Here is a 111,326-nt window from a genome sequence, read left to right on the forward strand (position 1 = left end):
TCTGAAGGTGTCACTGGTGAGAAGAGAGTCTCCACTGCATCGAGGATGGTGTTTAGCCACAGCCTGCAACACCAAACTCCTCCCAGCCTCGGAAGTGACACTGGGAAGACTTGCCTGAAGATGGTTGGCCACCACTATTCAGTTTGGATCGGCTCTAGCCAAGACAAGGGCGGCCAGCCTGTGGGACAGGGGGACAAGTGTGCCACTGCAGGAAAGGAAGAAGACGAAGCTATTTGTGTTGCCATGACCTTCTTGGGGTCTGTAAGAAGGAGCAAAGTGAGGCGTAAATGCCAGTACACAAAGAGGCAGTGTTCACCCAAGCAGCGTGCAAGGTGCAAAAGCAAGGGCAGAGACAGCCGGACAAAGGGTGAGGCCATACTTAGTGCCTGGGAAACCACCTTGTGAGGAGCAGTGATGTTTAAATGAAGGCTTAGGGCATGAGGGACTTAAAAATAAACCTGTCACTTGGTGTAATGCCACGAGGAGTACAGAGGGGTTCTTAGGTGTGCAGGAAGGGAAGGTGTGCTGTGTCTACTGCATGGCTCCCTGGGTTCTGCCAGCACACGGGGCAAGATGTGGGCAGGGTGACAGGCAAAGCCCAGCATCTGAGAAGCAGAAGCTGGCAGAGAGCTTCGGGCCTGGGGGCATCATGTCTGCATTGGCAACACAGGTGAGAAATGTAGAAGGTACCGGGCCATCTGGTGAAGCTAAATGTGATAGGGCAACGCAGCTGGGGATCACTAACAAGCTGCATGTGCCCCAGCTGGGTTTAGCTAATGGTTCACATTCCCATTGGGAACAGGTGGTTTTTTAAGAAGAGTTGGAAATTATCTGTTCTGGCCTGGGAGGTTGCAAGATGTGCCTGGAGAGGTGGCAGAGGAGACAACCCAGCCTTGCCTAGCTCCAGGACATGCTTGCCACTGGTAAGCATTTGCTGAAGTGCTAGACAAGGGGTCCCAGGTCCAATACCATCCTGCACCAGTGCGGAGGAGCAATGCCCCCAGGTCGGTGTCAGGATGCCCAGCTATTCCGGCAGCTCTGTCCATGATGCAGCACATGTCCCATGAAAAGCTGAGGTGGTGACTGGGGCTTATTGTGTCAGGGGGTGATGTTCCCAGCCCCAGCTGAAACAGCCCTTCATAAAAAGGGGGAATGGAACTTGTTCCCCACACTGCACCCATAAGCTGGGGCAGTAGGTCCTTCTTCAGCGCCTGCATGGTCTTCAGCCCCGTGAATGTGGGGGTGATGCCCGCTGTGCACAGCTCATGCTTGACAGTGGATGAGGCCTCAGCAGAAGAGAAGGAGGCAAAGGCCATCTTCCTGAAAAACAAAGCACCCTGCCGATCTGCCCAGGAGGACTCCAGAGGATGCCAAGCCTTCGGGTGAATGGGAAGACAGAGGCCTTGGAAAAGCTCAGCCAAGCTGTGCTGGGGGAGCATGTGGGGTGCAGGAGCTGCCAGTCTCCTCCAGTGTGGAAGATGTGCTAGAGAGCCCGGGGGGAAACCACAGAGCTCGGGGTGGGGGAGGGGGTGCCACCGTGTGGTGTCCCAGCATCCCCAGGCACCTCCAACCAGGTCCCCTGGGGAGCTGCCAAAGCAGAGTCAGGTCGCCCCACCAGTCAGCCATGGGCTGCAAAGCCACATCTCCCTGGGAAGTGTGCGGAGCCGGGGCGGCAGGCTGGGCAGCTGCCTCCACCTGGGGGCAGCGCACAGCCCCAGCCCCTCTGCAAAAGGGGCTGCAGGAGCGGAGCAGCCCTTGCCACCTCAGCCCTCAGAGAAAGCCCTTACACGTGCTGCCCTGGGGACAGGGACACTGACATTTGCCATTTGGGACATAAGACGAAACTTGCAAATTCACATCCCTTTGTGGATCCAGCAGATACGGAACAGTTCAAGAAGAAGACCCGGTTCATTGCCGTGTGCTAGAGCATGCACGTCCCTGCCTACCATCCCCTCTGGTCACACCACCTGGCAAAAACCTTGCAGTGAAACCAGAAGAGACCAACCAGAGATGTGACAGACAACTGGTGATGTTTCTAACCGGCAAAGATCAGGAAGTCTGGAAATAAATATAGGTGAGCTGCACACAAGTGGGAAGCCTCCACAGAAGAGGTGTTTGCACCACCTGGCTGACCTGCAGAGGTGACCCAAGCCTTGTAAGGAATCAGAGATGGTCCAGTTCCCAAGAATAGTACTGTTTTAATTAATAGGGGGTGAATCAAATTAAAAATACAAATCTTGTTGCTTTGGGCTCAGGGTAAAACACTGGCTGCTGGGGAAGACACCTCCCTCAGGACAGAGCACTGGAGGCTCTCCAAAGTGTGTTCTTTCCCTCAGGCTCTGCTGGGCTGATGGATGCAGGGCTGTGTGCTGGCCAGGTCCACTCCTGAACTGGAGATAAGGCTCTTCTTCCAGCAAGGAGCAGAAAACATGACAGCAGGGCACTGACATGGAAAGCTAAGATGAGAAATGCAGCCTTGTCACTAGGTGACAGGAGGAATGAGTGATGAAGGCCGGAGGACAGCCAGAAATATTCCTCCTGCTACTTTCCCTTGAGTAACATTGCAGCAGCAGCACTAATCCTAATCATTGAGGGGAGAGACACAGAATCACAGAATGACAGGGGCTGGAAGGGCCCTCTGGAGCTCACCCTGTCCCACCCCCTGCTGGAGCAGGCACCCCCAGAGCAGGGGCACAGGGCCGCGTCCAGGCAGGGGGTGAATGTCTCCAGGGAAGGGACCCCACAGCCTCTCTGGGCAGCCTGTGCCCCTGCTCTGGCACCTGCACAAGACATCACAAGGATGGCTGGAAGGATGGCCACCAAGCCCAGGGGCTGCGGTCTGGCTGTTGTACCTCTCCAGGGTGCTCCCACTCTGCACCCTGGGGGCTGACCGAGAGCTGCCAGTGCCCAAGCCCAAACCGAGCCCAGAGATGAGGAGCAGCACTCCAGCCCCTTGTCTGCTCTGGAACAGGATGATGCTGTGGGTGCTGGGATGGGAACCGAGGAGCTCCAGAGCCCTTGGCTTGGGCAGGGACCCGCTTCTGCTGGGTGGGGCTGGATGGGGCGACCAGCCTGGAGGAGGGAGAACGTGAAACACAAGCTTTACAGAGACCACCCAGTGTGACCCCATCTGCCTGGTCCCCCCAGGTGATCTCTGGGGTGGGTGGGCACAGGGAGAGCCATGGCAAGCACTGCAGCCATGCGGAGAGGAAACAGATGTCAGGATCCACAGGGATGCACATCGGAGCTCTGCCTGGAGCAAAGAGGATTTGGGAAGAGGTAACCTGCTTGAAAGCGCAGGGAGCAATGAAAAGCACTCATGTTGTTTACGGGGGCAAGGGCCATGCGTGGGGCAGACCCTCCTGGGCACTCCCCAGCCCATTGGCAGCATCGGCAGCCAAGCAGTGCCTGTGCCTGCTGCCAGTGCCAAACCCTGCTCTTTCTGGGAGCTGCTTTTCCAGTGTCCCGTGGGAATTGCAACCACAGACCCCCAGCCTAGTAGGCACCCTGGGCAGAGGAGCCATCGGCGGTCTGCTGGGAAGGTAAGTGTACAGTGACAGGCGCCGAGTTCATCCAAGTCTCAAAGCGAAATGACTCAGCTGCTGTGTTCCCGCTTGTCTGTGGAGCTGCCATCCCGTCTCCCCACAGCGAGCGCAGCACCTGGAGGGAGCAGCCACAACTGGCGTTAGGAGCCTTTTCCAGTTAGCCAGGACATATCTCCGGTTCTAAAAAAGAGAAAAAAACAGCAGTGCTGTGAGATGTTTCCCAGCGTGCCCAAGCAAATGCGCTCGGTGTGCCTGGGCGCTGCCCTTGGCACTAGCCCCATCATTGGTCCCATCCCAGCACCCATGCTGCTCTGCACAGACACGCAGCCAGCCTAGGCAGGACGGCAGCACCCCTTCTTCCACCCTCACTCACACATCACCAAAACTGTCCAAAAACTCGTCTGCAGATCCTCAATTCCATGTAAAACTGAGTTCAAACAGAATTTTTTAAAAATTATAACAAGCCATTCTGGCATTCAGCTGAAAATTCATGGAAATCCACTGAACAGCAGGGGCCTCCCCACCTGAGCAGGGTCCCAGCCAAAAGGCAGCTGCTCATTCCCAGCAGATATGAGCACCAGTACCCTGCAAAGGGGCCGTAGCAGCTGCGCCCGCCCACCCCCAGCGTGGCTTCTGCCGCCCCAAGCCCCAGCACCCCAGCAGAGCAACATTGGCCCCCCATGGCAGGGGGCTGCAAAACAAGCACACAGCCATAACCTCACACAGGAATTAGGGACATGGCCCAAGCAGGGCTGTCCCTCCTGCCAGCCCTTCACACCCAGCACACCCGGGACCCCAAACTGAACGTACTTGCCATGACGGACAAACAGCCTAAAAGGTGCGAAAGCAGCAGGAGACAGAGAGAGAAAAGACATTCGGGTTTAGGCGGTCCAGCTTCCTCCAGGCTCGCTGAGCCCCACCGCGGGGGCCAGCAGCTCCCCCCGCCACCAGGCTGCCTATGAGGTGCCATCTCCCTCCCAGCCGCAAACTGGGCAGCCAGCGACCATTTCCCGATGTACTGGAGATGATGGCCACCGCCCTGCCCCAGTCACTGGTGGCTGGGTGGATCCTCAGCATGCTCCCCATCCCAGGGGTTCCTGGGGACTCTGAGCTGGCTCAGGCCTCCGTGGGGGCTCAGAGTGCTTCTTTCTCCTAGCTTTTGAAGAAGTCTGCTTTTATTCCAGATGTGGAAACACCCCAGGGACAGGGACCCACATTCCTCCCTCAGCTCCAATTCCCACTCTAAAGGATCCTTCCCAGCTGTTATCATCTCCCTGGCATTTGCCTTCCAGCACAGCCTGTTTTGCACCCACCCTCTGCATGCAGGGGTACACTCTGTCTTGTGCAGAGTCTTAAAAACAGCGATGGGAGAAAAATGCACTTGGTCTATGAGCTACGTCCCAATGAACCAGCAGCTGAGACACCAAGGGCTGGTGTCCTGGCACCACGAGCTCTCCAGGCTTTGCTCTTGCAGAGGGTTGTGCATGGGCAGCACACCCAGCCCCTCTCTGCAGGTCCCCTCCACTGACCAGGTGCCCAGAGGCACCCCAGCATCAGGTAGTGCTGCCTCAGTGATGTGCCGGTGCCTGGTGGCAGTGAGCACCACTGTCCCATCGAGACTGGGCAAGGATTTGGATCCTGGTGTTTAAGACAAAACCCATCTATAGGGAGGCAGCTGGGAAGCAGCATTGTGGGGACAGAGTAAGAGGGGCAGGAAGGGAGATGCAAGAAGGATACAGTGTGGGGAGCAGTGGGAAAGAGCTGCAAAGCACCCATCAGGGTCCTGCCTTGGGGTGCTCAGCCCTGCCCTGCACCCCACAGATGTTCTCAGCCTCTGTCCTGGCCCTGCCAGTTCCCATAGCATGTCTACTTACTCCACATCGCGCTTTCGGATGGTCCTGCCAGCAGCCAGGACCTCAGCCACCTTGGACACAATAGGGTCGTAGTTCATGCTGGCCACAGCCACCACCTCGTCACTCCTAGGGCCAGGCAGAGCAAAGCAGTTAGAGCAGCCCTGGGTGGCCACAGCTCCATCACCCAAAAAGCAACATGCTGGAGAGAAGTGAAAAGCAAAGAGAAACACCCACTCCAGGGTCAAGACCCATCTCAAGGCATGAGCACCACGGGAACTGTGCAAGTGGTGTGGGACAAGGGACAGGAGAGGGCTAAGCTGGCATTGCAGGCTGGCCCCACTGTGGTCTCACTGATGCTCAAATGCTGGCATGGTGAATATCACTAGGGTGCCCAGGGGACAGAGACAGCTCTGGGCACCTTGGCATCTGTGGGAAAACACAAGCAAAGGTGAATCTGATGGTGGATAAAAACTTGGACATCAGCCAGGATGCCCAGGGGTTGCTGCCGTTGGGCAGATGATCCCTGTACTGCTGCCCTGTACCAAGGGAGTGGAGAAGCAGGTGGTCAGGATTTCCCTGTGGGACACTCAGTTGTGCTACCTCACATCCCCTTCCTGATCCCGACCTCCACGTGGGCAGAGTGTCCACCTCCAAGCCACTCCACAGGCATGCTCCTCCCGAAGCACTGGGACAGCTGGGGTGTAAAACGGCAGGGTCCCACCAGCCCCAGTGATGAAACCCCTGTGTATATGGATGTCCAGCAGCACATCCCAGTCCAGCTGATCATCACCCACCAGGATGCCAATGCTGGTGGCACAAAACATCCTCAAGGGCTGAACAGGAAACAAATGAAGCAGAAGGGAAGAGGACGTGGAGCTTTGGCTAAAGGTCACAAGGCAAACAAGCTCTTTTGTTTTAAAAGCTCTTCTGCTTTGAGGTTTGCAGAGGTCAACCTGAGCATAGATCTTCAAAGACTGAACCCAGGAGATGACTCATAAATAGATAACCAAATCAGAGACGGCACATGGGTAAGATATTAAACACTGGTGATATTGTTGAATAAGTTGAAGAGTAGAAGCACCCAACAAATCAAGGTTAGCTCTTCAATCTGCTGCCAAAAAGCTCTGTGACCAACAGAGCAAAGAGCAGCCGGGGGCAGGGTGAACAGGAGGAGGAGAGCAGGAGCCATGTTTCAGAGGACGATTCTTCTCTGTGGAGCCATGGGAGTTGAAGTCACCTCTCATAGCTGTCCCACAAAGCCACAAGGTAGCTCCAACACAGAATACTATCTATTCCAAAAGGTCCTGATTCCTAAATAAGCTTACTACAAATAATGGAGAGCCAGTCGGAAACAGAGCAGCGGCCTGGCTTCCCTATCCCATGGGTGAGCACAGGTGTGCAGAGCAGACCAGGAGCCCAGAATCTTCTCTGGAGCCACTGCAGCTTGTCCACAGCTTAGTTAGTCCACACCAGCCAGACCCAGAGACAGACTGACACTGGCCAGGCTCCAGCACAGGGTGCTGCGCCATGGGAATGGTTGAGGGAAGGAGAAGCTGCTCCATTGCCAGGAGCTCTGGAAGAAGACTTGGATGACATTGGAAATCCCATCTCAAGCATCCCTAGCTCACTGCAGAGATGTGTACCTACAGCAGAGGGGGTTTCTGATAGCCTGCGGCTCTTTCATCCAGCAGACGAGGTGACAATAAGGAGTAACAGACAGACATTGACAAGCAATGAATTCACACTAGCAAACAGGCACCCACGGCAGGCAGTGAGGATAATTAGCCATCTCAGAAGATTATAAAGCATGTGTGTGCTCAGCTGAACTGCCTGCTGGGCTGTCACATTCGAGGGCTGCTGCTGTGATTTAGGAGAGCTCTTCACTTTCTGAGCCTGCATCTTCTCTGCTGTGTTGCTTGATGTCCTGCCTGAGGTAAATGAGGCCCTCCACTCTCCCCAGGACCGGACCCCATCCCCTAGGGATGTAACTCCAATTATATGTGCAGGGATTCAGGAGTTTTCTTTACAGAAGATATCCCATGTCCTTCCAAGATGCTTGCAGCAGTACCTGAGAGCACTGCCGTGCAGATTCCCTCTTCTCCTGTTGCCCTAAGTTCAGAAACACAAACTGCCAATGAAAACCCTGTCCCACCATGAACCTCAGCCTGGGAGACCCTACAGGTGGTTGTTTCCACCACTCAGGGCCTTGGCCTTGGCTGCTCCACCATTGTTTGATGCCTCAGGTTTCCTCAGCGCACAATGTGGGGGGACCACCTTCACACCACACCACACAGTGCTGAAGCGTCAGTGTTTTCCTCTGTGTTTGGTTTCCTCAGCACAGCCAGCTCCTAGCTGGGAAACACGAAGTGGCTGGAGAGACCTATCCGTCAAAACCAGGGGGAGATGTGCAGTTCCAAGGGAATGAATAACCAAGGTGTGCAGGGGGAAAGGAAAGGAAGACTTAATCCCACCAACCACCCACTGACTCGGCCTCGAGCCCAGCCAGTGCCCGACACAACCAGCCAGGAAGGCAGATGGAGCCCAAACATTTCTGTCAGCAAGACATGGAGTAGCTGGTCCTTTTGCGAAATAACTCACGGGCTGCTGATGAGATGCAGCATCCCACATCAGCAGTGGTTTTTAAACATTTTTGTCTGACAGATGGGGAAACCAGGTGGAATCCCCCTTTTTCAAAAGGTCTTTAAAGGCAATAAGAATGCCCCTCCTGAACCTGGGATTTGGAGCAGTCAGAACTCTTGGTGTAAAGGCTATGGGAAGATGGAGCACAGTGGATTAGCACCGTGTCTACATGGTCTTCCCTTCCTCTGCAGGGTTCAGTGCAATGGAAGTGGGGAGTCATGAAGACGACAACCACAGCAATTCACTGGATCTCCAAAGATCTCCAAGGTCTTAGGGGGTGGAATGATATTGGCCTGTTCTGGCTGAGGTGCTGCAGTGAACACAGTGTCCCTGTCCTGTACACCTCCTGGCACAGGACCTCACACTGACCCCTCCACAGCTCACGCAGCTCCGAACAGGGGTAAGCAAACAGCTTGCTTCTTCAAACTCTGGGAAAAAGAGCCTTACTGTGAAAGTCGATGCTGAAGACAGGCTCCAGGAGTGGGAACCACCCATGTCCATGCAACAGCCAACACAGCATGCACCAGAAGTAGAAGAGTCCAAACCACTGGGTGTGCATGGCATAAGGAAGCAGGCGGGGATGATTGATTTGGGACAGTGTACTCAGTCCAAAAGCATTAGCACCAACCAGAAGAACTATCACCGAACGAGAAAAAGAGGAAGAAATGCTCCTGGTGGCCTCTCACAGAAGCAGAGAAGGGGACTTGATTACAGCCAAGCAAAGCAGCAGGAGAGGTACTGGCTGGCCCCCTGCCAGCCAGCGCTCCCCCAGTACCTCCGGCTCTCAGCACGGGATGCTGTCTTGTTACCCAAAAGCCATCTCCGGGAGCCCTTCCTGGGTGGCAGAACAACACAGCGCTTAGCGGCAGACCCCTGCTGCCCACTGAGCCCAGCTTTCCTGCGTGCTGGCAGCCCTTGCCCCCAGCAGCCGCCAGTGGCACGCTGAGCGGCGACACGCTGAGCGCGGGGCGGCTGCACAGAGCAGGGATTACGCACCTTCCTTGGGGCTTTCCTTTTGAACAGGCTTTACAGATGTTTAATTAAAGCAATCTGACATTTCCTTTCTAATTAAGGTTGGGCTAAACAGCTAAATGCTTTGGTATGGAAAGGAGGAATAGAGGTTTCAAAGATTATATGCTGGAAAAAAAAACATGTGCCAGTGTGGCTTGTGGATGCCTGGCCCCATAATGCTGCATTTGCCGCATGCAGGGGACTGCCAGTGAGGCCAGGGCACCTGAGACAGGGCAACGCGATGGCTGCAGCGTGGCTTCACAGGGGATGCAGTGGCAAAAGTACACACACCTCTGCAAACCACTGCAGTAAAACTGCCAAAAAGGGGTTTTTATATTCCTCTGGCTCATGCTCGCTGAGCAAACTGTGTATTTTGAAACGCTGCTCTGGCAGTTATGTGATGTAAATGCACTTCCAAACGTTGAGAGGATGAGGAGTGACAGCCCTGTGGCTGTAGAAGTGGAATGTCCCCTTGCAGCAGCTCTCCCCAGCACAGGTGGTGCCTTGGCACAAACCCACACTTTCAGGCAATTTTGGCCAAGGTGCCAGTGAGCTCAGAGGTGCATCCATGGGCAAAGGGCCCCACGGTGCCTGCGGAAGCTGGAGCCCATTGCCTGCAGCAGGTTTGTATCTGAGGTGCACAGGCACCAGGAGGAGAGTGAGCGCCGGGGACCCAGCCGGCTTGTGCCATGGGGTGATAAAGAGAGCCCTGTGCCTCTCCAAGCCTGATGGGCACAGCCAACTGCCAGGCTCCATCCTGCAGCGATTGCGGCAAGCGGCCGCTCTCGGAGAGGGCAGGGGACAGAGGGGCAGCGAGCCCTGGTGAGATGATCTCTGCAGAGCAGGAGCGGACTCCTTCCCAGAGCTCCCTCCTGATCCCTGCCTGAACACTGCTGCCAAGTAATTTGATTGCTGAGCTGGGCAGACCTTAGTTTCCCTGGTTTCACTCACCCCATCCTTAATATTAGAAAGCCCTTGAGGAAATCCCCTCTGACTCCAGGCACGAGGAGGCTCTGTGGCCATCGATTTCAGACAGGGATGTGACAAAGGCAACAAAAGAATAAACAGCAGCAAATATTCATGGTGCACAGTCTTGCCAGTCTAAACAGCCAGCACGGCTCAAGAACAGCAGAGGAAACACATCCCGGCTGTCAACGCATCTCAGGAAAATATTCCCAGATAGGCTCCCAGCCTGGGGGAGAGCTGGATTTCACTACAGGTGTAATGAAATCTCCCAAACTCTTGCTAACCTTCACAGGTTGTTAATAGACAGAAGAGGTTTTGGAGCCTAATTTGTCAAACCAGAAGCAGAAATCATGATGCCTGAACTCCCAGCCCAGCCCTTTAACATTTAACATCATTTAACACAGTGATGAGATGGGAAAGAAGTCTTTCATGGGAATTGCCAGCAACAAATTAATAGAAGCCATTATCTCATCTCGGATATGTGAACAGATAAAGTGTTTACATCTGGCAAAGACATTAGGTCCAAAGACCAGTTTGACTTGCTTTACACTTAGCACATTGTTCCTCTGGAGCCTTTTATTAATGTCCTACAACCTCAGTGTTCCGAGAGGAATAAAACTGACTGAAGAAGCTCTGGCAAAAATATTTTCCAGCCTAGCAGAACAAGCTTAGACGAATGCCTGCGTAGGTATGTGGAGAAGACTTACTTGGTATAAACACTTACTTGGTATAAAATGCTACAAACTTCAGTTCATCTAAATCTCCCTGAATGACAACATCATCGAATCCTTCCCCATGGCCTGGAAGGCAGAGAAGAAGTGGATTCAGCAACAATTCCCCTGGACCGAGCTCTAGCCCCTAAGACAGAGTGTTTCAATCCAGAGCTACAGGAGGAGCATCCTGCAGTCACCAGAAGATGAGGGTACCAAAAAGCACCCCTTCTTGTTCAGAGAAGTGCAAGTTCAGGGAGACTGTCTCTGTTCACGCTGGGCCATCCCTCGTGACCACAGCCATCCATCAGCCCCTGCACCCCATGGACATGAGCAGGCAGGTTTTGGAGGAGATACCAAAACCCTCAAGAGCCAGGAAGGGAAGCAGACCCGAGGCAGAGGTTGGCATGGAAGGTCCACAGCAAAGGGGGTGGCTGTGGCTTCTCCACCCCAGGGCACTTCTACCAACACAGACACTACAGCAGACTTGTGGAACCCCTTACCTGCATATCGGATGCTCTTCCCAAACATAGCAGTCCACAAATACGGGACTGTGTTGATCTCCACGCCATGGGCCAGCATGTTCAGTGCGGCTATACGGCCTGGAAGAGAGAAGCAGCAGAATAAGCAAGAAAGCTCCATGCTGGGGCAAGTGTTGTGGTCTGCTCTCAGGTCACAGCACAGCATCGACATCTCTAGTCCCAGAGTACAGGGAAACTAAGACCTGCTTAGGCTAAAAAAAAAAAACCACCATACAGCAACAAACACCAACAAGGAACCACACTGCATCGTCTGAGGCTGGGCTCAGACTCCTCCCCAGCGGTGCAGCTCCTACCTGCGTCACCTTCTACCACCTACCAGCTCACTCATCACCTGTTTCAACCCAACTTCTGCAACAGTGACCAGGCTGAGAGTTTGCTGATCTCCCACCGCAAACAGGGATGGGATGGATAAACCCCTTGAGGGCATGGAGACTGTTAGGGCACAGTCCCTGTCACAGAGGCACGTCTGGACCAGCATTAAAGGGGGCTGTGTCCAAAGGCTAATTTTGGAGGTGTAGTTCCAAAACCTTTCACACACGGCACCCACCCAGAGGTGGGCCTCCCCATGGTGTTGTGCCCTTGGAAAGCTCAAGGGCAGCTCATCACGCCACGGTTTCCAGGCTTGGTGTTATGATGCGGAGAAAGGTCTCAGCTCTGCAGCATGCTCCTGGGCCAGCCTGGCAGCGTGGGCAGCCCAGCTGGGGATGTGAGCCTGAGCTTACATTAAGATGTGAGCTCCTAAGTGCCCCGGGCCAAGGAGGACATCAGGCTCCTGCAGCGGCTGCAGATGCCAGGAAGCACACGGTGCATGGGAAAGCTTGTCCCTGGGCACCCCTGTGCTTGTAACGACATGCATTGCCTAACGATGCCTCAAGAAGGCTGACAAACGAAGACGGGATAAAATATACACGCTTCAAAATGTTTAATACAACTACCCAGTTTCCTTGTTGGCTGTTCTCTCATTCTCTCGCTAGAGGGCGCGGAAATTTTCTGGGGATCTGGAAAAGGCTCTTTTTCCATAAGCAATTTGCTGTTGCAAAGCAAAGGGACTGAAAAGCACCTACCATGCATATGTGCCATCTGCCAGTGAGGGACGTTCACCTTCTTATTATTCCTCAAGGCCAGCGGGAATGTGACAGCGTCACCAGCTGCAAAGACTCCAGGGATGTTGGTTTGCATCATCTGCAGGGGGGAAGCAGAAGCGTGGATCGGTGGGGTCTGCACCCTCCACAAAGAGAAACAGGGAACCGCTCTAGAGCTGCCACGGTCCCCAGGAATACATGGACAACCTCTGCTCAGCTGTGGGACCCCCAGGTGGGATTTGATTTAGTGTTCTTCACTTTCAAAGCAGACCATGCAGGCAGGGATCTACAACGTCCCTCTGCCAGTGGGTTATCCAGTAAAAAGAGACATGGACTGGTGTCCTGGAGCCCCTCGTAGAAGACCGGGGTCTGTCAGTGTTTGCAGATAGAGCCTGGCTTATAGCACATATGAGCAATAAGCACAGGGGCGGGTGGCAATGAGCCCCCGCCCCACCAACACGCTCTTCACTCACGGCACACACCACTCATCAGCACTAACACTGCTCCTATTGGAGTCACTGGTGGTGGGAAGGAAAGATGAGATCCTTTGGGATCCTTGAAAAGATAGATCTTTCTCCATTTCTTTCCCCCCAAAACATCCACACCATTCCAGGACAGCTCAGAGCCGGCCCCAAGCCACAGCATCCAGGGCTGGGATTTGCAAACCCCTCACGGGCAGGGGGATCCCAGGTGCTCCAGCGTGATGATCCCAGCATCTCAGCAGATGAAATGCCCCTGTGACAGCAGTTAGAGCCCCAGGGAAGCTCATCTCGGAGGAGGGCAGACTCAGCTCCTCCTGCTCTCTGTCCTGGCAGGGGTTGCCCCCACCAGGCTCACCTTGTTGACCACGATGAAGCCTTTGGAATCGATGTTGATGCCACTCTGCTTGAGAAAGCCCGTCGCTGGGACCGCACCTACAGGAGAAGGCAAGGGCTGCCGGCATGGTAGCCAGGCATCCCGGGGGGCTGGCTCCGAGGCCAGCAGATCTGCCCCCTGCTCACACAACCTGTCTGCCCCAAGGGAAAGGCAGCGGGCTGCTCCGGGCATGGGGAGCTGAGCCAGGGACCCTACAGAGCCCCCACTACATCACCCTCCACACCCCCGGGGTCCCTACCACCCTCCAAGCCATCAGTGCACTGCTGTAATCTGCCCATCACCTTTTTCTAATGCCTGAAGATAATTTTCAATCCACTTCTCTTTTATAGATATTTTGAAAAGAAGATGTTTAAAAGGGAGCCATCCGGTTTCCAGACAGGGCTCCTCTGCCTCCCCCCACAATCTGTACCTTTTCTTCGGATTTCACTCTCCTTTTGTAGTCTTTTTTTTTCCTCTAGCCTTCAAAAATCGGAGCAGTCAATAAAACAGCAAAAGTAGAATTAAATTAATTCTGTGATTCTTCCAGTCTACAACATTTTGAAAGGGATTTTTTTCCCCCCCCAAGTGTAAAGAAGAAAAATAGTCTCTTCCACAGCAGCAGCAGCAGCAATAAAAAATAAAAAAGAAATTTAAAAAAAGGCACAAAAAAATTCAATTTGGGGAGGCTTTAAAAAAACAACTTGAGAGGATGAAATTTGTTTGAATGGGATATTTTTCTGAAAAAACCAAAACCATTACTATTTTCTGAATAGATTTTCAGCAGCATTTTGGGGTGGGGGCTCTAAAAAGGCCTTTTCAGCTTTGCCACGCAGACTCACATGTGGCAGCCGAGTGGGGCTGGCACATCACCACCAGCATGCCCAGCTACCCAGTCCCGGGGACCCGCCACTGCCACACCCCCTCCAGCTGATCCTCCACGGAGCAAAGCACCGCCAGCCCGCCGGGCTTTGCACCTGCAGCAATGGCCCCTTACCAACACCGACGACACACACGTCGGCACGCAGGACCTTCCCGCTCTTCAGCACAACCTCCTTCAGCTGTGAGACAGAGGAACATCACCGTTATTTTAGGGACAAAGCGCCACCCTGTAGCAGCAACAAGCCAAGCTGGCAGCTTGCTTCATTTTTGACCCTAATTCCTTATAACGGCAGCAGGAGGAGGGTGGGAGCAATGAAACCACCCCACACACCGCGCTGGAGCACATCTGCTCCTGGGGACTAAATCCAGGAACATGAATCTCAGGGGCTAGGAAAGAGTAGAGGGCAAAACCCCTGTGGTGAAGGGAACAACCACCCTGGGGGTTCCCACAGCAGTGACCCCAGGGAGCCCCTGCCTGTGCCCTACCTTGCCCTCCTGCTCCCGCAGCTCCGACACCTCTGTCTGCATGTAGAACTTCACCCTGTTGCTCTCGAACATCTGGAGGGGGGACATGGGACAGAGCAGTAGACATCAGGACCCCTGGTGTCCCTGTGCCCCCTGCACAGCCCTGCCCACCCTCCAGGCTCGCCTCGACCCGTGCTGCAAAGGGGGTCAGTGCCATCTGCGTCCCCAGCATGTGTCCAGAAGAAGGTGCTCTACAGCACGTGAACCACGAGAGGGAAGACAAAGCCCATTCTTTCTTTCTAGTGCTTGCTAACATCACAACTTAATCAATAAACGTCAAATAACAAATTAATCAATGCAATAAGTGAAACAAGCAAAACCTGCTCTGTCACCAAAACCACCCCCCGGATGGGAAAGCAAGGTCACCTTCATGACAGCGCGGCCAACCCTCTCCCCAAAGAACTTCTTGAAGGGGACTTCCTCCAGCTCCACCAGGGACACCGAGTGGGCCCTCTCCGCGAGGTAGGCAGCCACCTCCATCCCTGGGGAAGAGAAGCAGGTCTGAGCGGCCGCAGGAATCCCGCCGGTGCTGCCCCGCGTCCCTGGTGCTGGCTGCAGTGGAGGAGGAGCAGCCTTGCCCGCTCCTGGCTGCGGAGGTTGGAGCTGCTCTACTAGGAGGTCTGGGGTGCCACCAGACCTGCCGGCCACATGGGGCCACGCCATTTCAGATGAGGTTTATGATTTATGGCAATTTGTTCTTAGATGCAGGTTTTAAAGACTGAAGGGAGGAACTGGCTATGATGATGGACTTTAGATGAGGGAAGCCCTCCTCTTACAGCTGGGACTGTCTCAGCAGAGGTAATGAGCTGCGGGCTGAAAACTGCCCTTGTGACTAAATGTTTTCTCCGATCAGAACAGGACAATTTTGGTGCTGGCAATCGCACGGGAACCTTCACCAAGACATTTTCTATCTAAGGGGGTTTTTTTTGGAAAGGGATCTTTTCGATGGCCTGCAGTTTGCAATTGCCCCCACCACCACCACATGCTTTTCTGTAGATGGGATTGATTGAACCATTAAACCAGGAATATTTTTTAAAAAGAAGAAAAACAAATACTGACAATTTTATAATAAATTCCCTGACTAATAACCATTTATGCTTAAGGCTTGCAGGACCCACAATAATTTTGTTAGAACCACATCAAGCAGAAAGAAGAACCATCACAGAAACAGTAAGATTTTTCCTGAGTATTTTAAAAAAATCACCACCCTGCTAAAAAGTAAAAGAGAAATAAAACCACAGGCTTTCACCTACCAACAAGACCCTCCCATGTGAAGCCACATCTAGACACACTGGATTTGAAACTACCCGAGCACCAGTACTGGACTTGCTGTATGCTTTTCAGACTGGGACAGGAATATCTGTGTCCATGCAAGCTGAACGGCCCAGCCTCCTCAGTAAAATCAATTTATTCAGCAAGGAGACGTCCTTACCACCCACCTGGACCTGGAGGTTGTACTACCCCGAGGTCCAGTCTGGGGGAGGGTTACCTCTAACTGGGCAGGTACACACTGGGCGAGGCACTGGGAGCATCTGCAGGAAGACAGAGGACAGCTGAGATACAGACACCTGCAGTGAGCGCTCACCCAGGAAGGATGCTCCCACGATGACCACGTTCTTGCTTGTGGCCAGCTTCACGACACGGTTGGCATCTTCAGGCGTCCGGATGTTGAAAACATTTTCCACCTCCTTGCCTTTGCAGCTGAGAGCTTTGGGCCTGAAAAACATACATTGAGAGTGATACAGGTGCTTTTCTTGACCCCATGGTGGCAAATGGGACTGCAGACCCCCTTTCCAGGGCTCCAGCAGCGTCTCAGCCTTTCCTTTCTTCACCTTTCTCTGGGCTGGAGACATAACATGGAAAAACCTAAATGCTGGTGGACAAGAGCCAGAGCACAAGGGCGAATGCCAGCACAGCAGGGACTGCTCAGCTGCTGCCCCTGTCCCCACCCATGGACTGCTGTGCCCATGGGGCCAGGGTGAGCTCCCTTCTGGGGCAATGCAGCACAGCACAGGATGGGTACTGCTCTGGGAACTTGTGCTGAACTGCTGGCACGTTGTAAAATTTTCAGAAGCTTAATGGGACACAGAAAACTCACTGTGTCCTCCAGCAGACACTTCGGAGCCAGATATTGAAAGTTTCATAAGCTTCTGCCGATGCAGGGTCCACTATCTGTTCCCAGGGTCATGCTGCTGATGCTGTAGCAGTTTAATTGTGTCCTCCCCATGCACTTGCGGGAGCCCATATATTTTTAAATATCTGACCCTGCACAGTTGACTCTGGAAACGGGACAGATGATTCTAAATAATTTATGTACCTTAAAAACATTTAGCCGGTGTACTGCAGCCTATGCATAAGAATTCTGAAACTATTGCCAATGGCTTAATCCTCTTTTGAACCTAATTAGGTGGCTGGTGCAGATGGCATTTTGGCTGTAGCGCTGCACACCCCAGCACCAGCCATTAGCATTCAGTGGGGCTGTTGCTGTTATTGGTGGCACACAGGGTTGCAACAGGGGTCTCTGCTCCGGCTGTTCTACAGCAACCCTTCCCTGGACAGTAAATTTTGCAGGGGCTGCATTTCCCCTACTTCGTTTTGTGCCTTGGTGTTAGGAGCACACAAGGAAAGGGAGCCAGGATGCCTCATCTTCATCTTAAAGAGCCAATTTTGACAAGCCCCTATTGAAAACAAACTAACCCGCTACTTCCAGGGTGCTAGGGATGACGCCTGTCTCGGGCGATGCTCTGCACCGCAGCAGCAGCTCTGCGGGGCGGGACAGGCACGCCGCCTTTCCCTACGGCCGGACCAGGCGTCAGTCCTGAAAGCTTCCCTCCGGGGGTGCAAGCCTCACAGAGGGGTCTGTTAGGCTGGGGCAACAGCAACACCTAATTAAGGCTGCAACAGAGAAGCGTTAAGCTTTCATTGTCAAGAAAGATCTTTAAGGTTGGCAGGAAATGAAAAATGGAAATTCAGACGGATGAATTATCTGATTATCAGGGTTGAGCGTTATTGAGGGGTGAAAAGAGGAGCAATGTGGCAAAAATGACCTCCAAAAAAAATTCAGGATACATCCATTTTGGAGGCTTTTGTTAAAGAAAATATGTTCAAGGTCCCAGGCATTAATTTTAATATTCTAAGATGAGGAACTTAGTGGCAATTTCCTGAGTCTCTCCCATACGCTCTCTAGCTGGCCTCCAGGGAACAGCGTGGCGTTAGGGTGCTTCTGGCGAATCCTTCCAACTTTTCACATCTCAGTTTTCTACTAGTTTCTTTAACACCAAACACACACACACCCCCCAACTGCTTCAGCTGGTACTTTTTGTTAACACCCTTTTGACCCTGATGCAGCCATGAAAGACTCCAGGTAGCAAATCCCACAGCCGTCCTGCCAGCCCCTGTGTCTGGTGGTTACCCGATTTCTGGGTGGCTCCTGGGTGACACAAGGGCTTTTCAGCTTTGGCTGAGCAAACGTACCCAGCATAGCTTTATAGAGATATGGATATATATCATATAGATATATATGAGGCAAGGCCTGTTCACAGGACAAGGGGGGTGGTTTTAAACTGAAGGAGGGGAGATTTAGACTGGATATAAGGAAAAAATTTTTTACAATGAGGGTGGTGAAGCCCTGGCACAGGTTGCCCAGAGAGGTAGTGGAGACCCCATCCCTGGAAACATCCAAGGTCAGGTTGGACATGGCTCTGAGCAACCTAATCTAGTTAAAGATGTCCCTGCTCACTGCAGGGGGGTTAGACTACGTGACCTCTAAAGGCCCCTTCCAGCCCAAACCATTCTATAATTCTATATGATATATATCTATACGCAGCTACAGGTACAGATATAGATACAGACGTATCCAATAGGTGTTCCTTGGCTTTTCTGCAAACACTCCTGCAGACAATTTCAGTGTCCGAATCCAACCGCCATATCTGACTCCTTATCCTCAGGCACAAGCTCCTCACATTCTCAGATAAAACAGTTTCTCTTGATCTTTAAAGTGTTTGTTTGTAGCTTACGTGTTTCCAGTCGCTATCAACAGTTTGTTGTATTCCATCTTAAGTCCATCCTTGAAGATGGCTATCTTGCTCTTGATATCCACAGCTGCCACCTGTAATCATTCCTAAATAATGTTAAGGGATGAAATCCCAGACATTCACTGAGCTCCTAGCCCAACCAACTTATCTGTTACGTTTTAGTCCCCTGTGTTCTTGTCCACAGCTTAGCCAACCCACACCTTAAATATTCCTAGCTGCCTTTTCAAAAATCCTTGAAGATATCCCAGTATAAATAAAATAATGAGGATAAATGTTTAAGCCATCACTGTCTGCATTGCTTGCAGGCTGATTATCCTAATCAGAAGCCAACTGGTCACCCCAGATCCTTGTGAGGATGCTTGCAAATGGCAGGTAAGAAATGATGGTCACCATGGAGTTTGCACAGGGTGTCCTTCCTGCCACAGGAGGAACTGCATTAACTGTGGTTTTGAACAACTACAGGCAACCTGTGCTCTGGAACATAAAACAGGGAGGGCTGGGGGAGACCCATCATTTCTGCAACAGCATCCATTGAGCCGAGAACAGAAACAGCTGCTACATTTCCTAAACACAGCCTTTGCATACCAATTGTAGGTGATGACCTGCAGGTACACATAGGACTCTCCTTACCTGCATTTCGGTCAGGACTTCAATGTCATAGGTGCGGAAGAACTCTTTGGGGCGCAGGGCAATCTGTTCCAGGTGGGAATCCATTGACTGCAAAAAAAAGCCATTTCTTCTGTCAACCACTGTGGGTTGAACGGGCAAGTGGAGAAATGCCTGTTACCAACACAAGTCAGCAGTAGTCTGAAGTCAGTCCTTATGACATGGGTTAAAAGGGTTGCCGTACAGGGGCTGGAATCAAAGCCTGTCCAGGTACAGTCATCACAACATGCCGGACTGGGCTCTGCTTCCTTCTCTGCCTCCTTGGCATGGGATGGCACTGATCAGCTAAGGCAGGACCACAGCAAGTGCTTCTGAGTGTCTGCAAAGCAGCTCTAACTGCACCTCGTTATAACATATACACGTTCATAGCAGCAAAAGAAAAGCCCCATTATTTGGAAAACAGCCAGTTGCCAGGGGAAAGGGAAGCTAAAAGAGCAATAAGAACAATCAGCATTAAGACAGGAAGAGCAACGCTTTCAGAAGCGCCCAATTTACACAGCACAAGCTCCCTCAAAAGCTGAAGCAGTGGCACGTGGCCCATATCTGCTCATCTTTAGCTGCAAGATAAAGGTTCTTGCTCTTCCCAGCATTCCCTCATCACTTGGATGAAACCTACATCATCTTTACACACAGGGTTGAGCTCACATTTGAGCTCAAGTTCATCTGTCCTAACTCTGTGGACACAAGCTCAGACATACGCTGAGGACAAGCTGAGCGCCAAGTGACACACGCACGGGCTTCTCCGTGCTCCAGTGCATCCTCCCCTGCCTGCAGCATAGCGGGGACAGGCACGACCGCACACGTGCCGTGGTCAGGGTCTGCAACATATCACAGAGCATCATCCAGCAGCATCATCTACCCACGCCACACAGGCATGACCTGATATATCAGGCTTTTGTGGCAAGGTTTTCATAGCAGAGGAAGCTACAGGGGTGGCTTCTGTGAGAAGCTGCTAGAAGGTTCCCCTATGTCCAACAGAGCCCATGCCAGCCGGCTTCGAGACGGACTTGCTGCTGGCCAAGGCTGAGCCCATCAGCAATGATGGTAGCACCTCTCAGATAATGTATTTAAGAGGGAAAAAATCTGCAAAACTGCAGCCAAAGAAAGGAGTGAGAAGATGTGAAACAACCCTGCAGACACCAAGGTCCATGGAGAAGGAGGGGGAGGGGGTGCTCCAGGCGCTGGAGCACAGATTCCCCTGCAGCCCGTGGGGAAGACCACGGTGAGGCAGGCTGTCCCCTGCAGCCCATGGAGGTTAACGGTGGAGCAGAGATCCATGTGCAGCCCGTGGAAGACCCCACGCTGGAGCAGGTGGATGCCCAAAGGAGGCTGTGACCCTGTGGGAAGCCCACACTGGAGCAGGGTCCTGGCAGGACCTGTGGTCCCGTGGAGAGAGGAGCCCACGCTGGAGCAGGTTTGCTGGCAGGACTTGTGACCCCACAGGAGACCCACGTGGAGCAGACTGTTCCTGAAGGGCTGCACCCCAGGGAAGGGACCCACGCTGGAGCAGTTCGTGCAGAACTGCAGCCTGTGGGAAGGAACCATGTTGGAGCAGTTTGTGGAGGACTGTCTCCTGTAGGAGGGACCCCACGCTGGAGCAGGGGAGGAGTGCGAGGAGTCCTCCCCCGAGGAGGAAGGAGTGGCAGAGGCACTGCGTAATGAACTGACCACAATCCCCATTCCCTGTCCCCCTGTGCCTCTGTGGGGGAGGAAGCAGGGAAATCGGGAGTGAAGTTGAGCCCAGGAAGAAGGGAGGAGTGGGGGGAAGGTGTTTTAATATTTAGTTTTATTTCTCATTACCCTACTTTGATTTGATTAGTAATAAATTAAATTTCCCCAAGTCAAGTTTGTTTTGCCTGTGATGGTAATTGGTGAATGATCTCTCCCTGTCCTTATCTCAACCCATGTATTTTCATTGTATTTTCTCTCCCCGTCCAGCTGAGGAGGGGGAGTGATCGAGCAGCTTTGGTGGGCACCTGGTGCACAGCTAAGATCAACCCACTACACATTTGGGCTTGACCCAAGAGGGACAGGGGATGCAGGAATCGACGGCTTCGCCATCTGCCCCCAGGGATGGATGTGGAAGGTCCTTCTCCCTGGAGGTGGCTCAGTCAGGGGCTGGGATAAGCCCTGCAGGACACTCCCTCACCATGAATTCAGATAACCCTGTGCTTGGAAGAGACCCATATCTTAGGACTTGAGGCAGGTCCTGGGTCATACAGGTTTTACTGCAAATTCTTTAAACACCCAGTGTTTACAGAGAGGAACATCTGACCCCACGGCTTGGGAGCGGTGGCTCCCACACCGGTGTGCAGAGGAGCGCACAAGCACCATGAGTTTTGCTGCTCCCAGTGCTCCAGAGATGGTAACGGGGATGTTTCGGCATGCAGGGAGCAGGTCACGGTCCAAATGGGACAAATAGGAAGGAACAGTCCGGCAGTGCCTTGGGACAGACTGATAACAGGCATTCAGCAAGGCAGAGGAAGGGTAATGCTGCAGTTTCAGGAAGCAAGTGGTCTGCTGTTTACAGCTTTATGCACTCCTCCTCTAATGACTCTTTCCAGGGTTAGTCCCACTCACAACAGGATTAAAAAAAAAAAAATCCCCTTTTTTTCTAGTCTGTTTGTGAAACTTCTGCCCTCTCTTCCATGGCTTCCAAAAGCAACTACAGTCAAAGGTGTTTAGTGGAGAGTTTAACAAACCATGCATAACACATCTGGTATGTGAGATGTTCTTACTATTTAACAGAGAGTGGAAAATGCAGTCTAATCTCACACAGTGGGGATAAGTGTTTCAGAGAGCTGCCTGGCTGGGATAGGGACTGCGAGCTTCTCCAAGCTCCCGAGCACAACCTCTGAGACTCCTGGATGCAGGTTTCAGCCAGCTGCTCCTCACCCCAAGCACAGAAATGGCCTGAATACTCTCAAAAAGACACATGCATATTTGCCCTCTTTGAAAATCATTTTGGCTTAGGGCTGGAAGCAGAGTTAGATGCTGTGATTGTAGAGTACCAGCCCTGATAACCATAGATAAGCACCCCTGACATAAAGGGGAATACATATACCACCTGTTCTTACATTATCTGGAAGCTTCAAGATCAAATGCTGCTGCCCAATCCCACTTGCTGTCTGATATCAAGTAAGGCTCAGGAATCAGTAATAAAAAATGTGATTAGAAGATTATCCTGTGTCTACAAATTGGAACGCAAAATGAGATTTGTGCCAGAAAAAGTGATCTTTGCACTGCGATCAAGTTACCAACTTGTGGCAATGACTGAGAATCTTCATAATTATGGCATGGGCCATCACTGGGCAGTAAGAACCACACACTATTAAAAAACCTGGTGGACAATACAATTTTTTCACATGCCCTGTTTCATTGCCCTAAAGATTTTGATCTGGAAGCATAATAAGAAGATCCATCCACGTACAAGCTGACGAAGACAGCTATTGCTAGACCTAGGAAGAGACCCCCTGTTTCTGTGCTGGAGTACTCTTAATTCAGAGTTTGAACAACTACTCTTTTGTGTTTCACCTTTCAATCACCAACAGAAATCAAAAATCAAGGGAAAACAGAGACGGGACAAACAAGGAAGAAGGAACATGCTGCTGCAATGAATAACAGTGGGAAAGGGTCCTAGGGCAAATTTTAAAACTGGGGAGGAATGTGACACACCCAAAGTGATACAAACCTTACTGAGCTTCGGCCTGTCATAGGGCAAGTGCCTGTCCATCGTGCACATCACAATCCTGTCTGAGAAACCCTCCTGGCGCAAGGTCTCTGCACAGACCAGTCCAGCTGCCCCTAAGGGAGAAGGAAGACCGGTGCAAGCAATGCGTATGGGGCATTTGAAGGTCTGAATCCTTTGCTCCTAAACCCCACCAGGGCTGACTCCAAAACCACCACCTCCACTAGCCCCAGCCTTACTGTACGGCTCTTCCCAAGTCAAGCAGCTTACATGGGAAGCCGGTCGGGGTGGATGCACCGGGCAGGAGGACCCTCTGTCTGTGGAGTGTGACATTAATCCTCTGTAGGACTTGTCTGTCCCTAAATTCACACAAACCCACAAAGAGCGTACCTGAGGATTGCTGCCAACACCTACCTCCCGAGCTCAGGGGCATGGGCAGCTGCTCAGACCCTTGCACTCCCCCAGTCGGGGAAGGGTCTTGCAGTTTCCCCTCTGTACACTCAGCTACTGGTGAATTTACAGCCAAACAGGGAGGGAAGGGAGTCCTCCCTTTTTCACAGCTGAAGTGTTGGTTGTATGCTTCACTGTAGAGGATTTTGCATGCAATTTTTCTGAGGGTTTTTTGTTTGCTTGTTTTTAAACACAGAAAAAAGGCTAAATTAAACAAAAAGCTGCCTTGGTGTCTGCTGTTCCCCTGCAGCCAGGCAGCCTGACGGGCATGTCCCTTCTTCCCTGGCCAAACTGGTGAGACTTGAGAGCTCAAGTGAGAAGTCCCAAGTCTCTTCTCAACCAAGGAAGTCTCGCTCAATGATGAGTACTGTAAGGGCCACAGTTTCTGTAACACCAGTGAAAGAAGATGGGGCTGGACAGCATCGTGGTTTGATCTGTCAACAAAATGCTCCTGTTGATGGAAGTGGGGGACAGTGGACAAAGAGACAGGTGGATGGACATCCTGTGCACGCTGCCTGGAGCATGCTGAGCCAGGACTGATGCTGCACTGATGCCAGGATGAGCCTCACATGAGCAAGGGGCCATGGTCATTTATCCTCAGCTCCGCTGGGCATGGCTGGACCTTGGTCCTCAACGCAGGACTGGATGGGTAGTCTCTTCCCAACAGTTCTTCCTCACAACCCCAGCTTTGAAATCTCCTTTCCCATCCACAAGAACAGACCTCAGTCTATTAAAGACTTGTAAATTCAGCTGATCAAGCCTGAGAAAGTTCCTTCAGCAATGGCCAACATTGCCTGTGGAGTGACCTTGCTGAGGATTTTGATGACAGTCCAGCCCTGCCACACACCAGGACAGCCCAACTGACCCTGGGGAGTAGCAGTGTCACACCCTGGCTTTCAGTCAACAGGCAGCAGGGGCACAAGGACAGGAAAAATGTTACCCAGCAGCAAGGGAAGAGCCAGGCAGGCTGGTTTTCCCCTCTGCTCAGGCTGAGAGCTGCAACTTAGATGTCAGGAGATAGCAGTGTGCTTCCCACTTCCACGACTTGGGCCTGGTGACCTGGGGGCTGTTATCAAGTAAGAACAACCCGTGTACCAGGAGCAGCCATTCCCTCTCAGCCCCAGGTCCAACACCAGATGGAGGGTGGGAAGACACAAACTATTTCACCATGACATGGTCCAGCCTAGCATCCAACCCACTCCAGAAACAGGCAAGCTCAGGAGATGGAATTCACTCCATCAGGCTACCTACAAAAATTGTGTTACACAAATGGAACTGGGACAAGAGATAAGAAAAGATAGCTTGGCAGTTTTGCTATTTTGTGCAGGGATTTGATATTTCCTGGGAAGATGGGAGAATTTATCTTCAGAGAAGCACCCTGAGGTGAGAGCTTTGGAGCTGCAGGCAGCTGCAATGGGATGAGACAAAGACATGCAGGCTCCAAGAGGAAAAGTGTATCCACATTACAGGAACATCTGAGAGGACTTTACACTTATCAGTTGTGGAAATCAGGGGTTAGTGATGTATCTGGGGAGTGTGTAGAGGGAAAAGGGTTCAGAGCACCCATTACAAAGGATTGTGACAGGGAACTACAAAGCACCATAGAGCAGAGGCGCAGGGCACCTTTGGACCATTAGTGTGTAGGACAAAAGGCTCAGGAAAACCCTTGGTCCAACTCTTTGCACAGGGAGAGTCGCAGCAGGGGTGACAGAAGGTGCATGGCACACACCGCTCTCTGCACACCTGCCCAGGAGGGGACGCACACGGCGGTCCCACCACACGCCACCTGATACCTGCACCGATGATCAGCACGTTGGTACTGCTCAGGTTATAGTTGCTCAGGGAGATGCACTTTGCCATCATCTTTGTCCTCCTCTGTGTCTGAAGAGCCTATGCCAACAACAAGAAGAAAAGTAATATTTTATCAGCTTTAAGCTGGGTAGCCAGGCAGGAATGGGGACAACTGTGCTATTGTCATAAAACAGCTTGGATAGAAAGGGAACAACTGCACCCTTGTACCCAACAAGGACTCCAAACCCATGGTCATCCAAATACCTTTCCACCATCCAGTGCAGTACCCCCCTTAAAAGGTACAAAAGAAGAATAAATCCATCATCTTCTGCAAATTCAACCAGGTACACAGAACTGGGGGAAAAAAATAGAAAAAGCAGCCCAGGTGTGTGCAATTCTGCAACCACCAGGTGAGATGAAAATGCAGAAGTCTTATGAGGAACTTTATCCTGCACCTGAGCTGAGCTTGTATACCTCTGATATCCAAAGAAGCTGATGGACTTGTTCAACCTGCCAGAGCACACCTGAGGACCTATGCCACTGTAGCCCTGCTGCACAGACCCCCTGTTGCCAGCCATCAGAGGCCAAAATCCATTTCTGGTAGAGGGGAACAGGCTCAACCCTCCTCATCACATCCCACCCAAATCAGCTGGAGCAGAAGTGCTGCCATCCAGGTGACCTCTCTGGATCTAACCCAAGTGCTGTAAGGGTCCACAGCTGGTTCCGAGCTTCTGGATTCACAAATGCGTGTGTGCAAATGTGCATCAGAAGGCGGCTTTTCATGGAAAGAAAGATGGTAATGGCCCAAACAGGCTTCGTTCTGCATCCTTTCTGGGGGGATGAGAGCACTCCCTGCCCACGCACCAGGCTCCTCTCCAGCAAAAGGAGCTGACGTCAGGGCTCAAGAGGGAGCACAGATGACCTCTGTCATCACCGTGCCACGTTCAGACCCAAGAGACAAGGCCAAAAGGCTGGTGGAAGATGCCTGTATCCATGGGCCAACTAAATTAAAAGTTGATACGAGCTTAAGGAAATTACCTTACAAATAGGTTCCTAGAGTAAAGGAATACTATAGAGATTAATTATATATCTATTATTAATAGCAAAACTATTAAATTAATATTAAATCAATATATTATCATTATTAAATTTTAATGTATCGTTTTATTAATTTTAATTTTTAATTTAAGATATAAATAAATTCACATTATAACGCTATATTAATAACATGATATTATACATAATTGGTTCCTAGAGTACAGGAATACTAGAGAGATTAAAGATATATCTATTATAGAATACCTAAGACCTCAGGACGAACACCTATTAAGACCTCCTGAATCCATGGATACCCCAGCTCAGGTGTCTGGCAGCTGCAGGGAGGCTGGGGGAGCACAGGGAGGACAGGCTGTGGACACACCACCTCTGCCCTGCTCCACTCGTGCCTCTGTACAACCTTCGGTCTGTTGCTTGAGACAGGACCGGGCTAGGCAGACCGTCGGTTTCACCCGGTTGCGTGCTCACACGCTCTGCTCAGGCACCGCCTCCCCTGCCAGGCAGCACGAACGAAAGCATTTCTCCACCCTCCGCCCTCCCCAGAATAAAAAGCAAAAGCACGGGCCTTGGTTTTGGGATGCCAGGGGCCCCTCACCTGCTCGCTTGCTCGGATGTACACCTTCTCCTTCTCGATCTTCACCTGAGGGTGACAGAACAGCAGCGGTTTGCAGGACAGCAAGCGCCTCCGGCACGAAGAGGGTGATCGCTCCCTCTGTGCAACAACTAACCAGCAGAGCCGCGATCTCACCAGGTATCCTGCGAGAGCGGTTCAGGCCACGACAGGGCTCGCCCCAGCTCAAGGCTGTGGGACGCTTCTTGTCTCGTACCAACTATGCACCAGTGCTCAGCGTAAAACCTGATTTCGATCTCAGGCTTATGGCTGGTTTCTCAGTCCCACCCCACTTCTGCTCAAGAGACCTCCCAGACTGTGCACCTTCACCATCAGTTTCCCAGGAGTTGTCTAATGCCCGTGGGTGGATGCAAGGGGAGCTGCAGGGAGGAAGGAGAGCTGGGTGAGATGCTGCTCTCCACTGGCCACCCCAGCACGTGCTTAGAAATTGTTTGCTCCACACCTCCAAAAAGCATGCTTATCCCAATGCAAACAGCCATTTTGCTGGTGACACCAAGCTGAGCGGTGCAAGTTGATACTCTAGAGGAAAGGGACGCCATCCAGAGGGACCTTGACAGGCTGGAGAAGTGGGCCCATGTGAACCTCATGAAGTTCAACAAGGCCACGGGCAGGTTCCTGCACATGGGTCAGGGCAACCCCCAGTATCGATACAGGCTGGGGGATGAAGGGACTGAGAGCAGCCCTGCGGAGGAGGACTTCAGGGTGCTGGTGAACGAAAAGCTGGACATGAGCCAACAACATGCGCTCGCAGCCCAGAAAACCAACCGTACCCAGGGCTGCATCAGAAGAAGCATGGCCAGCAGGTTGAGGGAAAAGATTCTCCCCCTCTACTCTGCTGCTCTGATGAGACCCCACCTGGAGCACCGCATTCAGCTCTGGAGCCCTCAGCACAGGAAGGACAGGGACCTGTTGGAGTGAGTCCAGAGGAGGCCACAAAAATGCTCCGAGGGCTAGAGCACCCCTCCTACGAGGCCAGGCTGAGAGAGCTGGGGTTGTTCAGCCTGGAGAAGAGAAGGCTGCAGGGAAGCCTTATTGCGGCCTTTCAATACTTGAAGGAGCTTATAAGGAAGATGGAGACAGACTTTTTAGCAGGGCCTGTAGCAATAGGGCAGGGGGTAATGGTTTTAAACTAAAAGAGGGTAGACTTAGATTGGACATAAGGAAGAAATGTTTTATAATGAGGGTGGTGAGACACTGGAACAGGTTGCCCACAGAAGCTGTGGATGCCCCATCCCTGGAAACGTTCAAGGTCAGGTTGGACGGGGCTTTGAGCAATGCAGTCTGGTGGAAGATATCCCTGCCCACAGTAGGGGGGTTGGACTAGGTCATCTTTAAAGGTCCTTTCCAACCCAAACCATGCTGTGATTCTGTGATTTCCTCTGCTGCTGCAGGAGCGAAGGTCTCACCTGGAACCTTGGTAAGCTGTCCAAGCCAGGAAAGTCCTCTATGTCGCCTGTGCTGATGTTGAAGCAAGCTCCATGCCAGGGACAGCGGACTCTTCCTTTGGACAAAACCCCTGCAGGCAACATGGCAGAGCAGAGTTGGTGCTGCCCTGCAGCTGCCTCCCGTCCCTGCCTGCAGCCCACTGAGATCAAGCTCCATGATCTATCTGGCCATGGCAGGGATGGCAGAGGCAAGGTCTCCCTCTTGCTGTCCCAGTGATGGCGGCCTCCTCGGCTTCTTTACAATGTGAACACCATTGCTGAGCTCCTGAAGGCTGAAGGTTGCTGCCCAGAGCCTCCTGCAGTGTCAGGAGCTGTGCTGCTCCACACAGAGCAGCTTCAGTGTTCACACTCTGTGAGCATGTCCCTGTGACACTCCTCCTCTACCCAGAGGTGTCAGCTCTCCTACAGGACACGTGGCAGCTGTTGTGGACCTGCGTGGTCAACAACATCTGGGCTACTTGATGTGGAGTTCTCTTAACTTGCACCTGGGACTGGTCCAGCCTTTTGGGACAGAGGGTGAACAGTACCAACTGAGATCCTGTATGACGGATCCCATCTAAAATTCCCTTACTTCCAGTGCCTCTGAGCACAGCTGCAAAGCTGTCTGCTCTGCCTGGGGTATAATCTTGCTCTCCGGCAGCGCCTGGGGCTGCAGTCTCTAGGGCCTCGTAGTCACCTCCACAAGCCCCAGTAGCACCCAGAGCAAGCAGCACCTCAAGCACAGCATCGCTTATTTAGAGCAAGCGTGTTTCAGAGCAGACCCTGACACAGCAAAGAGTCTGCACACCACCAGGGCCATGCCCAAAGGCACGAGTTCATTCCTCGAGAGTGTTTGCTCAGAGGCTGCTACCTTGGACTTTGTCTTTCCCTGCCTGAACAGCAGCACAGCACTGCCACGTCTCACCACCCACCACACGCGGGGACACAGGGACAGCCCCTGCACTTACTTCTGCAGCAAATCCTGTATTCCCCAAGAAGATCCCAGTGTGAGCAACCAGTCTCAGGGATGTGCCCACAGGTCTCTGAAAGGCAGGCAGTCTCTCACTTCTGTTGGCTACTGGAGCAGTGTGGGGTCAACTTCTGCTTCTGCCCTGCTCAGCGGGCTGCTAGCCGCAGGCAAGGGGCTGAAAGCATGGCTGCCTGCACCCAGCACTGCTACTGGGCCAGCAATGCCCAGAGGGCACTCAGCAGGATGCTCTGCTGTCTTCCCCAGGATCCCACCTCCAGCAAAGTATCTCCCGCCCCCAGTTTGGGTGATGCACTACTCCAGCACCCAGCTGGGCCAGCACTGCCTGCTACCATTACTCAGACTCTGGGTAAGAACCTGCCTGAAGCCCACGCTGAGAAAATGCAGGGATGCATATCTTTAGGTGCCAGGATGGGAAACCACTATACCTCATCCCACTTCATTCAATAACACCAGCAACATTTCTTCTTGCTACTGAAAGGATCCCATCAGCCCAAAGAGCTTCCTCCTTCCCCCACAAACAGGATTTTGATTTAGAGGGAGCTGTGGTTTTGTGGGTTTTTTAAAGACTGAGTGGCCTGAAAAATCATAAGGTGATTTTTTTTCCCCTTTAAGGATTTTTTTAAACTCCTCAGTGGCTGGGAGCCAATAAACAGAACACTATGAAAAGCCCCATAAAGCCTTTGCATTTTGCATGGGGACAGTGAGCTGCAGCTGTTTCATACCATTGAAGAGAGATTCATCTCCAGCCGAAGGATGAAGCAGGAGCCAAATCTAATGGTGCTGTGCTGGTTTGTTCTTTAAAGTCACCCAAAGAAGCCCCAGCCCTGTGACCAGCAGTGGCAAGTTGGGGTCACCAACAAACCACACCTGCAGCAAAGTGCTCCCAGGAGGTTTGTGCACCCCCAGCCCATGCCTTCTCCCAGCAAGTAGATGCCAAGATGATGCTAGGCATGTGGCACAGCACTGCCCCATGCCTGGCAACAGGCCTTCATGAACACTGGGCTGTCTTTTGCCAACACTTTGATGCCCTTGGTTAGTCTCCTAGGATGGGATGCAGACTGACCTTTGACCAGCGGAGCCCCATAGTGGGGACACTTGTGTCCCACGGCGTGGAACTCACCACTCTCCTTGATGAGCAGAGCCTTCCCGCAGCCCAGGTCTACTTCCCGCATCCTGGGGAGGAGGAGCATGGAGAACATATGGCAGAGCATCTGCCTGACAGTGGATGCCACCCCCTTGCCCTGCACTCCAGCCCTGGTCCCACCATGCTCCCTCCCTCCTTCAACTTGCTCACCACCAGCTCCAGGTGACTTACAGGTGTGTGTCACTCCTGTCACTGAGCCGGCTTTGGAGGTGGCTCTACTGCTCCCAGCCTGGAGCACATTCAAGCTGGACCACTGAGTGGCAGGTTCTCCATCCATCACTGTGCCAAGAGGTGGCCCAAAGCACCAGACCAGCTGCTCAGGAAGCAGCCGACGGTCTCCACCCAAGTCCAGGGCGTCAGAATAAGGCTTTTCAGCATGCAGTGGGAGCAAGAAACCAAACTGGTTTTACTGCGACATCACCGCCCCTCTTGGCCCCAGCAGCTCAGCAGGTCCCTGCCAGGCTTGTGTTCACTCACTCAAAGCAAACACACATTTCTGAGATGAAAACCAGGAGGGGTGATTCTGACACTTTGCATACACCTGCCTTGGGGTCTGCCCCCCTGGACCTCAGGGGGTCATGCTCTGGTTCTGGCCACATCCCAGGGTCAACAACGTGGGACACCTTTACCTGATAAAATTCTCAGGACAGCAGGCACCCACATGTGACCTCCTTGCTGTTTCCCTCAGCTGTTTTTGCAGAGTAAAGCTCACACAGCGACCTTCCCGCCTGCTCTGGGCTGCTGGCCCCAGCTCTGCATCACTGAGGGGCTTTGCCTCCCTGGCACTGCTGGCACTCAGCCCTGCATTCGTATTGGAGGCAGTTTAACCCTCAAGTCATTCCTCTGGCAATATTCAGGTGCTCTTTGAAATGCCACAGCTGCTTGTTTTGTACCCGGGACAAAAGCGTCATTAGCACAGCAGGAATCCTTTACACACAAAGCTTTGCAATTTTCAGGCTCTCTGGGTCACACCTCCCCAGCTGCAGTCACCTGGTCCTTGACCAGCCAAGGCAGGCTGAGGTTCCAGCCACTCCTGTCCTGGCCAAAACCATCTCTTTCCCGATCATGCACCTTATATGCAAGGACAGAAAGAGCTACTAAGCATCCCCATCTACTGAATGGGTGATTAATGATGCCATTAGTGCTGGAAAGCAGCATTTTATAAAATCCTTTCTAGCTCCCTTGGCTTGATTGAGGAGCTGATCCGCAACCCTACCGCTCAGCAGGGCTGCGCCGAGCAATACATGCCTCTGCACTGGCCGCAGTGTGGGTGCAGCAGCCCCAAAGAGCAGGTGCATTTGTGCACAGCAGCCAGCCGCCCCAGTCTCCCTGGGAATGGCAGGCCTCTTCCCCAGTGCCCAACGGCACCCAGCCGGCTGTGGCCCTGCTCCGCTTGCTGCAGGCTGGTTGGGCACAGGTTTTGCAAGGCAGCTGAAACATGCTTTTATTTGCAAGTTTCCAAGCCCTGCAGACCATGTACAGAACTGGGCTGCATTTAGGCAGTTGCATTACACTGGGCAGTTGCACTTTCCACTAAAATACGAGTCTTTCAGCCAGTCATCTTTTCCAGGAGGCTGCCCATCGCTCCTCTCTGCAGAGAGATTGGGATGCAGGAGGCTTCAAGCACTGAGACCCCCACCCCTCCACCTGCCCAGATCTTTGCCAAGGGGATTGCTGCAGCTTTCCAGCCACAAGGGCATTGCAGGCTGCCCAAGCATCATTGAGTGAGACTGATGTTGCTCTGCACGGAGCAGATGTTTACTCTCTGCTCTTTCACTATGTCACCACCAGATCTTCGTCCCAACATGTCCTGACCTCACCTCCTTTTCTCTTCTCACCACTCATGTGCTCCCTTTCCAGCCAAGAGTCCTGATACACCCTGTGCAATCCATGGCCCTGTGTGAGGCACTGAACATCTTCCTAACGCCATTATCAGCAGTGCTTCCCTACAGCAGAGCCTTCCAGCTAACCATGAAGGAAAGTGCAGAGATGAGGAGTGAGCCCTTGTTTTGCAGAGAGGTGGGCGCGGAGCACAGAGCTGCTGCTCCCTGGAAACTTCCCCTTTTTGAGCCAGAAAGCCTGTCCCTGCACAACTTGATGTTTTTCTGGAAATGCTGGTTGCTCCCGTTGCATGAAGTGGACCATCTCTACAGCAAGCCTGGCACGTTGCATTTGGTGTACAGAATACTCCACTGTGCACAGAGCAAACCCCATGTGCTCAAGGAAGCTACTGGCTATGTGTGATCCCTGAATGCTGTTCATGCACAATAGGTCCCGGTGTCTCGGAAGAATGGGACTCACATTGCATGCTCTTTCCTCTTTGGGTAACATCCCAACTCTATCCTGTCTCTTGCACCCAGGCTACTGAGACACTTGCCCTGCCCTCTGATTCACAGCCATGGAGATGGGACCTGGGTTCAGTCTATCAGCACCCTGTAACACCTTCAATCCCACCTTGGGCAAGTCTTCGTGCAGGTGCCTGCTCCACCTGCATCAACTGGTCCACCAGAGTAACGGCAAATGCTCAATTTCCTTGCCACCTCAGGTGAAAACAGCAGCAGAGCTCATCATACTTGCCCTTGGGAGCCATTTTGTCCCAGTAAATTGGCAGCCCCACTCCCAAGCGATGCCGCTCTGCTCCCTCCCTGTGTAGGACACTTGGCACTTGGAGGTCCTTCCGTGAGCACAAGGGGAATAGAGCAGTACAAGTCCTGCTGCATTCCTCAGCTGTGCAGTACTTCAGATAAAACCTGCAGTTAAATGACAACTATAACTCTATGGAAGATGAGATAAGATAGGTGAAAGAGTTTACAACTTACCCAAGGAACTGTGTGATCTGAGAGAGTCAAAAACAAGACCTGGTGTCCTCAAGGCAGCACACAGCCACCTGCAAGGCTCCCAACCCACCGTCACTCCAGAGGGAACAAGAGGATGATTTACGCTACACTGCTCTCCGCTGAGCTGTTTACTCAGTTGGGAATTTGTCCCATTGCCCAGCTCCCTCCCCAGTTGGGAAGCGCTAGCTAAAACTCAGCTCTAGCCTGCAAAGGACCTTTACTTAGGGCTGTTTTCTGTCTGTAGCTCATTGACCTCCCCCAGTTAGCCTGCTGGGAGGTTGGCTTAGTACAGCAGTGCCCAAGTTTATCCTCCAGTATCTTTTACTGGTTCTGCTGAGACTATCTTGGTATCAGAAAGGGTGGTCAAAGAGAGTACCTTGTGCTTACAGGCTCCACTACCACAACACAGAGGTGCCCAAACCTTTGTGCCCATGCACACCCCTGCCCAGCATACTCCTTGAGAGAAGCGTCTCAGAAAAATCTCTCTGGGTATCAGAGCAAGAAGGGACTCCTTTAGTGTGGCCCATTGCTTACACAAGCCGTGGGACCTTCTCACAGCATCTCTCTTTTAAGCTAGACTCAGCCTGCTGGAAAAAAAGCTATTTGCAACTTAAAGTGTCCAGCGATGGCAAGCCCGCTGCCGTACTTCGTAGTGTGCTTCAGTAGCCGAATGCATACGTGGTTGAAGTGTGAGCCCGGTTTCCAGACTGATGCCAGTTTCCAGCCCCGGCTTTAGCTGAGGAGCTCCCTGCTACAGCCGCCTGCAGCCAGGTATGTTCTCACGGGCTGCAGCCAGCTCCCTCCTCACCTTCTCTGCGACCAGCAGAGCTCTTAGAATCTTTTCACCCACTATAGTGCATGGTTTCCACTCAATGCATCTATTGCAGCCCTAGTCTTCCAAAGTTGTTCTTGCACTGGGGCACCAAAGCAGAGCACACTCTTGTAGTAACACCCCAAACACGAAGTCAGCAGAAGCTGTCTCCGTGAACGTGGTGTTCAGCCATTAGGCTACATCTTGACACTGGAACAGGACCCTCCCTGTGCAACCAGTATTTCCCACAGCAGTCCCACCTTTTGCTTCGCTCCAGGTTCAAGGCACCCCCGGTCACTGCCTGTGCTCTGCCCCAGGTCCCCTCTTCCCCAGCCTTGCTGCTGCTGCTCACCTGCGCAGGAGGCAGTGGGTTGCCCATCACCTCCCAGAAGCAGCCCTGCAGCCACTGTGCTTGCCTTCCAGTCCAGTGCACCTCTGCTGACTCCCCACCCTCACCTCTCACTGGAGGAGGCCATTCCCCTCCAGGTCCTGATGGCCCTCCAGCACTTCTCTGAGCTGCAGCAGAGTTTGCAGAGTCAGCCACACCTTATCACGTGAAGATTTAATCCAACAGAGCAACAGAGTCCAGTGCATCCCTTTGTAGAACGATCTAATATGTAAATTCCCATCACAGTGAAAGAAACAGTTTTTTCCTGGATTAACTCACCTAATGAGAAGAAATTGAAGCCCATGAAGCCCCTTCAGTTTAGCACAAAGTAGCTTGTAGTATGGATTATTCTAGAATATTATAACAAGCAATAGTTCAATTTAAAGGAAATAGCTGCCAGACTCCTGCTGTGTCCCACACACCTGACATCACTTCCTCACCAGAATAAAAGCTATTTCAAACTATATTTTCTTTCACACACGGACAGAGCCCGCTGAGACATTGGCCATCAGACTAACGAAACATGCTGCAGAAAAGGCACACCTACCCCAGAAAAACACTAGCCTGTAAAGCACAGTGACTGGGACAGGCACTTTTTAGATTTCAGGAAACTCTTAAATCAAGGTAGTGAAACTGTACCCAGCTGAAGTGTGCTGCCATTAGCAAAAACTTTGGAAAACTGCATCCTTGGTGAAAGAGCAAGTTGAAAGAGGTGAGCTCAGCTAGAAGAGCAAGGCACTGCAGAAGTGATGTAGCACGTGATCTGCCCCTTGTGCAGATCCACCCATGTGCTGCTCATGCTGCTTTGTAAAACTACTAAGGATATAAATTTATAAAAATTTCAGGGTTGTCTAATTTAAGCCGAACAGAGCCTGTTGAAAGATTCTGCTGCAGAACATCACATCTTTCTAAGATAAGTCCCAGGGCGGACCGTGCAGGGAACAGCAGACCGTCTAGTAAAAATGAGTTGTCACTTGTCTGTGATGTCATTTAAGATGAAAAAAAAAGATTATTTTACTAAGTTAAATTATCATCTCCAGAAACTCTAAAGAACAAGATAGGGGGTTCGGTTTGGGTTATAAGGTGTCTCAAATTTTACCTGCAAAAATTTTAGGCACTTACTGTCCATTCTCCAGGTCCTTCACATGGCACACAGATGCTTCCACCACATCCTTTGGGTTGTGGTAGGGATTGCTGGCAATGGGGTGCTCCTCGAGATGATAATGCCGGGCAGTCCCGTTGACTTTGTAGACCAGGGGGCTGGCTTTCCCGTTGGGCGACATCTCCTCCTTGCTTCTCTCCTTCTCGGGTATCACAACTTCAATTTTCACTTCAACTGCAGGAAAAAACAGAAATCTTCATTAAAATGAAGCTGCAGTTTTTGCTGCCATTCTGCCTCTCCGCCTCCTGGATTTCAAAAGAGGCTCCAGACGTCAGAACATTTTTTTTTTTGTCTGCTTGGGAAGATAAAACATTTAATGTCATACTTGGCTTGATTACCCAAGCCCATTATTCCACTGTTCTTTCTCCATCGGGCACCTTTGCATGCACAGAGTACAAACTCTTGCAAGCAGAGTCGTTGGTGCTAAACAACCCCTCAGTCACAGTTCCTGTCCTGTTTAGTGGAAAACAACTCCAGGCAGCTAAATATGAGGCATGCCAAGGCCTCTAGGGCTCAGACAGACTTCAAAAAACCCTTTAATTGTTTGTAGATAACATTAACTGAAAGAGAAAGCCAACACTGCATGGTGTATAGAGCTGCTTCATTAGATGGAGACCAATTAATAAGGAACTGGAAATATCAAAAATTATTTCTTCATGAGAGGTTTTCAGTGTAGAGTGAATCTTCAGTATTAAGTGCGAAAAGCAAGGATTGTCCATTTTACTTAGGTGTACACCATTGAAAAGCTTTCACAATAAAAGCATCCCTGGCCTGGGGACCAGGGGGCCAAGGGACACGCGGCAGCTACTTGTGCTGGCGCAGTGCATTGCCCCAACCATCAGAGGGGACACCGGAGCCAGCGTGTCCCCTCAGCCCCACTGCCACCCTGGGTGATGTCACCGGGCAGTGACGAAGCCAGGCATCCCCTGGCATGGCACAGCCCCTCCATGGTCCCTCCCGCCCTCCGGGATCCTCAGCTGGGACATGCTGCCGGTCCCCCCTCCCCACAGAGGACAGAGGGGGAGCACAGGGGCTCTCCTTGGCCACCCAGGTGAAGACATGCAGATGTTCATCCAACCTCCCCAAAGGGCAGCGCTCACTGCCAGCCTCACCATGTACCCACCCAGCTATACCCCCACCCACTGCCCGGTGCCTGGGGGGAGCAGGCTAGACACAGGAACATCAGAGGAAAATGGTGATGAGCTCTCACATCATAAAGTGAAAGCATCACTTCAGCTCCTACAGATTTCATAAAACTAAAGCCATTAATATTTATAATAACCCCCCAGAGAGTTCTATAGCGAGCCAGGGGGTTAGTGCCAGAGACTGAAGAAGTGTCTCAAGCAAATGAAAGATTGCTGAGCTTTCCCCATCCTATAAATGTCATGAACAGGAAAAACTGTGCAGAAAATAAAATTAACGCTCACGACCCAAACAGGTTAAAGAAAGGCAAAGAGAGGGGAATAACATGCCCCAGAAAAGCAGGACGAGCCCTGTAGCAAGAGATGGGCACTGGGGCCTCCCACCTTCATCTGTTGCCCCACGCCATTATTGTAAGTCCACTGAGAGGACAATGGAAGAAAAGGTCAGGGGGAAGGTTGTTCATTTAGGAAGGGAGACAAGTAAGTGGCCATGGCCATCCAGGCACTGGAAACAGGCAGTTGTTTCAAGAGTCCTGTGAGTTTCTGCTTTTTGTGCCAGTCAGCAGGACGGGATGGGGTGGCTTTTCCCCCAAGTGCCAAATCCTCACACTCACCAGGGGCAGGATTCACTGGGGGCTCAGATAGACAGACCCAATAAAGCAATTTTCTGTGTACCCATGCTGAACCAACAGAAAAATGTGGATTTCTGTTACATTATTGCAGCTGCCAGCTGCAGAACTTACTGCAAACTATCAAGCCCAGCACCATGCATACAAAAAAAAAAAAAAAATGCTGCTATGAGGAAATTTGTTCCTGGAGCTCTACAGAAGCAGCCCAGCTCCCTGCAGGCACCCAGCAAACAGAGCGCTTTCCATAAGTGCTGTTTCCCTATGGCATTTGGAAAAGCCGACATGGATTTTCCAGGAGTTAGGAAATACAACAAACATCCATTTATGCCAGTCCCTGTGAAATACTGTTAGCCAAAGAAACAGGAGGATCATTTCATACGATCACGCAGTCAATCAGACGTTTATATGGAGTGAATGTGGCTGCGCATCCTTGCGGCCAGACCCCGGAGCCAGGCAGCATGCTGTTGCTGCTGCTGACCACGGTGCAGGATGAGACCAGGCTGCCGCTGGTAAAGCCAGCAGCTCCAAGCCCTAACGGTGACGCTGATGCTGGTGAATTCACCCTGCAGGGAACAACCCCCACCTCTCACTTGGCCCATTGCCCCAGAGCTTTGTTTTCCAAACTACATTTGGGTCAGGTGAGCACCTGCAGTGCTTGCTGATCCACAGGCCTATGAAACTGTGGGGATGAAGATGAAAATTTAGCTCTGAGCTCTTCAGTTCTTTCTCAGTCAGAAAAAAACATATGCAAAAAGCAGCAGGTCTCTGGCACCGGTATGTGACAGCATTCCCAGCCATCCCTGCTCAGCACTCACCAACACTGCTGGACAAAGGTCCACAGGAAAAGAAAAGGAGATATAAAATCTTCCCCCTTCCTATTTTAGGCCCCACACTTCACCAGTTGCCTCCGTGGGCAACTCCCAGTTGAGCCTCCCCAGCCCTTTATCCCCTCTTCTCCTCCTCCTTGTCCCCACTGGCCCCACATGGGGTGTCCCTCTGGCCAGAGACCCGCATTTCCGAGGGATGATCCCTCCAGGAATCCAGGGCTCAGCAGCACCTGAGCTGATCCAGCAAGCTGCTTCAATTGCCATCAGGGAAAATAACATTTAAATGAAATACTTATAAACCCAAGTTTAATTCTGAAATCCGATTGGCATGGTGTGGCTTGGTCCAGCACGCTCTATCCCTTTGACAGTCATTTTCTGTAACTGCTGGAAGAGGTTCCTGACCTTAAAGCAAACTGGAAAGTTTTAGGCACGTGCCTACAGACCTGGGCGGTGGCTGACCCCTCACGGACCAGCCAAGGCCACCACTGTCACACAGTAGCACTGCCCCGGCCACGGCTGGTGGGAACAAGGGTGACAGCTGTAGCTTCCAGGGCAGAGAAACTGCTGCTCTCCAAGCACGTATGTGCATGCATCTAGAGATATAGATATGCCTGCTTGCCCTGTGCCACCAGCATCACTTATATACATACATATATGTGTATGTATTTTTGCGTGTTTGTGTACATTTTTAATATACACGTATTTTTTATCTATATATATACACACACATATATGAAGGACCAGGAGGCCGGGGCTGGAAGTTTTTATAAGAATATACAAAAAAAGCAGAGGAAACAATTGAGCATCAGGAGGTGCTAATACCACATATCCACATACACCTCAGCACTGCCAGCTCTTCGTATTCAAAAATTCTGAGTCAGCTCCCCAAAATAATAGGATTGCTTAAAATATGGACTCTTGTCAAGACTATAAATGTTGACCTTTTTTTTTTCCTCTCCCATGTTTTCAGCCTTTAGGTCAGAGCACTGCCCGGGAGTTGGACTCGATGATCCTTACAGGTCCCTTCCAACTGGAGATATTCCATGATTCTGTGACCCCTGCGCACACACCCAGGAACCACACCCCAACCCTATTTATCATGGTTGGCTCAGGGTTTCTTTTCACGCTGTGGCTACGATGTTCTTGTGCTTTGCCTCATGTCATTAACATCTGGCAGTCAGTCATTAGTATCCCATTACACCTCCCATAAGTTTAGCCCTTCTCCATCACTATTCACAGCCTTGTGGGACAAGTCAAAGTCTCTGCCTGCTTTTAGGCAGGTACCTGAGACGCGAGGCTGGAAACGTTGGCATTGACCCCTGAGCAGGATGCCGGCAGGTGGAGGGCAGCTGGGCTGCAGCGCAGGACCATGATCATTATATTAAAAAATTAGGGCAATTAAATGTCCCAAGACTTCTTTACCACAGAATTAGGTTCCCAGTACGGCTCATTGCCCTTCTAGAGGCTAAATCTAAACTATGGGTATCAGGCCATTTGAAGTTATCATACTTAAAACAGTAGAAACAAGGAAAATACTCAGTTAATACAGCAGTGCAGGGAAAGAGACAACTGGCATGAGCCAGGAGTAGGCTTGAAGCTGGGGGAGTTCAGGTAAGATGAAGATGCCTGGCCATAGGGGATGGAGGAGCTGGGCCAGCAGAGCGAGCTGTGTGTCTGCCTTCCCCAGTCACAAAACCCTGCGATGCCTCAGGGTCTGCTGCTGAGGGGCTGCAGGCACACGGCAAATGAGCACTGAGGGTGAGGAGCAGCCTTGTCCTGGCTGTACGGTGCCAACAGCTCCTAGAGCAGCGGAAAGCAGAAAAGCTTCACGGGTAGTGATGGTGGAGGGACCAGCAGGGTACAGTGGGCACAGCCAGAAAGCAGGGCTTACCCCAGCAGCGTTAATTTCCTGCAGCCAGCAGAGAGTAAATCCACCACCACGGAACATGTTTGGTGTCTCGCTCTGCCCTGCCAGAGCTGTGCTCTCCAGGCATCCCTGGAGAACTGCAGAACTTGATGACAACTGCTTTAGGTGGTGTCAAAGAGACTCCAAAACATTTCTATTAAAAAAATACAGAGCTAATGACAAAACCATCACATCAAATGTGCCCGGCTCTACCCTCCTTTTCAGATACCCTGTTCAGCAAATGCCATGCTCCCAAAAACCATAAGGTAGGACTTGCCAGCCAAGCCTGGGAGCACCCTCAGAGCCAAGCTCAGAAGGACACACAGCCCACGGCACCCCCTCCAGCAGCGTGCAGCATCCCTGTAAAGGGGACATGTTCCCTGCTCAGAGCCAACTGCATCTTCTGCGTGAGGGCAAAGCTCACCCGCAGACAGGCTGTGCTCTGCTGGAGCTGCTGCCCTGCCTCACCATCAAGTGCTGAGCCCAGCAGAGAGTGCAAAGAAAAATAATCAGAACTTTATAGGTTTTGCAAACTGCTCTCCCATGCCCGGTGCAGAGACAGTGCTGCTGCAGCTCACACGGAGCCGTTGCTGGCGCGTGATGGTTCCCTTCACCCGTCACCCTGACCTGGCTGCCTCTCCTGGAGCGGGTGCTGGGATCCCACGCAGACTGCCAGCTGGCAGCTCTTTGCATATGCACCACGCATCCGGAGAAAAAAAAAATGAGAAAAAAATTATGCAGAGATTGAGAACTGGGCCTTCAGAAGAGGATCCGGCATCATGGGATTGCAGCACTAGAGATAACAGAAGATTACTTTGCTCCTTGAACATAAGCTGTTAATTAAACACTGAAATATCAGGATGGGGTTGGGTGCTGCAGCAGCAGCCAGACTTTGGGGCTGGCCTCCAGTACAGCCAGCATAGTTATTTACTGGTGCAGGACTCCACTCCCCAAAGCTCTTGTACCAGCGATCTGCTCATCAAAAGGTCTTCCTGGCACACAGCAACACGTGTGCAATGTCAAGGTTATCTTGAGAAATGCTGAGGGTACTCATGGGGACTGTGGGTCTCTTTTGGATATAACAAGGTGGAGCAGATAAGGACCTCGTATACATCTTTTAAAAGTCTCTAAATGAATTCTGTTGACTTCAGGCTGCATCTGAAATATTCCCTTCATGTCGAAACATCACTGATGGAGAAAATAGCTCTGTTCTGTCTCTGCATCATTGGCTTCTCATTTGTACAGGGGATAGATAGATTTTTAGAAATAGGAAAGTCCACTACTTAGCTCTGATGGTGCACAGTTCCCACAGAAAACAGGAATGACAAATATCATAAAAAGGCTGTGAAACCTCTTTGCCAGAATAATCAGTATCTGCAAATGCATCTGTTTACCTTCCTGCATTTGCAGGTTTTATAACCTCCAAGATGAAGCACTGTGGTCAGTGGTGTTCTAACCAGGGGCTGGGGAAAGGTTTGTCAAAAGCCTTTGAAGAGTGCTAATCAAAACCAGAGCTGCAGAGAGAGCGTTACATTACGGAATGGCATTTTCAGTCTTTTGGCCCTGCTATGCAAATACAGCTCTACATGAAAATCTGCAGTTCAGGAAATATGCCTGCAGAGTGCTGTTGTTCCTGCACCGGTCCAAGATTAAACACGATTTTGCTGATGGGATACAAAAATAAAGTGGAACTGCCAGCAGAGTTTGTTACAAGTTTAGTCAACAACGGCATTTACTCCTGGATCCGTTTTCACTACTTAAACATTTCAAGGAAGGATATGAACAGCGTAGGTTTTCACAAAAGAAAACTTACAGTTCAGTGTCTAGTGCTGTATTGCCTTAGCGCTGCAACGGCCCATAAAATAATCACAGTACAGGTCAAGGGCAGAACACCACCTTTATTTTCTCCCTGAGCCTTGCAAAGCAAAGGCAGAAGACCTCACTCAGTGGATGCTTTGTGGATCCCAGACACGTCACCCCTTTGACCTTTTGAGCCCTTCAACCTGAAATCCCCACCGTCTGAGGCAATAAAGTCAAACTCCCAATAAAAGGTCCCGTAAAGACATTTTTCCACCCACAAATGCTATGTGTGGATGCTGACTGATCTGATAGATCAGCGAGACTATCTGATTCCCCTTGCACTTGGGCAGGAGCAGGTAACAAGGACAGGGTGGTCCTTCAGCTCCCTCCCAGGTAGCCAAAACAAGCTGCAGGATGGGAGCTCTCCTCGAAGGCAGCTTTGGCAACACCAACTGCACTAGCCCCCCATGCACCAGCATCAGTCCACCAGTGCTGGGGTGATGTGGGGTGCTGCCGGGTACAATGAGCCCGGGCAACCGCACCATGCCTACTCGTGCCCGTGCTGCCAGCAGGGGTTCAGGACAAAGCTTAACATTGACACTTCAACACCAGACCTCCCTCGACCAGGCAGTGTGCACCCACTGCCGCCCCTTCCTCTCCTACCTACGCCCACCTTCGCCAAACCACAAAGAGCATGAAGCCCATCCAGCCCAGCCATGGCAGGAGCATGCAGGGCACGGGGAACACCTTTGATGTCCAGGTGCCTACAGCTGCCTTCCCCACCAGAGGCAGCATGCATTGGCAATGCTCGCCAAGAAAATGAAATCCTGAGAGCGGAAGAGCCCCCGGACCTGTCGTGGGTGGTGGTACTCAGAAAGCACCAAGAAATCAAGCAAGTATGTGGTCCTGCTCCTTTCCCTTCCAGCAGGGACAAATTAAGGGCTGGCAAGTGAGTGGCAAAGCCACAGCAGGAAGGAAGGTAATGGAGCCACACATGTCCCCACAGGGACGGCTGTCACACAAACACACCCTGGGGCACAAGGGGGGCAGTTCTGCCCCCGGGTGCTGCAGGAAGGCAGACTCAAGGAGGGTGGTGGGAGTATGAGAAGACGGGATGGGGAAGAGCTGGCAGCGGGTGCTTGGATGGGGTTGCAGGGTGTGGGCTGAGCTCTCCTCCTGCCTGCCCATCCCACCCCACACCCCTCCCCGGCACCGATGCAGCCCCCGCACAGCTCCCCGCCTGCGAGTGAGAGCTCTGAGGAATTTGGGCGGATTAATGGGCCGGTAATCCTCCCTGCAGGAGCCGAGAATTAACATTCCCCCCGGCCAGCATCCACCACCGCTGACCTACTTCTCCCCACAGGGATGGTGGGATGAGGGCACGGGGACGGTGGGATGGGGGCAATGGCGGAGGGCAGTCACCTGGTTTGGGCTTGGAGAAGCATCCTCCCATGGCGCCGGCCGGGACGGGCAGTGGGGATGGGGACGGCGGGCAGGTCAGCCGGGGCGCAGGCACATCCTCGCATGATAAACCGCCTCCTCCTGCCGTGCCGGGCTCCAGGCGTTGTTCACAACCTGCATGGGGTAGAAAAGCTCCATGAGAAGCAGTACTGGGCAGGGAACGCGGGCTGCGGGGAGGGGAAGGGAGGCCGGCGGGCAGCGCTGCTGCCTGCACCAGGAGCTGCAGGCAGGAGCCAGGCAGCGTGAGCACAACAGGTGCACGGAGCACAACTCGGTGATCCGAGTGACGGGGGACAACGTGATGCTGGGGTCACCGTGCTGGGAGTCGCCAGCCAATTCAGTTATGAAGTTTATAAATTCAATCATCCTTTCAAAGTTTAAAGTTACAAAAACCCTCGTATCATTTATGTTCAGACTTTAATAACTTTCCAAAGCCCTGCCTTTGGGAATTAAATCTCTAAGCACATGGGTCACAGCCCAAATACAATGATTAAACCATAAATACATTTCAGTCAGGTTGGTTTTTTTTCTTTTATTATTAGGTGATGGAAAAGAGAAATCTACTTTATTGACTGGTCCCACAGGTTCCCCCTTTCCAGTAATGCTCATTCCTGCAGAAACCCCATTCACTTCGGAACAATTATTTACTTGAGAAAGGGTTTTCAAGATCAGGCCATTTTGCACCAGAACTCAATTTTTTTATACTATTAAGACAAGATTTTTTTTTTTTTAATGTTTAAGTGGGATAGGGCAAACAGACCACTTCAAGTTGTGTTTACCTCATTAGCTTTGACTGATAATGCTCTCAGATTTGGTACAGACTAAGAATTAGGATAAACCTTTTTGGTTATATTGCTTGACTGAAAACAGCAAAGATTTATACAACACAACTGGCAATAAAATAGAACATTTAATTAATTTTACCCATTCATACCTGTACTTGAACTGATTTAGTACGGTTTTGCCAAATACTTTTCAGAAAGCCTCCCGATCTGGGCAGGAAGTTAAAACCATTTCCAAAGGATATTTTAAGGCAGGCAAAGTAGACTTTTCTGCAGCTTAGAAAGTCCCTCAAGATCTTTCGACGAGAAGAAAATACAGAAGTGCCAGGAGACAGATGCCAAACACTGCAATTTCTCCCCTTTACTTAAGCACCAACTCAAAATATCCAGAAGTGTCCCTCCGCTTCCAGCTATATCCCTCCAAAACATGCACACTCCTTCCTGCACACCTTCAAACCCCACTTCTGCCGCGCATGGCATGACCTCCACCAAGTCCCAGGTGCGTTGCAGGAGCACCTACAAAGCCTGAAGCATGTTGAGTAAGTAATACAGGCTGTAGAGGAATAAGAGACCAGTGCCCTGCCACGTGGTGCAAAGCAGACGGGTGCCCTTAGATAATGGGCACTGAGGGGCTCCAGTCTGGGACAAATGATTAACAGGACAAAACACACACAAGCTTGCCTGTAGACTACAGAGGGAGATCAAACGGTGTGTGGAGCCACTGAACAAGCTCGTTTGCAAAGGGGGAACATTAAATGGAGCAGGGAAAAGCCAAGAGCTCTTCTCACAAGGACATCCAAGGAAAGCAGCATGCCAATATTTATGCAAGAGCAAATGCAAAAGAATGCCACGTAAGAAGGGGCACAAATGCAGAGGAAGATTTGGGAGTGCTGGGGAAAAATGTAGCAAAGTCACATGCAGTAACTGGAGTGTGGCCCATTGCCAAAACTGGCAAAAAGAAAGGGAAAATGGCTCTGTACCAGAGAAGGAGTCTCAAGCCACTGATGTACCAGTGACACAGGACAATAATTGAGTATAAAACATATAATAAAATACCATGCCAAGGTTGGCACAAAAGGAGGCAGGAAGCAAGTGCTAAAGAGGAGCCGGTGACAGGGAATGAGCTGAGGGGGGACATCCAGGACACCCTCAGCATCAAGCCAGAAGGGAAAGTAAAACCACCTAAGCGAGTTCATGCCAAAATGAGATGCCGCTGTGAACAGAACAGGCCAACGAGACAGCACGAGCCACGCAAAGGTGAGCAAAGAGAAAGATGAAACAACGATACTGCCACCTGCACAGAGGCTGGGCTTTCTGGAAGGCAACCAGCCTTCTGCGAGGTCCGTGGTAGCCAATTCCCACAGCAGTCTCAAAGGCAAACCAAAACCCCTGCTAACCCAGAGCAGCTGCTTGCTGTGGGTTTCCTGCAGCAGAAAGTGGATGCTGTGCCAGCAGGATGGGGCTACACTCCAGGCAGGCAGTGCCCAGGCAGCATCAGAGCAAGCCCTTGGGATGCTGTGCACATGGGGGAGCACAGCAGGAACCCCCAACCACCCGGGCAGGTGGCAGGGGGGATGGCAGAAGGGTGGCTCCTGAATGTGCCTCACCAGAGGATGCCTTAATCTTCTCCAAACCCCCCAGAGGTGCTGATGCCAGTCCAATGGCCGTGGGGCCGGTTTCCAGCTGGTCTGGCTGGTTTTAGGAAGGACTTTTGGGGGAATGTCAGAGCTCCAGTCCCTGAGTATCAGCCATTTGTCCAAGATGCCTTTGCTTTGTTTGGACCTTAAAGATGGCAATCTGAAGCCATCCCCTCAGGCCCACTGCACCTCCCCTAACTTCCCCACTGATGGTTGCCCTGGGCCCTTCAGAGGCACAGGCTGTGCTCCAGCTAACTGACCTACCCACAACCTCCTAGAGCACGTCAGAGCAGAGCATGGCGCATGTTTCCAGGTGTCCCTCTGCCATCCCTAGAGTTAGCCAGGCAAAAGCAAAACGGTTCTTGGTAGGATTTCAGCTGATGCTACGGGAGGAGTCTGGCTGCCCACAGCCTCAGTCCCAGCAAGCACACAGAGATGTTTCAGAAAGTCACCTGAGTCCCAGATGGGTGCAGAAAGTCACCAGCCCTGCCCTGCCAGACCGACTCACGAGACACGATGGGATTGTGTCATCGCTAGCAGCATCCAGAGGTACCGATCCGGAGCTGCATCCTGCAGGAGTTATGGCCAAAATCTCCTCTTTGTTAGGAAAGGGAAATAAGCTTATCTATAACATGTTGTAACTGAAAACCAGGATCATCTGTAAAACCTTGCTAGCTCTTGAAGGGTAATGCACTGACCTATACAAGGTCTGGCAGCTGATGTCCATGCCTCAGTAAACCAGTTCATAATCTGTTCCCTGAACAAAACAACGCTCTATGCTTCACAGCTGTACAGGAACACCTTCAGCATCTGCTCAAAGAAGGCAACAAGGAGTGGGTTATCAAAATATGAGGCAACTGATGTGGTGCTGAGGAACATACTACCCCACCTCTAAAAACTCCAGTGCAAATGGGGAATCAGCCCTGCGACAGTCTATCTGCAAAACAGGACTCCAGCGTCACCCACAGAGAGCACTTCCTGAGAGCGCACCACCAGAGAAACCACCCTGCTCCCAAACTGAAGAAACATGGAAAATAATCCAACAGGAGAAATGTAGAAAACAATACGGTGCTACTAACCCCAAGCACTTCCACTGCACAGCAGTAAAACTGCAATATTGCAACATCGAGTTTTCACTGCAGGTGAGGGATATAAAACCAGAAGAATGAGGATGCAGCTCAGCCCAGACGTCCACCCCTCTGACAGGGGCCAAGAGCACTTACGTGCCATGAGCAGGCAGGAACAAGGCAGGCATACGGTGACACTTCAGCCCATGTTGCCTGCTAGATTCAGGCAACACATGCACAGATCAGGATCCAGAGTTTGCATTTTTGAGAGGCAGCAGTACTGACAGTGCTATTATTAGCACTGTATTTACCTTTCTCCTTACTGCTGAGCCCCAGGCTCTTATTTATTTGAATGGTCTGCTGTGACTCCAAAATATTTTCCAAGAGGCAATGTAGTAAGTATGTAAGTATATAGTATGTTGTAGGTATAATTAGTATTTTTCCCCTGAGCATTAGTTTGTGTTTACTGAAACAGTGTCATTTTATCACCTGGCCACCAAGGTCCATCATATCCAGCTCCAACATTTCACAGTCAGCATCTGTTTTGCTGCTACGAATAATTCTGTATTGCCTGCCTAGAAGTCTGGCACATGTCTGAGCACTGACCCATGCCCAGTGACATGGGCATCTCCCAGACATACCAGTTTGCAATCCAAGGAATCCAAGGTAGCTCCAGCTGGGGATGTCAGCTGGAGACCTCTCCATGTGGAGCACTGAGCACACACACACTCATGACACCGTTCACAGGGGCCCCTCACCCATGATTCACCTGCTGTGGGAGGGGACCCTGGTGCACGTGGACACGAGCTGCCCCTGTGGCCTCTCCTGGCTCCTCCAGATGCCCTTGCTGAGCTTCTGGCTGCACCCTTACCTTTTTACAGAGACCATCCTGACCCAAGTTGCCCCTTGCCTGCTCGCCCTGGCCAAGTCAGCCCTGGGTGCCTCCAGAGGGACAAGGAGAGAGAGGGCTGCTGCTCATCCCCATCTCACTTGCCCAGCACAAGTCCCCACCCCTGGACCATTGCTGTCACCCCTGGCCTATTGCTCTTACCCCCAGCCCTCTGGCCAGACTCTCTTGTGAAGAGGGTCCTACCACCTCCCAGGGCAGCTCCATCCCCTCCCCACCCCACTGAACCCCTCCTCTCAAGCCCTGTCCCACATTTCACCTCCCCTCCCTGCATCTTCTCCCATCTCCTCTCCTCAGTGATGTGGGGGCTCCCAATGTCAGCCAAGAATACTGACGTGATCTCTTCACACAGGGGCTGGTGGGTGTGAGGCCAGAGAAGGCAGGGGCTGTGGTGCCGACCCACCGTTTGCTCCCAGAGAAGGGAACCTGCACTCAGGCTGGACCATGGGCCCACAGGACCTGAGGATGGAGGAACAGAAGATGCTGGAGCAGCACCTGAGGACCCTCGTTGTGGCTACCAGAACAAGAAACATCTCAAACTCTGTGTCTTACAATCCCAGACCCTCAAGGTTTTGCAGGGGCACAGCCCCTGGTCCTCCCACAGCTGCAGCTCCTCCACTGCCCCATCCTCCTCTCATGCCAGACTCAGGCCAGCCCTGGGGCTGCTGGGGACACAGTTCAGGTTCCCGAGGTCTAAGGGCTCAAGAATATGACCGTCAGTCCAAGGTAGCCAGACAACAACCTGCCACCACCAGCAACCAACCTCCAGTCTCCCAGGCAGTTCAGGATCATGTGCTCTGCCAGCCTTACTCCTCTCTCAATTTCTGCTGGGGATAGGTTCATGAGGCACCACTGTCTGGACTTGCTTCCTCCCACAGCTGGAAATGCCTGCATGATCTCTGCCATGGGTCCAGCAAACCAGGTTCCCAGGGCTGCATGCTGGCAGCGATCAGCAGGCTTGCCCTCTCCACATGGATCTCTACCACAGCTGAACTCTCCACTTTCTTTGCAGTGCTTGAAGAAGGCTCTGGAGGAAACCTGGGAAAGCACCTGGAGGCTTCCGAGGAGCCACTGGAATTCAGGGTGACCAAGTGGGACATCTGGGACCTGCTTTGTTCCCAAGGAGATGACTTGTCTCTTCATTGACACCAGCTGTCTGGAGGAAAACCGCTGCATGTTCACGGAAAGCCAAGGTCCACAAGAGTGAGGATGAGGAAGATCTCTTCTAGGACACAGACCAGGATCAAAAAGCAGAGGTCAGCAAGAGATACCTCCTAAGGAAGCCATTCTCTCAGGATGAGGAAAAGAGTTTCCCCAAGGTCAAGAAAGAACTTCTCCGTTTGGAGGACTGAAGAAAACCACAATGGAGAGGACAGGCAGCGTGAGCCGCTGGGGTGCCTGTTTCCCAAGAAGAGTGGGATAAAGGGCTTACCAAAGAGATATGACACCACTCGGCAGCTTTTAACCCAGGGAGGGTGACACAGCAGCCCCAGTGCAGTTGTGGTCATGACCATGCTGGCCTTCATCTCCCGTATGGATGGCACCTCTTGCTCTGCACCCTCTTCCCAGGCAGCTCCATGTCATTCCTCTGCCATTCAAAGGTCTCCTCCTCGCTGTGCATGCTGCATGTCCAGATTCACCCCAAGGGCACCAAGACACTTGGGAGAGGTTGGGAGGCTGATGGCAGCCTCACGTGCCTGCAGCAGGGGGTCCCACAGGCATTAATAACAGGCATCACAGAGGGTATTTCAGCCTTGCAGGAACACGCTTAATTCCATGCCTGAGAGCACTGCGCTAAAGAGCTATTGTGTAGACACAGGATCGTGGAAGAATTTAGGCTGGTAGAGGTCTCTGGTGGTCATCTGATCCAAATCCAGCTCTGAGCAGGGTGAGATACCAACCTGGATCTACTTAAATCCTGCTTTAAGCTTTGGAAAATGGACCCAATGCCATTCGTGACATGACAAGACCCACTAACACCTGCAGGTCCCCAAGGGTACCAGGCCTTTCAGATACTCAATGGTATACAGAGAACAAGAAAACCCATTCTTGGCAGTTGGAGACCACCCCAGAGCTCCCCATCCGCACCTCTTCCATTGCCAGATGCAGCATCCATTACAAATGGGAAGTGGAAATATTCAAAGATGTTACCATCTCTCAGCACTTTGGAGCACCCAATTGTCACCTGCAGAGACATCTTTTCTCCCAGGCCTACAACTTCTGGAGTATTTTGCCATGCTTGGAAGCCCCTGAGATGCCTCCAGGGGAGGGAGGGAATGGGTCCAGCAGTGTTGGTGTCCCCTGGAGCCAGGGCAGCCCCAGGGGGCATGGCAGCAGGTCTTGCTCACATGCCCAGGGAACAGCCGATTGCCAGTTCTGGGGTCAGGAAGCAGTTTTTTCCCCCCAGGCAGACTAGCACAAGTCCCTGGGGTTTTTCCGCCTCCCTCTGCAGCACTGGCCCCTTGCCAGGGCTCCTCGCGGCCATTTCTGGCCAGCGATTCCCTGCTGCTGTAAGACCAGGAGTCCAGCTGTGTCCGTGATGTCTCTGCCTCTCTTCCCTGTGGCAGCTTTGTTTTTCTAGTTTTCAGTCACTTGTAGTCTAGGTCTTCTAAGGCAATGTCTTACAGCTCCATGCTCAACAGGAGCTGCTGGTTTTTAACTGCTCCTGCATACAACAAAATTTTCTTATTGTTGTATCTCAGTTCTATTTTCTGCAAACATATGCCTATTTCTGCCTCAAGAACTTCGTCCTTCAGAAGCATTATCAGTTACTGCAGATAATTTTTGGACTCACAGCGATGTTATCACCATTTGAAGAACTCTGTGTGTTCTTCTCAGGGCATCCTTCACAGATGTCTCTGAAGAGTCCATGTCAGAGCATATCAGTCATTTATTTCCTGCTCAGTATAAGGACACCTAAAATGGGTCTCACCAACACCCCTGTGCTCTCACCAGCTGCCACAACACACCCAAGTCTGAGAGGAGGCCCTACAGCCAGAAGAAGAAAGACAATGGAGACACTTGCACTCAGTGATACCACCCCAACAGACACCCGGAGTTTTAGGAAGGTCCCTGATGTCTATCAATAATGGTCTTTTCTACCACACTTTCTGCTCAGGTAAGAGATTCTGGCCGGTTGATACACATGGCTGATTTTCCACGTGAACTCTTTATTCTGGACAGAATTGATCTTCAAAAACAAGGAAGCAAAACTTTTCTATCTATAAGCCTGGACACACGCTGCCCCGTGCTCCTTGATTCCTCACCTACCAGCATGCAATGCCACACACACCAGACACGCCAGGGAACAGAGGACACATGGCAGCTCCATATCTCCTGGAAGATTTGCTTGTCCCTGAACAGTCTTGTCTGCTCTGCAGGGCAAGGAGAACCACGTGCCTTTTCCACCCAGTGAGATCCGGCTCTGCGGGCTGCGTCCCCTGAGCAGGAGCACAAGAGGAGGGGGTGGCTGGAGGCTCAGAGCATCTGGTGACACACTCCATACTCACAGGGAAGAGCTGGCTCTGACTCTCATCCCCGCTGTGGAAAAAAACAACCCTTGATCCCAAACCTTACCCTATCTACCGCAGAGCTGCCTCCTTGCCAATTCTCCATACATGCAAAATATTGTCTTTAACACAAGACCCAGCAGGAACTGTGGAGCAGTCCCAGCAGCAGATTCACTTCGGACACACCCTATAAAGTGAAGCACAGACCCCACCACAGCCTCTCCACTGTGTCCCATAAAGCACAGCCCATCCCACAGGGCAGCCTGGTCCTTGGGTACAGGGTTCCTCCTCTGGCCAATGAGTCCTGCACTTCACCGGGACCTAGAGCCCTTGTTTCCCACCCACCTTCTCACCCTGTGTGATAGCACCCAGCGGTGAACTCCACCTCCCAGACCCACCATCACACCACACAATCACTCTGTGTCGCTCCATCCCAACCAGGCACATATCCACCCTGATCCACCACACACCCCCTGCCACGCCACCAGCTCCCACGCACCAGACTCACACTTTTGGTGTCCTCCTGGGACATGGGATGCTCATTTCTCTTCCTTTTTTGGGGATTTGCTCTAGCTCGACTCCCACAGTGATTGCCAAAACTATGCGGCGGGCCACCACCCTCCACCAGGTCCTCCCATGCCTGGCGCAGCAATGTTAGAAAGGTTTAAAAGAGGTAACTCTATGTCACCCCAACCCTGATGGGGAAACCCAGACTGCCCTCCTCTGTCATCTCCTGAAGGTCAGCTCCTGTTTCACTCTTGGTCCCCCTGTGCACAGCCTCGTGCCCCGCTCTTCCTCCATCTCTGCTCAGCAGGGCAGCTCCAGCCACCAGCAATGCTTCTCACCTCCACCTCCTCAGCAAGTTTCAGCATCATCTGCTGCTTTGGGGGCAGAGGCCATTCATAAATAAAAATATATAAGGTGGATCCCAAAAGTCCCTGCAGCCCACCAGCCAATACTCCTGCCTCTGCTCCAGTACCTTCCTGGTCCCCAGGAGCCTTGGCATGACCCCCAGGACCCCTGCCATGCCTCCCCTACCCTGCCAGGGACCAGGCTTCAGCCCAGAGGCCCAACAGCACCCTCCCACAGCCGACTTCCTTCCCTCCCCAAAAGCAGCCAGTCTCCATGGGCAATGGCTTTGGAGCAGTCCCAGTCCCCCCCAGCACAGCCTGGCAGAGCAGGAGCCCACACTGACCCTGCAGGGCACAGGCCATGCTCCCCACAGCACAGAGCGGGCGGTGGTGAGACAGCACGTGGGCTCCGGTTGTCGTCTGAGCACAGCCGCACCTGCAGTGTCACGCAGCCCACAGGCACCGTCCGGCTGCCTCCACCACCCTGCAGAGAGTGATTCCACCAAAAACCAAGGCCAGCTGCCAGCACAAAGTCCTGCTGACACCCCGAGCTGCCCACGCAGGGGCCCATCCTCCACCCACTGCACCACCCTGGGCACGGCCAGGCTGTCACAAGCCCACGACCTCCCCAGTTTAGCATCAGGAGCTCCAGTGCCCTGCAAGGCCTGGCTCAGTAGAGTCAAACTGCCCCATCTCCAGGACAATCCGGGCTCTACTGCCAAGGAAAGCAGGTCTCTTCTCTGAACATGGGGCTCTGAGCGTAGCTCAGGCATGGCTGGAGCATTGGGGGTCCCAAGGCTCTTCCCCGCACCCCACAGACCATGCTGTGCACTCTGTGTCACCCAGGCAACGCACAGCAGCCCTGCTCTGACCCTGGGGAGGTGCACAGGGCTCACCCACCACAAGAAAATCCTGGGAAGACAACCAAGTCACAAAAAAGAGAGTGTGACAAGGGATGTTTTTAGGCAGTGAGAACTTGTATATTGAAAATAGTTTTGGGGTGAAAATAGATGGGTCTCCATGCCGAAGCAGACTTTTTTCAGGAATTGCACTACAAAGGATGAACACGGGGCTCCCACAACCCCCCCCAGCCCCGGCTTCCAGTGCTTGCACAGACCAGCCTCCCAGCACAGGGTGCCCAGCTGGGGGGCAAAACACCCTAGTTAGTGTAACTGCCTCCACAGTCCCTCCACCTCAAGGATGCTGCACCCATGACACCATCACGCTGCTTGCAGGGATGTGCCGCGCACCACTGCCTCCCCCGCCCATGCAGCAGATGAGCCAAACTCAAGGGGGCTGGTGCACAGGAACCCCCTTGTCTCCTCTCCCTGGCAACCCAACCTCCCCTATACCTCTCCAGCTCTTCAACCCCTTTTTTTGCCCCAGACATCTCTCTAGCCAGTTCCCCCCTTCCATCTGCCTGACCCTCCTGCTCCCAGTTTGCTGCCATTTCTATACCCATCCAGACCCTGGTACCTGGCCCCTGTGCTCCAGGGATCCCCCAGCTGCTGACACCACCAAAGCCCCACAGGTCCCCTCCTGCTTCCCCCAGGAACCCCCAACCCCCACCCACTCCTCAGCACACCCATCCCAGCCAAACCTTTATCTCTCCAGCTGCTTCGGGGTGGGGACCAAGACTCACTTTGCACCCACCTGGAGCAAACAGTGGTTTTGGCTTTGTCAGGTAATTCTTTTTCAGGTGGCCCAAGAAACAGAAGCAAAACTCACTCTGCAAAATGCCAAGAGCAGCTCACGGCCCCGCCAATGGGCAGCACGGCCCCGTCTCACGGAGGACGAGGAGGGATATGTCCTGTCACACCTCACCTTGTCACCCCGTCACCAGGAGTTTGTGTCAGCGGCGGCACAGAGAGCTACAAAGCTGCCGTTTAATGTGCCGCACCGGCAGCCGCTGAAGACGCGCAGCGGGAACACTGTGTCAGGCTACAATTAGCCACAATTGTTTTACTCGCTGCTGCTTCAGCAATTTATAGAGTCCAGGTTAAAGGAGCCTCATTCGGCAGTGCTGTCATTGCCAGCCCTCCAAATATATCCTCTGCAAGCTGGATTGGAAATATTCTGAAATTAATAATTAAACATGAGATTCGGTTCAGGTCTCAAAGGTACACCAATAAAAGCGCAAATGCTGAAAATTCTCCCCAGGTGCCGACTGCTTGATGCAAAAATCGAAACATTTCACAACACAAAAGGGTTTTCATTCTCAAACGCTCTATCACAGGCAGCCAAGTCCTTCTCTTGCTGGCTATCACTGCCAGCTGACGATTGCACAAGAGAAAACCGTGTTCCCTGCAGAAGCTGCAAGCAGCGCAAAAGGAGTTTATCAAGGCTACGTTTTCCAAGACTAACAGCTAAAGCGCACCACCACTAAATTTCAGCTTCCATCCACCGCGCTCGGAATTGGTTGCTCCCTCTCAAAGGAGACCGTGCAGCTACCCACTTTTGCTAATACCACTTCCCCACGCACTCATGCAAAGGCAGATTTGCACCTGCAAGTATCGCTTGGGCTGTCTGCATTTTGCCAGTCCCCGGGCTGCTGGTCTGTGAAACCAGGGCTGTTTGCCCAGGTGGGATTACAGTCCCCCAAAACGGGGACAAACAAACTCGGAGAACACACTGGGGGGAGGACGGGGACCCCAAAATCTGGGGTTCAGGAGAAACGCGGCTTTTTCCCCGACAGCAATCGCAGCCCGTTTCTTTGCTAAGCGAAAAAATTCTTAAGCAATTGCTGCATCTCAAGAGCGACGCGAAAACAAGCGGCGCTCCCGCACCGCTGCGGAGGCCATCGGCCACCTCTCCGCCGGCCCCGGCCTTGCCGGCAGCTCCCGCTGCAGAGGAGCCTCCGGGTCCGGTGCGGCGCCCCGCCGCCCCCGGTACCCCCGCACCTGGGAGGCGCAGCGGCGGTCCCTGCCTGCACCGGGAGCCGACACGACCCCACCGCCCCCCGCGCTTACCTGGGCAGCAGCGGCGGGTGCCGGCGCGGCGGCGGCGGCGCGGCCGCCCCCGGGCGGGGCGGGGCGGGGCGGGGCGGGGAGGGGCGTCCGCCCGCCCGGGACGCGGCACCGGCAGCGGGGAGCCGAGCGGGGGGTCCCGCCGGCCCTCCCCTCTCCCAGGACACACGTGGCGTGGGTGGCCACGCTGGCCCCGGGCCCGCGAAGAGGCACTTTTGCTCCCCCCTCGGTCAAGCAGGGATGGGCATCGCCGCCTGCAACCAGGGTCATTCCTGCCCTCTTGGAAATACCCTGTCCCATCCTTTCCCAGGTCACTTGTTCTACATTTTTTTTCTGGATTCACATTTCTCTGGTCTCCCCTTGGAGACAGCGATCTCTTCCCCCTCCCACCTGCCTGGCACGTTTCCGTTCTCCCCAGTAAACTATTTTCCTTCTCCATCTTACCCTCTTTGGCAGAGTGTCAGCACCCCTGAGTGCCTTTTCTTATTGCCTGCCCTAAATATGTCCTTTGGTTTCCCTCTATGACTTTTGAGACCACCCTAGATACACAGGAAGGTTTTCTCCTCCCCCCAGTACAGATTGTCCTGGGTCGCTGCTGTTTTAGACCCTGACTATATGACTCCCTGAGGTTGTCCAGGTGGATTGCTGCCCTCTGATGCACAGTTTTAGTGCCTTGCTCCCTGCTCCAAATGCGATGAGAGGCTTAACTGGGCTCTTCAGCTGTGGTTTTCACTGCTGTTAAAAAACACTACCCACGGATGGAGCCTGCAGACACAGGAGCTCCAGGGAGCACGTCTCCATGGCTTTGCAAGAGGGACTGTGGATCCTTGTGGAGCTGCCTCAGTTTTAAGGCAGGAGAAATGACACCATGTCCACTGGGTATGGCTGCAGGCAGTGGAGCAGGAGCATCCCCGCACATGGTGCTGTGCCTGGCTGTGACACTTGGTGCAGAGCTCATCCCATGGGATGCAGCACTGCTGGCAGTGGGGACCCATGGCAGCCAACGGCCACCTCCATTTCCCTACTCAGCATGGAGGTTTTTGACTTCTGGTATGGAAAACTGCTGCCATGCAACTGCAAAGCAAACAGCAAGGACTGGGTGTTGGAAGGAGTCGGTAAAACACTTTGCAGGGAATTATCCCAACAGCAAGTTCTCTCGGCAGGCAACAGGCAGTCAGGCTTGGCTGACATTACAAACGTACAAGATTTGGGGCTGTTTCACTGCACCTTGTAGGGTCAAATGCATTGCTCCAGGGAAGGGATGGCGAGACACCAGCAGCACTGTGGGGCTGCCTGCCCCAGGAACAGTGGGAGCTGCAGCTCTGCCTGCAATGGGGTGACTGGTCTAGGGCAAGGACCCGTGACGGCAGGGCGTGCAGGCAGCCCCAGCCCTGAGGGATGGCTGTGGGTACTCCCTTCCCTGTAAATACGACAGAGCTGCTGGGCAGTGTGTGCCCCCATCATTGCCATCTCTTGGAGTGCAGCTGCAGGCACTGACTGCATCACCCTGACGCCACTCCACATTAGGCACTGCCTGGGCTGCAGGGTTGGCTGCTGAAATGTCCTTGTTCCCCCTCTGCCAGGGCAGAGGGAGTCCTGAATGTTGCTGGCAAGTCCTGCCCCACTTGCCCAGCTCCCGGGCTTCCCTGGGCACCCTGGTGTATGTGGCAGGGTGCTCAGCCATCCTGGAACTGCTGGAGGGGGTGGTGGGTGCTGTAGGGCAGGGCCTGTGGGTGAGCAGTGCCTCACTGGGGGCTGACAGGGCCATGCCAGCAGTGCCAGGCAGCTGCCCACCTTTCTGCCTACCCTAGGCTCCCTGCAAGCTCTGCAGAGGTCAGGGAGATAACAGCCCACAGCTCTGCAACTCCCACCACCCCCAAATTAACACCCTCCACATGCCACTGCAGCAGGGGTGGGAAGGGTCTGGTCCCCCATGCAGCCTGGGGCAGGCAGAGACATGTCCTGCCTGGCCTGGGCACAAGAAGGGCTGGCAGGAAAGGGAGGGCAGGGATGTGCTGGGGAGATGGTGAAGGGCAGGAGCTGGGGTGACCCCGTAACCCAGTGGGGGACCCTCTGGCACCCCCAGACCTGCTTTCCAGGCTGGACCCAAGCCTCTGCTGCACCGTTTCCTTAGGAAAAAGCTCTGTCCTTGCCTGCACATCCCTGCCCTGCCTTCCCCTGCCTTCTCTGGGGAAGGAAATCCTGCAAGAGGGACTAGGTGGGGGACAGGGGAAAGGGAAAGTAACAAGAAGAGAGGTGGTGCGAACGCCCAGGGAAGAAAACCCAGTGCAGGCAGGGAGAGAGCCCATGCAGGCAGGGAAGAAAGCCAGGTGAGGGCAGGGACCATGGGCAGGAGGAAGAGCACTCAGTAAGGCATGAAGACTCTTTAACAGCATGTCAGCCCTGACGTCACCCAGCACTTTCGGTTTCTTGGGAAGTGACGGAGCCGGAGCTTTGGACCTTCTGTGGTGGCTGAAAGAGGCGCCATGGCAGAGCAGCAGCCTGAGACTGACAGCCCTGGCAACTTCTGCATCTTCATTAAGACTCTGTCCAGCAGAACGTTTAAGGTGCCAGTGTCTCTGGATGACAGTGTCCAGGACCTTAAGGTCAAGCTGAAGGCACAGGATGCTTCCCTGGTCCCCGACAGGGGAAGGCTGATTTACAAACAGAGTGATATGCAGGACCACCTGACCCTGCGAGACTACGGAATCACACCAAACTGCATTTTGTACTATTTACAAAGGTGTAAGTGCAGGATGGCCTGGGGGAGGTGGGTGAGGATCAGGCTGGAGGTGGGAGAGGGGGAGTGGGTGCAGATCGGGGTGTGTTCCAAGGAGGGACCCTGGCCAGGACCACAGGCAGGAGGGAAGAGGCAAGGTGGCTGCGGCCATGTGTGTGCCAGGGAGCTGCCAGAACATGCTTGCACTGGAAGACGGGAGGAAGGCAAGGGCCCAGGGATGCACCTATGCAGGACAAAGGCAGGAGAGAGAGGAAGGACTCTGCTCCTGGAAGTTGAGCAAAAAATCTGCTCTCTGCATGGCAGTGGGGAGGGCTGGGGAGGAGGGGCTGGGAGCATGTTCTCCTGCTCCCTGGGACGGGCAGCTGGGTGGGCTTCCTGGTGCCCAGCAGCTTGGTGTGAGTGGGCACAAACCAGCAGGAAGAGGTAAAGGTGTGACAAAGAGGGAGAGGGTGGGCAGAGGATGGGATATTCCTCTGGACATGACCTGGCTCCTGAGCTTTTCTCTGCTTTGTTGCAGTGCAAGGTGGTGGTGCAGATATCAGAGATCTCACTTTAGGTAAGGTCATGCCCTGGTCCTCACTGACAACCTGGTGCAGCGGGGCTGGTGGAGCTGCACGGTAGTGAGCGTAGGACCTCAACTCACAGCATGGTGGTGAGCATGTCCCTGCCATGGTTCTTGGAGGATGTGGAAGTTGTAGTAGGTGTGGGAGCGTATGGTGGTTCACAAGGGGACCAGTATGGCTAATGGGACTGGGAAGGTTGGGTGAAGGCTGTTTGAGAATGGCTTCTTCACCCAAACATGAGGCAAAAATGACAATGTCTTCCCGTTGTTCCAATCACAGGCTTGCCCATAAGGCAGCAGGCGGCAATCACTTACAAACGTCTGACAGACAAGGTCTCGGGGAGCGCAGAGGTGAGGTAGCACAGGACATGATGGCTTAGGCATCACTCAGGGGTGCCTGAGTGAGAAACACCATGGGGCTGGGGTGGAAGGCATGGCTGCAGTGCACAACTCTCAGCCAGCCCTGCAGATAGGGGCCTGGTGCTGCCCATCACCACTGCAGCACTGCACCACAGCAGGAGCTGGTGGGTGCTGCCCTCGGTCCCAGGAGAGGGACCTCTCACTGCTGGCACACCAGGTGGGAACAGCTGCTGCGCCAGCCTGTTTCCACCCTGCAGGAGTGGGAAGCAGGGCCAGCACTACACCTGATGCTGGGGATGTCGCTCGTGTTCTCAGAGGACCTCTCCTCTGGCTTCTAGCAGGCAAGCACAGCTGGAGGGGAGAAATACGACTTTCCAGTGCTTTCTGCTATGCAGAAGAGCCATCACTCCATGAACCTGGTCTCACCACTGCAGAGAAACTGCTGGCAGTGCAGGAAGGAGGTAAGGGCTTTGCCGGGCCTGGCAGAGCACTGTCATACCCAAAGGAAATGGCACAGCAGTGCAGGGAGTGACCCTGGCTGTCATCTGGGAGGTTGGGTGTGCCTTCGAAACCTGTTATTCACAGCAATTCTTCATCTTCCAGGAAAGTCCAGTCATTTTTGCTAATCTATCTCGGCATGCAGTGCCCAGTTTCCAAGTTTGTGGGAGGAAAAATTCCACTTGCTCACATGCCAAATTTATTCTCACTGCTAAATATTTCATCTGCTTGTGGCCGCTGTCCTCTCTGCTGATACACCATGACAGAGAGGGAACAGTGCAGGCTTTACTCACAAGAAAGTCAACAGCCAACAACATTTTCACTCTCAGGAAACAGAAGCTTTCCTATCTGGAATTCCCATTTGCAAAATACATCGTAAAAATCAGTGAGTAAAACGCATAGTTTGGATCTCCAGGAGCTGCTCTGCATGTCCACACATTATCTCTCCTACTGATGCATGGAGGATGCATGGACTAACCGATGCCTTCCCCACCCCAGTGGCATCTACCCAAGCTGGGCTAAGTGTTCAGCCCTCCTTGCTGAACAGGATTTCTCTTGGGCACCACTACAGGGATCTGCACTAAAGGGGTCATGAGCCTCAGGCATGAACAGTGCTTGTTTTAGATCCCAGGGCAGAGGAGTTGCCAGTTGATTTTTCTGGCCTCTTCACCGATGAGAATGACACCTTTCTGGGCACCAGGCCGCAGCTGCTGATCCCCTGCTGCTGCCTGCATGGCTCTGAGCTCCCACGCCAAGCTGCATTGTGCTTCACTGTAAATCCCAGCACACCTCCTGCAAGCAGCACCCAGCGTGCAACACCCCATTCAGTCCTAAACTGCCTGCTCTTGTGTTGCAGAATCTTCCAGAAGTGAAGCCGGAGATAACGCAAGACTTTCTCAAGTACCGCACTGAGTACCGGTAAGAGCTGTCGGGCGAAGTGGGAGCACCTTCCCAAAGCTCTGCCCCAGGTGGCATAAGCCTATCACCCCTCCCACCTGCAGAGCTCACCTCCCTGGTGCAGGCATCTTCCAGTGTTCCATCACAGGCCTCAGCTTCAAGGTAAAGTCGGAAGTGACCATCACCTACAGATATGCCACCTGGACCAGGCACCTGAGCAAGGCTGACCAGGAAATGTGGGTGCCCGCTGGACCCCTCTTCCGCATCAAGGTGCAGCCTGGGATCGTGCAGGCAGTCTGCCTCCCCCACTTCATCTGCCTGGCAGGTACAGCAGCCACAGGGACCTCAGTCTCCCAAGCCACCATCCCTGGGGATGTCTCAGTTCCTTGGATACCTCTCTCCAGACAGGGCTGAATTCTCCCTTCCCTCCAAGGTCCCCTGTATGCCCTTGTATTACTCTCTTTGCTTTGGTGTCTATCCTTCTCCTTGTCAAGCCTCCACAGTGGTCCCTTTCGAAGTTCCTGCTCCACACCACCAGCTCCTCCTCGCCCACCCTCTCCTGCCACCTGCTGTGATGACCCCCAGGCACTACCGCAGTCCAGCTCCCGGGCTCCCCTGCAGAGTTTCTCAGCTCTTTGGATCTAGGGCAGCTGCGGATGGCAATGACTGTCCCTGCTCTGCTCCACCAGGACAGGAGCCAGCTGGCTGCACCCACCCACAGGCTGGACCACCCTAGGGTGGGATGCAACAGGCCTGGGCAGAAGAATAAGTGGAATGAAATTGTCCATTTTTACCCAGGCAATATGACAAGCCACAAGGCTTGTGTCTGGATCCGCTGCCCGGCAGTGCTCTTAGTGAGCCACTGTTAATGGGCGGAGAAAGAGCATCAGCACCTGCAGCTGGGCTGCAGAGTGGGCAGAGGAGTCCCAGCCCCCCATGCTGGGGACCCTGACACAGGCACTGGGTGTGCTTGCTGAGGGACTTTTCCTGGCAAATCCATGTCCTCATCTGAAACAGAGCATACTGCAAAAGGAGTTTCTCGTTGCATGGCTCCATCCCGCCCAGGGCCTGGCAAGCACAGCCATGTCAGCTGAAAAGTGGCTCTACGCACGTTTGACACAGCTGTGATAAGCAAAATGTTGTAATTATATTGATCTGTCAGTTTAATAGCAAAGTGAGCTCCAGAGATAACCCCAGTGACTGGGCATCAGCGGAGCTTTCTGACCCAGTCATTCCTAGGGATGTCACCTCACGATGCTCAGGCTGCTCTGGTGATCAGAAACTAGAGTGGCTCATCACGCAGCGACTGCCTGCCTCCCTGGTATGTGGTGGTGTGGCACTTGTATGCAGGATGCTGCAATGGTGCAGTCTGACTATTTTCATGGTCCCAAACTGCCACCTTCAGATCTGCAGTTTCCTGAGCCTGCAGGAAGACTGCCAAAGGCCTGCAACTCCCTGCTGAACCCCAAAAGCCCAGGGCACACAGGGGCCTAATGCAGAGCATGTAATTGTCCATGGGCCCATGTTTCCTTTCTGCTGCTAAAGCCTTAAAGAGAAGGAAACAAACTGAGAGGGTGCCAGGATGACTAAACAGAACCTTGTTGCCTTTGCTGTCTCTTGCAGAAGAAGTAGACACCAGCCTGTGCTCCATCGCCCATTTTAAATCTGGGCAGATGACCCTGGAGAAACCAACCAGACTGGTCGCTTGCTCTGCTGTCCTGGAGAATCCCAGCTTCTCACTGCTTGGGGTGCTTTGGAGGAAGTTACGTTCAACCTTAAATTCACTCCCTGTGCACTCCTTGGTGCTGATCTTCCAGCAGCTCAGTGCTGCAAATACAACTCTCCACCTCTACCTCATTCCAGATGACAACTCTGTGAAGAAGGTAAGACACAGGGAGATTTTCCAGGTTAAAAAAGGATGACATCTGGGGTGGCTGCAGTAGGAGGGACTGGATTTGATAAGCAGGCATGCTCCCAGTTTTTCTGCCACCAGCCTCTGATTCACACACAGTACTGTGCCCCTATCTCCCACTGTGGGACAGCAGCTCCTGCCTCCCCCACTCTCCTCTTCCACAGATGCCTCCAGGAATTGCTCTTTTTTTGTTTGTTTTCAACTGGGATTGGTAATTTCAAACAATCAGTTCAAACTGAACGAAGACACAGTTATGATCATGTGTTCAGCTGGGACAGCATGTCCTAGCATGAGCAAAGCTGTGGCACAGGATGGTCTACAACGTGGAGCAGATATAGGACTTGCTGGCCGCTGCCAGACACAGCAATAGGTGGCTGCATACCAGCCATTCTCCTGTTGTGGGCAAGTCCTTACCCTCTTTCACAGTGACAGTGCATTACCCTGCCCGTGTTCCTGCCTGCACATGGTAGGTCCCTGCCTGTGCCACGCGGGAGCTCCCTGGCCCCTGAAGCACAGCACTGCCTGTAATACTCAGCAGTCTGTTCTGACTGGGTTGGTATCTTCTCTTCTTGACTTTCTGAGGGCTACCTCCAGTTCACAGCTCTTTTTGTTTTTTCCTCTCTCAAAAGTGATGCTTGATGTTTACAGGCCATTGAAAAGCAAGAAATAGATTGGAATTCAAAGCTTATTCCCAAGCCTCCTCCATTCAGACCTCTGTACTTTGGCTGCAATTACCAGGTGACCAGTACAAAATCCGTGGAGATAATGCCCGAAGTAAGTACGATTGTTTCCTTTTTTTTTTTTCACTGAAATAGAAAATACAAGAAGCTTCTGTCTTCAGCCATATTCTGCTACCAGAATCTGTCTTACTAGGTCTCAGGCTCAGAGGCACAGGGAGCTGTACTGGTTACAAGTGGCAAAGGTATTTCATGATACACACAGAAGGTGATGAATCTCTGCTCTTTGAGGTTTTCCGTACTTAGCTAGACAAAGCCCAGGCTGAGCAGATTTAGACTTGACATTGGTCCATCTTTCAGAGGTAGGTCAGACAAGACAGGCCAGAGGTCCCCTCTAACCAAAATTTGTGATACTGGCAGCATAGCAGAGCCCTGACATGTGCATCTTCCCTTGTCTTTCCTCTTGCTGGTAAGGCCAGGAAGCACAGGATGATGTATGTGAATTCATTGCAGATCCCCACGGTGAGAGAGACTCAACTTGCTCCTTACCTTTACAGGCACAATTGCCATTTTGCTACAAGAGTCCGAAGGAACAGCAGCTCTTTGTTGAGATCTACATCAGCAACATGGCAGAGGAAATTGGGCTCTTTATGATAGACACACGCAATGACACTGTGGTCTGGAGGACATCACTGAGATCAGGTAGGAACAGCAGGCCCATCTAGGAGCTCATTCGCCTTGGCAAAACCAGAGGTGCGCCACCCAAGCAGACCCCACTCATTTTATGGTCACAGTCGTCCACGTATCCTGCAGGGGAAGCAAATCCTATGTATGCAGCGATTGGCCACTGAAGAATAGGGACCTGAAAGGACACCCCAATGTCAGTAGACCAGGGCTTCAGATTTAATGTGGAGTTTCAGATGCTGGGGTTTAACAGGGCGTGACAGCACTATCTCTGTTCTCTTGGCTACAGTTTGCATAGAAATCTGACTTATTTTTAAAAGTCCATTAATGTAATGAACACGCATGGATGTGCTAGTGCAACCACTCTGTGATGCAGAGGAGGTAAGGAGAATACCAAAATTTTAGTGAAAATCAACATCTTAAAAAACTACATGTTCCAGCCAACGGGACTTCCAGATTTGCTGGGTGCGACACCAGTGTGTGAAAGAGCACCCAGAGTGCGCAGGATCAGGGCAAGGCCAGATGGACCAGAGCCTGCCTTCAACACACGTCTCTGCTCACAGTGGCATCACGAACGTGGCATGCAGCAAGCCTGCTGATGGTGTGGGCACTGCTCTCTTGTGGCATCAAGCGACCATTGCTTACAACTATCCTGCTTTAGGGCTGACTGTACGGACTTGGGTCCCATGCAGAACTTCGGTCAGGACAGCAGATGATGGAGGCAGGAGGAGCAGGGTTAGCGATGGCGGGTGCCAAGACTTCTGTTCATGTGTCCTCTGGGAAGACAGAGGTGCAGCCAGCTCCAGAGTGGCAGATTCCTAATCTCCATGCCTCTCTGCCCAGCTGCTGCCAGGTCGGCTCAGCAGCCACTGCACATGCCATTAACTTCATGTAGCAACACCCACCTGTGGGGTCCCCTGTGGGAAAGCTTGGCAGAGGAGCGGCAGGCAGCAGCATCTCACAGCTGCAGGGTATTGTCTGCTCAGTGTGCATTAAGACCCCTTCTCTGTTGGTCTAATCCAGCACCCCCTAAAAGTAACACCTACAACCATGCAGAGCCTTGGATCTTTTACTGAGATCTCCACAGATGGGCAGGAACAGTAGGAGGAATGGCTAACAGCTTTGTGGAGGATTAGGCTCTCGGGAAGATGTGGAAGATTAGGCACCATTATTTCAGTGATGGCATATTCAGTGATCTCTCTTCTTTCTCTTTCAGGTGATATTAATCTTCCTGCCTGTGCCTCCAAGAGCTTATCAGGTCAGTACACTGTCTCAGAGCGGCATTTCTAGAGTCTGAATCTGTTTCTTTGGAGCTCACCATCCTCTGGTTTAAAGTAGATATAAGCTTCTTTTCCCATCCTTATGACAGTTTCTACACAAAAAGCCTTGAAAGCTGCAACCTCAAACTTTTACTCCCACATTGCTGGCAGCATGCTCTGTGCCATGCTGGTGGGTAATGTGGCATAGTGCAAGTGACCCTCCAAGCTGATTTGCCTCCTTTGGGGACAGATGTGGTGTTGTTACAGAGAATGAGCTGCAGCTAGTACACTTCTCAATCCATAAATAATGTTTCATTGGAGTTCTAGTAAATGGTACAGCTGCTGCATCCCATACAGACAGCTCAGGGCTGATAGCTCCTGTGCCAAACAGGAGCGTCTTCTGTGGGAGTGATGCCCCCGGGAAGGAGCCTGTAGCCAGGCACTGGCAGAGGGGATGGCAGGGCCAACTTTACAACAGCTCCGGGGTTTCTGACCAAGGGGCTTTGCTTTCCACTTGCTTCAAATTCAGTAACAACAACATGCTGCCCAGCAGTTTTGCAGGTACTATCCCAGCCTAATTTCTCCAGGGCCAGAACACTTCATCATTACCTCTTGAATCCTATCTTATTAATGAAATGCCAGATCCAAGAGGACACCCAGGCAGCTAAACCACAGGTTGAGGCAGATAGGCCTGGCTCAGATAGACACAAATGCAGATATTTGCATGTTATTCTTTTTGTTTGCCATGCACATGGAGTCACCACACTGGCCAACAACCTGCCTAAGAGCACTAGGAGGGTAAGATGGCAGGGAAGAGCAAGGACAGGACAAGGGGCAACAGTTTTAAATTGAAAGAGGGCAGGTTTAGATTGGACATAAGGAAGACATTTTTTACACTGAGGGTGGTGAGACACCGGAACAAGTTGTCCAGGGAAGTTGTGGATGCCCCATCATTGGAAGTGTTCAAGGTCAGGCTGGATGGGGCTTTAAGCAACCTGATTTGGTGGAAGATGACCCTGCCCATGCCAGGGGGGTTGGACTAGGTCTCTTACAACCCAAACCATTCTGTGATTCTACAAGGAGATGCCCGTCCAGGTGCCCACTTCAGCGTCATGTAGGAGGACTGGGTGGAGGCTTGGGAGAAGAAGCTGAGCAGCACTGCCCACTGCACTGACCCACGGCTTGCTCAGCACCCTGCTGGCATCATCTGCCTTTCCAGGCTCTGTTTCTTTACAAAGTGTTTGCAATCCTGCAATATTTCAGAGCTTTGAGTGACCTGTGTTCTGAGTTAGGAGCTCCTCACCTTGCAGGGTGGTAACTTAATGCCCAGACACTGCAGGTGTCCCAGAGGGGACAGTTGCTTGCAGCTGATGGGGTCTGCCCCCGACCTCGCCTCCTCTAGCTCTGACCTCACGTTCCTTCCCCTTTCCTTGCCCTGCCTCCAGTGTTCCCACCGCTGATGCAGCAGGTGCCCATCCTTTCTGGCGGAGGGATGGAAACACGTGGCTGTGGGACAGGGTGCACAGCCATGGCGTCTTCTGGCTTAGGGTGCCACGTACCACAGTGTGGCACTCACCTGCGGCTGCCTGGACACGTGCAGCACAGTAACACGGGCTTGGTGTCTGTTAGGTGCAGCTTTCATGAAGAAGCACAAGACCAAGCTTTGCTCCAGGATGACGCAGCTCTCCACCATTCTGCTACACTTACGGGAATCAAATGTCATCAACAGCGATGAAGAAGAGGAGGTGCAACGTCAAGATACGAGTCAAAGGAGGAATAAAGTTTTGCTGGAGCTAGCTGAGAAGAAAGGGCTGGAGACCCAGGAACAGCTCTACCAGATCCTCCAGAAAAAAGACCCATTCCTCATCGCAGATCTGGAGAAATACAGCTAGACCTGGGAAAGCAGACTGCTTTTGCTCCCATTGCTTTGCTTATGGGAGCAATGGAAGGGCAGTCAGCTTTACCAGCACCTGAATCTGGACCTTTCAGTGCAAAATCCACAGTGCAAAGTAGCAATAAGCATTCTGAACCACCCAGTCTCAGGCCTGCCTTACTTGGCTGACTCAATTGCCAGCAGTGGACAACCAGTGTCATGCTGGCCACTGGTGAGAAGCTGCTGGAACAAGAGACCTTGGTTCCCAGTCAGTGCCAATACCTCAGACCTGTCTGCCTCCCTGTGACAGGGCCTCTGGCTCTCCAGAAGCTCCAGGCAGCTGCCAGCAGAGGAGCTCCCATCACAACTACCTCCAGGTCAGCCTCCCCATCCTCAGTGTCCATGGACACCTCACAGCTGGAAAAGGGGAGCTGCTTTACCAGCTTCTTTGCTGTCTGCAAAGTCTTGTTCTCATGTGCAAGCCACAGGAAGCTGTAGATGTTGATATGAGCCCATATCAACATCAAACCTTCCCCTCGTTTCCCTCCAACCTAGTTTACCCAAATGACCAAAATTCACTGAAGGAGTAAACAAGCATCGTGACCCCAGCAGCAGCTGGGTGAAGGAGGCCCTCCTAAAGAAGCCACAAAAAATAGCCAAGATAGGAGATACACGTCCGTGCATCTTCAGGGAAAGTCTGACTCAATAGCCGCTGGTTTACATTCAAAAGAAAGACAGCAGATTATTTTTAAATCACATTCTTTGTATCCATTAAGTCAGTTCTTTCTGGATCATGTGGATGTCTTCACTGCCAGCCAGGGTAGGAGCAGTCTGCTCTGGTGTCCCGTATTTCAGAAGAGACTTTTTGGGTCAAGCTCAGGTGAAATTCAGACTTGCCTAAGTGGAGACAGCAACCTCTGGAAGCTCAAAGGAGCTTCCAGGGACTGTTGAGTGAAATGGTCTCCACAACTCTCCGTGGCTTTGTGAGGTGGAAATGAGACTGCTGCTTTAAGTATTGCTTTACATTTATTCCTTCTCTTGAAGACCTGGAGAGCACATTGCTGCTGAAACATGCTGTTAGGGTGTGTGTTTGCTCCATTGTCAAGGACCTTCACTGCAACTAGAAATAATGTGAAAAGGAGGATGCTGGAATCAAGGCCATGCAGGGACACACACCTGGCTGCCCGATGACAAGGGAAGCAGCGAAGGGGACCGAACATCACCGCTCGCAGTAATTCACGGGCTATCCAGAAACCACGCTGGGGCTGGCCTTTCCAGGAGGATCAGGCCAGGCTTTGCAACTGCTGAGTGTGTGAACCTGGGGGACCCCGGACATGGGCTCTGTGAGGGGAGCAGGAATGGACCCATGGGAACAGGAAGGGGAACCAGGAGGAACAAAACGGTCAGAGGCAGAAAGGAATATAAAAGGGGCCACTCAGGCGTAATCCATGGCTGGCTTCCCTGAGCCCCTGTGTGTAGCCACTACAGTCCGTCGTATCCTTTTATATTTTCTTATTAAATGTTTTCTTAACTATTTCTCTGCATCATCTCACTCTCTATCCTTGTGAATGTGTGCTGCAAGGACCAAGTGCCAGCTACTGTGCCTGCGTCAGGGGATTTGGTGTCACCTACTGGAGTGAGTGGGGGCCTTTAACCTCCAGCCACGGGGTCGGAATAGTGTCCCCAAAACTAGCTACTTGGGGGGACTGGTGTGAGGTGAATGAGGGGCTCCACTCAGTCGGAGCTGAACCATGTGTCACAGCCTGTGTGTCTGGTGGGGAGATGAGGGTATCCTACCAAAACATGGTGTGTGTGGGGTGTGCCTGTGCATTCACCAGCAAAATTCCAGCTGGACCAGCTGGTGAGCCAAGGACCCATGGGGTTGCTCAGAGGGCTAGGGTGCGGGCTGGGGAGCCGGCAGGACAGAGGGGCCACGTTGATGCTCGGGGGACCCATGAGTGCGCATGTGCTTGTGAACCCAGAGGGTGTGCCTGCACTAGTGACCTCCTGCCTCTGCCACCCCAGAGGAGGAGGGGACGGGGATGGTGTGTGGTGTGGGTCCGCTGCATGGGTGCTGATGACAGCAGGGCCTTGCCTATGGGTGTATGTCCTGTGTCTGTGTGTCCACTCGTGTCTCTGAGGCATATGCTCAGCTTCGCCGCTGTTTGAATCCACAAAGGGGAAAGCGGCAGCCACAGCCACAGCCTGGGCAGGGACCCCCGGACCCCTGGGATCTAGCGGCCGGGCGGGGGGCTCCCGGCGGGGCGGTGCCGGAGGCGGCCACGCCGTTATGTCGCCGTGCACACGCACGGTGTGCTGGGCTGCTCTTCCACTTCTCGGGCCGTGGGTGAAACCCTCAGCCGCCCACGGAGCACTCAGCTCCGCGGCCAGGAGCGGGCAGCACGCTGCCCTCACCGCGCACCCGCAGCACCCGCTCCGCCCGCCCAGCCGGGAAGCCGGGCCCGGGGCCGGCAGCGCCGCGGACGGCGGCGGGGCCTGGCGGGAGACGGGGCGCGGCGGGGGCGGGGCGCGCCGGCATCTCCACCCGGCATTGGCGGGAGGTGGCCGAGGGGGAGGCGTGGCCGCTCCCTGATTGGTGCTCTCGCCGCGAGGCCGGGGTGGGTGGGGCTTAGCTCTCGCGGGAACAGGGCGCAGCGCGGGAAATTCCTTCCGCGGCGGCGGCGCGGCCATGGTGCTGCGGGCTGGCGGGGGGGACCCCGAGGGAGCGCGCTGGGGGCGGCGGGCCGGCGGGTCCCGGGAGCCGGCGGGGGCTGAGAGCGGGGCGTCTAGCAGGGACGATGGCCCCGCGCTGTCCGCTCTCAAGCGCCTGGAGCGATCGCAGCGCACGGACCGGCTGGACGCGCTGTTCGGCTTCGAGCGGCCGGCGGAGCCCGGCGAGAGGACGGGGTGGCTCATCAACATGCACCCGGTACCGACCGGCGGGGCGGGGGGGCGGTTTCCACGGAGAGATTGCCGGTAGGACCGGGGCGGGGGAGTGTCCCACAGGGAGGCCCCCGGTATGGCCGGGGGCGGGAGTCCCATGGAGGGGCCCCGGGTGGGGTTGTGTCTCACGGATGGACCCCACTGAGTCCATGGTGCCTGTGGGCAGACGGAGGTGTTGGACGAAGACCGGCGGTCAGTGAGCGCTGTGGACTACTACTTCATCCAGGAAGATGGGAGCCGCTTCAAGGTGAGTCCCCGGGGGACTGGGTGGGGTGCAGGGTCCCATGAGGGGACCTGCTGCAATCACCCATCTGCTCTCTCCTAGGTGGCCCTGCCTTACAAGCCCTACTTCTATGTCGCTACCCAGAAGGTGAGGAGGGGACCCTGGGAGAGCCGAGGTCCCCAGAGAAGGGGACAGCAGGTCCCTGCGGAGTTCGAGACCTCCTGGGCATCCTGCTTTGGGATGGTCTTCTCCCGAGGGACAGAACTCGCTGCTCAGCACGGGGATCTCTTTTCAGGGCTGTGAGCGAGAAGTGTCTTCCTTCCTCTCCAAGAAGTTCCAAGGGAAGATTGCAAAGCTGGAAACTGTCCCCAAAGAAGACTTGGACCTGGTCTGTATTCCACCGCCGTCTGCGCTCTTGAGTAGCGGTTTGGGTTTTTTTGGACCTTGCACAGCTCTAGTGAAGTAGGAAGAGACTGAGTAGGGAAGCAGAACAGTGCACTTCAATCTCCTAGTCCTGCTTGTGGTCCCTATCAGAAACGTGTTAGTTATGGCTAATTGCTTATCAGTAGTAATTACATTCATCTCCTTGAGCACATCAGCTGTTTCACAGTGTGTTCAGGACATTTAATTGCAGGAATTACAGAATGATTGGGGGAGGAGAGGGTGCTGTGGGAGGGGAGTGCTGCTCATGCTTGACCTGCTCTTCTTCCCTGGGTACATCCCGCTCATGGTCCTGCCCGCACAGGCAGCAGGGCTGGCTGGGTCCTTGCTGTGCAGCTCTTGTGCTTTTCCCTGATGTGCCCACCAGAGTCTCCTCTTGGTGATTGACTCTCCCACCCATTGGCACCTCTTTTTTGGCCAATTCTTCCACCCGCATCGGTCGAGTCTGCCTTCCCCACCCGCTCTTATGGTGGCCACCCTCAGTACTCATTCCCCCTGAGCTGGCATTGTCTTGCTGCTTTGCAGCCAAACCACTTGGTCGGGCTGAAGAGGAACTACATCAAGCTGTCCTTCAACACAGTGGATGACTTGGTAAAGGTGCGGAAGGAGATCTCTCCTGCCGTGAGGAAAAACAGAGAGCGAGACCAGGCGAGCGATGTCTACACAGCCATGCTGTCGAGGTGGGAGCTCTCCTTAGGGTGGCCAGTCGGTCCCTCATGTTAATAATTAGGCGGCATTGATTATTTCTTAGCTGTCCTCGGAGAGATGTTGTCCTGCCTGGGGTCTGACCTTGGCTATTCCTCTCCGCCATCCATCTCCAGGGTGGTTTTTCCAGCTCAGTGCTGCACATCAAGAGGCCCCAGAGCCTCTGGGATATAACGTGCTGTGGTGGTACCTCTGCCTGCTGGTTAAATAGATTCCCTGTCCCCTGAGAAAGGATACTGAGAGGCACTGGGCAACCTTACTTCTAGCTGTGACTAAAGGGGGGAAAAAACCCAACAAACATTTTCCAGCTAAAAAGCCAGGCACTTGTTTAAAAGATTGGAAACACAGTTGCAGACAGAAAAAAAGTATGAAACTTTGGTTTTAAAGTCATCCAGAATATACACGTGAAAAATTCTTTGGTTTCCTGGCCCTGAAGTCTGATTTCAGTTGAAACTTGAGGAAGAATAATCAAGTGAGACGAGCGCTCCCTGCTCACCTGGAAGGTGTACTGTCCCTTTTCAAAGTGCTTCCCAGGTTGCCTCGTTATGCTTAGACCCATTACCATGCTTATAAATCCAGTGGCCTAAGAACCATTCATTATAAAGGCTTTTGTCTTTGGGGGTTTTGTCTGTCTGTATCTCTGAGCAGACACAGCTCACAGATGTGAGAAGAGGGGAATTTAGAGGGGAGTGACGGGACTGCACGTGTTGTCCATCCCAGGGATGCCTCTGCAAGCAGAGGGTGGTGGCATGGTGGGGAAGTGTTCCCCATTCTCTCCTGTCACTGACTCATGCTGCTGGGTGTCACTGGTGCCCCATGGCTGTCCATCACAGCTGAACCCAAGGAGATGTGCACTCAGGTAAGGTGGCTGTTTCGCTCTGCTCCTTGCAGTGCTCTGAGTGGAGGCAGCCTGAGCATGGATGATGAGGAGGCTTCCAGAAAGGTTGCCAACCAGATGGACAACATTGTGGATATGCGGGAGTACGACGTACCCTACCACGTTCGCCTCTCCATTGACTTGAAGATCCATGTGGTGAGTAAGGAATAGGAAAGCTGGAAGAGCTTTGCTTTCCTGCTGCCGTACTCCTGAAGTGCAGGCAGGGCAGAAATGTTTTCTCTCCAGGACCTTTGCAAAGGTGTCAGTGAGGATGAGTTCCTGTGTAAAGCTTAGTCCTGTACCACTGGGCTTGCTTAATCAATGACAGGCAGAAAAGTTAAATGATTGATGCACAGCCACAGTTTGAGTCTTTCTTCTGGGCTGTATTTAATTCGCGCAGCTCTGTCCCCAGCAGCCGAACAGAAATGATGCAAGAAACTGGCCACACAGTAAGGCACTGCCTGCTCTCCTCTCTCAACAGGCTCACTGGTACAACGTGCGATACCGGGGCAGCACCTACCCCCCCGAAATCACCCGCCGAGATGACCTTGTGGAGCGACCGGTGAGCGTTGGTCGGGCAGGTGTCAGTCTGTCCAGGTGCCTGGCTGGTGTGTCCACCCCGAGGAGCTTGTTTCCAATGCGCTGCTGCTGTTACACCATAGTGTGCAGGGGGAAAGCTTTGTTTCTAGGCTTGGGTAGTAATTTTTGGGTTGATAAAGCAGTAAAATTATTACTGGGGAGGGTCTGGTTTTCTGTTTGATTTAGCACTGGGCTTAATGGGAATTACTATTTAACTAAAAAGTCAGCTGTAGAATATTTTCTAATGGATTTGGTCCTGCTCAGGATCCTGTTGTTCTCGCCTTTGACATTGAAACTACCAAACTCCCTTTGAAGTTTCCTGATGCAGAGACAGACCAGATCATGATGATCTCCTACATGATTGATGGGCAGGTAAGGGACAGCAGAGTGGTTTCCTCCATGCTCACCAGCAAAGCCGGGAGCAGGCCAGCATTTTGCCTCCAATGCAGCTTGCTCTGGGCTTGCCTTGCTGCTGGCTGCTTGGTGTGTGTGGCTGTGGAAGTGAAATTAAAGTCTGAATGATGCATAAGAGATTTAGTTTCGTGGTACCCGGCTCAGGTTGCTGGTGCTCCTCTGAGGGAGCAGTAGCAACCTGGAGAGCACAGGGACAACTCGGCTGTCCCATGTTGTTTCCTTGTGGCATCCTTAGCTGATGGCAAGCAATGATTCAGCGTATAACTCCCAAACAGTTGTTCCCCCTTGACAGAATCTCTGGCTTTTAAGAGGAAAATGTCCCATTGTTTGGACAGCATTTTCAGACTGCCTGCAAGCCAAGTCCTCCTAACTGCCTCCTTGTCACTTCTCTAGGGCTACCTGATCACAAACAGGGAGATTGTCTCTGAGGATATTGAAGACTTTGAGTTTACGCCCAAACCGGAGTATGAGGGTCCATTTTGTGTCTTTAATGAACCCGATGAAGTAAGTCAGTTCTGCCCAGCAGACTTTTTACCTGCCTGGAGCTCTTGTTGGCCAAAGAGAGCTAATTGCTTGGTAGGCTGCCTCGCTGGGGAATGTGGTGGGTCCAGCAGTGCAGGTCATGCTTTCATTTCTTGGTAGTAAGGGTAAGAGAGGTCAGGTTTGGGCTAGGTGGGGAGGAGAGAGGAAGGGTGGAGTAAACTGAATGGTATCCACCACTTCTCTGTGGAGGGGATGAAGTTACGTTATATATCTATATATATCCATATATATATTTTAAAAAAAAAATCTTTTCTACTCTTCTGTTTCATCCTAGGCTCATTTAATCCAGAGGTGGTTTGAACATGTCCAGGAGACAAAACCTACCATCATTGTCACATACAATGGAGACTTCTTTGACTGGTAAGATCAGGAATGAAAACTAAGCTGGCAAGGTGTCACCTGAGCTGTGGGGCAGGGTCAGGTACCAGCCTCAAGGTCTTTCCACAGCTCACACAGTGGTGATAATGTGTGATCCATGCTAACTGTCTGGCCAGTTTGAGCACCTCACCAAATCCTGGGGTCTTTGGCTTGGAAGGATGAGCTTCTGTAGAGTCCCATCTACTTGGCTGAGGAGCTTTAAACACTCGTCAGTGTGGCAGTGTTGGTGTATGGACAAGCCCACTCTTGGGAGAGCATGGAGAGGGTCAAAAGAGGTCTGGAGGATATCAGGGAGAGGGGTGCAGGCAAGCCCTTGGGAAGCAAAGGGAGAGGCACCACGTGCCTCCACCTCCTGGTGCAGGATGTAAGCAAGCAGCTTTGCCTCTTGGGTCATGGTGCAATTCTGTCCTGCAGGAAGCTTTCCCTGTGGCCAGATATCACAAATAAATTGCAAGAAGAATTCTTCAGGTAGTTTGTAGCAAAGCATTTGTGAAACTGTTGTCAGAGATGAAGGGAAATGGCTGTTCTGTTCCTTCTCTTCATGTTGCCTCTTTCCCCAGGCCCTTTGTGGAAGCAAGAGCAGCAGCTCATGGAATTAATATGTATCAGGAAATTGGGTTTCAGAAGGACAGCCAGGGAGAGTACAAAGCATCCCAGTGCATCCACATGGACTGTCTAAGGTACCAAATCCTGCACCTCTACCATATAAATGCATCTTTATCTCTTGAATTTATATAAAATACCTACAGTTCTATTTGAATACTGTCCTCCTGTCTGTTGGAAGCTTTCATGTGTCGCACCTCCCTAGGCTGGCATGATAGTCCATTTCTTTGACTGCTGCTTCCCCTTGGCGCTCTGCATACTGCAGAAGCTGCCACACCTTCCCTGTGAAGGGCTATCAGGGCTGTGTTTCTTCCTGCAACCTGCGGATGACCGTCCTCAGGTGTTTGAGGTCTGATCTGGGAGAAAGGGTGGGATAAGATCAGGCCACTGGCGTGGGGAAGGGGCCGTACACTGACACAACAGCCTCCTGGCACAGCCAGAAGAAGAAAGGACACGTTGTGCATGCATGGGAGAGAGACAGAAGATGAGGTTTTTAATGTGGGTTTCCTCTACTGGAGCAGTGTCTGGACTTTGCAGAGCGGCTGGCTGTCCTTGCAGTCCTGGTGGTGTCTCCTCCAGTGGTTAAATGCTTATCTTAAAGCCACTGAGGGAGTTGAAAGGTGGTGTTTTGGAGCAGTGGTGATGGTATGAACGGTGGGGGTTTTCCTGGCCGGGATTTAAGTGCATTGGCAGAGATGCAGGATATCTAAAACTGGGCAGCCTCTTACGCCATTGTGCTTGGATGCTTGGCTCTTGGCTGTCCTCAGTGAGTGGTCCCCATTGCAATCAAGTCTCCGTTCGCAGGCATGAGCCCCTTTTTGAAGGGCAGGCCTGGTTTCTCTGCACAAGCTGGTATTGTCATGATTCTGTCCAGGTGGGTGAAGAGAGACAGTTACCTCCCAGTGGGAAGTCACAACCTGAAAGCAGCAGCTAAAGCAAAACTGGGTTACGATCCAGTGGAGCTGGACCCTGAAGAGATGTGCCGGATGGCTACGGAGGAGCCTCAGGTATTCCCTCCCTGTGCTGTATCTCCTCTGAGCTATCGGAAAACAAGCCTAAAGCAGCTGAAATATGATTGACTCCTTAAAGTGTTACAAAACGTTTTTGCTTAATACAGTGGGTTTTGAGAGATTAACTCAATCTGTCTCCTCAGATTGCCAGTGCCTTAGAGGCACTTGAGCTTGTGGGGGGAAAGAACAGGGTTTCTTTGAAGTGGCTCTAGCACTGGCATTGTACTGTGTATTTTCTGTATTTATTTACATCAGTGCAAGGTGGCAGGTGCCACCTAAATCAGAAACACCACAAAAGGCCATGACTTGCTGGAGGGACAAGAAGTAGGCTTAGTGCTCCAGGTGTCCTGCACAGGGGACGTCTGCTGAAGCCCGGGAGCAGCCTCCTGATTCCCAAACGGAGTGGCATCTGTGCCATGAGCTTATCATCCCCATTTCTTCTCATTCAAAGCTGATGTATTGCTGTGTAATTAGAGCTAGAGCAGGACGTCCTCAGAAGCAAACATTATTCTTTACAGTCCAGAATGAAGACAAATACACCTTTCCCTTCTTCCCGCTGATATGAGCGTGTCTAGCAGGAAGCAATTAAAGGTTATTGTCATTGAGCTGCTCTATCACATGTGATTGGGATTAATTTGCCTCTCACCCTTCGCCAACAGACCCTGGCCACCTACTCAGTGTCTGATGCAGTTGCTACCTATTACATGTATATGAAGTATGTGCATCCTTTCATTTTCGCCTTGTGCACCATCATTCCCATGGAGCCTGATGAGGTGGGTGCACTCCTGGAATGATGATTTCTTTGCTGGGTGAAGAGCCATGTCTCCCATGCTAGAGGGGCAGTCTGGCCACAGACCTGATTCCCGCTGCCCAGGCACTTTCCTAGCCATGTCAGGGAGGGAGGATGAATCTGGAGGCTACTCCTTTTTCTCCACAGCCCTGGGGTGTTTTGAGAGAGGTGCCTAAGAAAAAGAGGCCTCAGGGTTGGCAGTACAGGGCTGGAGCAAGGATGTATGGCTGATGCTCCATGCTCAGTCAAGTTTACTTGCAGTCATGGTCATGCAAAGCTGGGTCCCCTGATGGCTGTTGTCAGCTGTAGGGAGGGTAGGTAGGAAGCTGTCTATGCTAAGCACATAGGAAATGTCCCTCTATCCCCTTCTGGTTTAGCTTACAAAGGTGCTCGGCAGTGGAGTAGTATCAAGCTGCTGGCATGACACAGATGATGGCAGCAGAGGTCTGGATGTCTTGGCACTGTCCATAGCCTGCTCTCCTCCCAGCTAACATGAAGGAGTTGGTGTTGGTTTCTCGCTTGCTCCCATCGGCCTTGCCACGGGCTGCAGCCCTGCCTGCTGTGTGCTCGCATGTGTGTCACCAGCTGAAGCCATCTGGCTTCCCGATGTGGCTGTAAGGCCAGGCCGGTCCCACCAGTGCTAGTACAGCAATTCTTGCTGAACCACAGGATGGTTTGGGTTGGAAGGGACCTTCAGAGATCATCTAGTCCAACCCTCCCTACCGTGAACAGGGACATCTTTTACTAGATCAGGTTGCTCAAAGCTGCATCTGACCTGACCGTGAACACTTCTAGGGACGGGGCATCTACAGCTTCTCTGGGCAACCTGTTCCAGCGTCTCACCACCCTCATAGTAAATAACTTATTCCTTATACCTAATCTAAATCTACTTTTTTCTGAGTTTAAAACTGGCTTTGATGTCCCTCCTGCAGGTGTTAAGAAAAGGATCTGGGACACTGTGTGAGGCACTGCTGATGGTTCAGGCCTATCATGCCAACATCATCTTCCCCAACAAGCAGGAACAGGAATTCAACAAACTTACAGAAGACGGCCACGTGCTGGACTCGGAGACGTATGTGGGAGGCCACGTGGAAGCACTGGAATCTGGGGTCTTCCGCAGTGACATCCCCTGCCGCTTCAAAATGGTAAGGGGCCACACAGCCAAGCCCTGTCATCGCTGAGCGTGGTGGTGTGGAGTAACCGTCTGCTGTTGTGAACATCTTCTGTGTGTCCCTTCTGGGCTTGGGCAGTACCTGTCATCCTTCAGGACACCTTGAGCACCTGAAGCTGGATGGAGCTGGGCTGGGAGGTGATGGGAGGAGGCCTCCAAGTGGCCCTCTGTGCTTCACTGGGAGAGCAGGTGTCATATGTATCACATACTGGAAGCAAGCCAGACCTTGCTGACAGCAAGAGAGAGTGGTGAAGTGGGGTTTTGAGCCAGTGGCTCTTGGAAGATATGCCTCTGTCGCCTTGGGGTCCTGTCCTCCCTCTGTCCTTCTCCCACCCAAAGTAAGCTTCTTCTGAACCCTTCCTGGGCATCTTTCACCTGTTTCTGATTCATGCTGCTATTTCCATCACGTCCCCCTTGCCCTGTGTCGTGGTTTAGCGGCAGCTCAGCCCCACACAGTCGCTCGCTCACTCCCCCACCGGTAGATGGGGGAGAGAATCAGAAGGGTAACGCTCGTGGGTTGGGATAAGAACAGTTTAATAATGAAAATTAAAAGAAACAACAGTAGAAATGCAATGTGAAGGAGAACAACGAGAGGCGCAAAGCCCCGGGGGAGGGGGGAAGGGAAGGGAGGGGAGAGGGGGAACGAACCGCCGGAACAAACCGCACGCGCCGCAGCCGCTCGCCGCCCGCCGACCCGACGCCGCGCCGCCCGCGCGCTGCCACTGCCCCCCTCTCAATATACTGGTCATGGTGTCACATGGTATGGAATGAACCTGCCATTGGCCAGTCGGGGTCAGCCGCCCCCACCATGGCCCTGCCCCTCCCAGCCCCCCCTGCCACGCCACGCGGCAGAGCGCGGGAAGCTGGAAAGGTAGCTGACCCCCACAGTGAGGAGAATTAACCCCTTCTCAGCCAAAACCAGCACATTCTCCACCCCTTATTCCATACCACTTACACCATGCCCAGGTCCCATATGATGCAATACAACCGTACCAACCACCACCCCTCCCCTTCCCGTCCTTTAACATAATACACAGACATCATTCCCTTAGTTCATGGATCTTCCCTGTAAAATGTCCATTAAAATGTCCATTGAGTTCACGCAGTCCATGACTCTGGGCTCCATCTGTTGTATCAGTCTTTCCGGGTGGGAGAGATGGTGTGTGGCGTTGGGTTGCTGCATACCGAGTCAGTCATCGTTCCATCACTGCTGCACGGCTTGTTTCATAGTTGATCTTCCATGGGTTGGGAGGCTCGTACTCTGATATCATTGATACAACACAGAGGTGACACACAATATTATATAGCAGTTCACATTGTGCCATTCAGTTCATTGACTGTTTTCACCCAAAATCAAATCCCCTTGAGGCACACATCGGATTTCTCCATCCTCCCGCATCACCCACCAAGTGCACCCAGGTCCTCGAGCAAAAACAATCCCACGAATGGGTTTGCCTTTGCCAGAGGCAGGAAGAACCCAGACTGTTTTGCCCAGCATACTTTTTGTGTGCACTACAGGGACTCTATCCCCTTCCACAGTATGTAGGATTTCTGACTGGGCAGGGCCAGCTCGGTTGGCAGATCCCCTCGTGTTGACTAACCACGTGGCTTTTGCTAAATGTGTATCCCAGTGCTTGAATGTCCCACCCCCCATTGCTCTCAGTGTGGTTTTTAACAGTCCATTGTACCTTTCAATTTTCCCAGAGGCTGGTGCGTGATAGGGGATGTGATACACCCACTCAATGCCGTGCTCTTTGGCCCAGGTGTCTATGAGGCTATTTCGGAAATGAGTCCCATTGTCTGACTCAATCCTCTCTGGGGTGCCATGTCGCCACAGGACTTGTTTCTCAAGACCCAGGATAGTGTTCCGGGCAGTGGCGTGGGGGACAGGATATGTTTCCAGCCAGCCAGTCGTTGTTTCTACCATTGTAAGCACATGGCGCTTGCCTTGGCGGGTCTGTGGGAGTGTGATATAGTCAATTTGCCAGGCCTCCCCATATTTATATTTCAGCCATCGTCCCCCATACCACAGAGGCTTTACCCGCTTCGCTTGCTTGATTGCAGCGCATGTGTCACATTCGTGGATAACCTGTGCAATAATACCCATGGTCAAGTCCACCCCTCGATCACGAGCCCACCTGTACGTTGCATCTCTCCCTTGATGGCCTGAGGTGTCATGGGCCCACCGAGCTAGAAATAGTTCACCCTTATGCTGCCAGTCCAGATCCACCTCAGCCACTTCAATCTTGGCAGCCCGATCTACCTGCTGGTTGTTTCGATGTTCTTCAGTGGCCCGACTCTTGGGGACGTGAGCATCCACATGCCGTACCTTTACAACCAGTTTCTCTACCCGGGCAGCAATATCTTGCCACAATGTGGCAGCCCAGATGGGTTTGCCTCTGCGCTGCCAGTTGCTTTGCTTCCATTGCTGCAGCCAGCCCCACAGGGCATTTGCCACCATCCAGGAGTCAGTATAGAGATAGAGCACTGGCCACTTTTCCCGTTCAGCGATGTCTAAGGCCAGCTGGATGGCCTTTACCTCTGCAAACTGGCTCGATTCACCTTCTCCTTCAGCAGTTTCTGCTACTTGTCGTGTAGGACTCCATACAGCAGCCTTCCATCTCCGGTGCTTTCCCACAAGGCGACAGGACCCATCAGTGAACAGGGCATATTGCTTCTCATCTTCTGGCAGTTTGTTATACAGTGGGGCTTCTTCAGCACGTGTCACCTCCTCCTCTGGTGATAATCCAAAATCTTTGCCTTCTGGCCAGTCCATAATCACTTCCAAGATTCCTGGGCGACTGGGGTTTCCTACTCGAGCCCGCTGGGTGATCAGTGCAACCCATTTACTCCACGTAGCATCAGTTGCATGGTGTGTAGAGGGGATGTTTCCTTTGAACATCCAGCCCAGCACTGGCAGTCGGGGTGCCAGGAGCAACTGTGCTTCAGTACCAACCACTTCTGAAGCAGCTCGAACCCCTTCATATGCTGCCAATATCTCTTTTTCAGTTGGAGTATAGCGGGCTTCAGACCCTCTGTATCCCCGACTCCAAAACCCTAGGGGTCGACCCCGGGTCTCCCCAGGTGCTTTCTGCCAGAGACTCCAGGTAGGGCCATTCTCCCCGGCTGCAGTGTAGAGCACATTTTTTACATCTTGTCCTGCCCGGACTGGCCCAAGAGCTACTGCATGGACTATTTCTCGTTTAATCTGTTCAAAGGCTTGTCGTTGCTCAGGGCCCCATTTGAAATCATTCTTTTTCCGGGTCACTTGATAGAGAGGGCTCACGATCAGACTGTAATTTGGAATATGCATTCTCCAAAAACCCACAACGCCCAAGAAAGCTTGTGTTTCCTTTTTGCTAGTTGGTGGAGACATGGCTGCTATTTTGTTGATCACATCCATTGGAATCTGACGACGACCGTCTTGCCATTTAATTCCTAAGAACTGGATTTCTCGTGCAGGTCCCTTCACCTTACTTTGTTTTATGGCAAAACCAGCTTTCAGAAGGATTTGGACTATTTTCTCACCTTTCTCAAAAACTTCTTCTGCTGTGCTGCCCCACACAATGATGTCATCAATGTATTGAAGGTGTTCTGGAGCTTCTCCCTGTTCCAGTACAGTCTGAATCAGTCCATGGCAAATGGTAGGACTGTGTTTCCACCCCTGGGGCAGTCGATTCCAGGTGTACTGGACGCCCCTCCATGTGAAAGCAAACTGTGGCCTGCACTCTGCTGCCAGAGGGATTGAGAAGAATGCATTAGCAATATCAATTGTGGCATACCACTTGGCCGCCTTTGACTCCAGTTCGTATTGAAGTTCTAGCATGTCTGGCACAGCAGCACTCAACGGTGGAGTGACTTCATTCAGGCCACGATAGTCTACTGTTAGTCTCCACTCTCCATTAGACTTCCGGACTGGCCATATGGGACTGTTAAAGGGTGAGTGGGTCTTACTGATGACTCCTTGGCTCCTCAGTTGGTGAATGAGTTTATGGATGGGGATCAGAGAGTCTCTGTTGGTGCGATATTGCCGCCGGTGCACTGTTGTGGTGGCGATTGGCACCTGTTGTTCTTTGACCTTCAGCAACCCCACCACAGAAGGGTCCTTTGAGAGACCGGGCAAGGTAGACAGCTGTTCAGTTTCCTCCGTCTCCAAGGCAGCTACACCAAAAGCCCACTTGTAACCTTTTGGGTCCTTGAAATACCCTCTCCTGAGGTAGTCTATACCAAGGATGCACGGAGCCTCTGGGCCAGTCACAATGGGGTGCTTCTGCCACTCATTGCCAGTTAGGCTCACTTCGGCCTCCAATACAGTTAGCTCTTGGGATCCCCCTGTCACTCCAGCAATGCTGATGGGTTCTGCCCCTATATAGTTTGATGGCATTAAGGTGCACTGTGCGCCGGTGTCCACTAAAGCTTTATACTCCTGTGGGTCGGACGTGCCAGGCCATCGGATCCACACAGTCCAGTAAGCCCGGTTATCCCTTTCCTCCACCCGGCTGGAGGCAGGGCCCCTCTAGTCCTGATCATGGCAGTCACAACTCACTTCCTGTAAATGTGAATCAGGAGTCCCTCTATTACACTTAGAAATAAAATCTGCGCTTCTACTCCTCTGTCTGGGGACTTGCTCGCTGGAAACTGGAGCAGCAGCTTTCCTGGAAGAGCCTCCCTGAGTGACTGTTCTTCCTTGCAGTTCATGTACTCGTGCCTGTAGGGTCGAAGTAGGCTTGCCATCCCACCTCATCATGTCCTCTCCGTGGTCACGCAGGTAGAACCATAGGGTGGCCCGTGGTGTGTATCCCCTTCTTTGAGCCAAAGGACGCTTATTCCTAACAGCTGAGACACTGCTCTGTCGAGGTGGGGAGTAGGACAGATCTTCTTTGAGTTGCTGGACCTCTTGGGATAGTTTCTCCACAGCAGAGACAAGCGAGGAAGAGATATTTGTGTCATAATCCCGGAGCCTATCTATCACCTCTGCCACCGTTGGTGTCTCGTCATCTTTCCAGGACATCACTGCCAATGAGTTTGCATGCGAAGATGGTGCGCTCCGTACAAACTTCCGCCACATGGGTCGTGTGCACTCGGCTTCATCTGGATCTTTGGATGACCGTTGATCATCCAGGTCACCATAAATCACCTCAAACACAGCTAATTCCCTGAGATACTGGATGCCTTTCTCCATAGTTGTCCATTTTCCTGGGCGATATGTAACATCTTCTTTAAAGGGATACCTTTCCTTCACTCCAGACAGGAGTCGCCTCCAGAGGCTGAGGGCTTGTGGTTTTTTTCCAATTGCCTTGTCAACGCCCCCTTCCCCAGAAAGGGATCCCAATTGTTTGGCTTCTTTTCCCTCTAGTTCCAGGCTACTGGCCCCATTATCCCAGCATCGGAGCAGCCAGGTGACAATGTGCTCACCTGAACGACGGCTATAATCTTTTCGCATATCTCGCAACTCGCTTAAGGACAGAGATCGGGTGGTCTCTATTTCATTTATTACTTCTCCCTCCTCTCCCCGCGATGGCCCTGGTTCTTCATCATCCCGTTCTAAACGGGTTGATGTCCGCTTCCAATATTTCGTCTTATGTATGGGGGCAACTGATACTGGTACGGGTTTATTTTCTGAGCTAGCTCCGGTACTTGTTGTGGGGGTTTGAGTGGCTGCAGTGCCTGTTGTCAGGGCTGGATTGTCTACAGTGCCAGTCACTTTGCATTTCAATCCAGAGACATTCTCTTCCCCCTGGGGGCACTGAATACTGTTGAGCAGGGCTCGGTATGCATGGGCCAGACCCCAGCACGTTGCAGTTATCTGTGTCTCTCTGGAGTTCCCAGCGTAACAACATACTTTCTCCAAATATTCTACTAGTTTTTTAGGATTCTGCACTTGCTCGGGGGTGAAACTCCAAAACACTGGGGGTGCCCACTGCCCTAGGTATTTGCCCATGCTATCCCACATGCCCTGCCACTCGTAACTATCAAGCCTCGGGGCAGATTTCTGGGTGATATTCTTAAGTTGCTTAGTCAAAACCAAAACAACATGCCCAAAAACTAACAATGACTGCACCTTAACCACCCAAGGATGTTCAAGATACAAAAACGTTGTTGTAACAAAGGCACAGACATCATAGAACAAAGTTGCAAAGGTATTATTCTGTATTTCCTCCATATAAAATCTCTCAGAGGAGGAGGTATAATTGCTAATTGCCTCAACAAGGTGGTATCCGAAGTACAGTAACGGTTTCAGCAAAAACCCCAAATACCAGGTAAAGCTGAAAACGAGTGTTTGTATAACAAATCTCGTAGGCAAAACATTACTAATCACAGCAGAACACAGCAGACTCAAACAACCAACACCGATTTTTAACACCCACTGCAAAAAGGACAACATGGTGCTGTGACCAGCAGCTGTTGTTATCTCCAACCCTCGTGCCCCACGTTGGGCGCCAAAAAGACTGTCGTGGTTTAGCGGCAGCTCAGCCCCACACAGTCGCTCGCTCACTCCCCCACCGGTAGATGGGGGAGAGAATCAGAAGGGTAACGCTCGTGGGTTGGGATAAGAACAGTTTAATAATGAAAATTAAAAGAAACAACAGTAGAAATGCAATGTGAAGGAGAACAACGAGAGGCGCAAAGCCCCGGGGGAGGGGGGAAGGGAGGGGAGGGGAGAGGGGGAACGAACCGCCGGAACAAACCGCACGCGCCGCAGCCGCTCGCCGCCCGCCGACCCGACGCCGCGCCGCCCGCGCGCTGCCACTGCCCCCCTCTCAATATACTGGTCATGGTGTCACATGGTATGGAATGAACCTGCCATTGGCCAGTCGGGGTCAGCCGCCCCCACCATGGCCCTGCCCCTCCCAGCCCCCCCTGCCACGCCACGCGGCAGAGCGCGGGAAGCTGGAAAGGTAGCTGACCCCCACAGTGAGGAGAATTAACCCCTTCTCAGCCAAAACCAGCACACCCTGCTTCATGTCTGCACTGTGCTCATGGACCCTTAAGTTTTCAGAGGCAGCTTTACTCTGTGGGATGCATCATGCTTAGCGCTGGACGTTTTGGTGGGTATCAGCTAGCGAATGATCATGGGGGAGCATGCACTGGGTGTATAAAAGAACCTGGACTAAGTCTGAATCTTTGGACCCTTGCACCAGCCAGCATGTGACCATGAGAGTTGCTGCTCTACCAAACACAAATGCAACTGGCCGCTCGTTAGCGGCCCTTGTCTCTTCCCTTCATTGCTTCTGTTTTTTTGAACTGGTGTCAAGTAGTCTAGATGTTACACATGCCTCAACATGCTGCCCTATGCTGCAGCGTCATGCTTAGAGCTCCCCAAGACAGGCAGGGACACAAGCAGCAGGGCAGGAGCTGCCAGCCTGCAGCCAGGGACAGCTGCCCACAGTCTCAGTGCCATCCCCATGCCCCTGCAGAATCCTGCTGCCTTCGACTTCCTGATGCAGCATGTGGAGAAGACGCTGCGGCACGCCATTGAGGAGGAGGAGCATTTGCCATTGGATCAAGTGACCAACTTCCAGGAGGTACATTGCCCGTGGCATGGCTGGACTTGGCAGGGAGGGCTGAGCTGCCAGGCTGGGGATGCAGCTTTAAAGTGCCTGTTTAGGTTCATTTTATGCTCTACGAAGAGAGACCAAGCAGCCCATCTATGGGCATCTCTAGAGTAGGTGTTGTTAAGGGATGTTATAAGCAGCCACAGCCCCCAGCAGCCACAGCCGGGACCCTCCTGCCCGGCTGCTGGAGCCCAGCCTGGCAATCTGGGGTCTCTGACTCAGCTGAGGGATGCGGTTCTTGCCTTCCCCTTTGCAGGTTCAATCAGGAGCAAAACTCAGAGAGCTGGGAAGGGATTTAGTGAGAAGACAGACCCCTCAGATATCCCAAATACTCATGGTCTTGTTCCCTGCACAAAAGTGCAGGCTGTCCCTCTCCAAAGCCGAGTCTGGAGTTTCTTGGAAGGCATCATCAGTTAGTGACTGAGGATTTCTGGTCTTTGCTATTGTCTCCATTAATCCATTTGCACAGAAAAGATCCTTGATCGAGTAGCCTTTAGGAAGTAGCTGCTCTCACCTTCCCTGTATCCCTACAGATAAAGCCTACCTTGGAGGTCCAAAACAAAACCTGAAGTACTGGTGATTGAGGAGTCCCTGATGCTGCTCCTTTGCTCCTTTAAATCCTTCCCCAGAGTCAGTGCTAGGTGTCCTTGTGCAGGAGTAAAGGACCAAATTCAACAAGTACTTGACTCATTAATTCCTTCCTGTCTGAGGTTCACTTCTTTTTGCCTTGTCACAGGTTTGTGATGAAATCAAGGTCAAACTGAATTCCCTGAAGGATGTTCCAAACAGAATTGAGTGCCCCCTTATCTACCATCTAGATGTGGGAGCCATGTACCCCAACATCATTCTGACCAACAGGTTGCAGGTGGGTAACATCAATCTCATTTTTCCTAATTTGTCTTTCAGATGACCTTGGTGGTCCCTGTGATTGGATCCCATTAACAGCAAGGGCTGAACTTTCTGCTCAGGGCAGAGGGAGCTGGGTGTGAAACCCAGTCAAGCTGCCATGGATGCCAGGTCTGCAGAGGCTGAGATACAACTTCAGCTAGGACCTTTCCCAGAAAACCAGCTATTATTTTTGTGGGTTTTGTGTTCCCAAAAGGCTCTGGAAGGCAGAACTTACTGTGTACCGTCGCTGATGTTCACACTTACGCTCTTCTGCCACCCAGCACCTGTCCTGGCATGAGTCGTTTGGAGAGCTGTTCCCTCTAACTCCTGTGTGTCTCTTACTTGTGTCCAGCCTTCGGCCATGGTGGATGAGGCCACATGTGCTGCCTGTGACTTCAACAAGCCAGGTGCCAACTGCCAGCGCCGGATGACATGGCAGTGGAGAGGAGAGTTCAGTAAGTGCAGTAAGGACCATGCAGTCCAACCCACAGAGATGAAGATGAATTCCTGCTTCTCCCCTGGGAAACTGATAACTCTTCCTCCACAGTGCCTGCCAGCCGCAGTGAGTACCACCGCATCCAGCAGCAGCTGGAGTCAGAGAAGTTCCCTCCGCTGTCCCCCGAGGGAGCACCACGCGCCTTCCATGAGCTCTCCCGGGAAGAACAGGCCAAGTATGAGAAAAAGCGGCTGGCAGGTAAAAAAAAAAACAAACAACAACCCAACATCATGATCTGGAGCGGTGTTTTGCAACCTAGACTGTGAGCGGTGCTCACCATTAATTACCTCTCTTACAGCTGTGGGGTTATTTAAGACTGGGTCTGGTCTTAGGCCATACTTTGGCTGACCTCCAGGATCCCAGCAGGGTCCTGTGTGCTTCCCGAAGAGGGGCCAGGCACCAGTGCCTGTGTCAGTATTTCTCCTCTTGTCTGAGAGCTACGGGTTTGAGCTGAAGCATGAATTGCTCCAGTTTTTGGAAGGCTGCTAATTAAAGCCTTCTGAAGGGGAACATAATGTTATCCAATCACCTGGAGTGATGCTGTTCAGCAGAACCATCCAGCTGGCTGGGGGCAGAGCCTGGGTTTGTGGATGGGCCATACGTGCATCACAACGAGTTTACTTCCCCTACCTGTTCCTGCATCTCCATAACGAGGTGCTGCTTTTCTCCATGCTGGTATCTTCTTTCCTCTCCGTTTGCAGTAGGACTGTGTCCCCACTCACCTGTGCCTGATGCTTAGATGTCTCCCTGTCCATACTGTGCCTATCCCTGTCTGTGGCAGAATGCCCATCCCTGATAACCTCCCTCTGCTTCTTCCCTTGACTAGATTACTGCCGCAAGGCGTACAAGAAGATCCATGTCACCAAGGTGGAGGAACGAGTCACCACCATCTGCCAGCGAGAAAACTCTTTCTATGTGGACACGGTGCGAGCTTTCAGGGACCGCCGCTATGAGTTCAAGGGGCTGCACAAGGTACTGAACTCAGCTTCTGGTTTAACTTGTCTTGCCAAGGCCGGGGACCTCTCATCTCTCACTGAAAACCTGAGCCCTAAGGGATTGCTCTATTTGGCGTTTGTATTTGAGAAGGACACGGTGGAGCTCCTGATAGCTGTGGCTTCTCGCTGCTGAATCTTCAGAGGCTGCTGCCACGGCATGTACTGCCTCTGTGGTCCTGTCAGAAACAAAGCTGTATCTCCAGTTTTCACTGGGTTTAGCAAATCCTCAGCTAGTCTCTGTTCTGATATATCTGATCTGGCCGAGTTCAGAGTTGGGCATTCTTCCTACGTGGAGAAAAGAGACAAGCTGAGAAGCAAGGTCTAGACCTTGGGTTAAGGAACAGTTGATTCCAGGGGAACATTTTAGTTCTTCTCTGCTGGTTGAGGCTCGTGCTAGAAGACACGACATGTTATTCTTGGAGCATGTTGAAGGCAATGATGAGGCCCTGGGACTCACCATCATTTGCTGCACGCAGTGTATTCGGTTGTTGCCTGTGCACTCATGGTGCAGCACAGCTGATGCAGGTGGGCAGCACTGCTGGCACTGGTTGAATTCTGATCGTCACCATCAGAGTTATGGTTGGTGTTGCAGGTCCCTCCGACCATGTGGCAAAGTGCCTCTGGCCAACTCCTCCCCTGCTGCAAAAGAAAAAGAAATGTTTAGCTCATGCTATTGATCTTTGGCAAAGATACTGTTCTAGAATTTTAATGCTATGCTGGGACTAAGGGTGAACCAGTTGGATACCACCAGTGATGTGTGGGATCGTCCTGACTCTGCCTGTGGCTTGCAGGTGTGGAAGAAGAAGCTGTCTGCAGCAGTGGAGACAGGAGATGCCTCTGAAGTGAAGCGCTGCAAGAACATGGAAATCCTGTATGACTCCCTACAGCTGGCCCACAAGTGCATCCTCAACTCTTTCTATGGCTACGTCATGCGGAAGGGGTGAGTATCCTGTCTGGGCAATGCTGGGGCCCTCCAGAGAGGACCCTGGAAGCAGGGATTGTCCTAGAGAGGCTGTCATTTGCTTCATCTGCTTCTGAAGCACCAGGATGAAGGTGGGTGCTGCCTGTAACACTCTCCTCTTGCTTCTACGAATGACTTCTCATCCTGGAGACTCCTGTCAGACATTAAGTGTTGGGCATAAGTGACAGGAATCTTGTCTGTTAGTAGGTTTCCAGCTTTTCTGAAGCATCATAACTAGGGCAAGGAGAACAATCTACCAAGGGCCAGTGTTGATGAGTTTCTTGCCCTTCTTCCTCTGGATGTCCTCATGTCCTTCACATAGCTGGGACTGGGAGGGAGCGCTTCACTTTTCATGCTCTTCACTTTTACTCCTCTGCTCACAGAGCTCGCTGGTACTCCATGGAAATGGCTGGCATCGTCTGCTTCACAGGAGCAAATATCATCACCCAGGCCAGGGAACTGATCGAGCAGATTGGGTGAGTATGTGCTAAATGGGGGAGGAAAGGTCCGTCCGCAGCTGGAACAGATGTGGGAGCATGTTAAACACTGAACTTCCAGCAGTTACTGTTGAAGATTTGGATTTCTGACACTGCTGTGGTTATTCTATTGTATTTTGAGGGTTTACTTTGCAGAAGGGATTGGAGAGTGGATGCAACAGGCTGCCTCTGCCTTTATGGGGACACAGAGCTGATCCTCACCTGTCATCCACTCTCTTCCTGACAATGACCTTCCATCCTTCCTTAGGAGACCTCTGGAACTGGATACCGATGGGATTTGGTGTGTCCTCCCAAACAGCTTCCCAGAGAACTTTGTCATCAAGTCAACCAATGCCAAGAAGCCTAAGGTGACAATCTCCTACCCAGGTGCCATGCTGAACATCCTGGTGAAGGTGAGTCTTGTACCCATCCAGCCCAGGTCTGCAGTCTGGGAAAAAAGAGGTGGAGAACTGACAAGGGAGGAGGGCATCTCCTCCGTCTCTGCTCCCTGTGTAGTGAGTGGGACATTGTGGCTGATGGCCCTGCTTGCTGCACAGCTGCTCTCTGCCTCGGGGAGCATCTGAGCAGCGGGAGAGGCTCCGATATCCCTGCGGCAGAGAGGGCGGTGTGTAAGAGGCCAGGGTTGATGTGTGCTTGCCTGTGCAGGCTGGGAGTCCAGGCTAAAGCAAGGTCCAAACCCATCCTCTGCTTGCTCCAGCTTCTGTAAGACAAAAGAATATAACTTTAGGGTCCAAAGCATTTTTCTTCTCAACAGGCATGTCAGATGTTTTGACTTCAGGACTCAAAAAAAGTGTGGTGTAGCTTTCAGAGGGGTGCGCAGTGATCCCTTTGGGCAGGGCGTGCCTGAGGGGCATCTCCTGGTGTAACCAGCCCGAGTGAGTGAGCTGTTCTCCTGGGGCTGTCCCTCCCTGCAGGAAGGCTTCACAAACGATCAGTACCAGGAACTGCAGGACCCAGCCTCCCTCACCTATGTCACACGCTCAGAGAATAGCATCTTTTTTGAAGTGGACGGACCATACCTGGCCATGATCCTCCCAGCTTCCAAGGAAGAGGGCAAGAAGCTGAAGAAAAGGTGAGATTTCAAAGTTTGAAATATTACTACTTCCCCCAACTAACAGACTGAGGGTCTCTTTCCCTTCATGTGTGTGGGGCACGTCGGTCCTTGCCCCTGCAGCTGGCAAGGATGATTCACCGGTTTTAAATGGCGAGTTCCTTACACCAGATCACCTTTGAATCCAGCCATGCTCTTGCCTTCACTGCCATACTATAGCAATAAAATTTAGAAAATAACAGCAAAATAACATGTCTCCAACTTGGTGATCAGACACAATCGCCCCGTTTGGTTCTGAGGTGTGCAGGAGAACTTTGACTTTCCTTCTGAGGGCTTCTAATATGGCTTATATTCAATCTAATATGTTTAAACTCACCAGTTCCCGCCTTCCCATCTCTCAGGAATTCACAAACCTCCAGTAATGCTTCTCCTAGATGTTTCTCCTTCTTCCTTCCCCATCTGGAAGAAGGAACAGACCCTGCCATTACTTTACACTTACATTATAGGATAGTTGTACTCAGACTGCACTGATTTCTCTGCAGCCTCCTAAATAGGAGTGTGAGCTAGAGCAGTAGCAACCACTAGCTAGAGGGGTGCCCACAGACCTGGGTCTGGCTCCAAGAAATGCTGTCTCTGCCCTACAGCACCCTCGGTCCTTACAGCTCTATGCTTTTTTTGTGCTTAATGCCTGTCATGGTTTTAGCTAGGACAGAGTTAATTTTCTTCCCTGCAGCTGGCACAGTGCTGTGCTTTGGACTTGGTATGAAAACCATGTTGATAACACACCGATGTTTGGTTGTTGCTGGGCAGTGCTTGTTCTAGTCAAGGGCTTTTCCAGCCTCTCACGCTCTGCCGGGGGCACAAGCAGCCGGGAGGGGAGGGGGCACAGCCACGATCCAAACTGGCCAAAGGGATATTCCATATCATGTAACGTCATGCCCAGTATGTTAACTGGGAGGAGCTGGCCAGGGCAGGGAGGCAGCGATCGCGGCTTGGGGACGGGCAGCATCGGTCGGCGGGTGGTGAGCGGTTGTATCGCTTGTGGTTTTGGTTTTTTTTCCTTTTTCCCTTTTCCTTTTTATTATATTATCATTATTGTTGTTGCTATCATAATCATTATTATTATCATCGTTATTTTATTTTATTTTAATAATGAAACTGTTCTTATCTCAACCCACAAAGTTTTTTGTGCTTTTGCTCTCCCGATTCTCTCCCCCATCCCACGGGGTGGGGGGAGTGAGCGAGCGGCTGCGGGGTGCTTAGTTGCCAACTGGGGCTGAACCACGACAGTGCCCTGCGGGATGAGCTCCAGCATCCACCATCCCCTGTCAGTGCCTTTCTGCAAGCAGTAAGTCTCTGCCACAGGAGTCAGGGTGATGCCAAGCACTGAGCAGGCACTGCTTGTAGGACTCTTATCTAAGGGCCTCTTTGTTTCTGGTGGTTTGGGGAAGTTAGCAAGTGCATTTATTTCTTGGTCACTCTCCAACCGAAACAGCCTGGAGGTGGCTGGTAGGCACCAGTGTTGGTGGAAGAAGAGAAGGCTGTGCCCACAGGAACGTGGTCAGGTGGGAGAAGGGCTGGCCAAGTGTTGTAGGTTTGAGTATCCCCTCTCTTCTCTTAGCTGATGTTCCATAAGGTTTTTCTGCAGACATGCAAACAATTGGCAGGGCTGTGAAATGCAAAAGAATGCAAGAGAAAAGGAGAGAGGGACGAGTGTTCCTATAGTTATATCACGGCTACATCGAGTTTCCTCTGAAACCCCTTTACCCGTATCTGAGCTGACAAAACTTTTTCCTTCTCTCTAAACCTCTTCCTAATATCTCCCTCCGTTTCCCCACCCAAGTTCTCACCTCCTGCCCTTTTACTTGTCTGTAATTAAGATCATTCTCCCCATCAGTATGGATGAGCTGGAGTATGAGCTGATGTGCTTTTGCAGACCAAGTTGACACAGTTGGTAGAGCAGCTGTAGATATTCCGAGGTCATCCTAGTGCCAAGCACCACAGCTCTGTTAACGTGCCGGATGGTAGCATGGTGGTATGGGGCGAAGCACCCTGGCAGGAGGAACACCAGTGGGATCCTGGAATGTGTCCCTTGGCTCAGGCCAGGTTTTGCCCACGCTGTGTCTCCTAGGTATGCGGTATTCAACGAGGATGGGTCCCTGGCTGAGCTGAAGGGATTTGAGGTGAAGCGCCGGGGAGAGCTGCAGCTAGTGAAGATATTCCAGTCTTCTGTATTTGAAGCCTTTCTGAAAGGCAGCACCCTGGAGGAGGTGTATGCTTCTGTGGCCAAGGTAGCCGATTACTGGCTGGATGTGCTCTACAGCAAGGTAAGCACAGCCGAGCACACCTTTGCTCCCAAGGTAGAGCAAAGTAGAGTGGTCAGGCACCGTAGGGAGGGTGGACTTTGCTTGCACAGAGTTGGTGGTCACTTCTATTTTATTCTGCTCCTTTAGTTCTCTAGGGCTACTGTTTAATGTCTTTTTAGTGCAGGGGCTCTTCGTTCAGCTGTAACTGTGGGTGAGTGGTATCCTTCTCTTGTCATCTCCTTCATGGAGCTGCTCTGGTGGCCCTCACCCCCCAAGGAAGCTGGCTACGGGCATTCGCTGAAGCAGGGGGTGACAGAGTTACTTGCCTGCGAAGTGTTTTATGAGGAGCACAGAGACTTCACCTATTCAATAACTGGGAGAGCAGAGAAAACAGAGGAAACTGGGGGGTGAGATGGACTGGGAGCCTGGCTGGGTCCTTCCATTTTGCAATAACCTTGTACAATAAGTTCTTGGTGAGCCGAACTACTTTCTGTGCGCAACACAAAGCCATGCTGCCACAGCATAAACTGATGCAGGCCTCAAACCCACGCTCTCCCTTTTCAATAGGTCACATTGGCAGCTGCAACAGGGAGCAATTCCCAGGCTCCCTATAGAGAGCCGCACCAACTGGGTGTAGGCGCTCTCTGTATCGGGCAAGGTTTGATTGTTAGGTTCTTGCTAGCTTTGGGGCTTTTTCCTTCCTTTCAGGCTGCCAACATGCCTGATTCGGAGCTCTTTGAGCTGATCTCAGAGAACCGGTCCATGTCGCGCAAGCTGGAGGACTATGGGGAGCAGAAGTCCACCTCCATCAGCACTGCCAAGCGCCTGGCAGAGTTCCTGGGGGACCAAATGGTAAAGGATGCAGGGCTGAGCTGCCGGTTCATCATTTCCAAGAAACCAGAAGGGTCTCCTGTCACCGAGAGGTAATGCCATCTTGAGGGGACAGGGCACAGGGCTTTTGGTAGTGTGGGGGGCAACCAAGAGAGGAAGGGCAGGGTAGCCAGAGGTGAGTGAATTGGTGGGGTGTGACCAAGTGATCACTTGTCTACTGGTCCAGACTGTGAGCAAGACTAGCAATGGGTAACGCTGTACAACCGCTGCACGGTGGCCTTGCAGGGGTGGGAGGAGAAGCCTGGAGGGTCTCCACAGGCTGGGAGAGGGGATTGTGTGCTGCCAGGACCTTGCTCCAGTGGGTAATATGTGCTTCCCTACCTTCCCCAGGGCCATCCCCCTTGCTATCTTCCAAGCCGAGCCCAGTGTGCGCAAACACTACCTCCGAAAATGGCTGAAGAGCCCCTCGCTGCAGGACTTCAACATCCGTGCGGTGAGTGGGGCATCCCCGTGGATGGCCCCATCTCCAGGACAAGGGCTGGTCCCTTCGGAGGCGTGACCTGGGCAGTGGCTACTTGTGCTCACAAAGCGGGGCCTGGAGGCGGGGGTCTTGGGGAGATGCTTGATCCTGCACCTGGTGGCCTTCTGCTCGGCTTTCTTTACTACCCACTGCTCTACCCTCTTCACAGATCCTGGACTGGGACTACTATATTGAGAGACTGGGCAGTACCATCCAGAAAATCATCACCATTCCTGCAGCCCTGCAGCAGGTATGGGGCACTGTCGGGGCAGGAGGAGGGCTTTGGTCGGGGGACTCGGTATGATTTGGAGATTCTTTCCAGGTAAAGAACCCGGTGCCACGGGTCCGGCATCCGGACTGGCTCCACAAGAAACTCCTGGAGAAGAATGATGTGTACAAACAGAAAAAAATCAATGAGCTCTTCATTTCGGAAGGCAAGAGACAGGTAAAGAGGGTGAGGGAAAGGTGCTGGCTGTGCTGGTGGGGCTCTTCTGCAACCCACATCCTCCTGCTGTCCTTGTTCCCTCAGGTCCTCGCCAACCAGCCCCCAGAGGGGACACCCAGCTCACAGATTAGTGACATAGAGGACTTTGGGGCTGCTAAGACCCTTCAGCCACCGGTTCCAATCACAAATAAGCGGAAGCGAGTCCCTGCCGCACAGGAAAGCCAACAGATGTCCCAGTATCTGGAGCTATCCCAGTCCTGGCGAGAGATCCTGGGTCCACCTCCACCTCTGGGGACCACCAAGGTGAAGCAGATTGGGCAGGAGATGCCCTGGGGCTATGCTTGTCCACCCAAGCAGCTTGGATGCTTCCAGGAGTGAGCTGGGGGTCTCCTGAAACCCTCTGCATGCCCATGGCTCAGGACTACAAGAAGAAATATACCAGGAGATGGAGAAATATAAACACTGATAGAGAAAAGGGAGGCAGTGGTGGTTTCACAGCTGGGGCAGGAGTGTAATGTTGGGCTGGGGGATGGAGGGCTCAGCCCTATGGAATGGTGTTTGATGGCTGGGAAGCCTGTGCTGGTTTCTGGCTCAACTCATGTGCACCATCACCCCACTCAGGAAGAGAGGCTGGTCTGGCTGCGCTTCCACCAGAAGAAGTGGGAGCTGCAGGCTCGGCAGCGGCAGGAGCGGCGGAAGAGGCGGCGTCTGGAGGACGGCGGGGTGACAGCAGGTGGAGGAGTGGTGCGCGATGCCCTTTCCAAAGGGCTGAGCAGCTACCTACGCAGGACAGCACGCAGCATCCTGGACTTGCCCTGGCAGATTGTGCAGGTACAAGGGAGGGGATGTGCCACAGAGGGCAGCCTGGGGCGTAAGCCTCGCATTTACATTATCCGTGGTCAAATGGTGAAGTTCAGGGACCGCTGACCCCAATGCCACTCTGGGGAGGCCAGGTGGGGCTGCAAAGCCTCAGGCTCACACACGTCCATATGGAAATAGGAGTTTACTATTCCATGGAATGACCACCAACATGGTCATTGGTGGTGGTGCATCTGGGGCATGCATGTAGATCTGCCAGTTCAGCAGCTCCGGTTCAGCCCATGGGCAGCACTGTGCAGTAGTCACAGAACCACAAAAACACCAGCTGAGATTGGAGGCAGCTCTGGGGTCCATCTGGTCCAAGCCCCTGCTCAAGCAGGGTCACCCAGAGCCAGCTGCCCAGGGCTGTCCAGTCGGATGTTGAGTATCTCCAAGGATGGAGACGCCACAACCTTCCTGGGCAACCTGTGCCAGGGCTCTGTCACCCTCACAGGGAAAAGTGTTTTGTGATGTTCAGAGGGAGCCTCCTGTGTTCCAGTTTGTGCCCATTGCACCTTGTCCTGTCACTGGGCACCACCGGGAAGAGCCAGGCTCCATCCTTCTGCACTTACCTTCAGTTATTTATATACACTGACAAGATCCCCCCGAGCTTACTCTGCTCCAGGCTGGATAGTCCCAGCTCTCCCAGCCTTTCCTCAGGGGAAAGATGCTCCAGTCCCTTTTTCATTCTTGTGGCCCTTCTTTGGGCTCTCTCCAGTATGTCCATGTCTCTCCTGTACTGGGGAGACCAGCACTGGGCACAATGTGCCTGAGATGGACACAGGATTCCAGTGATGCCTGGAAGCAGCCAATGTACAAACGTAGAGGTGGGGTGGTGCTGTCCAGGCATTTTCACAGACCCTCATTACACATGGCCGTCTGAACCCAGCCCCTTGTCGCCTACTTCATCTTCCAGAAAGGCCTTCAGAGCTGCAGGCAGCCGTTGTGCAAGCACAAGCCTGAGGTGGGACTGCTCGCCATATAGATCCACAAAGTGCTCCACAGCTTAGGTGTAGCTCTGATAACGTATTGGATCTCCCTGCTAATGATAACTTTGTACCGCTGTGTCTTGTAGATCGCCGAGACCAGCCAGCCTGGGCTGTTCAGGCTGTGGGCAGTGATCGGGAACGACCTGCACTGTATCAAGCTGAGCATCCCCCGGGTCTTCTACGTCAATCAGCGCATCCCAAAGCCGGAGGAGGGAGCAGCCTACAGGAAGGTGAGGACCTGCCCCTTCTGGAAGGGGAAACAGCCGCTTGTGTTGAGATAAGGCACTTCATCTCTGCTGCAAGCAGATATAAGCATATGCCTTGCAGGGCCTCACTCTCCCACTCCACGGATGTACCTCATCCAATCCCCGGTCCCTCTGTTAATCCCAGCCTGCCCAGAAAGCAGGTTCTCTATTTTGGTATTTGTAACATGCATGAGCATAAACCACTGATGTCCTTAGGGGAGAAGAGCACTGGTTCAGACCCCAGCTCCTTGCAGCCCTTAGAAGTGCCCCAGCTCCCTGCAGCAGTGCCGCATGATGTGACATGCGCCGCTAAGCATATCCCTTGCCTCTGCAGGTGAACAGGATCCTGCCCCGCTCAAACTTAGTTTACAACTTGTATGAATACTCTGTCCCTGAAGACATGTACCAAGAGCACATCAATGAAATCAATGCGGACCTCTCTGCTCCAGACATTGAGGGGGTGTATGAAACGCAGGTAACTCCTCTGGGTGCTCATTTTTAAGGATTGCTGAGCGGTAGCTTGCTAGTCTGAGTGCTGGTGGCACAGGAGGACACCTGGCACTTAAATATTCAACAGCTTGCTGAGACACCAAAAATCAAAGACCCTGCAGAGCGGAGTACTGGGGAGCATACCCATGTTCGTATGGGCAGAGGTACTGACTGTCAGCACGTGGTTTAATGCATGTCAGGGAAAGGGGGTTCGGTTTATTTGGAGTTAAGAAACTTTGGGGAAAGAAGGCATTTAAGCAGAAGGGGTGATCTTCCTCTAAATCAAACCAGAACTAGCCTACTAGTGTTTGAACCAGAAAAGATAAGGGGTATTTACAGTAAAGATGGGGGGGAAAACCCAATCTCTGTGGAGTCATGCATAAGTCTGGGTGCCCTGTTGTCTAAAACGATGTTATAAAAGCCTATAAAAGAAGAATAGGATACAACATGAAAGTTTGGGAAGAGCAAGAACAACCTAAATGAAGTTCAGTACAAAGCAATCAAGCCAAAATTTAATTTACCGGTGCTATTAATGCTGAAAGCCTGAAGATGAAGATGGGAAACTGGGGTGCCTGCTTCTAATGAGGACACTGGTTTGTTCAGCAGCTCAAAACCTCGTGACAGAAATTTAATCAAGGAGGCATTGTAGTGTCAGGACCTGACCTGTATGGAAGTGGCAGAGTAGGTTGTACCATTGTAAGAATGGAGCTATATGTTAAAGAAAGCATAAAGGCCAGTGAATTTGCTGCTAAAATGCAATGTAGAATTATTATGGATCAAAAGTCTTTGCCTAAGCAGGACAAGCTTGGTGTGACCAGTGGTGCCATTAGCTACAAAATGCTTTGTGAGATGAAAGAGGCTGCAAGGGCAAAAAGAGTACCATAAAGTTGGGAGACTTCTGATACCAAAGTTATCGGTATAGCCTGGAAAATGTTACAGTGGGGCACGATGAATGAAACCATTTTAAGTCACCTTTAACTTCTGCTTTTAGAAAATTTGGATAAAGGTCCCACAAGACAAGGCACAACTCTTAGTTTAGTAAGCAGTGCCCAAAACTTATTTCAAATGACTGTGCCAAAGTGACTAGCGTGTACACAAATTCATTATAGCTGCAAATCTTGTAACAAACCTGAGACCTCTCCACTACCATAGTGTTTAATAAGTGGGACTAGGTAAAAATCAGGAAGCAGCTAGCTAAGAGGAAATTAAAATTAGCAACTGAAGTAAAACAAGGGGCATGGAGACCTTTTAAAGATATAAAAGGAAGTGAGATGATCAAGGGGTTGCAGCATCTGTCATGGAAGGGGAGGCTGAATGGGCTGGGACTGTTCACACTGGAAGAGGAGAGGCTCAGGGGACCTTCTCGATGGGAGGAGTAAAGGAAGAGGAGCCAGACTCTTCTCAGTGGTGCTCAGGCAGAGAATGGGAGGCAGCCGGCACAAACTGAAGCATGGGAAACTCTGTAAACATCAGAAGAAACTTCTCCTGCAAGGGTGGTTGAGTACATTGCCCAGAGGGTTGTAGAGTTTCTGTCCTTGGAGATACAGAGAACCCAGCTGGACACAGTCCCCAGCAAGGAAATATCTGTCTTGATCTTTAAACAGCTGCAGTGCAATTCTGAGCACAGTCTCCAAAAAATGTAGCAGGACTAACGTAGGAGAACGACAAGGAGGACACGAGGGAACCGCTTCTTTACAGGGATGGGGCTTGGAGACACAGGAATGCTTCGGCTTGCTAAAGAGATCTGAAAATGGGATGTACTAGGGGTCTGTAAAATCAAAACTGGCGTGAGGGAAGCGTGATTAGGCAAGGAATGTTTATTGCTTCTCGCTGGTTTGGGACTAGGTCCCAGAGCAAGTCATTCAGGAGGAGTCTTGTGCAGCGGTAGAGTTTACAGCTGTAGGGTTAATAACACATGGTGAATCAGTGGTGGATCTCTCACTATGCTGATTATCTGGTGGTTCAGATGAAGCTTCTGTCTTGAGGGAATGCTAAACCACAAGTTGCAGAGCTGCAGGATTGCCCAGATACCGCTCCACACATCCTCCAAAGTACCTGCTGCTGCCCTTGATGGTGGGATCTGGGGCTAGAGAGGAGCACATGTGAATTAAGATACTGGTTCTGTATCTCCACCGCTGGCAAGGGTGATAATACCAGACTCATGCCAGAGGCACCTCAGGTATGTCCTGCCTGTGGTTTTTAAGTGGTTGTTATAGGTCTGAAACCCCTGAGAGGAGCTTGGTAGCAGGACACTGTTCCACCATCTCTCTCCCCATCATTCAGGTGCCACTCCTCCTCCGTGCCCTGATCCACCTGGGCTGCATGTGCATGGTCAGCAGGCAGCTTGTCAGGCACCTGACAGGGCGAGAGGCTGAAACCTTTGACATTGAGCACCTGGAGATGCGCTCGCTGGCCCAGTTCAATTACCTGGAGCCAGGTGAGGCACCCTGGGAGAGGGGCTCGTGGGACACCTGGCACCCGGCACCCGTGGGTACCACTCATGCTCTGTGCTCTGTGTCTCTAGGAAGTATTCGCCACATCTACCTCTACCACAGCTCCCAGGGCAGCAAGGCGCTCTTGGGCCTTTTCATCCCCTCGCAGTGCAAAGCTGCTGTCTTTGTGCTGGACAAGGTAAGGTGGGACTTTGGAGGCTGGGGGATTGGGGATACTGGTGGCTGAAGAGCTGGACATGAGCTGGCAAGGTGTGCTCACAGCCCAGAAAGCCAAAAGAAGTGTGGCCAATGGGTCGAGGGAGGTGATTCTGCCCCTCAACTCTACTCTGGTGAGACCCACCTGGAGTGCTGTGTCCAGCCCCAGCATCCTCAGCACAGGAAAGACGTGGAACTGTTGGAGTGGGTCCAGAGGAGGACCACAAAGATCATCAGTGGGGTGGAATGCCTCTCCTGTGAGGACAGGCTGAGAGAGTTGGGGTTGTTCAGCCTGGAGAAAGAAGGCTCCGGGGAGACCTTATCTGTGGCCTTTTAATACTTGAAGGGGGCTTATAAGAAAGATGGGGACAGACTTTTTAGCAGGGCCAGTAGCAATAGGACAAGGGGTAATGGTTTCAAGGGGTAATGGTTTTAAACTAAAAAGGGTAGATTTAGAATGTAGATTTAGACTAGATGTGAGGAAGAAGTGTTTTATGATGAGGGTGGTGAAACACTGGCACAGGTTACTCAGAGGTGGTAGATGTCCCATTCCTAGAAGCATTCAAGGTGAGGCTGGATGGGGCTCTGAGCAACCTGATCTTGTTAAAGATGTCCCTGCTCACTGCAGGGGGTTTGGACTAGATGACCTTCCAACCCAAACCATTCTGAGATGGGAGTCAGACAGCAGGAGGATTCTCTGTGCATCACGCATCCCTGCTGCATTTTGACAGAGCTTGTTGGAGGGCATCTCATGGCATGTGGAAGGGAGAGACCCCCGGGACCGCACAGCCTGGGGTCCTTCTCTCCCTGGCTCCAATCCAACCCAGTCCCCCTTGGGTGCAGGTACGCAGCAACCAGATGCCAAATCTTACCACCCTCTTCTCGGTGGAGCGCAGCGCGCTGCTAGAAAAAGTGGGCGAAGAGCTGCTGCCCCCGGACAAGCACACTTTCGAAGTGCGCGCTGAGACCGACCCCAAAGCCATCTATAGAGCCGTCCAGCGGCTGCTGCTAGGCTACAAGGTGAGATGAAGGTTCAAGGAAGGTCCCTGTGGAACCTTGTTCATGCAGGCACATGGATGGGGAAGGTGCTGTGGAAGGCACTCGTGCAGCAGTTCCTACAGTGCCTGCGTGTAGATGCCCAAAGTCAAGGGTAAAAGCTGGTGTTGCTCGAGGGCTTTGTCTTGCTTGGGATGGCTTGCCTAGGGCAGTGCCAGCAGTGAGGCCGTCTCAGTATCTCCCCCATCCCTGTGCTCAGCTGGAGAGCTAGTTGCACCCAGAGGTGGGTGCTTCAGGAGCACTGGCATGTGCTGTCCCCACTGTGGGGTCCTGCTGGGGGGACGGGGCATCTGGCACTGCCGGTTTCCTGCTGAGTAGAGGTGCTTGCCGGAGAGGTGCACCAGGACGTGTCCTCTTCTCCTTCGGCCAGGACGAGCGTCGGGGCCCCACACTGGTGGCTGTGCAGTCTAACTGGGACCTAAAACGGCTGGCAAGCGCGATCCCCATCATTGAGGAGTTCCCCTTGGTCCCCATCCGTCTGGTAGATGACATCAGCTACGCGGTCCTGGACTGGCAGCGTCACGCCGCTCGCCGCATGATCCGCCACTACCTCAACCTGGACACCTGCCTCTCCCAGGCTTTTGAGATGAGCAGGTGCGTGGAGTAGCTGATCTCCTCTGGGGCTGCCATGCCCTTGATGGGACCACAAGGCTGCCTCATCCCTTGAGGGGACAGGTAGGGGTCTTCTCTGCAGCTGTGCTCACCCTGATGACCATTCACCTCTGTACCCCAGGTACTACCACATCCCGATTGGGAACCTCCCTGATGACATCTCCACCTTTGGCTCTGACCTGTTCTTCTCACGCCACCTCCGTCGTCACAACCACTTGCTGTGGCTCTCGCCTACATCCCGCCCAGACCTGGGGGGTAAGGAGGCTGATGATAACCGCCTAGTCATGGAGTTTGATGAGAGAGCTTCTGTGGAGATAAACAACCCTGGCTGCTACTCCACAGGTAAGGAGGGAGTAGGGTGGTAGTACTAAGCAGGGCAGAGCTGGATTCTGCTCTGCAAGTCCTGTAGAAGGATGGATGCAGCCTCCAAAGAGTCTCTGTGTTGACAGTAGTCATCGGCAGGTTTGGAGCAGTGATCTGAGCAAAGGCATGTCCTGGGGCAGGGAGGTGTCACCTGCAATGAGAGCAGACATCCAAATGAAGATTCTTTCCTTATTCGTGGCCACTGTCAGCAGCACTCAGAAGACCACCTGTGTGTCAGCCCAAGGACAGACTAGCCCAACTGGTCATCCCTGGTGACCCTAGGACAGGTCTTTCTCAGAGACACAAGCAGCTTGAGTGGTAGTCAGTTTTTCTGAGCTCCTCTGTTGCAGCTTCCAGGAAGAAATGGTGGTCCCCAGAGGGTTAGTAGGTCCAAGTCTTATTGGAAAATAAGTGCCAGTCAAGACAGTCAGGCCTGTGAAAGCATTTCTTCACTCAGTGCAGCAACACCTATAGATCACCCTTATAACTGTGAAAAGCACTTCTGGCAGAGGGGCAGGGAGGGTGTCCTTGTTGGGCCTTTGCCCTGCCTGCCAGCTGACAGGTTGTTTGCTGTTAGTGTGTCTGGAGCTGGACATCCAGAGCCTGGCTGTAAACACGGTGTTGCAGTCCCACCACATAAACGACATGGAAGGAGGCTCCAGCATGAGTATCAGCTTTGACGTGATTCAGCAGGCATCCCTAGAAGACATGGTGACGGGGAACCAAGCTGCCAACATCCCGGCCAGCTATGACGAAACTGCCCTCTGCTCCAACACTTTCAGGTATGGCTCTAGGAGCCAGCGGGAGGTGGAGCATCTGGTCTCCATCCTGGCAGGTCCCCTGGCAGGTCCTGCCTCTCGTTCCCTCCTGGCTTTAGCCTTTCCCACACTTGTGCCAGCACTGGGACTTGTGGGGTGCTCTAAACGTAAATTCAAGTCTTAAGGGCATGGCAGGCATCTTCTCTAACAGACTTTTGAAGATCCTGGGCTCAGAACTGCCTGGTGGCTCGGCCAGCAGATGTATGGGGATGTTGGTGAAGACTCTGCCCTTTCCTCTTTCTCCTTTCTTCATGCTCCACCAGGTTATAGAGGCACATACCTACCCTGTGGCTCATGTGCTGAGGGCTCATACAATCTCTGCTCTGGCAGAGTTCCTGCTCTGAATTCTCCAGTGTATCCAAAATATGTCCCTGTCTGGAAGGGAGAAGGGGTCACTCATGGCTAGTGGGGTGATGCTGGTCTCTGCTCCCTGGCAGGATCCTGAAGAGCATGGTGGTGAGCTGGGTGAAGGAGATCACGCAGTATCACAACGTCTACGCAGACAACCAGGTCATTCACTTTTACCGCTGGCTTCGCTCTCCTTCCTCCCTGCTCTACGACCCGGCACTGCACCGCACGCTCCACAACATGATGAAGAAGCTCTTCCTGCAGTAAGTGAGACCTTGAGCATGCCAGGCTGGTGAACAGGGAAGGGACAGGCGTGGCCTTAGTGACCAGGATGCTGTTGGCACCCATAGGCACTCTGCTGTGCCACAGCCTCCAGAGAGGTGGGCAGTAGGTTGGACCTCCTGCACTGTTTGGATGAGCTCTCTTGCATGGCATCACTGACATGCTTGACTCCTGACTGCTGGAGCAGCACGTCCTCCATGGGTTACATTTGCTCCTTGAGCTTTGCCTTCCTGCCTGCTGACTCCTGCTCCTGTGCCCTGCCTGCAGGCTGGTGGCTGAGTTCAAGCGTCTGGGCTCCTCGGTGGTTTACGCCAACTTCAACCGGATCATTCTGTGCACCAAGAAGCGGCGCATCGAGGATGCCATCAGCTACATGGAGTACATCATCAACAGGTGGGGTGCACTTGCCAAGCCGGAGATGAGACTCCCAGGTGATGGCACCAAGGCAGGATGGAAGATGTTGATTTCTTTTTTTTGCCTTTTGACAGGCCTCAGCAATGAATATTTTTTTTTTTTTTTTTGGCAAAGCTACTGAAGGGACAAGGCTGCCCAGTTCTCTTGCTGTCATGTGTGGAGCAGGGATCTGTCCCTTAGCTGTCCCCTCTAGGTAATATTCCAAGAATACTCATAGGATTCAATCCAGAATCCAGAAGAGACCTTGAGATGCCCAGCATCTCATCCTCCAGATGGCTCTCAGCATCCCAGCAGTGGTACAGGCACTTCAACACAAGCACAGGGAGCTGAGACTCCTCAGGCGTGGCTTCCCCTGGGGTCCCCACCAGTGGTTGGTTGAGAGAGGGGAACCCCCTTTCCTTGCCAGCACCACCCTCTCCCTGTGGTGTCCTGGGGAGAAGGCTCTGAACTAGGGATGATGCCAATGCTGTGGGTGACTGCAGTTTCTTCCCTCCAGCATCCACTCTAAGGAGATCTTCCACTCTCTGACCATCTCCTTCTCTCGATGCTGGGAGTTCCTGCTCTGGATGGATCCAGCAAATTATGGAGGTATCAAGGGAAAAGTGGATTCTCGCATCCACTATGGAGAGGTAAGAGATGGGAAGCACTCAGCTGCCCAGGAGCAGGGTGCTGGGGGTTGAGCTGAGTGGGGAGGTGTTGGCTGGGCCTGAGGAACTGCTGCGATATCGCTGACTCCTCCAGAAGGACACCAGCAAGCAGCAAGTGTTGGAAGAGGAGGACAGCGAGGAAGAGGAGGAGGAGGCGGCGGCAGGGGAAGAAGAGGGGGACGAAGGGGAGCTGAATGTGGAGGAGCTGCTGGAGAACAGCTGGAACATTGCACAGTACCTGCCCCAGGCTGCCTCCTGCCAGAGCTATTTCCTGATGATTGTGTCAGGTGAGCTGTCCTGGGGTGGGGGATGAGGTCCCTTCTGCCTCCCTAGTGCCAGGGATAGCCTGCAGTGGGGGCAGCTGCTGGCACAAGCTGGAGCTGGAGCCTTGCCCATGTCTTCCCAGCCTACATTGTGGCTGTGTACCACAGCATGAAGGAGGAGCTGCGGCGCAACGCCCCCGGGAGCACCCCTGTCAAGAGGAGGACAACCAGCCAGGTGTCCGAGGAGGCACTGGGGGAGATGGGGGCCATGCCCGGTGAGTGCTGAGCCACAGGGCAGCCCTGGTGCAGGCAGAGAGCCACCCACCTTGCTGTCCCCATAAGCCACCATACAGCTCAAGTGCCCTCTGTTCCATCAACCTAGGCATGATCACATTCTCGCAGGATTACGTGGCCAATGAGCTCACCCAGAGCTTCTTCACCATCACCCAGAAGATCCAGAAGAAGATGTCTGGTTCTCGTAATGCCACTGAGCCTTCAGACATGTTCCCGGTGCTGCCTGGCTCCTACTTGCCTCTCAACAACCCGGCTCTGGAGTTCATCAAATATGTTTGCAAGGTCAGCAGGGTGGGCAAGGCCCCTTTTCTGAAGGTTTGCAGTCAGGGCTCAAATTCTGGTCCTTGGCCATGCTCGGATTTGCTGGAGCTTTCCTCCAGGAGTGAAGACAAACCAGTTTGTCTTGTCCTGCACCCATATGAGGTCATGAGGATATGAGCTATCCTGGTGAGGACACTCTCTTCTCTGCTGGAAGGCTCACCTGGCTCTTTTTCTTGTAGGTCCTCTCCCTGGATGCCAACATAACCAACCAGGTGAACAAACTGCGCCGGGACCTGCTGCGCCTCATCGAGGTGGGCGAATTCTCAGAAGAAGCCCAGTTTCGGGACCCTTGCCGCTCCTATGTGCTCCCTGAAGTCATCTGCAGGAACTGCAACTTCTGCAGGGACCTGGACCTGTGCAAGGACCCTGCCCTCTCCCAGGTGCATCCTCTTTCCTGGGGACACCAGAGGCCCCAGCACGGCAATGCTAGAGGCTGGTCAATCACATTACCCATCCTCTCTCAGCCCCTTTGCTTTGCAGCTCTGCTTGCTCCCGGTGATCAGCCTCACCTAAAGGCCACTTTCTGTTCACCTCCTTTTCTAGCTGCTTGTGACAGGTCTGAGCATCCCTTGGCTTTGGCTGATGCTCCGTCCTCTCCAGAAACTGGGTACACTGTGCCAGTGCTTGGGACTCTTGGCACTCACCTCCCTCCTCTTTGCCCCTAGGATGGGTTGGTGCTGCCCAGCTGGGTCTGCTCCAACTGCCAGGCACAGTATGACTCCAATGCTATTGAAACCGCGCTGGTGGAAGCCTTGCAGAAGAAGCTGATGGCCTTTGTGCTGCAGGACCTGGTGAGTATGGGGCTCCCCTGCTCTGCCCACCCCACTGGCTGCCTGAGGCTGGACACATTTACTCTGCCCCTGGCAGAGGGGCTTGGCCTCTTCTCCTGGCCCAGCCAAAACTCCTTGGCCTCCAGGTGTGCAAGAAGTGTCACGGCGTGAAGGAGACGCACATGCCTGTGTACTGCAGCTGTGCTGGAGACTTCTCCCTCACCATCTCTTCCAAGGTATGTCTCCACCCTCCTCCCTAGCCCAGCCCCATGCCAGCAGCTCCTACAGAGACAACAAGGAGCCCTGCAGTGCCCTGTTCCTCCTCTGCCTCTCCTCTTAACTGCTTGTCCCCTGGGATCTGCTGTGCTGTCCTCTGCCCCACCAGTGCTGCCCAGCCAGCCCCTGGAGGCTCCCACCACCCAGGGGTGCTAGGCAGCCTCCTTCCCTCCCTGCTTCCTTCTCCCCAGACCTTCATGGAGCACGTCAACGTCTTCCAGAACATAGCCCGGCACTACGGCATGGTCTACCTGCTGGAAACTATTGAGTGGCTGCTGTGCACCAACCCCCAGCTCCAGCAGTGAGGTGGTGGGCTGCTCCTCCTGCCTGCCCTGTGCCAGTCTGGGCACTGGCGCTGTGCTCTTGCGTCCACAGAAGACTGGTCATGGACCCCCTTAGCCATGCGTGAGACACCAGAGAAGCCGTGCATCCCTCCTGTGGCAGGGGAGGGAAGGCAGGAGCTGTGCTAGGGACGGGGCTGTCCTGCTCCCAGCTGCCTGGCGTGTGGGTCTGGGGCTACCAGGGCCTGGAGCTGTGCTCCACAGGTCTGTGCTGGTTCCCAGGTGTGGTTTTAATCTTGAATTTCTATAAATAAATGGATTGTAGAAGACAGGTGTAGTTTTTGGGGAGGGGGAAAGCAGGGGCTCTGGCCCCCAGCTCCCACCCATAGGCGATGCCTGCAGCTGGGGGTGTTGAGCTGTGTCCTTGCTGGGCAGGAAGGACCAAGGAATGCTGCAGCCTAGCAGTGCCCCCGGCTGTCCCCCTCCACCTCCAGGGGAAGGGAAGGGGCTGCCAGCACCTGAGGGGCAGTGCTGGCCCCTAATGTGCCAGCGGCTCCCTGCCATTGTGGCTGCAGCCTGCGTTTTGGTACACGGTGTCTGCCCTGGCTCTGCCTCACCTCTGCCTCCTGCTCCTGCCTTCCTGGGGGCAAAGGGCCCCCAGGACTGCAGCCAGAGACCCTCCTGTGCTTCTTGGAGGCTTGGCTCTGCTTTCAGGATGGTCACATGGTGCAGTCAGGGGTGATCTCCTCTTTCAGGGGAGGCAGTGCCACTCAAATCAAGGCAGGGGAGTCCAGCAGCCCACCCTTGCCTACCCCAGAGGCCCCTGCCTGTGCTGCAGGCTGCATAGGGGCAGGGATGGTGTCCACAGGGGGCTAGGGGGACCCTGTCCTGTTCCCATTGCTGCAGCACGGCAAGCAGCCCTAGGTACCTCCAGCTCCCCACCAGCGCTGGGGGCTGTGCATGTCCCCACCATGGCACTGCAGGGCTCCAGGGTGGGGACACAGCCACCAGCTGTGACACCCATGCCACCTCCATTTCACCTGCAGTGAGCAGCCCCAGGCAGGGATGCTGAGCACTGGGGTTCAGCGACAGGCCTGGGACTGGCAGCAGTGGCAGGCGGCTGTAGGAGACAACTCTTGGGGAGCAGCAGGTCATTCAGAGCTTGGGGGGTGACTTGGATGGGGTCAGGCGGAGCAAGCATTATCCCAGCCTGCCACTGTGGCCCTTTCCAGCTCTGGCAGTACCTGAGGAGGGATGGGCTGGCCTGAGGCTGGAGCACCCCAGGGCGCTGTACCCCCTCTGTGTTACTGCCCTGTTCTGTCACTACTGCCACCCTTTAACACCCTTAGACACAGCTGGCCTCATCCTGCTGCTGCTAAACATCTGCAGTTTCTTCTCTGGAGGCTTTGTGGTGTGGCTGTTCCTCAGGCTCACCCTCTGTAGAAATTGCTGTAGAAATTGTGTGACACTGTGCCTGTGTATATCTGCCTTGTTTCTGGGCTGGGCCTGCAAATGGGAACCGCAACAACCATTTTATTGGGCTGAGCCAGGAGAAGCCCAGGGTCTGGTTGCACCAGGCTCAGCTCTAGCAGGAAGGAGAAATCCCCTGGGGCCCAAGGCCAATTGAATTTGCCTACTTCCTTCACCAAAACCAGGGAAACAGGCTTTTATCCGATGTGTGGGGTTCAAGGAGGAAACCTCAAGCTTTTAGGCTTGCTCTGCACTTGCTACCCATTTGCTGAGCCGTACAATGGTATCGGTCTGACGCGGGTGGCTGCGGTCCAGGGCAGACAGGCTGCAGCCTGCCAGCAGAAGGACTCCACAGGGCTGCTGTGCTCCAGGTGGAGCTGGCTGCACGGCTGGCCCCAGCTCTGCACATGCTGGGAGTAATGCAGACATACATGCTGTGACCTGTTAGCCTCATTCTGCAGTTTAATGAATCATCTAGTGCAATACAACGCTTCCTGCTGCAGGCATCCAAACATCCCCATCAATCGTAGAAGCTCACAGTCAGATCCAACATACACAATATTAAGGAAACCTGAATGTTGTAATCTTTTCCCTTGTCAAGCTGCTTTGGTTCCTTCATCTCATTTCCAAACAGATGAAAATACCAGCACACAGTTTACCTTGGACACCAAAAGAAAGGAGACTGCTTTCCAGAAATGCCCCAGCCCTGTGACTTTTTCTGCTCCCCGTCTTGCCAGCCCTTGTGATTTCTGCCAAACCTCGATACATGCTGACAAGTGAGTCCCTGCTTCTTAGCTGCTGCTCCTCGTGCTGTTGGTCAGCCCAGGTCCTGCTGACTCACCACTTACCCAGCCTTTACCCGGAAGCACAGCAGTATGTATCAGCCAGGTACCAGCTCCTCCTTACAGAGCTGCTTCCTTCTAGGCAGGTCTCATAATTTAACTGAAGGCATTCACCAGGCTGGTAAAACCAGGCACCTTGCAAGTACACAATGGCACTGAGGTTTGCTAAGGGAAAGCAGAAAATGGTGGGAATTTCCTCCTGGCATCAGGATCTGACCTTTTACAAGGAACCTGTGTGTCTTAGGGAGGTTTTGGGGTAGTTTTCATCTTCTTTTTTCTTATGTCTTGGGGCTTTCTGAATTTTCTTCTAGGCATGGCTGTTTAACAGAGACCATAGTTGGTTATTGCTGGAAGCCACTCCAGAAGGCCAGCATACTGCCTTGCTGAGGGTGGGGATAATCTAGTCCCTGGTTCAAGCAGGGTCACCTAGACCAGGCTTCCCAGGACCTTCAGGGTGCTCTTTGACCCTTGGGAAATGCCTTGAGGTGGTTGCAATCCTGGGGCGGGAGAGGACTCCTGTGAGCTGTAGGACACGCAAATGACCACGGAGCCTGATCTGACTTTTCATCTCAGCAGCCAAGACTTGCACTGAAAATAGCTGATGGAGCCAGCCCAGCAAGAGAGAAGGCAACACCCCCTTTTTAATCCCTTCCCCCACAAACCTGTATTAGAAAATGTATTCTAGAGGGATGCCCCTTTCCTTAAGGGGCTCTGGGTGCATGCCACATCCTGACCCCAGCGCAGCCTCCCCAAGGCCTGGGGCTGGGCATGTGGGCCTGGCTGTGCAGGCAGGGCATGCCCTGCCTGTCCTTGCCCAGGGTGGGCTGAGCACCCATGGACACCAGTGCCACCCCTGCCTGAAACAGTGATCTCCCATAGAGCCAGGGCTGCAGGGCATGGGCAAGTTGAGCCCACCACCTTGGCCTCTGGTTCCAGGTAGTAGCAAGGGAGCAGACAGATGCCATAATAGCAGCAGAAGAATCTGACTCCCACCACATCCCAGTGGCACTGGCTGATGGAAACACTGAGCTCTGCTCCTGCCAGCCCAGCCACCCCAATCCAGCAGAATGGGGTGGAGGCACTGGGGAGACTCCTGGCTGCTGCGTGCTGAGGGTACCCACAGAAGCATGACAGAGTGGCCCCAGCATGGGGTCTTGGTGCCAAAGCAGGGGATGCAGGTGGGAACAAAGATGTGACACAGAGCCACAGCTCAACCCAGGCTCTCCTAGGCAGAGGCGGGTGATAGACGTGGTCACACCCAGCCATGGCAGCTGCCAGCCAGGGAGTGCCAACCCACCGTGTCCCAGCAGGAGATGGAGGGACTTGGTGCGTGGCAGAGTCTACACAGCCCCCAGGAGTCTCCCCTGGGTCTGCAAGCTGGCTGAATTTATAACCTCAGCTCAGGTGTAAAAGAACTGCATCATCCCTTTGCTCACTCCAACTCGTTTTCACTTCCAACATTCGCAAGCAATTTGCTCGCATAATGAAGTTGTTTCTCTGCTCTGCCTTCCGTGTCCAGAGCTGTGGATGCCCTGGTGCCCTATTGAACAGGATGGACATGTGTTCATCCTTCTTCTTTTTATCTCCACAAAGTTTTAAGTTCCAGCTTAGCGCAGTGGAAAGCAGAAAGGCTTCAGCAATTCCTTATGCAATACCACCGTGGATGCCCCACACAAAGGGCAATGTCCCATGGCAGCCCTTCAGCCACTTGGTGTTTATATGCAGGACCTGGCTGGGGTCGCCCAGGACTCTGCAGAGCCAGTTCCCCTCCCTGCTTGCACTGTGAAAAGCTCAGTCTGCTCTGGCTCTGCCCCGGCTCTGCCCCAGGCAGGGTAACAGCCCCTTCTCCATAGAGGGGAGAGCCATGCTCCCCATCCACTGGTGCCTCTCCTGCAGGGACATGAGCAGGATGTGGCCGGCGCACACACGGTACACGCACTTGCACACCTGCAGGGAGCCAGCGCTGCCGGCTGGCTGGGGTGAAGGGCAAGGCTGGACACAGGGGCAGCTGGGAATGTGTCAGCTCTGGGACACAGATGAGGCCCCAGGTCCAGCAGTCACCCATACAGTCTGGACATGCAGCTCCTGCCTGCAGGATGTCCCCACAGCAGGCATCACCCTCATGCCTGTGCCGGCCTGGGGATGCAAAGGGAGAAGGAACGAGCCCTGATGTGACCTGAAATTCCAGGCAGATAAGGTCTCACCTCTCCTTCAGCCCAAAGAAGCCCAGCTCCAGCCCTGACCAGATCAGTAGCCTCCATCAACCTCACTCCAGTATGTGATGGTTTTCTTGTACTGGGGAGTCCCATATGGGACGTGGCATGTAGAGCAGGGAGGGGGAAGAATCACTTCACCGGCCCATCCCTGCACTCCTGCTGACCCAGGCTGGGACCTGCTGGCCTCATGGCACAGGACTGCGGCTGCTGGCAGCTCTGCCAGAGCCCAGTGCTCCCCCACTGCAGGCACAGTGGTGTTCCCAGCGCTGCAGCAGCACAGGCAGCGCAGGCAGAGCAAGCCCTTGGCGTCTCAGCCCCGCGCTGGCCTTGCCTGCGACCTTGAGCAGCACCAGCGGAGCTGGGCGCAGGGCTGCAGAGCACCGCCAAGAGGGGCAGGCAGCCCAGGGCTCATCCCTGCACCCTGGCCAGCAGGACCCCAGCCTCACCCCAGCAGCCGGCAGCAGGGCAACAGTCACCTGGTTAGACAGCAGGCTGCTCTGTGGCATGGGGCCAGCTGTGTCACCCCCACCCGCTGCTTGGGTGGGGGGGTGAAGGCCGCAGCACCGGGTGTCCCTCCTTATCCCCCATTATCTTCCAGACAAACCCAAACTGGGTCCTCAGTCCCTGACATGCTCACACACTTTGCAGCCAAGGCTGCACTGCGCTGCTGACGTTGGCCTCCCCCCCGTGGGGCCCCTGCAGGGCTGTGAGCCCTGGCGTGGGGCAGTCCCGGGTGCGCTGGGGGTGCAGGGGACAGGAGTGCAGTGTGGCAGAGCCTGCAGCAGGAGGGGTCTGTGGTTCCCGGTGGGGTGGCTGAAGGCTGGTTCCTCCGGGGCCAGGATATCCCCTAGCAGAGCCAGTCCCCAGCACCCGCACGCCAGCCCCCATCCCACTTGGTGAACACATCACCCAGGGTGGAAATTTCCTCCCATGGGACAGGGGCCACATAAGCCTAGAGGTGGCCCTGCCAGGTG

The 111,326-nt window shown here is 52.9% G+C and overlaps 3 protein-coding genes across 8 annotated transcripts; 2 read left to right on the forward strand and 1 right to left on the reverse strand.

Annotated features, from left to right (window-relative positions):
- Positions 1–2,178: 2,178 nt before the first annotated feature.
- On the reverse strand, positions 2,179–55,261 carry AIFM3 (AIF family member 3). Of its 4 annotated transcripts, XM_075110060.1 has the most exons (22): positions 47,089–47,186; positions 43,408–43,560; positions 35,642–35,855; positions 30,403–30,512; positions 28,331–28,440; positions 26,889–26,933; positions 25,240–25,336; positions 23,000–23,112; positions 19,273–19,359; positions 18,625–18,716; positions 16,194–16,324; positions 14,975–15,090; positions 14,570–14,641; positions 14,199–14,262; positions 13,187–13,263; positions 12,332–12,449; positions 11,229–11,327; positions 10,740–10,815; positions 8,814–8,873; positions 5,420–5,524; positions 4,356–4,376; positions 2,179–3,725 (listed from the first exon to the last, which is right to left on the reverse strand). In XM_075110060.1, the coding sequence occupies exons 1-22, from the start codon at positions 47,093–47,095 to the stop codon at positions 3,686–3,688; spliced, it is 2,007 nt and encodes a 668-aa protein (XP_074966161.1). In that variant the 5' UTR covers positions 47,096–47,186; the 3' UTR covers positions 2,179–3,685. The 4 variants fall into 4 exon arrangements, with proteins under 4 accessions (XP_074966161.1, XP_074966164.1, XP_074966160.1 ...); XM_075110063.1 differs by lacking the exons at positions 4,356–4,376; positions 47,089–47,186 and adding an exon at positions 55,169–55,261; XM_075110059.1 differs by lacking the exons at positions 4,356–4,376; positions 47,089–47,186 and adding an exon at positions 44,678–44,788.
- A 2,344-nt stretch (positions 55,262–57,605) lies between these two features.
- Positions 57,606–68,163, forward strand: LOC142064792 (caspase recruitment domain-containing protein 8-like). 2 transcript variants are annotated; one of them, XM_075110219.1, is made up of 11 exons: positions 57,606–57,910; positions 58,423–58,461; positions 58,748–58,818; positions 59,166–59,288; positions 60,182–60,243; positions 60,327–60,547; positions 61,846–62,105; positions 62,783–62,908; positions 63,369–63,513; positions 64,712–64,753; positions 66,384–68,163. In XM_075110219.1, exons 1-11 carry the CDS (start codon positions 57,652–57,654, stop codon positions 66,644–66,646), a joined length of 1,611 nt encoding a protein of 536 aa, XP_074966320.1. In that variant the 5' UTR covers positions 57,606–57,651; the 3' UTR covers positions 66,647–68,163. The 2 variants fall into 2 exon arrangements, with proteins under 2 accessions (XP_074966320.1, XP_074966321.1); XM_075110220.1 differs by having other exon boundaries at positions 59,169–59,288.
- Positions 68,164–69,301: 1,138 nt separating this feature from the next.
- POLE (DNA polymerase epsilon, catalytic subunit) lies at positions 69,302–106,151 on the forward strand. Of its 2 annotated transcripts, none has more exons than XM_075109918.1 (48): positions 69,302–69,556; positions 69,737–69,817; positions 69,896–69,940; positions 70,089–70,181; positions 70,760–70,914; positions 71,831–71,972; positions 72,298–72,378; positions 72,660–72,767; positions 73,203–73,313; positions 73,627–73,712; positions 74,291–74,410; positions 75,208–75,340; positions 76,003–76,116; positions 77,066–77,278; positions 84,723–84,830; positions 85,597–85,725; positions 86,101–86,203; positions 86,296–86,442; positions 87,071–87,216; positions 88,031–88,179; positions 88,584–88,676; positions 88,945–89,089; positions 89,612–89,769; positions 91,880–92,075; positions 92,763–92,977; positions 93,276–93,378; positions 93,575–93,655; positions 93,728–93,850; positions 93,935–94,153; positions 94,472–94,681; positions 95,784–95,927; positions 96,277–96,417; positions 98,715–98,868; positions 98,956–99,062; positions 99,923–100,099; positions 100,506–100,729; positions 100,869–101,089; positions 101,688–101,892; positions 102,366–102,539; positions 102,826–102,951; positions 103,469–103,601; positions 103,714–103,906; positions 104,026–104,157; positions 104,265–104,458; positions 104,677–104,877; positions 105,163–105,288; positions 105,414–105,503; positions 105,735–106,151. In XM_075109918.1, exons 1-48 carry the CDS (start codon positions 69,317–69,319, stop codon positions 105,846–105,848), a joined length of 6,903 nt encoding a protein of 2,300 aa, XP_074966019.1. In that variant the 5' UTR covers positions 69,302–69,316; the 3' UTR covers positions 105,849–106,151. The 2 variants fall into 2 exon arrangements, with proteins under 2 accessions (XP_074966019.1, XP_074966020.1); XM_075109919.1 differs by having other exon boundaries at positions 103,717–103,906.
- Positions 106,152–111,326: the final 5,175 nt, after the last annotated feature.

Source organism: Phalacrocorax aristotelis, chromosome 15 (genome assembly GCF_949628215.1).
Source record: "Phalacrocorax aristotelis chromosome 15, bGulAri2.1, whole genome shotgun sequence".
Classification (NCBI taxonomy): domain Eukaryota; kingdom Metazoa; phylum Chordata; class Aves; order Suliformes; family Phalacrocoracidae; genus Phalacrocorax; species Phalacrocorax aristotelis.

Coding starts and splice junctions, on each gene's coding strand:
- AIFM3 (XM_075110059.1), bottom strand. CDS start 44,708: ATGCCATGCGCGGCAGAAGTGGGGTTTGAAG. Junction 19,360..22,999: donor ACAGGCCGAAGCTCAGTAAG/GTTTGTATCACT, acceptor TTTTTTTTGCAG/TCAATGGATTCCCACCTGGA. Junction 11,328..12,331: donor GCAGATGGCACATATGCATG/GTAGGTGCTTTT, acceptor TCTCTCTTCCAG/GCCGTATAGCCGCACTGAAC.
- LOC142064792 (XM_075110219.1), top strand. CDS start 57,652: ATGGCAGAGCAGCAGCCTGAGACTGACAGCCCTGGCAACTTCTGCATC. Junction 58,819..59,165: donor AGGTCTCGGGGAGCGCAGAG/GTGAGGTAGCAC, acceptor TCTGGCTTCTAG/CAGGCAAGCACAGCTGGAGG. Junction 59,289..60,181: donor GCTGGCAGTGCAGGAAGGAG/GTAAGGGCTTTG, acceptor CTTGTGTTGCAG/AATCTTCCAGAAGTGAAGCC.
- POLE (XM_075109918.1), top strand. CDS start 69,317: ATGGTGCTGCGGGCTGGCGGGGGGGACCCCGAGGGAGCGCGCTGGGGG. Junction 69,941..70,088: donor TCTATGTCGCTACCCAGAAG/GTGAGGAGGGGA, acceptor ATCTCTTTTCAG/GGCTGTGAGCGAGAAGTGTC. Junction 87,217..88,030: donor AGTTCAAGGGGCTGCACAAG/GTACTGAACTCA, acceptor TGTGGCTTGCAG/GTGTGGAAGAAGAAGCTGTC.